This window comes from Scyliorhinus canicula, chromosome 14, assembly GCF_902713615.1.
Source record: "Scyliorhinus canicula chromosome 14, sScyCan1.1, whole genome shotgun sequence".
NCBI classification, from domain to species: Eukaryota; Metazoa; Chordata; class Chondrichthyes; order Carcharhiniformes; family Scyliorhinidae; genus Scyliorhinus; species Scyliorhinus canicula.
In genome coordinates, this window is record NC_052159.1 from 158,388,402 (window position 1) to 158,531,881 (window position 143,480).

At 52.7% G+C, this 143,480-nt stretch overlaps 3 protein-coding genes across 3 annotated transcripts in view; all 3 read left to right on the forward strand.

Annotated features, from left to right (window-relative positions):
- LOC119977422 (ras GTPase-activating protein 3-like) overlaps positions 1–14,294 on the forward strand; it is a 38,513-nt gene extending 24,219 nt beyond the window's left edge. The window contains exons 8-13 of the mRNA XM_038818306.1: positions 3,724–3,830; positions 6,403–6,485; positions 8,566–8,774; positions 10,002–10,105; positions 10,618–10,801; positions 12,560–14,294. Coding sequence (XP_038674234.1) covers positions 3,724–3,830; positions 6,403–6,485; positions 8,566–8,774; positions 10,002–10,105; positions 10,618–10,801; positions 12,560–12,635 — 763 coding nt within the window. The 3' untranslated portion in view covers positions 12,636–14,294. The remainder of the gene's footprint in view (positions 1–3,723; positions 3,831–6,402; positions 6,486–8,565; positions 8,775–10,001; positions 10,106–10,617; positions 10,802–12,559) is intronic.
- A 26,052-nt stretch (positions 14,295–40,346) lies between these two features.
- Positions 40,347–109,875, forward strand: pros1 (protein S). The gene is made up of 15 exons (XM_038817994.1): positions 40,347–40,499; positions 54,397–54,554; positions 57,546–57,570; positions 60,786–60,872; positions 73,890–74,012; positions 77,787–77,918; positions 80,586–80,711; positions 85,959–86,080; positions 88,925–89,043; positions 91,629–91,821; positions 92,491–92,655; positions 98,503–98,671; positions 99,497–99,651; positions 100,899–101,130; positions 108,536–109,875. Exons 1-15 carry the CDS (start codon positions 40,442–40,444, stop codon positions 108,685–108,687), a joined length of 2,016 nt encoding a protein of 671 aa, XP_038673922.1. The 5' UTR covers positions 40,347–40,441; the 3' UTR covers positions 108,688–109,875.
- A 7,918-nt stretch (positions 109,876–117,793) lies between these two features.
- The window catches only part of LOC119977246 (vitamin K-dependent protein S-like), a 37,147-nt gene continuing 11,460 nt past the window's right edge, over positions 117,794–143,480 (forward strand). The window contains exons 1-7 of the mRNA XM_038817957.1: positions 117,794–117,987; positions 119,897–120,054; positions 122,467–122,491; positions 127,335–127,397; positions 130,418–130,540; positions 136,506–136,628; positions 140,283–140,431. Coding sequence (XP_038673885.1) covers positions 117,936–117,987; positions 119,897–120,054; positions 122,467–122,491; positions 127,335–127,397; positions 130,418–130,540; positions 136,506–136,628; positions 140,283–140,431 — 693 coding nt within the window. The 5' untranslated portion in view covers positions 117,794–117,935. The remainder of the gene's footprint in view (positions 117,988–119,896; positions 120,055–122,466; positions 122,492–127,334; positions 127,398–130,417; positions 130,541–136,505; positions 136,629–140,282; positions 140,432–143,480) is intronic.

Sequence of the window (143,480 nt, forward strand, 5' to 3'; positions counted from 1 at the left end):
ATTGTGGGCAGCTCCACGCAGTCGGGAAATCCCCGGGGGGGGGGGGGGGGGGGGCGAAGCCGACGGAACGGAGAATCCCGGCAGCGGAGAATGAAATTCAAGTTTAAACAGCATTATCTGAGGGGGTTAGGTGAAGGATTGTGGAATCTGACAACACAAAAGCAGCCACCATGCCTCTACTGGTTATCTGGAAAGGATATCCAATTAGTCTGTCTGTCCCCTGTTCTTGCATCTATTTCTCTGTAAATGTTTCATTTTTTTCAAGTATTATATCTATCCAGTTCCCTTTTGAAAGTTATTATTGAATCTGCCCTTTCCGGCAGCACCTTCCAGATCACAACACACTGTGTTAAAAAATATTCTCCTCAAATTCCACCTGATTGTGTTACATTATCTTAAACCTGTGTTCCGTGGTTTCTGACCTTCTGCCACGAGAAACAGTTTCTCCTCAGTTACTCTCTCACAACCCCTCAGAATTCGGGGTGGCGCAGTGGCTAGCCCTGCTGCCTCACAGTGCCGAGGACCCGGGTTCGATCCTGGCTCTGGGTCACTCCCTGTGTCTACGTGGGTCTCACCCCCACAACCCAAAAGATGTGCAGGGTCGGTGGATTGGCCACGCTAAATTGCCCCTTAATTGGAAAAAAGTAATTGGATACTCTAAATTTATAATAAATAAATAAATAACCCTCATAATTTGGAACGCTTCTGTTAAATCTTCCTATATTTTCATCTTGTTTCCAGCCTGTTCTCGGGTTATCTGAAAGTTACACTATTTCCATTGTTCAACCACGTTCCTCTGTCCGATTAATTTCTGCTCACATTTACTCATATCCAAGTGCATATTGAGTTAACGTTCACTCTGTTCCTCTTCTAAAATATGTTGGCACACTTGCTGAGTATTTCTGACATCCTCTGTTCCTGTTATATACTGAGTTTGACTGTCCCATGTTCTGTGTAGCTGATAATGAATTTCAGGAAAATGTCAATATTTAACTGAGGTCAACTGGACAGCAGTGACAGGAGTCAAAGTGAGCGATGGTATTGACAAATCAACCGTTTTCATAAATACAAGTGAAGCCAAGAGTTTGGAATGTGGTTTCAAAAAGAGAGAAATAAAACTAACTAAAATAAGCGAGGATGCAACTAATGACCTGTCCCTGCACATTATTCAAGTTTATTATCAAAGGCATCCAGAGGGTTGGACTGTGCTCGGGATAGAATGAGGCCATTCAGCCCCTTGAGCCCTGTTCTGCCATTCAATGAGATCACAGGTGATCTGTGACCTAACTCCATGTACCCTTCATCATTTCCCTTAATAACGTTGGTAAAAGGGCAGCATGGTGACGCAGTGGGTTAGCCCTGTGGCCTCACGGCGCTGAGGTCCCAGGTTCGATCCCGGCTCTGGGTCACTGTCCGTGTGGAACCTTGCACATTCTCCCCGTGTCTGCGTGGGTTTCACCCCCACAACCCAAAGATGTGCAGGGCAGGTGGATTGGCCACGCTAAATTGCCCCTTAATTGGAAAAAATGAATTGGGTGCTCTAAATTTATATTTAAAAAAATAATGTTGGTAAACAAAACTCTCTCAATCTCAGTTTTAAAGCTACTTTGGAAGAGAATTCTGAACTTCCACCACCCTTTGCATGTAACCATTCTTCCTAATTTCACTCCGGAAAGGTTTGGTTGCCTAGTTCTCCTCATCTTAAATGGGTGCCCCCTTATTTTTAAATAATGACCCCCCCCCCCCCCCCGGTTCTAAATTCCCCCACAAGGGGAAACATCCTCTCCACATCCACCCTGTCGAGTCTCCTCGGAGTCTTTCACGTTTCGAGGATGACCTGCAGGTTAATTTGTAAAGCCTGTTAGATTAAAGGTCTGGAAATTGAAGCTTGACCTTCACTTCCACCGTTAGCAGCTCAGAATCCTGCTGTTCTGTGGCATTGAGTAAACTGGCAATTAGGCAGTAAGTGAAGTCACAGATTGTGGAAATCCCAGCCTCTGCGTTCCCCAAAGGTTGTGCTATATTGGTGATCAGCGTATACCTGATGGTGACGTTAGCCTCACTTACCCGACCAAACCCTAACAGAAGGTGCCAAGCATGCAGACTTCTTTCTCAAACTGCAGAGCATTCAGGGTACAACTTTTTTTTTAAAGTCATTGATGGGAGGTGGCTGCAGCTGCCAAGGTCAGCATTTATTACTCAACCCTAAAGGTGGGGTAGAACCGTCTTCTTGAACAGCTGCAGTCCCTGTGGTGTAGGTGCACCCCCGGCGCTGTTAGGGAGGGAGTTCCAGGATTTTGACCCAGTGGCGATGAAGGAATCGTTTATACAACACAGCATACGGAATTCCAGAAATATTCGCAACGCCCTGTTCCGATCTGTTGGCAAATTCTGAGATGGAGTTAATATTGGTGATAAAGTGGCCTGTGTTTAAACTTTAGAAAGAGATTGGTCGATTCTCCGCCCCATTCTGTGTCCTGGTGTAGCAGATACAGTGATGTAAATGGCAGATTAGCCAATCAGAAAGAATCCTGACCCCCGTTCTGTTATTACCTCATGACTGAGAGTAACAGGAGACTTGGTTCACAGAATGATCACACTGACTCTGCATGTTCAGTAAGGAGGTCTGTGAGCATTGTCCCAGAGTTAATCAACCCGGTTTGAACAGACGGCTGTTTCTGCCTCGTCCAGAACTAGTTGTATTTATACATATTTGTAAAATGATCAATTTTAACGAAAGAGTGAAACATTTGGGATTTATTCGTGATGAGGATAGCAACATTGAATAATTAGGGACAGTTGGTTTTACTTTATACAATTTAAATAAATAATCACACCAAGGGCAGCACATGGCACAGTGGCTAGCACTGCTGTCTATGATGCTGAGGACCCGGGTTCGATCCCGGCTCTGGGTCACTGCCCGTGTGGGGTTTGCACATTCTCCCCGTGTCTGTGTGGGTCTCACCCCCACAACCCAAAGATGTGCAGGGTAGGTGGTTTGGCCATGCTAAATTGCCCCTTAATTGGAAACAAAATAATTAGGTACTCTAAATTTCTTTTTTGAAATAATCATATCAAGGCTGTGGATTTAATTACTTTCCAAGATTGAATATCGCTGAAAATAGAGATGTTTTGCTGAAGCTTTTTGCTTTATACTCGACAGCATCAATCAGCATCTTTTCTCCTGTGATACAAATTCTTGTGATTGTTTGAAATTTGGTATTCTTGTGTTTGTCTTGATGTGTGCGAGATGCAAAGCAATATGTCATTCCAAGACAGGGATTTTTATAAAATCTTACTTTGAAAAGCTTTGGTCTCTCTCCCAGCATGTCTATTTCAGAGAGCTTCCAGGTTGACGGTGAAAGTTTTCTCTCAGTTGTCTTCAAAGGCTTTGAAGTGCTTTATTCACATTATATTTCATGCCCACATTAACCTTTACAAGCCTCTGGGATTGCTGAGATGCTTAAAAACTTTGAACTGCATTATTTACATTCAATTTCCTGGTCCATTAACTTTTACAAGCCTTTTGATTGACAGCTGTAGTCTCTTTCAAAGGAGGGCTTGCTTTGATTTTTTTATAGCAGTTCACGGATCATTAACTCTCAAGTCTCTTTTGAGTAAAATAAAAAGCAAATTACTGCGGATACTGGACAATCTGAGCCGGTCTGACAGCATCTGTGGAGAGGGAAGGGAGCTAACGTTTCGAGTCTGCTTTTCCTTTAGGTTTATGATCAAGAGAGCCCAAGGGAGAAATCGTTTTGGCATCAAGAACTTTAAGAAGCGATGGTTCCGCCTCACCAACCACGAGTTCACCTACCACAAGCACAAAGGTGACCTGCCGCATGATGTTCCTCAGCAGGCTACTGACCTGCGAGGACCACACACTGTCAGCAATGTTCCACTTGCTCTGTTCCCCCTCCTGACTGTGTGTTCCTCCCAGTTGGATGTTGATCTCCCACACTGAGGGCCTTCCCCTTTTATTAATCAAACAAACACTTTCTTTAGTTATATTGTTGGTCATCTAGACAACCACTCTCCCTTCACCTGCAAACTGCTAATTTCACGTTGGTTGGAATCTTGGCCTTCCTACCGAACAATGGAATTCACCGCTGGAGATTATCTGGCATGGTGCCCCTCCCCCAACCTGCTGACTTCATTGCCACCCCTCAGGCACCTCTGCCGCTGCCATCGTTTGCCATACTCTTCTATAAGACCATAAGATGTAGGAGCAGAAGTGGGCCACTTGGCCCATTGAGTCTGCTTTGCTATACCTTGAGAACGTGACTGATAATCCTCAACTCCACTTTCCCACCATATCACCATAACCCATGATTCCCTCACTGATTACAAATCTGTATCTCAGCCATGAACATACTTTTAAAAAAAAATTTAGAGTACCCAGTTCATTTTTTCCAATTAAGGGGCAATTTAGCGTGGCCAATCCACCTACCCTGCACAATCTTTGGGTTGTGGGGGTGAAGCCCACGCAGACACGGGGAGAATGTGCAAACTCCACACAGACAGTGACCCAGAGCCGGGATCGAACCTGGGACCTCGACGCCGTGAGACAGCAGTGCTAACCACTGCGTCTCCATGCTGCCGCCTTGAACATGCTTAATGACCCAGTCTCCACAGCACTCTGCGGTAAAGAATTCCACAGATTCACCTCCCTCTAAGAGACTAAATGCCTCCTCATCTCTGTCTTTAATGGGTGGCCCTTTACCCAGATTCTACCCTCAGGTCCTAGACTCTCCCACAAGGGGCAACAACCACTCAGCATCTCCCCTGTCAAACCCCCCCCTCAGAATCTTGTATGTCTCAATAAGGTCGCCTCTAAACTCTGAGCACAGGCCCAATCTACTCAACCTCTCCTCATAAGAAAATCCCTCCATACCCAGGGTCAACCTAGTGAACCTCCTCTGGACTGCCTCCAACGCCGGTATATCTTTATGGACCATAACTGTTCACAGTATTCCAGCTGAGGTCTAACTAGTATAATTTTAGCAGGACTTCCCTATTTTTAGACTCTATTCCCTTGGAGATGTGGGCCATCATTCCTTTTGCCTTCGCAATTACCTGCTGAACGCGCGTGCCACCTTTTTGTGATTTATGCACGACGACCCCTAAATGCCTCGCTTACTGACAGCCAGAGTGTTTAGCGTTAGGAGGGGGTTCAATAGGGCCGACAGAGAGAAGATGTTTCCACTTGTGGCGCAGAGAAAAAATAGAGGCCCTCAATCTAAGAAAATCATTAATAAATCCAAAGGGGAATTCAGGAGAAACCTCATTACCCAGGGAGTGGGGAGAATGTGGGACTCGCCCCCACAGGGAGTGGGGAGAATGGGGGACTCGCTCCCACAGGGAGTGGGGAGAATGGGGGACTCGCTCCCACAGGGAGTGGGGAGAATGTGGGACTCGCTCCCACAGGGAGTGGGGAGAATGGGGGACTCGCCCCCACAGGGAGTGGGGAGAATGTGGGTCTCACTCCCACAGGGAGTGGAGAGAATGGGGGATTCGCCCCCACAGGGAGCGGGGAGAATGTGGGACTCGCTACCCCAGGGAGTGGGGAGAATGTGGGACTCGCTCCCCCAGGGAGTGGGGAGAATGTGGGACCCGCCCCCACAGGGAGTAGGGAGAATGTGGGACTCGCTCCCACAGGGAGTAGGGAGAATGGGGGACTCGCTCCCACAGCGAGTGGGGAGAATGTGGGACTCGCTCCCACAGGGAGTAGGGAGAATGTGGGACTCGCTCCCACAGGGAGTGGGGAGAATGTGGGACTCGCTCCCACAGGGAGTAGGGAGAATGTGGGACTCACTCCCACAGGGAGTGGGGAGAATGTGGAACTCGCTCCCATAGAGAGTGGGGAGAATGTGGGACTTGCTCCCACAGGGAGTGGGGAGAATGTGGAACTCGCTCCCACAGGGAGTGGGGAGAATGTGGGACTCGCTCCCACAGGGAATGGGGAGAATGTGGGACTCACTCCCACGGGGAGCAGGGAGAATGTGGGACTCGCTCCCACGGGGAGTGGGGAGAATGTGGGACTCACTCCCACAGGGAGTGGGGAGAATGTGGAACTCGCTCCCACAGGGAGTGGGGAGAATGTGGAACTCACTCCCACAGGGAGGGGTTCAGGTGAAGAGTAAGAGGAATCTAGATAAACACAGGAGGGAGAAAGGAATGGGAGGATATGGTGATAGGGTGAGATGGATAGGGGTAAGAGGAGGCATGAATGGCCTATTTCTATGCTGGACATTCTGTGTGATTCTCTGTAAGTTTGTTCCATTAGATTGTGATTTACTGAATGGACTTAACCAGAAGGTTTTGCCGGTGAATGAGCTGCTCTAAGTTAGGTTTTGTTTTCAGTTGCTAAGGACCTGAGTTAATAAATCTTTTCCTTTTCAGGTGACCAATCATTGTATAATATTCCTATTGAAAATATCCTTGCAGTTGAGAAACTGGAGGAAGAATCTTTCAAAATGAAAAATGTGAGTGGAATATAATGTAATAATAATAATCTTTATTAGTGTCACAAGTAGGCTGACATTAACACTGCAGTGAAGTTACTGTGAAAAGCCCCTAGTCGCCACATCCCGGCGCCTGTTCGGGTACACAGAGGGAAAATTCAGAATGTCCAATTCACCTAACAGCACGTCTTTCGGGGCTTGTGGGAGGAAACCGGAGCACCCGGAGGGAACCCACGCAGACACGGGGAGGACATGCAGACTCCGCATAGACAGTGACCCAGCCGGGCAATCGAACCTGGCACCCTGGCGCTGTGAAGCAACAGTGCTAACCAATCTGTTGCCCAAAATTGGAGATTACGGACAATAGGATAGAAGTGGTTAAAACAATGAAAGGTTGGGATTGGATGGTTAGAAACAGATTGTGTGCAGTCTGCACATTCTCCCCATCTCTGCTTGGGTCTCACCCCACAAACCCAAAGATGTACGGTGTAGTTGGATCGGCCACGCTAAATTGCCTCTTAATTGGAAAAAAAATGAATTGGATGCTCTAAAGTTAAATAAAAATAGAAGCAGATTGTTAATTGAGCAGTCAGGAACAAGACGCCAGATATACAGCCACAATAACTTGCATTTAAATAGCACCTTTGACATAGGATCCCATGCTAGGATGTTTCAGAGGACTGTAAATCAGACAATAATCATCACTGGACCAAAGAGGGAGATATTGGGATGGGAGACAGAGAGCTTGATCAAAGAAGCAGGTTTTAAGGAGCGTCTTAGTGAGACATAGGGAGACAGAGTGACAGAGAGGTGGAGAGGTTTAGGGGGAGCTAATTCCAGAAATTGGAACCTGGGCAGTTGAAGTCATGGCCACCAGTGGCGGAAGGAAGAACATTGGAGCTGCTGAAGATAATTGGAGGAAGGCGGAGCCCGTGTAGAGTTACGGGGTTGGGGGAGGGCGGCAAAAAGGCCAAAGAGGTATTTGAAAGCGAGGGTGAAAATATTGATATTTAGGCAAGTTTCGAGCAATGTAGGTCAGAAAGTAGAGGTCACGGGAGAATAGGACCTTTGAGGTGTTGGAAGAGCAGGAGATTAATGCATGAGACAATGTTTTAGTGGAGTGTGGAAGATGGTATAATATCCCGCATGGGACCCACGGGTGGGAATGTTTATCTTCCCCTTACTCCTTGCAGAGTAAGGGCTCCGCCACTAGGGGCAGGATTTCTCAGTTACCCCAGTGTATATAAGGTCGGCCAGTAAGACACTGAGGCACTGACTAGATAGGAACGCGGTAGGGATTTACTGGGAAGTGAACATATTGTTTGTGTAAATAAAACTTTGCTTCTTATTTTACTCGGTGCGGAGTCCCCGTGTCCTTATTAAAAATGGCCATAGTCAAATGGGGCAGCAGGGTAGCATGGTGGTTAGCATAAATGCTTCACAGCTCCAGGGTCCCAGGTTCGGTTCCCGGCTGGGTCACTGTCTGTGCGGAGTCTGCACGTCCTCCCCGTGTGTGCGTGGGTTTCCTCCGGGTGCTCCGGTTTCCTCCCACAGTCCAAAGATGTGCGGGTTAGGTGGATTGGCCATGCTAAATTGCCCGTAGTGTCCTAAAAAGTAAGGTTGGGGGGGGGGGATTGCTCGGCACAACATCGAGGGCCGAAGGGCCTGTTCTGTGCTGTACTGTTCTATGTTCTATGTTCTAAATCCAGAGGTGACCAAGGCAGGGATGTGGGTTTCAAACCAGACGAGGTGAGACAAGGTAGACCTGGGGGAGATCATGAAAGTGGAGGTAGGGGTCATGGGGATGGATTGGATATGGGATCAGAAATTGAGCTCAGGATTTAGTAGGACACCAAGGTTGCAAAGAGTCTGGTTCATCCCAAGGCAGTGCCCAGGCACCAGCGGCAAATAACCCAGAGTCTGAAATTGGGGGAATTGTAGCTGATCACTGATTGGTGTTCTGCCTTCACTGTAGAATCGGGCTCCAAAACAATCAACCAGTGAAGGTTTCAGAAAATCAAGAAACGCGATTTCTGCCCACAGTTGTCGGATTCTCATCCAAACCAGAGGTTTAACCATTATTTCCTGCTGTTTAATTTAGATGTTTCAAGTTATTCAGCCAGAAAGAGCCCTGTACATACAGGCCAACAACTGTGTGGAGGCGAAAGACTGGATTGACATCCTGACTAAAGTTAGCCAGTGTAACAAAAAGCGACTGACAAAGTACCACCCCTCAGCCTACCTCAACGGGCACTGGCTATGCTGCAAGACCGGTACAGACTCGGCACCGGGCTGTACTCCATGCACAGGGTAAGAGCGGGTACACTTTGCACTTGTGTTAAATGGATTATAATGAAGAGTTTGTTAAAATGCAGGAGTGTCAGTTGAAGAGTGGTCCCGGGGTAAATGGTGAGGTGGATTCCAGCATTCCCGTCTTTCTATTGGCAAAGAATCAGAGAATCCTGCAGCACAGACGAAGGCCATTCAGCCCATCATTTCAGTGCTGGCTGTTTGAAAGAGCTCTCTGTGAGTCTGCTTTCGCTGTCTCAGTAATGCCTTTGAAGGATTTTCTGAATGGTGTACACAGGGAGTCCTGAATTCCAGATCCTGTTTCCCTTTATGTTTCTAATGTTCCACACCACCCTTGCCAAGAAAAATACATTTTCTTAACTTCTTACTTAGCACTCTAATCTATATCCCTCTATATACCAACTATTTACTGACTCCCTAACCAGTGTAACTAGTTTTCCCCAGTTTATTAAAATTTCTCTATCAGACATCTTCTAAACCTCTCTGTGCTTCAATAAAAATCACTCTGGGGTCATCGTCTCAGAGTTGCACAGGATCATTCGGACCCTCGATCCTGTTCTGCCATTCAACACAATCATGGTGACCTTATAATTCAACACCACCTTCCCGCCCTATCCCCATATTGCTCCGGCTTCCTCCCACAGTCCAAGGTTGTGCAGGTTAGGTAACTTGGCCACACTAAATTGCCCCTTAGTATCCAAAAGACTCCGTGGGGTGCCGGGGATAGGGGGGGGGGGGGGGGGGGGGGGGGGTTGCGAGAGAGAGTTGGTGCAGGCTTGATGGGTCAGATGGCCTCTTTCTGCGCTGTAGGGATTCTATAGCTCCTCAGCTGCCCAAAGGTCTACCAGGCTTTGTCTTGACTCTATAATGCGGCTGTCCACAGCTCTCTGGGGTAGGCAACCCTCTGAGTGAAGAAACCTCTCCTCATCCCAGTCCTAAAATGGCCGACCCTTTATCTTAAGACTGTGACCTCTGGTTCTACACACTCCAGCCAGAGGAATATCAACCCTGCTGAGTCTTTGTTCACAGCTGTAGCTGCCCGTCACTGTTATCACCTCAATGATTCTCTGGTGCATTGTGTCCAATACCCTGACCGTGGAATCAGTGCTCCAGCTCAATAGGGCAATGATTTTTAGAAGTTTAGCTTCTTGCTCCCAAAATGAATCTTCATTAACTAAAAAGAAGAACATTTGATGTGGTGTAACTGGTGTTTCTGGTTCTGTGCAGCGGTTTGCCAGCTAACATCCAGCTCGATGTGGACGGTGACAGGGAAACTGAGCATATTTACTCACTCTACAACAACTACAGGACCAAGTTGGAGAAGATGCAAGGTGAAGTATATAAAGACTCTTAAAGTTATGTTATTACACTAATGCAAGAGATGGAGGAGAATGATCAGCCGAGGCTGGTGGGTTGGAACATTAGGACTGGAGGAGCATCCTCCTCCTCATCCAGCTACCAATCCCGAAGAGGGCTTTGGTCAACATGGACGTCCATTGGATTGCTCCATGATTATGCTTGGAGTAGTATGGCTGTGGTTAGCCATTGCCTTCTGCATTTATCTAGGCCAGCATTTATTGCCCATCCCTAGTTGCCCTTCAGAAGGTGGTGGTGAGCTGCCTTCTCGAACCGCTGCAGCCTCTGAGGTGTAGATACAAGACTGACCAAGGTTTTACTCATTTGTCTCAATATCTCCTTGTCTGGGCTCAGTGACAATTTGATAATGCCCGAGGATATTAACACTGTGTTAATGGTGCCATAGTTAACGATGGAGCTAATGGTGCAAATTGTTGTTATTGTTCCATTTCTCAATGTAACCACCCTCTATTTCACATGTTCTCAGAGGCGTGTGGTAGCAGGTCGGTGTATGACGGCCCAGAGCAGGATGAATATTCATCGTTCATTATCGATGACCCTCAGGAGACGTATAAAGTGTCAAAACAGATTCTAGCTGCAGTCCACACCCTGGAGTCAGAACATGCTCAATATACGAAGAATAAATCTCAGAGGACCAAGTATGGCAGCCAGTAAGTGTTACGTTTTACTCAAATTATTCCTTCCTCCAATAACCTTTAAAATGTCTTAAAATAGATAGTGTGGGAGGAGGTTAGTGTGCAGTTTAAACACCAGCATGGGTAATTTGGGCTGAATGGCCTGCTTCTGTGCTGTCAATACTTTGGCCGTGATTTTCTGATTACACAGTGGCACTAATCATTGCGGGCCGACAGAAGGAGAGAGAAACCACTCCCCAAATGTCCCCATCCTGCCCAGGACAATGTGACCACTCCCCGTGCAGCCCAGGACAAGGTGACCACTCCCCAAATGTCCCCATCCTGCCCAGGGCAATGTGACCACTCCCCGTGCAGCCCAGGACAATGTGACCACTCCCCGTGCAGCCCAGGACAAGGTGGTCACTCCCCAAATGTCCCCGTGCAGCCCAGGGAAATGTGGCCACTCCCCAAATGTCCCCATCCTGCCCAGGACAATGTGACCACTCCCCAAATGTCCCCGTCCTGCCCAGGGCAATGTGACCACTCCCCAAATGTCCCCGTCCTGCCCAGGGCAATGTGACCACTCCCCGTGCAGCCCAGGACAAGGTGGTCACTCCCCAAATGTCCCCATCCTGCCCAGGACAATGTGACCACTCCCCACATGTCCCCATCCTGCCCAGGGCAATGTGACCACTCCCCGTGCAGCCCAGGACAATGTTACCACTCCCCACATGTCCCCGTGCCGCCCAGGGCAATGTGGCCACTCCCCGTGCCGCCCAGGGCAATGTGGCCACTCCCCACATGTCCCCATCCTGCCCAGGACAATGTGACCACTCCCCAAATGTCCCCGTGCAGCCCAGGATGATACTGTCACTCTCCGTGCAGCCCAGGATGATACTGTCACTCTCCATATATTGTGTACTGCCCGTGACCAGGTGGACCACTGGCAAGACGGGAAAATCCTGCTGATTGTCATCAAAGAATGGATAGAATCAGAGAATGATATAGCACAGGAGGCCATTCAGCCCATCGTATTTGTGCCATCCAATTTGTTCCACTCTCTTACTCTTTGTCCACAGACCCGCCCTTGTTTTTCCTTTTCAAGTCTTTACCGGATTCCCTTTTGAAAGGGATTAATAATAATTAAATTATTATTGAATCTGCTTCCACCGGCCTTTCAGACAGCGCCTTCCCGATCACAGCTTACTGCGCAATAAACAAAGGTTTCCTGATTTTGCCTCCAATTTCTTTGGAGATCACTTTCAATCTGCATGACTGTGGTTACCTACCCTCCTGTCGGTGGAACCAGTTTCTCCTTATTTGCTCCATCAAAGCCGCTCCTGATTTTGATTACCTCTGTTGAATCTCCTCTTCACCGTCTCTGCTCTAAAGAGAAACAGTCCCGGCTTCTCCAATCGCTCCACATTAACTGAAGACCCTTATTCCTGGTACTTTTCTGGTAAACCTCCAGCCCACCCTCTCGGAGGCCTTGACATCCTCCCCAAAGTGTGGTGCCCCCAAATGGACACAATACCACGTCTGAGTGTGTGTCTCCTAATATATTGTATTATTATTATTATAAACATTGAGCATCATTTTCCTGTTTTGTACTCAGTCCTCCTATTTACAAACCCCATACGCTATCTTAACCATCTTAACCATCTTAACTATCTTAACCATCTTATCCACTTGCCCGAACATCTACAAAGCTTTCTGAAAACACCCCCATTATTTCATGTATGTAACAAACTGTACTTCAAAGGTAATTTATTTGTGCATTTTATTTGTTTTTAGGGAGCACCCAATTGGTGATAAATCTTTTCAGTGTTACGTAACTCAAAGCTCGGGATCTTCAACCAATTCAGTGTGAGCAGCAGCCTTCAGACAGACCTGGAAATGCCAAGAGTATTACTTTATCCCTGAAAATCCTGGATATTCGGTGCCCACAGACTGAAAACACACACAAAAAATCCTATGGCCTGTACAAATTTGGAGCAATCAGCTTACACACTTTCCTCGTGATTTTAACTATGTTTTCACAAACCGTTACATTGTGCACTTTTTGTCATCGGACGATGACGCATGACTTGCCATTTGCCTTTGAGGCAATTATTTTTTAACTGCTTTGGGGAAGTGATCAGTTCAATGATCATTGAAAGTGAACCAATCTGCAAAGCAACTCCAGTGTCTGAGAATTCTGCATCCGAGACCTGCTGAGTATTGAAGTAACAGAATCTCAAGCTGCAAAACGGACAAGGGTAAAACTCTGGGAATGACATTGGACGAAGCCCGGGACCGAGTGCAAGGTTTTAATTCCTGATCTGTGCCCCATCCAAGGAGGGGAGATTGCGCCTGTGCCTCAGTAAAGCCTTGTGAATTTACCCTTTGGACACATCGACGTCTGTTTGTGTTCTCACCCCAGACTCCACTGAAAGGCATCCATTACACAACAGACCAGCCGTACCCCCAAATGGCTCCTCTTCCCTTTCAGGGTGAGGATTCTAGGGGGAGGGGGAGGCTAGCATCGTCGCTGTGTCCAGCCCACACAGCTCACAGGCACTGTCCTCTTCTGTAGTTGGTGCCAGTCATTCCAGTGCCCTTGGGCAGGCTCCTGGGTGTGAGTGCCAGCCATTCCAGTGCCCTTGGGCAGGCTCCTGGGTGTGAGTGCCAGTCATTCCAGTGCCCTTGGGCAGGCTCCTGGGTGTGAGTGCCAGTCATTCCAGTGCCCTTGGGCAGGCTCCTGGGTGTGAGTGCCAGTCATTCCAATGCCCTTGGGCAGGCTCCTGGGTGTGAGTATGTGAGGGCTTCGCGTCCTGATGCATGTTGCCCCATCAGCTGTTAATCTGTGTCACTGCAGCTGGGAAAAGCCTCTTCTGTGCCATTTCCTGTCGTATGGTGTGTGCAGCTTGAGAATCCACTCATTTAATGGATTGGAATGCCGTACCGTCAGTGTGCACAGGAGTGGACTGCCTGGACATCAACCTGGCACAGGACAATGACTGAAGCAGCCTGTGTAATCTCACATTGGTGTATCCAGTATCAGGGATACAAAACATGGTTCATACAGGGTGAGGGGCATTACTAATGACAGATATAGAGTCTGGAGCCCCGGAATCCTGCTGTGGAATATTTACTGACCCATGCCTCCTGCTTCAATTTTAACAGAAAGTAGGACTTTAATCTTCATTTGCATTCGCACATTTTTATCTAAAGGGACGAAAATACAACCACAATTATAGGTAATAGAATTGCTGAGACGCTGCGAGAAGTTGTCCGTTAGTATGTATCTGTTTTTAAGAGAAGTACTCTCCCAGTAGAATTGGTTTATCATGTCTTAGAGAAATGTTGAATAAATTGTATCGTAATCGGAATCCTGAACACTGAAACGGAAAACGGTTTAATTCCATGGAGAGTGTCCATTAGACCTGCCAGCCGAACAGTTTCTCCTCCAATGCTTGTAACTTAACCCTTTACTAATCGGACACCTTGCATTTTTAACTGCCAAAATAAAGTCACAAGTTTTTAAACAGCTGTCTGTTCATGTTTTTGACAAGACTGGGTGAAATGTTCTCGAGGGTTGAGGGGGGGTAAGTGGGATTGTAAATAGGGAAGTGTAAGAACGAGGACAAGTCAGAGAGTGAATTCTGTACTACCCAGGCCGGGAAATTAACTTGGGTGAGAATTCACCATAAAACAGTTCCAAATATCTTAGCCCCTTTCCCCAGACTCTTCAAGTGAGCTTGACATTGTACAACTACAATTGGTAATTAAAAACAAAACAATTTATCTAGTGCCTTCCAGGACATCCCATAGTGCCTTACAGTCTGTGAAGTGCCCTGGAAGTGTAGTCACTGTTGCAATCTGAGAGCAAACTCGTGCACAGCAAGATCCCACACACAGCAATGAGATAAATGACCAGATAATGTTTTTATACTGTTGGTTGCGGGATAACTATTATTCAGAACATTGGACCTGCTCTTCTTCAAAGTAGGAATATCTGACCTTTCTACATCCTCCGAACGCCTCATCCAAAAAAATGGTAACTCAATCAGAGTGGCAATTCGTCACCACCCACCGCACCCCCTCAGCGGCAACTCCGTCACCACCCACTGCACCCCCTCAGCGAGAACTCGGTCACCACCCACCGCACCCCCTCAGCGAGAACTCGGTCACCACCCACCGCACCCCCTCAGCGGCAACTCGTCACCACCCACTGCACCCCCTCAGCGGCAACTCCGTCACCCCCACTGCACCCCCTCAGCGGCAACTCCGTCACCCCCACTGCACCCCCTCAGCGAGAACTCGGTCACCACCCACCGCACCCCCTCAGCGAGAACTCGGTCACCACCCACCGCACCCCCTCAGCAGCAACTCCGTCACCCCCACCGCACCCCCTCAGCGGCAACTCGTCACCACCCACCGCACCCCCTCAGCAGCAACTCCGTCACCCCCACCGCACCCCCTCAGCGAGAACTCGGTCACCACCCACCGCACCCCCTCAGCGGCAACTCCGTCACCACCCACTGCACCCCCTCAGTGGCAACTCCGTCACCACCCACTGCACCCCCTCAGCGGCAACTCCATCACCACCACCGCACCCCCTCAGCGCCCACCGCACCCCCTCAGCGAGAACTCCGTCACCCCCACCGCACCCCCTCAGCGGCAACTCCGTCACCACCCACCGCACCCCCTCAGCGGCAACTCCGTCACCCCCACCGCACCCCCTCAGCGGCAACTCCGTCACCGCCCACCGCACCCCCTCAGCAGCAACTCCATCACCCCCACCGCACCCCCTCAGCGGCAACTCCGTCACCACCCACCGCACCCCCTCAACGGCAACTCCGTCACCCCCACCGCACCCCCTCACCACCCACCGCACCCCCTCAGCGGCAACTCCGTCACCACCCACCGCACCCCCTCAGCAGCAACTCCATCACCACCCACCGCACCCCCTCAGCGGCAACTCCATCACCACCCACCGCACCCCCTCAGCGGCAACTCCGTCACCACCCACTGCACCCCCTCAGCGGCAACTCCATCACCCCCACCGCACCCCCTCAGCGGTAACTCCATCACCCCCTCACCACCCACCGCACCCCCTCAGCGGCAACTCCGTCACCGCCCACCGCACCCCCTCAGCGGCAACTCCGTCACCCCCACCGCACCCCCTCAGCGGCAACTCCGTCACCACCCCGCACCCCTCCCACCCACCGCACCCCCTCAGCGGCAACTCCGTCACCGCCCACCGCACCCCCTCAGCGGCAACTCCGTCACCCCCACCGCACCCCCTTAGCGGCAACTCCGTCACCACCCACCGCACCCCCTCACCACCCACCGCACCCCCTCAGCGGCAACTCCGTCACCACCCACCGCACCCCCTCAGCGGCAACTCCGTCACCGCCCACCGCACCCCCTCAGCGGCAACTCCGTCACCCCCACCGCACCCACTCAGCGGCAACTCCGTCACCACCCACCGCACCCCCTCAGCGAGAACTCGGTCACCACCCACCGCACCCCCTCAGCGGCAACTCCCTCACCGCCCACCGCACCCCCTCAGCGAGAACTCCGTCACCCCCACCGCACCCCCTCAGCGGCAACTCCGTCACCACCCACCGCACTCCCTCAGCGGCAACTCCATCACCCCCACCGCACCCCCTCAGCGGTAACTCCATCACCCCCACCGCACCCCCTCAGCGGCAACTCCGTCACCGCCCACCGCACCCCCTCAGCGGCAACTCCATCACCCCCCACCACACCCCCTCAGCGGCAACTCCATCACCCCCCACCGCACCCCCTCACCCCCACCGCACCCCCTCAGCGGTAACTCCCTCACCGCCCACCGCACCCCCTCAGCGAGAACTCCGTCACCCCCACCGCACCCCCTCAGCGGCAACTCCCTCACCGCCCACCGCACCCCCTCAGCGAGAACTCCGTCACCCCCACCGCACCCCCTCAGCGGCAACTCGTCACCACCCACTGCACCCCCTCAGCGGCAACTCCGTCACCACCCACTGCACCCCCTCAGGGCAACTCCGTCACCACCCACTGCACCCCCTCAGCGGCAACTCCATCACCACCACCGCACCCCCTCAGCGCCCACCGCACCCCCTCAGCGAGAACTCCGTCACCCCCACCGCACCCCCTCAGCGGCAACTCCGTCACCGCCCACCGCACCCCCTCAGCAGCAACTCCATCACCCCCACCGCACCCCCTCAGCGGCAACTCCGTCACCACCCACCGCACCCCCTCAACGGCAACTCCGTCACCGCCCACCGCACCCCCTCACCCCCACCGCACCCCCTCAGCGGCAACTCCGTCACCACCCACCGCACCCCCTCAACGGCAACTCCGTCACCCCCACCGCACCCCCTCACCACCCACCGCACCCCCTCAGCGGCAACTCCGTCACCACCCACCGCACCCCCTCAGCAGCAACTCCATCACCACCCACCGCACCCCCTCAGCAGCAACTCCATCACCACCCACCGCACCCCCTCAGCGGCAACTCCATCACCACCCACCGCACCCCCTCAGCGGCAACTCCGTCACCCCCACCGCACCCCCTCAGCGGCAACTCCATCACCACCCACCGCACCCCCTCACCACCCACCGCACCCCCTCAGCGGCAACTCCGTCACCACCCACCGCACCCCCTCAGCGGTAACTCCATCACCCCCACCGCACCCCCTCAGCGGCAACTCCGTCACCGCCCACCGCACCCCCTCACCACCCACCGCACCCCCTCAGCGGCAACTCCATCACCACCACCGCACCCCCTCAGCGCCCACCGCACCCCCTCAGCGAGAACTCCGTCACCCCCACCGCACCCCCTCAGCGGCAACTCCGTCACCGCCCACCGCACCCCCTCAGCAGCAACTCCATCACCCCCACCGCACCCCCTCAGCGGCAACTCCGTCACCACCCACCGCACCCCCTCAACGGCAACTCCGTCACCCCCACCGCACCCCCTCACCACCCACCGCACCCCCTCAGCGGCAACTCCGTCACCCCCACCGCACCCCCTCAGCAGCAACTCCATCACCACCCACCGCACCCCCTCAGCGGCAACTCCATCACCACCCACCGCACCCCCTCAGCGGCAACTCCGTCACCCCCACCGCACCCCCTCAGCGGCAACTCCATCACCACCCACCGCACCCCCTCACCACCCACCGCACCCCCTCAGCAGCAACTCCGTCACCACCCACCGCACCCCCTCAGCGGTAACTCCATCACCCCCACCGCACCCCCTCAGCGGCAACTCCGTCACCGCCCACCGCACCCCCTCACCACCCACCGCACCCCCTCAGCGGCAACTCCGTCACCCCCACCGCACCCCCTCAGCGGCAACTCCGTCACCACCCACCGCACCCCCTCAGCGAGAACTCGGTCACCACCCACCGCACCCCCTCAGCGGCAACTCCGTCACCGCCCACCGCACCCCCCTCAGCGAGAACTCCGTCACCCCCACCGCACCCCCTCAGCGGCAACTCCCTCACCGCCCACCGCACCCCCTCAGCGAGAACTCCGTCACCCCCACCGCACCCCCTCAGCGGCAACTCCGTCACCACCCACCGCACTCCCTCAGCGGCAACTCCATCACCCCCACCGCACCCCCTCAGCGGCAACTCCGTCACCACCCACCGCACCCCCTCAGCGGCAACTCCATCACCCCCCACCGCACCCCCTCACCCCCACCGCACCCCCTCAGCGGCAACTCCATCACCCCCCACCGCACCCCCTCAGCGGCAACTCCATCACCCCCCACCGCACCCCCTCACCCCCACCGCACCCCCTCAGCGGTAACTCCATCACCCCCACCGCACCCCCTCAGCGGCAACTCCGTCACCCCCACCGCACCCCCTCAGCGGCAACTCCGTCACCGCCCACCGCACCCCCTCAGCGGCAACTCCGTCACCACCCACCGCACCCCCTCAGCGGCAACTCCATCACCACCCACCGCACCCCCTCAGCGGCAACTCCGTCACCCCCACCGCACCCCCTCAGCGGCAACTCCGTCACCCCCACCGCACCCCCTCACCCCCACCGCACCCCCTCAGCGGTAACTCCATCACCCCCACCGCACCCCCTCAGCGGCAACTCCGTCACCACCCACCGCACCCCCTCACCCCCACCGCACCCCCTCAGCGGCAACTCCGTCACCGCCCACCGCACCCCCTCACCCCCACCGCACCCCCTCAGCGGTAACTCCGTCACCCCCACCGCACCCCCTCACCGCCCACCGCACCCCCTCAGCGGCAACTCCGTCACCCCCACCGCACCTCCTCACCCCCCACCGCACCCCCTCGACGTTGAACTCAAACGTAGGTTCTGTGCTCCGGTTTCTGACTTTGAAACAAGCGTGACCCATTGACCCACATTTAACAAGTAGCTGATAATTAGTCACTGGCTGGGCTATAATCAATCTTTGCTGCTCATCTACACCTAATGCAGCGGAGGGGGGGGTTGGAGTGTTTAGGCGGGGGGGGGGGGGGGGGGGAGTGCTGGGAGGCCCTGGCCAAAGCAGCCCCTCTACCCGCAGCTACATTCGGAGCTGGTGTCTCTGGACAGGGAACACATGGCGCCTGCTCGCACTATCGTGACCTCCATGCTCAGTGGGTACCACAGGGATTGGGGTGTTGTACCGACCCCTATAATCACATTTTGGTGTTGAAGTTTTAAGTTTCCTTTGTGCTGTATCTTTGTAAGAAGCTGCTCTTTGAATTTCTCCTCAGTTTATTTAAGTTAGTCTAATTTGTTCACTGTCCCGCCCAATGAGTATAATCAGAGCGAGTGTCTGGGCCTTATTTGAAATGGGTATCGATGGTATTGAGAGCATTCATTTGAGCAGATGGATATTATAAAATGAATGGTTAACGGATTGATCTGGGAACAGTATGGAAGCAAGGAGCAGTGGGCAAAGCAGATCAGAATAGCTGAAGTCGACGACTTGTGCCATGTTGCTGTCCTTCCCTAGCCTCTGTATCTATGAAATTGGTACTATGGGATATCCAATGGAGATTTGCATTTGTATTTTCTTTACAGCCACATGGTCAGAAACAGGAGCAGGCCATTCAGCTCCTTGAGCTTGTCCCACAACTCAATGAGATTGGATTGGATTGGATTTGTTTATCGTCATGTGTATCAAGGTCCAGTGAAAAGTATTGTTCTTCGAGCAGCTCAGACAGATCATTCCGTACATGGAAAAAAATACATAATAGGGCAAACATAAAATACGCAATACAGTACAGACATCGGGTGAAGCATACAGGAGTGTAGTAACACCCAGTAGAGAAGATGTGTGAAGAGATCAGATCAGTTCCATCAGAGGGTCGTTTCAGAGTCTGGTGACAGTGGGGAAGAAGCTGTTTTTGAGTCTGTTTGTGCGTGTTCTCAGACTTCTGTATCTCCTGCCCGATGGAAGAAGTTGGAAGAGTGAGTAAGCCGGGTGGGAGGGATCCTTGATTATGCTGCCCGCTTTCCCCAGGCAGCGGGAGGTGTAGACAGAGTTGATGGATGGGAGGCAGGTTCGTGTGATGGACTGGACGATTCTCTGTAGCGTTATGGGCCAGGGTTTAGAGAACCCCAAAGTGTATCATGGAGTTCACCTGACCCACAAGTTTAAATAGATTGTGGTTATGGGGAGCACAAGGGCCTACTTTACAGGTGTGATGCTTCAGAGAGCTAAAGTATGTTTAAAACAAGGTAATGTTTATTCTATGAATCCAGTTAACGCTTGAAAAACACACAGTAAACAGTACTTGTTTATAAAGCGTTAATTGACTTCATAGAATAAACATTGGGCGCGATTCTCCGCAAATGCGGAGAGTCGTAAAGGCTGCCGTGAAACTGGCCGTGTTTCACGGCAGCCTCCGCGGCCCCTCCCGGGACCCGATTCTCCCCCCCCGGGCGGGGCTAGCAGCGGGGCTCCGTGAAGCACGGCATCGCGGCCTTAGCGACCGTCGCTAAGTCCGCGCGGCAAGCGTCACACCGGCTGACACGCACGATGACGTCAGCCGCGCATGCGCGGATTGGACGGCTCCAACCCGCGCATGCGCGGGGCCGTCATCTCCCTCGGCCGCCCCAAGGACTGATCCTGCGGGGCTGCGGAGGAAGAAAGAGTGCGTCCATTACGGACGCACTGCCCGCGATCGGTGGGCACCGATCGCGGGCCCATGCCCCCCTTGACACGGCCGTGGTACAGCCGTGCCAGTCGGGGCCCTGGGTGCCCAGAACAGGCATGTTGCGGCCGTTTTTACGACGGCAGCAAGCAGGTGTGTTTGCTGCCGTAAAAACGGCCGTAAAGGCCTGGGAACGCGGCCCATCGGCCTGGGGAGAATCGCTGTTCGCCGTAAAAAACGGCGAGCAGCGATTCGTGTCGTGGGGCGGCCGTGGGGGGGGGGGGGGAATACCGGGAGGGCATGAAAAATGTCGGGGACGCCCTCCCGCTATTCTCCGACCCGTCGTGGGCAGCGGAGAATCGCGCCCATTGACTCTGAACAACTCCCAACACTGATAATCCCCAAAGGTACAGTCCTTTATAGGTAACCCTTAATAACTTTCCTAACAACATCCATACGTCAAAAAGACACTTTTTAACAAAGATGGCAGGTTTGAAATCTCTACAGAAAGCTGGTATCACTTTTAAATTATCAAGTGATGTGAGCACCTTTTTAACATACAGAGAGAGAGACGCCAACATCCTTGTGGTCTGAACACAGCTTTCAACTGAAAACTAAACTAAGACACACAGCAGCTTCCAGCTCAAAACGAAAGTAAAAGACAGAATCACATTCCAGCTCCACCCACACAATGACATCACTGCAGCTATTTGATAAACACCCGTTTCTTAAAGATACACTCCCATTTGCCTATCGCGCTGAGGACCCAGGTTCGAGTCCCGGCCCTGGGTCACTGTCCGTGTGGAGTTTGCACATTCTACCCGTGTCTGCGTGGGTTTCTCCCCCGACAACCCAAAGATGTGCAGTGTAGGTGGATTGGCCATGCTAAATTGCCCCTTAATTGGAAAAAATAATTGGGTACTCTAAATTTATTTTAAAAAAGATACACTCCCATGACAGTAGTTTCTTACGATCTTGGGTTGAGCAGTTGCCATACCAGGCTGTGATGCAGCCAGAGTGGATGCTTTCTATGGTGCATATGTAAAAATTGGGAAGAGTCAATGTGGGAATGCCTAATTTCCTTAGTCTCTTGAGGAAGTATAGGCGCAGTTGTGCTTTCTTGGTGGTAGCGTCGATGTGGGTGGACAAGGACAGATTTTTGGTGCTGTGCACCCCAGGAATTTGGTGCTGTGCACCCCCAGGAATTGTCAACCATCTCCACCCCATCCCCGTTGATGCTGACAGGCTGTGTACAATACTTTGCTTCCTGAAGTTAATGACCAGCTCTTTAGTTTAGCTGACATTGAGAGAGAGATTGTTGTTACATGGCTGATCTGCACCCTAACTCCATATACCTGCCTTTGGCCCATATCCCTTATTGCTTAAAGAAAACAAATGTTTTTCTAAAAGACACTGAAAACGTTCCATCAAATCAGACACGATTCGCAATAAAGCTATAGTTGGTACAGAACGAAAATGGGTGACGTACGCCCACACCTCCCTCACCCTTCAGCGATAAGGAACACCACCAAAATTGATCTCAGATTTAAAATGAACAACTGTTCCAGCTTCAACTGCTGTTTGTGGAGAGAGTTCCAAACCTCTACCACCCTTTAAGTGAAGAAGTTCTTCCTGACATCTCTCCTGAACTGTCTAGACCTCATTTTTACACCATTCCCCCAGTTCAGAATCTCTAACGAGTGGAAATAGTTTATCTTTACCAACCCTGCTTTTCCTTTTTCATGTCTTGAATAGAACATAGAACAGTACAGCACAGAACAGGCCCTTCGGCCCTCGATGTTGTGCCGAGCAATGATCACCCTACTCAAACCCACGTATCCACCCTATACCTGTAACCCAACAACCCCCCCCTTAACCTTACTTTTTAGGACACTACGGGCAATTTAGCACGGCCAATCCACCTAACCCGCACATCTTTGGACTGTGGGAGGAAACCGGAGCACCCGGAGGAAACCCACGCACACACGGGGAGGACGTGCAGACTCCGCACAGACAGTGCCCAGCCGGGAATCGAACCTGGGACCCTGGAGCTGTGAAGCATTTATGCTAACCACCATGCTACCGTGCTGCCCCTTTGATCAGATCATCTCTTAACCTTCTAAATTCTAGCAAAAACAGGTCTAATTTGAGTAATCGCTCCTCATAACTTGACCCTTGCAATCCACGTATAATTTTTGTAAACCTACGTTGCAGTTCCTCCAACGCCAAAATATCCTTCCTAAGGTGTGGTGCCCAGAACTGCTGACAGTGACTCTGAGTGGGGTATAACCAGGGGTTTGTAAAGCTGCAGCATAACCCCCGTGTCTTTATACTCCAATCCTCTGGATAAAAGGCCAGCATCACATTAGCAAAGAATAAAGAACAAAGAAAAATTACAGCACAGGAACAGGCCCTTCGGCCCTCCCAGCCTGCGCCGATCCAGATCCTTTATCTAAACCTGTTGCCTATTTCCTAAGGATCTGTATCCCTTTGCTCCCTGCCCATTCATGTATCCATCTAGATACATCTTAAATGACGTGATCGTGCCCGCCTCTACAACCTTCGCCGGCAATACGTTCCAGGCTTAAACTTTTCCCCTCTCACCTTGAACTCGTGACCCCTAGTAGTGCCCCTTGAGTCCCCCGCTCTGGGAAAAAGCGTCTGGCTATCCACCCTGTCCATACCTCTCATGATTTTGTTGACCTCAATGAAGTCCCCCCTCAACCACCGTCTTTCTAATTAAAATAATCCTAATCTACTCAACCTCTCTTCATAGCTAGCCCCCTCCATACCAGGCAACATCCTGGTGAACCTCCTCTGCACCCTCTCTAAAGCATCCACATCCTTCTGGTAATGTGGCGACCAGAACTGCACACAGTATTCCAAATGTGGACTAACCAAAGTCCTATACAACTGTAACATGACCTGCCGACTCTTGTACTCAATACCCCGTCCGATGAAGGCAAGCATGCTGTATGCCTTCTTGACCACTCTATCGACCTGCGCAGCCACCTTCAGGGTACAATGGACCTGAACACCCAGATCTCTCTGTACATCAATTTTCCCCAGGGCTTTTTCATTTACCGTATAGTTCGCTCTTGAATTGGATCTTTCAAAATGCATCACTTCGCATGTGCCCGGATTGAACTTCATCTGCCATTTCTCCGCCCAACTCTCTAATCTATCTATATTTTGCTATATTCTCTGACAATCCTCTTCGCTATCTGCTACTTCACCAATCTTAGTGTCATCTGAAAACTTGCTAATCAGACCACCTATACCTTCCTCCAGATCATTTATGTAGATCACAAACAGCAGTGGTCCCAGCACAGATCCCTGTGGAACACCACTGGTCACCCTTCTCCATTTTGAGACACTCCCTTCCACCACTACTCTCTGTCTCTTGTTGCCTAGCCAGTTCTTTATCCATCGAGCTAGTACACCCTGGACCCCATGAGACTTCACTTTCTCCATCAACCTACCATGGGGAACCTTATCAAACACCTTACTGAAGTCCATGTATATGACATCTACAGCCCTTCCCTCATCAATCAACTTTGTCACTTCCTCAAAGAATTCTATTAGGTTTGTAAGACATGACCTTCCCTGCACAAAACCATGCTGCCTATCATTGATAAGCCCATTTTCTTCGAAATGTGAATAGATCCTATCCCTCAGTATCTTCTCCAACAGTTTGCCTACCACTGACGTCAAGCTCACAGGTCTATAATTCCCTGGATTATCCCTGCTACCCTTCTTAAACAAAGGGACAACATTAGCAATTCTCCAGTCCTCCGGGACCTCACCCGTGCTCAAGGATGCTGCAAAGATATCTGTTAAGGCCCCAGCTATTTCCTCTCTCACTTTCCTCAGTAACCTGGGATAGATCCCATCCGGACCTGGGGACTTGTCCACTTTAATGCTTTTTAGAATACCTAACACATTCTCCCTCCTTATGCCGACTTGTCCTAGAGTAATCAAACATCTATCCCTAACCTCAACATCCGTCATGTCCCTCTCTTCGGTGAATACCGATGCAAAGTACTCGTTAAGAATCTCACCCATTTTCTCTGACTCCACGCATAAATTTCCTCCTTTGTCCTTGAGTGGGCCAACCCTTTCTCTAGTTACCCTCTTGCTCCTTATATATGAATAAAAGGCTTTGGGATTTTCCTTAACCCTGTCTGCTAAAGATATCAGTCGACTAGACCTTATGTATGCTTCCTTTTTCCTCTAAGCTAGACTCACAATTTCACCTGTCATTCATGGTTCCCTAATCTTGCCATTTCTATTCCTCATTTTCACAGGGACATGTCTATCCTGCACTCTAACCAACCTCTCTTTAAAACCCTCCCACATATCAAATGTGGATTTACCTTCAAACAGCTGCTTCCAGTCCACATCCCCCAGCTCCTGTCGAATTTTGGTCTAGTTGGTGTAGCCACCTGGGTTGGCCCCTTCCCAACTTAAAATGGAGATTCGCAAAGAACGCAGGGAAAATTGGACAGTATGAGAAAACAAGCAGTTTGCAGAGTTCTTCTGTATATTCAAGTAGCAGGAAGCAGTGTAGCCACCTGGGGTGACTACTGCCCAACACAAAATGGAAGATTGCAAGGAATGCAGGGAAAATGGACAGGTTGTAAAAGGCAAGCAGCTTGCAGAGTGCTTATATATTTGGACTGCTATAGAAACCAGTTTGGCTGTTGCTGAAACCAGACAACACTATGAAAATAAACAGTTAGCATATTAATGAGGTGATACCGGGCGATCCCCAGGCACAAAAGACACAAGGTAACACTAATCGATACATTGAATGGAAGGCCAGACCTTTCGACGCCAAAGAGGCCCAAAACAATGAGTCCCAAGAACCGCCCCAGTGATCGAGATATTGTTCCGTTATTGGGGAATTCAAATCAATCGATTGGGAAGAGACCCAATCGATTGCGAGAGTATAGAGGGTCTGCCCAGGTGGGTGCAAGACCGAGAGGAGTATAAGACAGAGACCCCGACCCCAGCTCGCTCTCTCTGCCAGCCTCTCCTCGACCAGCTAACCCTCCCAGCAGAACACCGTTGCAGCAGAAGAACCTTGTGGAGGAGAGGTCTAGAATAGCAGCCGCCAACAAGTAAGTGTCACAATGCACGCTACGGGAATAGACACTCCTGACTCTTTTAGACCATAACTACTGGAAGCCTGCGAACCCAGGACAAAGCTAGAAGCCGTTGTTCCCTGAACCGGCAGTCCCCTTATCCAGATAAGTATTTGGCCTGTTAGTGGTAGGATTAGCCTAGTCTTATAGTTTATATGCATGATTAGTAGATTACTGTAATATAATAAATGTGTCTTGTTTGAACTTACTAATTGGTGTATGGTTTTATTGCTTTGAACTTGACCTTGAAACTTGTGGCGGTATCTTAACGATACCTGGCGACTCCAAAACTAACGAACGAAACAGAGCCAAATTGAGTGTTAAGCACACTCACCCAGAACGAGCAACAGCAGACAGCACTGAAACCGGCAATCTGAATATTAATGAGCGATTCCCAGGCACAATAACTACAGAGGGGCAGCAGGGTAGCATGGTGGTTAGCATAAATGCTTCACAGCTCCAGGGTCCCAGGTTCGATTCCCGGCTGGGTCACTGTCTGTGTGGAGTCTGCACGTCCTCCCCCTGTGTGCGTGGGTTTCCTCCGGGTGCTCCGGTTTCCTCCCACAGTCCAAAGATGTGCGGGTTAGGTGGATTGGCCATGCTAAATTGCCCGTAGTGTCCTAATTAAAGTAAGGTTAAGAGGGGGTTGTTGGGTTACGGGTATAGGGTGGATACGTGAGTTTGAGTAGGGTGATCATGGCTCGGCACAACATTGAGGGCCGAAGGGCCTGTTCTGTGCTGTACTGTTCTATGTTCTATGTTCTAGTTAGGATAATTGAGGTAAAACCAGACTTCTCGGCGTCAGCAGGAGTCCAAGACAAAAGAAGCTAACGAGCACCCAAGGACCGCCCAGCGATCAGGAAACAGCCCCAGTATTGGGGAATTCAAACCGATCGATTGGTACGTGATCCAATCGATTGGAGTCAGGTACGGGGTCTGCCCAAAAGGGCGTGAAGCCCCTGGGGCCTATAAAAGACAGGTCCCAAGTTCAATTCACTCTCTTGGCAGTTTCTCTCGATAGACTTCTCGGCAGGGTCATGCAGCAGTCCGAAACAACACTTGACAGAGACCTGCCTAGCAGCTGCACCAACAAGTAAGTGTCCAGTCAACGCACGCTACGAGATAGGCGCTCCTGACCATTAGTCCATACCAGCTGGAAGCCTGCAGTCTCAGGATTAAACAAGAGGCCATTGTTCCCGGACCCAGTGGGTTCCTTTTCCAGAAGATAAGTATTGGCCTGCAGTGGTAGAAGTAGCTTAGTTTTGTAGTATTTATGCATGAGTAGCGATTGACTGTGTATATAATAAATGTGTTTTGATTTGAACCTTACTAACTGGTGTACTGAGTCATTGATCAGCACTTGAACTTGAACCTCGTGGTGGTATCATAAAGATACCCGAGGACTCTAGAGCAAGGGAATAAAACAGAGCCAATTGAGTGTAAAGCAGACTCACCAGAACGAGCAACATTGGCCTTCCCCCAATTTAGCACTCTTCCTTTCGGACCCCTCTTGTCCTTGTCCATGAGTATTCTAAAACTTACAGAATTGTGATCGCTATTCCCAGAGTAATCCCCAACTGAAACTTCAACCACCTGGCCGGGATCATTCCCCAATACCAGGTCCAGTATGGCCCCTTCCCGAGTTGGACTATTTACATACTGCTCTAGAAAACCCTCCTGGATGCTCCTTACAAATTCTGCTCCATCTAGACCTCTAACACTAGTCAATGTTGGGAAAGTTAAAATCTCCTATCACCACCACCCTGTTACTCCTACATCTTTCCATAATCTGTTTACATATTTGTACCTCTATCTAACGCTCGGTGTTGGGAGGTCTGTAGCACAGCGCCAACATTGTTACCGCACCCTTCCTATTTCTGAGCTCTGCCCATATCGCCTCACTGCTCGAGTTCTCCATAGTGCCTCCTTCAGCACAGCTGTGATATCCTCTCTGACCAGTAATGCAACTCCTCCATCCCTTCTACCTCCCTCTCTATCCCACCTGAAGCATCAATATCCTGGGATATTTAGTTACCAATCATGCCCTTCCCTCAACCAAGTCTCAGTAATAGCAATAACATCATACTCCCAGGTACTAATCCAAGCTCTAAGTTTATCTGCCTTACCTACTACACTTCTTGCATTAAAACAAATGCACCTCAGACCACCAGCCCCTTTGCGTTCATCATCTGCTCCCTGCCTACTCTTCCCCTTAGTCGCGCTGACTTCATGATCTGGTTCCTTACAGGCTTTAGTTACTACCTCCTTACTGTCCACTAACCTCCTCATTTGGTTCCCATCCCCCTGCCACATTAGTTTAAACCCTCCCTTTTTGATTATTCCCCGCACTTGTTCCTGACGTTTTAAGGATCTATGCACCTGAACCCCCCAAGTCTCTTTGGCCATCCACTGTACCCAACCTCTTTCCAGTTAGAGAGTGCTCTGCTCTATCCTTTTCTGGTCCAGAACGGATAACCACACACTTGCTGACATTGAATTTCATCTGCCACAATTTTGTCCATTAACCTAGTCTGTCAATATCTCCTTGTAATCTTATGCTGTCAACTAGGCTGTCTACAATGCTATCTAACATTGTAAGAAGACTTACAACACCAGGTTAAAGTCCAACAGGTTTGTTTCAAACACGAGCTTTCGGAGCACTGCTCCGAAAGCTCGTGTTTGAAACAAACCTGTTGGACTTTAACCTGGTGTTGTAAGACTTCTTACTGTGCTCACCCCAGTCCAACGCCGGTATCTCCACATCATATCTAACATTGTATCATTGGAAAATTTGGATATATGACTTTCTATACCATCATCCAAGTTATTAATGAATAGTTTGAAGAACTGAGGCCCCAACACAGATCCCTGTGGGACACCACTAGTCACCCCATGCCAATTAGAGTAATTACCCACTATCCCCACTCTGTAACCTGTCACTCAACCAATTTCCTAAATATGTCAATAATTTGCCGCACTGCTACCTCTTGGGTTCGATCCTGGCCCCGGGTCACTGTCCGTGTGGAGTTTGCGCATTCTCCCGTGTCTGCATGGGTCTCACCCCCCCCCCCCCCCCAATCCAAAGATGTGCAGGGAGGTGGATCGGCCAGGCTAAATTGCCCCTTAATTGGGAAAAAAGGAATTGTGTAATTTAAATTTATTTTTAAAAATAGTTTTTACTCAACTCCGTGGGCTTCCACCTTAGTTAACAGTCTCTTGTGTGGAACTTTATCAAATGCCTTTTGGAAATCCATATAAATGACATCCATAGACATTCCCCTGTCCAATACCTTAGTCACCTCTGCCAAAAATTCAGTAAGATTAGTCAGACATAACCTTCCCTTCACTCATCTGTGCTGGCTCGCCTTGATTATCTGAACATTTTCAAGGTGTTCAGTTAATAATAATAATAGTAATCGCTTATTGTCACAAGTAGGCTTCAATGAAGTTACTGTGAAAAGCCCCTAGTCGCCACATTCCGGCACCTGTCCGGGGAGGCTGGTACGGGAATTGAACCGTGCTGCTGCCATTGTTGTGCATTACAAGCCAGCTGTTTAACCCTCTGTGCTAAACCAGCCCCAACCCCGTCAGTTATCCTACCCCTGATTATAAACTCCAGAAATTTCCCCACCACAGATGTTGATATGTAATGAGGCAGACTTGATTAGGGAACTTAAGGTGAAGGAACCCTTAGGGAGCAGTGACCACAATATGATAGAATTTACCCTGCAGTTTGAGAGGGAGAAGCTGCAATCAGATGTAACGGTATTACAATTAAATAAGGGTCACTACAAAGACATGAGGGAGGAGGTGGCCAGAGTTTTTTTTTCATAAATTTAGATTACCCAATTATTTTTTCCAATTAAGGGGCAATTTAGCGTGGCCAATCCACCTACTCTGCACATTTTTGGGTTGTGGGGGCGAAACCCACGCAAACACGGGGAGAATGTGCAAACTCCACACGGACAGTGACCCAGAGCCGGGATCGAACCGAGACCTTGGCGGCGTGAGGCAGCTGTGCTAACCACTAGGCCACCGTGCTGCCCTGGAGGTGGCCAGAGTTGATTGGAAAAGAAGCCTAGCAGGGAAGGCAGTGGAACAGCAATGGCAGGAGTTTTTGGGGGTTATTAGGGAGGCACAACAGAAATTCATCCCAAGGAGGAGGAAGCATGCTAAGGGGGGGACAAGGCATCCATAGCTGACGAGGGATGTCAAGGACAGCATAAAGGCTAAGGAAAAAGCAGACAAAGTGGCGAGAATTAGTGGGAAACCAAAGGATTGGGAAGCCTTTAAAAGTGAGCCGAGGACAACTAAAAAAGCAATAAGGGGGGAGAAGATGAAGTATGAGTACAAGCTAGCTAGTAATATAAAGGAAGATAGGAAGAGATTTTTTCAATATATAAAAGGTAAGAGAGAGGCAAAAATAGACATTGGGCCACTAGAAAATGTGGCTGGAGAAGTAATAATAGGAAACAAAGAAAATGGCAGATGAACTGAATAGTTACTTTGCATCAGTCTTCACAGTGGAAGACACCAGTGGGATGCCAGAGCTCCAGGAGAACCAGGGGGCAGAGGTGAGTGCAGTGACCATTACTAAGGTGAAGGTTCTGGGGAAACTGAAAGGTCTGAAGGTGGATAAGTCACCTGGACCGGATGGACTACAGCCCAGGGTCCTAAAAAATATAGCTGAGGAGATTGTGGAGGCATTGGTGATGATCTTTCAGGAATCACTGGAGGCAGGAGGGGTCCCTGAGGACTGGAAAGTGGGTAATGTAACACCACTGTTTAAGAAGGGAGGGAGGCAGAAGAAGGAAAATTATAGGCCGGTTAGCCTGACTTCGGTCATTGGTAAGATTTTAGAGTCTGTTATTAAAGAAGAGATCGCGGAGTACTTGGAAGCACATAGTAAAATAGGACTGAGTCAGCACAGCTTTGTCAAAGGGAGGTCATGTCTGACAATTCTGTTAGAGTTCTTTGAAGAGGTAACAAGGAAGTTAGACAAAGGAAAACCAGTGGCTGTGATTTATTTAGATTTCCAGAAGACCTTTGACAAGGTGCCACATAGGAGACTGTCAAATAAGTTAAGAGCCCATGGTGTTCAGGGTAAGATCCTGGCATGGGTAGAGGATTGGCTGACTGGCAGAAGGCAGAGAGTGGGGATAAAGGGGTCTTTTTCAGGATGGCAGCTGGTGACTAGTGGTGTGCCTCAGGGGTCTGTGCTGGGACCACAACTTTTCACAATATACATTAATGACCTGGAAGAAGGTCCTGAAGGCATTGTTGCTAAGTTTGCAGATGATACAAAGATCTATACAGGGACAGGTAGTATTGAGGAAGCAGGGGGGTTGCAGAAGGACTTGGACAGGCTAGGAGAGTGGGCAATGAAGTGGCAGATGGAATACAATGTGGAAAAGTGCGAGGTTATGCACTTTGGAAGGAGGAACCTAGGCATAGACTATTTTCTAAATGGTGAAATGCTTCGGAAAGCAGAAGCACAAAGGGACTTGGGAGACTTGTTCATGATTCTCTTAAGGTTAATGTGCAGGTTCAGTCGGCAGTTAGGAAGGCAAATGCAATGTTAGCATTCATGTCAAGAGGGCTAGAATACAAGACTAGGGATGTACGTCTGAGGCTGTATAAGGCTCTGGTCAGACCCCATTTGGAGTATTGTGAGCAGTTTTGGGCCCCGTATCTAAGGAAGGATGTGCTGGTCTTAGAAAGGGTCCAGAGGAGGTTCACAAGAATGATCCCTGGAATGAAGAACTTGTCGTAAGAGGAACGTTTGAGGACTCTGGGTCTGTACTCGTTGGAGTTTAGAAGGATGAGGGGGGAGATGTTATTGAAACGTACAAGATACTGCGAGGATACACGAGTGGATGTGGAGAGGATTTTTCCACTTGTAGGAAAAACTGGAACCAGAGGGCACAATCTCAGACTAAAGGGACGATCCTTTAAAACAGAGATGAGGAGGAATTTCTTTAGCCAGAGGGTGGTGAATCTGTGGAACTCTTTACCGCAAAAGGCTGTGGAGGTCAAATCACTGAGTGTCTTTAAGATAGTGATAGATAGGTTCTTGATTAATAAGGGAATCAGGGGTTATAGGGAGAAGGCGGGAGAATGGGGATGAGAAACATATCAGCCATGATTGAATGGCGGAGCAGACTCGATGGGCCGAGTGGCCTAATTCTGCTTCTATGTCTTATGGTCTTATGTTAGACTAACAGGTCTGTAATTCCGTGGTTTCACCCTTCTTAAAAAGTGGAGTGACATGTGCACTTCACACTGTCTGCCTTCAGCTTCTGTGAGTCAGGGGGTAGTAAAACATTGGGCTAGCCAATGATGATCATGTTCTTTGAAATAATTTTACAAAAAATTTGGGAAAACCATGACAATAATAATCTTTATTGTCACAAGTGGGCTTACATTAATACTGCAATGAAGTTACTGTGAAAAGCCCCGAGTCACCACACTCCGGCGCCTGTTCGGATACACAGAGGGAGAATTCAGAATATCCAATTCACCTATTCAGCCTCCATAAACATTATTCTCTTGCTACTGACTCTACCCTGGCCACCTTCCCAAGGTACACAATTCCATGCAAATCCTATTGACTTCAATAACTTTCCCACCTGGAGAATATTACCCACCTAGGGCGCAGTGGTTAGCACTGCTGCCTCACGGCGTCGAGGTCCCAGGTTCGATCCCGGCCCTGGGTCACTGTCTGTGTGGAGTTTGCACATTCTCCCCGTGTCTGCGTGGGTTTCGCCCCCACAACACAAAGATGTGCAGGGTAGGTGGATTGGCCACGCTAAATTGCCCCTTAATTGGAAAAAATGAATTGAGTACTCTAAATTTAAAAAAAACACATTCCCCACCTCTTCCCCATAAACAGAAGAGATATTTATCTATGCTGTGATCACCTCCATTTCTTGTTCCGATAACCACCTGCCAATCTCCATCGACTGTAAATGGCTCAGTGGGCAGCTGGCTACCTGATGTTCTGTTCACCCTTCATTCCTATCCTCGTTCACTGATACTGGCTCCTACACATCAACAACCTTTTCAAATCCCTTCATATCCTCGACCTCCCTTGTCCCTCTGCAATCTCGAGTCTTGCACCTTCTCCCCCACCCTCAATCCCGTCTTGTGCCTTTCCTTGCATCTCCCCTTCAGCTGTATTACTCCTCCTTTTCGGAATACCCCCCTGAAACCTCACCACTGCTCAGTCCTCCTCCCAGAACCGTCTAGAGACCCATTCTTCCTCCAGCTTGGCTTTATGTTCCTCCTTTACTTTTTAGTGATAAAGACACTAAATAAGTGGACGTTGGTTTGGAATAATGAGCAGTAAAGGGAGATTGGCCATGCCAGGATCAACCAGACGTAGTAGACCCAACTGGAGATATCGACCCACCAACATGGCAACGAATAGAAATTTCTAGAAGAGAAAAGACCATGGGCAGCACGGTGGCACAGTGGTTAGCACTGCTGCCTCACAGCTCTAGGGACCCTGGTTCAATTCCAGCCTTGGGTGACTGTCATGTGGGGTTTGCTCGTTCTCCCCGTGTCTAAGTGGGTTTCTTCCGGGTGCTCCGCTTTCCTCCCACAGTCCAAAGATGCGCAGTTTAGGTGGATTGGCCGTAATCAATTGCCCTTAGTGTCCAAAAATAAAAGTTAGTTGGGGATAGGGCATGGACCTGGGGAGGCTACTCTTTTGGAGGTCAGTGCAGACTTGGCGGGCTGAATGGCCCCCTTCTGCATTGTAAGGATCTATGATCCATCCAGGTCACCCTGAAATTATAGAATCATTGAATGACCCAGCACAGGAGGAAGCCACTCAGACCACTCTGCTCTGCCAACTATCTGCCAACTATCTCTGCTCTGCCAACTCTCTGCCAACTATCTCTGCTCTGCCAACTATCTCAGCTCTGCCAACTATCTCTGCTCTGCCAACTATCTCTGCTCTGCCAACTATCTCCTCTGCCAACTATCTCTGCTCTGCCAACTATCTCTGCTCTGCCAACTATCTCTGCTCTGCCAACTATCTCTGCCAACTATCTCCTCTCCTCTGCCAACTATCTCTGCTCTGCCAACTAACTCCTCTGCCAACTATCTCTGCCAACTATCTCCTCTCCTCTGCCAACTATCTCTGCTCTGCCAACTATCTCTGCCAACTATCTCTTCTCTGCCAACTATCGCCTCTGCCAACTATCTCTGCTCTGCCAACTATCTCTGCTCTGCCAACTATCTCCTCTGCCAACTATCTCTTCTGCTCTGCCAACTATCTCTGCTCTGCCAACTATCTCTGCTCTGCTCTGCCAACTATCTCTGCTCTGCTCTGCCAACTATCTCTGCTCTGCTCTGCCAACTATCTCTGCTCTGCCAACTATCTCTGCTCTGCTCTGCCAACTATCTCCTCTGCTCTGCCAACTATCTCCTCTGCTCTGCCAACTATCTCCTCTGCTCTGCCAACTATCTCTGCTCTGCCAACTATCTCCTCTGCCAACTATCTCCTCTGCTCTGCCAACTATCTCCTCTGCTCTGCCAACTATCTCCTCTGCTCTGCCAACTATCTCTGCTCTGCGAACTATCTCTGCTCTGCCAACTATCTCCTCTGCTCTGCCAACTATCTCCTCTGCCAACTATCTCCTCTGCCAACTATCTCCTCTGCCAACTATCTCTGCTCTGCCAACTATCTCTGCTCTGCCAACTATCTCCTCTGCTCTGCCAACTATCTGCTCTGCCAACTATCTCTTCTGCTCTGCCAACTATCTCCTCTGCCAACTATCTCCTCTGCCAACTACCTCCTCTGCCAACTATCTCCTCTGCCAACTATCTCCTCTGCCAACTATCTCTGCTCTGCCAACTATCTCCTCTGCTCTGCCAACTATCTCTGCTCTGCCAAGTATCTCTGCTCTGCCAACTATCTCTGCTCTGCCAACTATCTCCTCTGCCAACTATCTCTGCTCTCCAACTATCTCCTCTGCACTGCCAACTATCTCTGCTCTGCCAACTATCTCCTCTGCCAACTATCTCCTCTCCTCTGCCAACTATCTCCTCTGCCAACTATCTCCTCTGCCAACTATCTCTGCTCTGCCAACTATCTCCTCTGCTCTGCCAACTATCTCTGCTCTGCCAACTATCTCTGCTCTGCCAACTATCTCCTCTGCCAACTATCTCCTCTCCTCTGCCAACTATCTCCTCTGCCAACTATCTCCTCTGCCAACTATCTCTGCTCTGCCAACTATCTCCTCTGCTCTGCCAACTATCTCTGCTCTGCCAACTATCTCTGCTCTGCCAACTATCTCCTCTGCTCTGCCAACTATCTCTGCTCTGCCAACTATCTCTGCTCTGCCAACTATCTCCTCTGCCAACTATCTCTGCTCTGCCAACTATCTCTGCTCTGCCCACTATCTCTGCTCTGCCAACTATCTCTGCTCTGCCAACTATCTCTGCTCTGCCAACTATCTCCTCTGCTCTGCCAACTATCTCTGCTCTGCCAACTATCTCTGCTCTGCCAACTATCTCCTCTGCTCTGCCAACTATCTCCTCTGCTCTGCCAACTATCTCTGCACTGCCAACTATCTCCTCTGCACTGCCAACTATCTCCTCTGCTCTGCCAACTATCTCTGCTCTGCGAACTATCTCCTCTGCTCTGCCAACTATCTCTTCTGCTCTGCCAACTATCTCCTCTGCTCTGCCAACTATCTCTGCTCTGCCAACTATCTCTGCTCTGCCAACTATCTCCTCTGCTCTGCCAACTATCTCTGCTCTGCCAACTATCTCTGCTCTGCCAACTATCTCCTCTGCACTGCCAACTATCTCCTCTGCCAACTATCTCCTCTGCCAACTATCTCTGCTCTGCCAACTATCTCCTCTGCTCTGCCAACTATCTCTGCTCTGCCAACTATCTCTGCTCTGCCAACTATCTCCTCTGCCAACTATCTCTGCTCTGCCAACTATCTCTGCTCTGCCAACTATCTCTGCTCTGCCAACTATCTCTGCCACTCCTCTGCTCTTTTCCTTTAGCCCTGTTCTCTCCAGGGAATTTCATGATTTTTTCCCATCCTGGTAGCTACACAATACGAGACTGGAGTTGTAAACTGAACATAGTGATCAATCTCCTCCCTAATGTTTGGGTCTTGTGCAGACACATTGATAAGGAACCCCCCTCCCGTGGTGGAGAGGTTTGGGAGTGTTTGCGTCCTCCGTTCTTTATGTTTATCCCTCCGACAATGTTTGGCCCCAGAGGCCTGCCAGCTTCCCTACTCCTGAGTTCCTTCCCACAGCTGATCCCGCACCTTCCGTGAATGAAGATAACTGACCAAAGAGCCAGATGGAAGACCAGAATCATTTTGCACAGCAAAGGCAGGTTTAAAGGGGAAGAAAGTAGTGATGAAGTGACGGGTTTGAGGAAGGAACCTCTAAGCTTAAGGAGGTGATTGCAGTGGAGAGGGTGCAGAGGAGATTCACCAGGATGCTGTCTAGCTGGAGCGTTTCAACCACAAAGAGAGTTTGGATAGATTGGGGTTGTATTCCCTGGAGCAGGGAAGTCTGAGGGGGAACCCAATTGAAGTGGATAGAATTATGAGGGACACAGAGAGGGTGGATAGGAAGAGACTTTCCCCAGAGTGATCGATAACCAGGGGCACTGATTTAAGGTCAGGGGCAGGCGAATTAGGGGGGATTTGAGGGAAGTATTTTACACCCAGAGGGGGGTGGGAATCTGTAACTCGCTGTCTGAAAAGGTGGGAACCCCCACGTTTAAGAAGTATTCAGATGAGCACTTGAAATACCACAGCACACAAGGCAACGGACAAAGTGCTGGAAAATGGGATTAAAATAGATAGGTGCTCGATGGAAAAGGTTTGCAGTCAGAAACTCAGTTCCGTGTGATGAATGTAGGAGTTTCAGATATAATTTATATTTATCTGGCACAATAAAGGTTAAAAGCTTGGTGTGTGTGACTGCTGCAGTTAACTTTTAATAAAAGTCCTGGTTTAAAAGACAGATGCTTTGGCTACAAGGGATAATTAAAGCATCGTAAACGTTGGGTGGAATTTTGTTTATGTGAAGACGGTCCCCTGGGGAGTAGATAATTCGAGATGTTTGGCCTTAGAAAGATGATGTAGTTAATGGGAGGAGCCAGGGGTTTAAGCTGTCAGGTGTTGAGTTGTAGTTTGGGGGTTAAGTTCAGTTAAAGATTTGACTGTAGACAGATCAGCAGCTTTTCTCAAAGCAGTTTAATTAAAAAGATTTTGCCTGTGAACAGAACAGCAGCTTCTGAAAAGGCTGGCAGGTTAAACAGCAGCTTGACCCAGGCAACAATCTGCAGCTGGGTTCCTGAAGGATCTCTCTCTCTCAAAGTGGTTTATCCAAGACAACTCTTTGCAGCAAGTTTCCTGAGTTGTCTGTTAAATGCGGATTTTGACCTGAGGTTTTTTTGAGTGCAGATAAAAGACAGCAGTTCAGAGCTGGTTTTTGATTGTTATCTTTAAGCATCGTTAACAATTCTTTATGATGTTAAAGGTAGTAATAAAGTTTGTTTTAATACACCATATCCTTATTTGTGCGTGGAATTACTCCTGGAACAAAGTATCCTTTCCTCAGAGTCTTATAAATTAATTTTTCTCTGTCCAGTATCCTAGCAACTGTTGGGGTCTGGTCTGGGATTTGAATATTAGGGTCAAATGGGACATCAAGGTGCGATTGGTCTGATTCAGTCTTGGCCAGTGACCAGGGACAGGGGATGGGATCAATGATGAGGCAACAGGGTTCACAACGAGGACTGAAAACAAAGGCTTCTGTCCTCCGTATATTTAACCAAAGGAATTTATAGCTCATTCTGGACTAGAACCAGGTGGCGGTGATCCTAGCGAGACAACAGAAGAAGTAACAAGCAGCAGCAGGAGTTAGGCCATTCAGCCCTTCCAGCCCTGCTTCGCCATTCAACAAGATTATGGGTAATCTAGCTCTGCTCCACTTACCCACCCTACCCCCAGATCCCTCACTGCACAAAAATCAATTAGTTTCTGATTTGAATATCCTCAACAATTGAACATTCGCTACAATCTCTGGGATAGAGAATTCCGAAGATTCACAGCCCTCTGAATGACCTCAGTCTGAAATGGTTGACCCTTTATCGCGAGACTGAGCCTGTCGTGTACTTGATTCTCCAGCCATCGCACCTCCCAAACTCCTGAAGGGTTTTATCTGTTTCAATTACTGACAGAAAGACCACCTCTTATTGTTCTAAAACCCAGGGACTACTGGCCCAGTCTCTGCAATGTCTCCACATGGGACATGATGTGGAGATGCTGGCGTACCCGAATGCTTCGGGTAAGCGTTCCCCAAGGCGGCCTTCAGGACGCGCGACAACGCAGAATCGCCGAACAGAAACTGATAACCAAGTTCCGCACACATGAGTACGGCCTCAACTGGGACCTTGGATTCATGTTGCATTACAGTCACCCCCCCCCCCCCCCCCCCCCCCATCACCATCTGGCCTGGGCTTGCAAAATCCTACCAACTGTCCTGGCTTGAGACAATTCACATCTCTTTAACCTGGGGTTACCCCTCTCTCCAGTTGCGGCATCTGGACCTGTAAAGACTTAATAACCTGCAAAGACTCGCATTCAAAGTATTGTCTGGCATCATTGACTTTGTCTCTATGCTGTGTTTCTGGAACCCACCTCTTCATTCCCCTGAGGAAGGAGCAGGGCTCCGAAAGCTAGTGATTCAAAACAAACCTGTTGGACTTTAATCCAGTGTCAGGCTTCTTACTGGACAATCCTGTATTGGATAAAGCACAGAGTAACATACAGCCTACCCTACCCCCCCCCCCCCCCCCCCCCACCCACACAGGCACAGAGTAACATACAGCCCACCCTACCCCCCCCCCCACCCACACAGGCACAGAGTAACATACAGCCCACCCTACCACCCCCCCCCCCCACCCACACAGGCACAGAGTAACATACAGCCCACCCTACCACCCCCCCCCCCCACCCACACAGGCACAGAGTAACATACAGCCCACCCTACCCCCCCCCCCCCCACCCACACAGGCACAGAGTAACATACAGCCTACCCTACCCCCCCCCCCCCACCCACACAGGCACAGAGTAACATACAGCCCACCCTACCCCCCCCCCCCCCCCACACAGGCACAGAGTAACATACAGCCCACCCTACCCCCCCCCATATACTGTGTGTACACAGACCCAGCAGCACACACACACGGGTACTGTGTGTACACAGACCCAGCAGCACACACACACACAGGTACTGTGTGTACACAGACCCAGCAGCACACACACACACAGGTACTGTGTATACACAGACCCAGCAGCACACACACACAGGTACTGTGTATACACAGACCCAGCAGCACACACACACACACAGGTACTGTGTGTACACAGACCCAGCAGCACACACACACACAGGTACTGTGTGTACACAGACCCAGCAGCACACACACACACATGTACTGTGTATACACACACCCAGCAGCACACACACACACAGGTACTGTGTATACACACACCCAGCAGCACACACACACACAGCTACTGTATATACACAGACCCAGCAGCGCACACACACAGCTACTGTATATACACAGACCCAGCAGCGCAGTGCCGCCTCTCTCTGTCTGGAGGCTGTGATTGGAGCGGATCTGAAACCTCCGCCCAGCCCGGGAGCCGCTCCCCCAGCCCGCGGGACACAGACCCTGACACAGAGAGGGACAGAGACCCTGACAGAGACCCAGACACAGAGAGGGACAGAGACCCAGAGAGAGAGACCCAGAGAGAGAGAGAGGGACAGAGAGAGGGACAGAGACCCAGACAGAGAGAGGGACAGAGACCCAGACAGAGAGAGGGACAGAGACCCAGGCAGAGAGAGGGACAGAGACCCTGACACAGAGAGGGACAGAGACCCAGAGAGAGGGACAGAGACCCAGACAGAGAGAGGGACAGAGACCCAGACAGAGAGAGGGACAGAGACCCTGACAGAGAGAGGGACAGAGACCCAGAGAGAGGGACAGAGACCCAGACAGAGAGAGGGACAGAGACCCAGACAGAGAGAGGGACAGAGACCCTGACAGAGAGAGGGACAGAGACCCAGAGAGAGGGACAGAGACCCTGACAGAGAGAGGGACAGAGACCCTGACAGAGAGAGGGACAGAGACCCAGAGAGAGGGACAGAGACCCTGACAGAGAGAGGGACAGGAGGAGGTGATCAGAGACAGTGACAGGGGCCGGAGGAAGCGGACTGGGTCTGGGACCGGGCGGCGGGGCCGGGGGAGGTGGGACTGGCTCTGGGTCTGGGACCGGGAGAGGGACCGGGGCCGGACAGTAGCCGGAGGAGAGGGAGGCTGTGTCTGTGTCTGTGTCTGTGCGGCCGGGATGTCGGCCGGGCTGCGGTTCGCGGCTTTGCTCAGCCTCATCGCCCTGAGCCGGACCTGTGAGTATCTGCGGCTCCCTCACTACCCGGACCCTCACTGCCCCGTCCCTCACTGCCCCGTCCCTCACTATCCCGTCCCTCACTGCCCGGACCCTCACTACCCGGACCCTCACTGCCCGGACCCTCACAGCCCCTCACTACCCCGTCCCTCACTACCCCGCCCCTCACTGCCCCGTCCCTCACTACCCCGCCCCTCACTGCCCCGTCCCTCACTACCCGGACCCTCACTGCCCCGTCCCTCACTGCCCGGACCCTCACTACCCCGTCCCTCACTACCCGGACCCTCACTACCCCGTCCCTCACTACCCGGACCCTCACTGCCCGGACCCTCACCACCCCGTCCCTCACTACCCCGGACCCTCACTGCCCCGTCCCTCACTACCCGGACCCTCACTGCCCGGACCCTCACTGCCCGGACCCTCACCACCCCGTCCCTCACCACCCCGGACCCTCACTGCCCCGTCCCTCACTGCCCCGTCCCTCACTGCCCGGACCCTCACTGCCCGGACCCTCACCACCCCGTCCCTCACTACCCCGGACCCTCACTGCCCCGTCCCTCACTACCCGGACCCTCACTGCCCCGTCCCTCACTGCCCGGACCCTCACTACCCCGTCCCTCACTACCCCGTCCCTCACTGCCCCGTCCCTCATTACCCCGTCCCTCACTGCCCCGCCCCTCACTGCCCCTCACTACCCCGTCCCTCACTGCCCCGTCCCTCACTGCCCCGTCCCTCACTACCCCGTCCCTCACTGCCCCGCCCCTCACTGCCCCTCACTACCCCGTCCCTCACTGCCCCGTCCCTCACTACCCCGTCCCTCACTGCCCGGACCCTCACTACCCCGTCCCTCACTGCCCGGACCCTCACTACCCCGTCCCTCACTGCCCCTCACTGCCCCGTCCCTCACTACCCGGACCCTCACTGCCCCGTCCCTCACTGCCCCTCACTACCCCGTCCCTCACTGCCCGGTCCCTCACTGCCCGGACCCTCACTACCCCGTCCCTCACTGCCCCTCACTGCCCCGTCCCTCACTACCCGGACCCTCACTGCCCCGTCCCTCACTGCCCCTCACTACCCCGTCCCTCACTGCCCGGTCCCTCACTGCCCGGACCCTCACTACCCCGTCCCTCACTGCCCCTCACTGCCCCGTCCCTCACTACCCGGACCCTCACTGCCCCGTCCCTCACTGCCCCTCACTACCCCGTCCCTCACTGCCCGGTCCCTCACTGCCCGGACCCTCACTACCCCGGCCCTCACTACCCCGTCCCTCACTGTGCCCGGCCCTCACTACCCCGTCCCTCACTGCCCCTCACTACCCCGGCCCTCACTGCCCCGTCCCTCACTGCCCCGTCCCTCACTACCCCGGACCCTCACTACCCCGTCCCTCACTACCCGGACCCTCACTGCCCCGTCCCTCACTACCCGGACCCTCACTGCCCCGTCCCTCACTACCCCGTCCCTCACTGCCCCGTCCCTCACTACCCGGACCCTCACTACCCCGTCCCTCACTACCCCGTCCCCTCACTGCCCCGTCCCTCACTACCCGGACCCTCACTGCCCCGTCCCTCACTGCCCCTCACTACCCCGTCCCTCACTACCCCGTCCCTCACTGCCCGGACCCTCACTGCCCCTCACTACCCCGTCCCTCACTACCCCCCTCCCTCACTGCCCGGACCCTCACTGCCCCTCACTACCCCGTCCCTCACTACCCCGTCCCTCACTGCCCGGACCCTCACTGCCCCTCACTACCCCGTCCCTCACTACCCCGTCCCCTCACTGCCCCGTCCCTCACTACCCGGACCCTCACTGCCCCGTCCCTCACTGCCCCGTCCCTCACTACCCGGACCCTCACTGCCCCGTCCCTCACTGCCCCGTCCCTCACTGCCCGGTCCCTCACTAGCCTGTCCCTCACTACCCTCACTGCCCCGTCCCTCACTGCCCGGTCCCTCACTACCCGAACCCTCACTACCCCGTCCCTCACTGCCCGGTCCCTCACTACCCCTCACTGCCCCGTCCCTCACTGCCCGGTCCCTCACTACCCCTCACTGCCCCGTCCCTCACTGCCCGGTCCCTCACTACCCGAACCCTCACTACCCCGTCCCTCACTACCCCGTCCCTCACTGCCCCTCACTGCCCCGCCCCTCACTACCCCGTCCCTCACTACCCCGTCCCTCACTGCCCCGTCCCTCACTACCCCGTCCCTCACTGCCCCTCACTGCCCCGCCCCTCACTACCCCGTCCCTCACTACCCCGTCCCTGACGGCCCCTCACTGCCCGTCCCTCACTACCCTGTCCCTCACTACCCCGTCCCTCACTGCCCCGCCCCCTCTGCCCCTCACTACCCCGTCCCTCACTGCCCCGTCCCTCACTACCCCGTCCCTCACTGCCCCGTCCCTCATTACCCCGTCCCTCATTACCCCGTCCCTCACTGCCCGGACCCTCACTACCCCGTCCCTCACTGCCCCGTCCCTCACTACCCCGTCCCTCACTGCCCGTCCCTCACTACCCCTCACTGCCCCGTCCCTCACTGCCCGTCCCTCACTGCCCGGTCCCTCACTACCCGAACCCTCACTACCCCGTCCCTCACTACCCCGTCCCTCACTGCCCCTCACTGCCCCGCCCCTCACTACCCCGTCCCTCACTGCCCGGTCCCTCACTACCCGGACCCTCACTACCCCGTCCCTCACTGCCCGGTCCCTCACTACCCCTCACTGTCCCGTCCCTCACTGCCCGGTCCCTCACTACCCCTCACTGCCCCGTCCCTCACTGCCCGGTCCCTCACTACCCGAACCCTCACTACCCGTCCCTCCACTACCCGTCCCTCACTGCCCCTCACTGCCCCGGCCCTCACTACCCCGTCCCTCACTACCCCGTCCCTCACTGTGCCCGTCCCTCACTACCCCGTCCCTCACTGGCCCTCACTGCCCCGCCCCTCACTACCCCGTCCCTCCGCCTCCCTCACTACCCCGTCCCTCACTGCCCCTCACTGCCCCGTCCCTCACTACCCCGTCCCTCACTATCCCGTCCCTCACTGCCCCGCCCCTCTCTGGCCCTCACTACCCCGTCCCTCACTGCCCCGTCCCTCACTACCCGTCCCTCACTGCCCCGTCTCTCATTACCCCGTCTCTCACTGCCCGGACCCTCACTACCCCGTCCCTCACTGCCCCGTCCCTCACTACCCCGTCCCTCACTACCCCGTCCCTCACTGCCCGGTCCCTCACTACCCCTCACTGCCCCGTCCCTCACTGCCCGGTCCCTCACTACCCCGTCCCCTCACTGCCCGTCCCTCACTACCCCGTCCCTCACTGCCCCGCCCCTCACTACCCCGTCCCTCACTACCCCGTCCCTCACTGCCCGGACCCTCACTACCCCGTCCCTCACTGACCGGACCCTCACTACCCCGTCCCTCACTACCCCGTCCCTCATACCCCCGTCCCTCACTACCCCGTCCCTCACTGCCCCGTCCCTCACTGTCGGACCCTCACTACCCGGACCCTCACTTCCCGGACCCTCACTACCCGCACCCTCACTGCACAGACTCTCACTACCCCGTCCCTCACCCTCACTGTCCCAGATTACCCTCACACTCACTACCCTTCACTGACCCTCACTGACCCTCACCACCCCTCCCCCTCACCCTCACTAGCCGTAACCCTCACTACCCGGACCTAACCCTCACTACCCAGACCCTCACTACCCGGACCCTCACCCTCACTACCCGGTCCCTCACTATCCAGTCCCTCACTACCCTGTCCCTCACCCTCACTACCCTGTCCCTCGCCCTCACTACCCCCACCCTCACTACCTGGACCCTCACCCTCACTACCTGGACCCTCACCCTCACTACCCGGTCCCTCACTACCTGGGCCCTCACCCTCACTACCCGGTCCCTCACCCTCACTACCCGGTCCCTCACTACCCAGTCCCTCACTACCCGCACCATCATCCTCACTACCCGCACCCTCACTACCCACACCCTCACTACCCGCACCCTCTCTACCCGCACCCTCACCCTCACTACCCATACCCTCACTACCCGGTCCCTCACTACCCTGTCCCTCACCCTCACTACCCTGTCCGTCACCCTCACTACCCCCACCCTCACTACATGGACCCTCACCCTCACTACCCGGACCCTCACCCTCATTACCCGGTCCCTCACTACCCGGGCCCTCACCCTCACTACCCGGTCCCTCACCCTCACTACCCGGTCCCTCACTACCCAGTCCCTCACTACCCGCGCCCTCATCCTCACTAGCCGCACCCTCACTAGCCGCACCCTCACTACCCGCACCCTCACTACCCGCACCCTCACTACCCGCACCCTCACTACCCAGACCCTCACCCTCACTACCTGGTCCCTCACTACCCTGTCCCTCACCCTCACTACCCGCACCCTCACTACCCGGTCCCTCACTACCCAGTCCCTCACTACCCCGCGCCCTCATCCTCACTAGCCGCACCCTCACTAGCCGCACCCTCACTACCCGCACCCTCACTACCCGCACCCTCACTACCCTCACCCTCACTACCCAGACCCTCACCCTCACTACCTGGTCCCTCACTACCCTGTCCCTCACCCTCACTACCCGCACCCTCACTACCCCGACCCTCACCCTCACCACCCGGACCCTCACCCTCACTACCCGGCCCCTCACTACCCGGCCCTCACCCTCACTACCCCGTCCCTCACCCTCACTACCCGGTCCCTTACCCTCACTACCCGGTCCCTCACTACCCCGTCCCTCACTGCCCCGTCCCCTCACTACCCCGTCCCTCACTACCCGGACCCTCACTACCCCTCACTGCCCGGACCCTCACCACCCCTCACTGCCCCGTCCCTCACTACCCCTCACTGCCCCGTCCCTCACTACCCCTCACTGCCCCGTCCCTCACTACCCCTCACTGCCCGGACCCTCACTGCCCCGTCCCTCACTACCCAGACCCTCTACCCCTCACTGCCACGTCCCTCACTACCCCTCACTGCCCCGTCCCTCACTACCCCTCACTACCCCGTCCCTCTTTGCCCTGTCCCCCACTACCCCTCACTGCCCGGACCCTCACTACCCCATCCCTCACTGCCCGGACCCTCACTACCCTGTTCCTCACCCTTACTACCCTGTCCCTCACCCCTCACTACCCCCACCCTCACTACCTGGACCCTCACCCTCACTACCCGGACCCTCACCCTCACTACCCGGTCCCTCACTACCTGGGCCCTCACCCTCACTACCCGGTCCCTCACCCTCACTACCCGGTCCCTCACTACCCAGTCCCTCACTACCCGCACCATCATCCTCACTACCCGCACCCTCACTACCCGCACCCTCACTACCCGCACCCTCACTACCCGCACCCTCACTACCCGCACCCTCACCCTCACTACCCATACCCTCACTAACTGGTCCCTCACTACCCTGTCCCTCACCCTCACTACCCTGTCCCTCACCCTCACTACCCCCACCCTCACTACATGGACCCTCACCCTCACTACCCGGACCCTCACCCTCACTACCCGGTCCCTCACTACCCGTGCCCTCACCCTCACTACCCGGTCCCTCACCCTCACTACCCGGTCCCTCACTACCCAGTCCCTCACTACCCGCGCCCTCATCCTCACTACCCGCACCCTCACTACCCGCTCCCTCACTACCGCACCCTCACTACCCGCACCCTCACTACCCGCACCCTCACTACCCTCACCCTCACTACCCAGACCCTCACCCTCACTACCCGGTCCCTCACTACCCTGTCCCTCACCCTCACTACCCGCACCCTCACTACCCCGACCCTCACCCTCACCACCCGGACCCTCACCCTCACTACCCGGCCCCTCACTACCCGGGCCCTCACCCTCACTACCCCGTCCCTCACCCTCACTACCCGGTCCCTTACCCTCACTACCCGGTCCCTCACTACCCCGTCCCCTCACTGCCCCGTCCCCTCACTACCCCGTCCCTCACTACCCGGACCCTCACTACCCCTCACTGCCCGGACCCTCACCACCCCTCACTGCCCCGTCCCTCACTACCCCTCACTGCCCCGTCCCTCACTACCCCTCACTGCCCCGTCCCTCACTACCCCTCACTGCCCGGACCCTCACTGCCCCGTCCCTCACTACCCAGACCCTCTACCCCTCACTGCCACGTCCCTCACTACCCCTCACTGCCCCGTCCCTCACTACCCCTCACTACCCCGTCCCTCTTTGCCCTGTCCCTCACTACCCCTCACTGCCCGGACCCTCACTACCCCATCCCTCACTGCCCGGACCCTCACTACCCTGTTCCTCACCCTCACTACCCTGTCCCTCACCCTCACTACCCCCACCCTCACTACCTGGACCCTCACCCTCACTACCCGGACCCTCACCCTCACTACCCGGTCCCTCACTACCTGGGCCCTCACCCTCACTACCCGGTCCCTCACCCTCACTACCCGGTCCCTCACTACCCAGTCCCTCACTACCCGCACCATCATCCTCACTACCCGCACCCTCACTACCCGCACCCTCACTACCCGCACCCTCACTACCCGCACCCTCACTACCCGCACCCTCACCCTCACTACCCATACCCTCACTACCTGGTCCCTCACTACCCTGTCCCTCACCCTCACTACCCTGTCCCTCACCCTCACTACCCCCACCCTCACTACATGGACCCTCACCCTCACTACCCGGACCCTCACCCTCACTACCCGGTCCCTCACTACCCGTGCCCTCACCCTCACTACCCGGTCCCTCACCCTCACTACCCCTCACTATCCCGTCCCTCACTACCCCTCACTATCCCGTCCCTCACTACCCCGTCCCTCACTGCCTGGACCCTCACTACCCCTCACTGCCCGGACCCTCACTCCCCCTCACTACCTCGTCCGTCACTGCGTGAACCCTCACTACCCCTCACTGCCCGGACCCTCACTACCCCTCACTGCCCGGACCCTCACTACCCCTCACTGCCCCGCCCCTCACTAGCCCTCATTACCCCGCCCCTCACTGCCCCATCCCTCACTACCCCGTCCTTCACTACCCCTCACTGCCTCGTCCCTCACTGCCCGGACCCTCACTACCCCTCATTGCCCCGTCCCTTACTACCCCTCACTACCCCGTCCCTCACTGCCCAGTCCCTCACTGCCCAGTCCCTCACTGCCCAGTCCCTCACTGCCCCGTCCCTCACTACCCCGTCCTTCACTACCCCTCACTGCCCCGTCCCTCACTGCCCGGACCCTCACTACCCCTCACTACCCCGTCCCTCACTGCCCAGCCCCTCACTACCCAATCCCTCACTACCCCGTCCCTCACTACGCTGTCACTCACTACCCTTCACTGCCCAGTCCCTCACTATCCCGTCCCTCACCCTTACTGCCCGGTCCCTCACTACCCCGTCCCTCACTACCCCTCACTGCCTTGTCCCTCACTGCCCCGTCCCTCACTGCCCGGACTCTCACTACCTCTCACTGCCCCGTCCCTCACAACCCCTCACTACCCCGTCCCTCACTACCCCTCACTGCCCGGTCCCTCACAACCCCTCACTACCCCGTCCCTCACTACCCCTCACTACCCCGTCCCTCACTACCCCTCACTGCCCGGTCCCTCACTGCCCCGTCCCTCACTACCCGGACCCTCTGTCACCCTCCCAGGGTGATTTATTTCACTTGGTGTTAGAGACACTTTGCCCAGGAAGGGTAATTGTTCACAAAGCTGCCCCCCCCCCCCCCCTCCTCCCGATAGAAATGAGGGAGGGACAGTCGCTGGAAAGATTCCTCCTCAGGCCAGCAGGCCATTCTACCCGTTGCTCTGGTACTAGCCCCATTTCCTGGGATTGGTTTCTGTAACCTTTTAATTCATCTCCTGAATCTCCCCACCCAGACTCAGATTAAAGTCTTTGCCAATGTGAAACCTCCTCTTGGGGATCGTTCACTCATCAGATCCGCAGAGCGAAACCCAGCCATCCAGGGAACCTCGGAATACATCATCCTGCTTCCCAAATCCCTCCCAAGCTTTACCCTCCCTCTGTAACCTCCAACAGCCTCTACAACCCTCCCTATCCATGTAACCTCCTCCAGACCCTCCCTATCCCTGAACACTCCTCCAGCCCCTCCAACCCTCCCTATCCCTGTAACCTCCTCCAACCCCACAACCCTCCCTATCCCTGTAGCCTCCTCCAACCCTCCCTATCCCTCTAACCTCCACCAACCCTCCCTATCACTGTAACCTCCTCCAACCCTCCCTATCACTGTAACCTCCTCCAACCCCACAACCCTCCCTATCCATGTAACCTCCTCCAGACCCTCCCTATCCCTCTAACCTCCTCCAACCCTCCCTATCCATGTAACCTCCTCCAGACCCTCCCTATCCCTCTAACCTCCTCCAACCCTCCCTATCCATGTAACCTCCTCCAGACCCTCCCTATCCCTCTAACCTCCACCAACCCTCGTTATCACTGTAACCTTCTCCTACCCCTACTCCCCTGCCTATCTCTGGAACCTCCAATAGCCTCCACAACCCTCCCTATCTCATAATGTCTTCCAGCCCCTACAGTCCTCTCTATCTCTGGAACGTCCTCCACTCCCTACTACCCTCCCCAGCTCTGTAACCTCCTCCACTCTCCACAACCTTCCCTATCAATAGGGGCTGATTTAGCTCACTGGGCTAAATCGCTGGCTTTTAAAGCAGACCAAGCAGGCCAGCAGCACGGTTCAATTCCCGTATCAGCCTCCCCGGACAGGCGCCGGAATGTGGCGACCAGGGGCTTTTCACAGTAACTTCATTGAAGCCTACTCGTGACAATAGCGATTTACATTTTTTCATTTCATCTCTGTAACCTCCTCCAACCCCTCCTCCCTTCCAATTCTGTAACCTCCTCCAGTCCCTATACCCCTCCCTATCTCTGTAACCTCCTCAAACCCCTACACCCCTCCCCGTATCTGCAACCATCTCCAGCCCCTACACCCCTCCCTATCTCCGTAATCTCCTGCAGCCACTACGACCCTCCCTCTGAACTCTGACTTTTTCCAATTCTGGCCTCTCGAGTACCCGACAGTTTCTGTCTCACTCCCATTGCCGGCGCCGTGCCTCCAGCTGCCTGGGGCTGTAACTCTGGAAATTCCTCCCTTGTCCTCTCCTTAAAACCCAACCCTCTGATCACGCATTTGGTAATTTCTCTTGTGTGTCACAAACCACATGTATGTTATCTGCGTGGGACTCCCAACGTGGAGCTGCCGTACGTGGGGTGTATAGTTTTGTTTTGTGAATGGTGAGGAGCCCTAGTGGGAATAAACAGCCCAGTCACCATGTAACAATTATTAGACTATTTGTTCAATTAAAGGAAAGAGAAGTATACATGAAGAGGTTTGTACTACTCTAAGAAACTTAAGTTTATGAATTACTAAAGACAGGTACAGTTTATGTAGAATGTAGCCCTTGTTCCAAATAATATCTACAATCCATGATCTCCTTAAGACTTCCTCTTTTCCCCCAAACAACATCCAAATTCAACAGATCTATACATTTTTTAAAAAAATTTAGATTACCCAATTATTTTGTCCAATTAAGGGGCAATTTAGCGTGGCCAATCCACCTACCCTGTACATCTTTGGGTTGTGGGGGCGAGACCCACGCAGACACGGGGAGAATGTGCAAACTCCACACAGACAGTGACCCAGGGCCGGTATCGAACCTGGGACCTCGGCGCCGTGAGGGAGCTGTGCTAACCACTGTGCCACCGTGCTGCCCAACAGATCTATAAATTGAAACCAGTTTATAATTACCGCACAATACAGGGAGGATACTCGAGCTCGGCAAATCGGAATTGGCGATCGGGCGGAGAATTCACTCCGATGCCCAAACCGGTTCGATACCGGCCAGTCAGCCGCGCTGCGCCCGTAATGGCCGAGTTCCCGACCACGCGGTTGACATGTGCTCTGAGCGGCCAGAAACCCCGGTGTCGCGGCTGCGGACTGCGTCCAGCGCTGCCACACTCGGGCTGGGATCCGTGCCGCTGGCCGGGAGGGCTTCTGCGAGGGCTGGAGTGACTGGTGCGGGGTGGCCAGGGGGTGGCCTGTGGGGGTCGCGGATGGTGGGGTCGGGTCCGTGCACGGCCGGCACCATGTTGTACATCGAGGCCAGGGACCCGGCTATTCTCCTGCCGTTTCCAGGCGGGAGTTTCACCCGGCACCCCTGCTAGCCCTTCACCGGTCCCGGATTTGGTCAGGGTTCAGTGTCGATTTGCAGGTCGTAAAGTGCCCGATAATTGAACGTTTGAGCCGGCACTTAGCCGCTGAAACGGAGAATCCAGACCCTTGTCTTTGTCCAGCAAAGGTATTTAAACTGTCTTTTCAAAGGTTTACTGTCCTGCCTTGTGTCTAATACTTGGGGGCTGAGAGATTTAAAACTTGGCCTCCTGACTGGAAACTGGCTTGTCAGTATCTGAGGATGCTCGGTATTAACTAGCCGGCTTTGTTTCTGAGGATCCTGGCAATTATACCTTTGTTCCACTTTGATTCTGTCTTCTTTGTATTTGAGCCCCGATCAAATTCTTTGACTCTAGACATCACCATGTGTCTACCTCTTCATCTCCCAATCGTCTAGATCAGTGCTTCTCAAAGTGTGGTACGCGTACCGGTGCCGGTACACGAGCCATCGTCTGCCGGTACTTGGAGTGTTTCCAGAAAAGAAAGAGACAGTAATCCTGGATTGGCTTGTTTCGCTCACCAGTCCCTGGCACATTGAAAGAAAAAACTGCCGGTCCCCCACATCAGATAGTTTGAGATGCACTGGTCTCGATGATCTGTTTCTACTAATAGGCGATTCAGTCTGATCCTATCTTGTGACTGCAAGCCACATCCCATTCTGCCTTTTGCAGGTTGGCTACTCCTGTTGCTAGGCAGATTTCTACCTGTTGTTGGGCATATTGCATTCTATTATATCTTGTTAAATTTGAGTTACTGCAGTTATGAGGCAAATCCTTGTTACATCCCTCCCATTAAAAAATGAAATGATTTAAATTGAAAGACACTTTATTTTTCAACCCTTTTTTATTAGTTCTACCTTAATACATATTCCGAGGGTGGCGCAGTGGTTAACACTGCTGCCTCACGGCACCGAGGTCCCAGGTTCGACCCCGGCTCTGGGTCACTGTCTGTGTGGAGTTTGCACATTCTCCCCGTGTCTGCGTGGGTTTCGCCCCCACAACCCAAAGATGTGCAGGTTAGGTGGATTGACCATGCTAAATTGCCCCGCATTTGGAAATAAGAAGAATTGGGTACTTGAAATTATAAAAAAAGAAAAAAAAATCTGACTAAATATTACAAAATTCAAGAGCATGCATTAACAGAGAAGGTGCCCCAGAACATTTCCCACTATTCCCTAAAGTCTCTCTTATACTCGGGATTACATTTATTACATTTTCTCTCCACGTGAACGATTGTTAAGTTAAATGGTTGTATTGGTTAACTCCCATCGGAATAACCAAATGTTCCGATCTCAAAATCTCTCCAAAGCGTTCAAAGGGTTGTGGTCCGATTGTCTTTGCTGAGTTACTGACAATGCAAACGTCGAAACGCTGTAACGCCACCACGGGTTTAATGTCTCTTTCCCAATGGTCAGATACTTCTGCCAATTTCATTTCTTTGAGAAATGTTTCCCTGGTTTCTCAGGGCCAAGTTTGTCGTTTTGAATCATACAGCTCTTAGCAACCACAGCCAGTTTAAACTGCCGGAATTGGATGCTGCTGAGACTGGGGTTTTTAATGGTTGAATCCGTTTGGAAGTCCTTTGTCCAGTTCAGCTGCTTGTTCTTTTTTTAAGTGCTCTGTGAGTGGTGCTGCCTCACTGCTAAAGCTTGGCACAGATTGACAGCAGAATCTGCTCCTGGCCAGAAATCTTCAAATCTCTTCTTCGGGGAAGTCGCACATGGGCTGTATTTATCAATCTCGTGGGGCCATTTGACCATATCTCACTGGGGGACCCAGATATCAAATTTGGACCTTAGCAAATTCACTTTTCACTAGATTCATCAGGAGATTGGTGTCGATGCTCTTCCCAACTCTGGCTGAAGACCACTAAGTCCCCAATGAATACAGCGCAGTGACTCAATCCTCGAATCGCTCTGTTCGTGAGCTTCTGAAAATTGGCGCGGTGGTGGGGGGGGGGGGGGTTCTTAACTCAGAACAGCATAACTTTGAATTGATAAAGACCTTGGGGCATTACAAAGGTGGAGATCTCCTTTACCCTCTCGGAGATCTCCTTTACCCTCTCGGAGATCTTTGCCCACTCGGAGATCTCCTTTACCCTCTCGGAGATCTCCTTTACCCTCTCGGAGATCTCCTTTACCCTCTCGGAGATCTCCTTTACCCTCTCGGAGATCTCCTTTACCCTCTCGGAGATCTCCTTTACCCTCTCGGAGATCTTTACCCTCTTGGAGATCTCCTTTACCCTCTCGGAGATCTCCTTTACCCTCTCGGAGATCTCCTTTACCCTCTCGGAGATCTTTACCCTCTTGGAGATCGCCTTTACCCTCTCGGAGATCTCCTTTACCCTCTCGGAGATCTCCTTTACCCTCTCGGAGATCTCCTTTACCCTCTCGGAGATCTCCTTTACCCTCTCGGAGATCTCCTTTACCCTCTCGGAGATCTCCTTTACCCTCTCGGAGATCTCCTTTACCCTCTCGGAGACTTCCTTTACCCTCTCGGAGATCTTTGCCCACTCGGAGATCTTTGCCCACTCGGAGATCTCAAATCTGGGACCCTGGAGCTGTGAGGCAACAGTGCTAACCACTGTGCTACACCCCCCCCCCCCGGCCTCAATTACATTCCTCAACCAATGGAAACAAATTCTCACCATCCACCTTACCAAAGCCCTTCAGAATTTTGTAGATTTCGCTGAGATTGCCTCTCAATTCTTTTAAAATCCAGAGACTACAAGCCCAGTTTACTCAGCCTCTCGTCACAGAGGAATCCCTTCATCCCAGGTATCAATGTCGTGAACCTTCGCTGTACCGCGTCTAGTGCAAGTATGTTGCTTCTTAAATACAGTAAGAAGTCTTACAACACCAGGTTAAAGTCCAACAGGTATTTTTGAAATCACTAGCTTTCGGAGCACTGCTCCTGTATTGGGTGAAGTGGAGGCAGGTTCACAATCACAGTATATATAGGAGAGGCACAATTGCAAGATAATTATAGATTGGAATGTGAAGAATCTGTAATTATCTTGTGATTTAAGTTGTGAGACTTCTTACTGTGCCCACCCCAGTCCAGCGCCGGCACCTCCACATCATGACGTTCTTAAATACAGAGACCAAGACTACACAGTATTCCCGATGTGGACTCGCCAACTCTGTGGCAATGTGCTTCACAGCCAACGGAGTATCTTTGAGCTGTCGTCACTGCAGGAATGTAGAATTGAAGGGGGCGGTCAATGAAGAGATTGGGCAGGATGTTCCATGTAACCCACTGCGTGTTTCACGGTGGCAGGCCGGGGGGGGGGGGGGGGGGGGGGGGGTCCGCCACTGGTCAGCAGTGGGATCTTCTGGTCCCGATGTTGTCAATAGGGTTTCCTGTTGAATGCACCGCTTGCCACTGGGAAAACCGTGGCTAGGATGCGCTGTCGGTGGGTCTGTACGGTCTCGCTGGTGTGAATGGCCGGATCATTCTCGCCATTATCTGCTCAGACATACTCTCTACTTTTGGATTGCACATGCACGCACACACATGCACTCGTGCATGCAGACACGCATGCACATGCACACATACACGCACACGCATGCACACACGCATGCAGACTCACACATACAAGCCCATACATGCAGACACACATATACACACACTGTAAATTAGTCGATGAAGTTTGAATGTAGTTTGGGCATTGAGTGAGCGACTAACAGATGTTTTGTGTACGTACAGTTTTGTCGCATCAACGAGCATCACAATTCCTCATCAGACAACGACGTGCAAATGTCATTTTCGAGGAACATAAAAGAGGCATCTTAGAGCGGGAATGCATTGAAGAATTTTGCAACAAAGAGGAAGCCAGGGAAATATTTGAGAACGATCCAGAAACGGTAAGAAACTGACCTTCCTTATGGTGCAGTGGAACCCATGCCCGTAACACACCCGCCTGAGACAGAGACTTGGGCACGTGGGTGACACAGTGGTTAGCACTGTTGCCTCACGGCACCGAGTATCCAGGTTCGATCCCAGCCCTGGGTCACTGTCCGTGTGGAGTTTGCACATTCTCCCCGTGTCTGCATGGGTTTCACCCCCACAACCCAAAGGTGTGCAGGGTAGGTGGATTGGCCATGCTAAATTGCCCCTTAATTGCGAAAAAAAATAATTGGATACTCTAAATTTATGAAGGAAAATAAACAGAGACTTGAGCACAAAGTCCAGGTTAAAATACTGAGGGAGGGGCAGCACGGTGGCCTAGTGGTTAGCACAACCGCCTCACGGCGCTGAGGTCCCAGGTTCGATCCCGGCTCTGGGTCACTGTCCGTGTGGAGTTTGCATGTTCTCCCCGTGTCTGCGTGGGTTTCGCTCCCACAACCCAAAAATGTGCAGAGTAGGTGGATTGGCCACGCTAAATTGCCCCTTAATTGGAAAAAATAATTGGCTAATCTAAATTTAAAAAAAAAAATACTGAGGGAGTGCTGCACTGTCAGAGGGTCAGTACTGAGGGAGTGCCGCACTGTCAGAGGGTCAGTACTGAGGGAGTGCTGCACTGTCAGAGGGTCAGTACTGAGGGAGTGCTGCACTGTCAGAGGGTCAGTACTGAGGGAGTGCTGCACTGTCAGAGGGTCAGTACTGAGGGAGCGCTGCACTGTCAGAGGGTCAGTACTGAGGGAGTGCTGCACTGTCAGAGGGTCAGTACTGAGGGAGCGCTGCACTGTCAGAGGGTCAGTACTGAGGGAGTGCTGCACTGTCAGAGGGTCAGTACTGAGGGAGTGCTGCACTGTCAGAGGGTCAGTACTGAGGGAGTGCCGCACTGTCAGAGGGTCAGTACTGAGGGAGTGCCGCACTGTCAGAGGGTCAGTACTGAGGGAGTGCTGCACTGTCAGAGGGTCAGTACTGAGGGAGTGCTGCACTGTCAGAGGGTCAGTACTGAGGGAGTGCTGCACTGTCAGAGGGTCAGTACTGAGGGAGTGCTGCACTGTCAGAGAGTCAGTACTGAGGGAGTGCCGCAGTGTCAGAGGGTCAGTACTGAGGGAGTGCCGCACTGTCAGAGGGTCAGTACTGAGGGAGTGCTGCCCTGTCAGAGGGTCAGTACTGAGGGAGTGCTGCACTGTCAGAGGGTCAGTACTGAGGGAGTGCTGCACTGTCAGAGGGTCAGTACTGAGGGAGTGCTGCACTGTCAGAGGGTCAGTACTGAGGGAGTGCCGCACTGTCAGAGGGTCAGTACTGAGGGAGTGCCGCACTGTCAGAGGGTCAGTACTGAGGGAGTGCTGCACTGTCAGAGGGTCAGTACTGAGGGAGTGCTGCACTGTCAGAGGGTCAGTACTGAGGGAGTGCTGCACTGTCAGAGGGTCAGTACTGAGGGAGTGCTGCACTGTCAGAGAGTCAGTACTGAGGGAGTGCTGCAGTGTCAGAGGGTCAGTACTGAGGGAGTGCCGCACTGTCAGAGGGTCAGTACTGAGGGAGTGCTGCCCTGTCAGAGGGTCAGTACTGAGGGAGTGCTGCACTGTCAGAGGATCAGTACTGATCTTGTGCTACACTGTCAGTGGGTCAGTACTGAGGGAGTGCTGCACTGTCAGAGGGTCAGTACTGAGGGAGTGTCGCACTGTCAGAGGGTCAGTACTGAGGGAGTGCCGCACTGTCAGAGGGTCAGTACTGAGGGAGTGCTGAAATGTCAGAGGGTCAGTACTGAGGGAGTGCCGCACTGTCAGAGGGTCAGTACTGAGGGTGTGCTGCACTGTCAGAGGGTCAGTACTGAGGGAGTGCTGCACTGTCAGAGGGTCAGTACTGAGGGAGTGCCGCACTGTCAGAGGGTCAGTACTGAGGGAGTGTCGCACTGTCAGAGGGTCAGTACTGAGGGAGTGCCGCACTGTCAGAGGGTCAGTACTGAGGGAGTGCCGCACTGTCAGAGGGTCAGTACTGAGGGAGTGCCGCACTGTCAGAGGGTCAGTACTGAGGGAGTTCTGCACTGTCAGAGGGTCAGTACTGAGGGAGTGCCGCACTGTCAGAGGGTCAGTACTGAGGGAGTGCTGCACTGTCAGAGGGTCAGTACTGAGGGAGTTCTGCACTGTCAGAGGGTCAGTACTGAGGGAGTGCCGCACTGTCAGAGGGTCAGTAATGAGGGAGTGCCGCACTGTCAGAGGGTCAGTACTGAGGGAGTGCTGCACTGTCAGAGGGTCAGTACTGAGGGAGTGCTGCACTGTCAGAGGGTCAGTACATTAATAAAACAAATTACCTGTCCATTTATCTCATTGTTGTTAGTGGAATCTTGCCGTGCAAAAATTGGCGATCAAATTCCCCATAGTGTGACACTGACGAAACTTGCACAAACTTTAACTTTCGATTGTTTTGTGATGTTCTGCTGTTGGGGCGGGTTGTAGAGTTTGAGAATCAGGGAGGATATGGAAGTACAGGCCCTAAAGTTGTTGAAATATTCCGTTTTTCACCCTTGTGACAGGCGTCTGGTGCACGTCCCCGAGTGTGGGGAGGAAGTGTTTCGGACATCCGCTCTGAAGTGGGCAGCCAGAGTTATATTCCTGCAGCATCCCCGGTGACAGGCATGTCATTCTGATTGGTCACTCAGCTGGGCTGAGATTATGTTGCCCTCACCAAGCAGTGGCAGGAGGTGGTGGATTGTGAGTGGGTTGCTGTGAGGCTCGGACAGCTGTCCTATTGTGTCTCCGGGCTGTGGTAGTGAGGCCTGAGGCCTTGTGACAGCCGGATTGTCCGGATGCTATAAGGAGTCTGTACCTATCCCAGCCCATGTAGGTTGATATTCGGAGGATGCAGACAGTGGGTGAGGGACCAGATCTCGCTCTGAGTCTCGGGTTGATTCCACTCTGAGCAATGTTTGCCCTGAAACTTGTTTTTCCTTCTTTCTACAGAATTACTTTTATCCCAGGTACCTTGGTAAGTTTGACTTCTGTCTTAATGCTGCCGTTAGGGTTTGAACAACTCAGACTTTGCATTTCACCTTCTCTAGAGGCAATGGGTTTGAGAAATAATCAGAGAGAGCTGGAGCAGGCCTTAGGAACAAGAGGAGACCATTCAGCCCCTTGAACCTAACCACCAGCCCATTAGACCGTGGCTGATCTGCATTTTACTTCTGTTCACCCACCTTAGCTCAGAGACCCTAAATCCCCGACCCAACACAAATCTCACCTCTGGCATTCTATTGACCACCCCCAACTTCAACAGCTTTTCATGGGTGCTGGATGTGCGGGTGCTGGGTGCGGGTGCTGGGTGTGTGGGTGCTGGGTGTGCGGGTGCTGGGTGTGCGGGTGCTGGGTGTGCGGGTGCTGGGTGTGCGGGTGCTGGGTGTGTGGGTGCTGGGTGTGTGGGTGCTGGGTGTGTGGGTGCTGGGTGTGCGGGTGCTGGGTGTGGGGGTGCTGGGTGTGCGGGTGCTGGGTGTGCGGGTGCTGGGTGTGCGGGTGCTGGGTGTGCGGGTGCTGGGTGTGCAGGTGCTGGGTGTGGGGGTGCTGGGTGTGCGGGTGCTGAGTGTGCGGGTGCAGGGTGTGCGGGTGCAGGGTGTGCGGGTGCAGGGTGTGTGGGTGCTGGGTGTGTGGGTGCTGGGTGCTGGGTGTGTGGGTGCTGGGTGTGTGGGTGCTGGGTGTGTGGGTGCTGGGTGTGTGGGTGCTGGGTGTGTGGGTGCTGGGTGTGCGGGTGCTGGGTGTGGGTGCTGGGTGCTGGGTGTGTGGGTGCTGGGTGTGTGGGTGCTGGGTGTGTGGGTGCTGGGTGTGTGGGGGTGGGTGTGCGGGTGCTGGGTGTGGGGTGCTGGGTGTGGGTGTGCGGGTGCTGGGTGTGCGGGTGCTGGGTGTGCGGGTGCTGGGTGTGCGGGTGCTGGGTGGGGTGCGGGTGCGGTGTGGTGTGGGGTGTGGGTGTGTGGGTGCTGGGTGTGTGGGTGCTGGGTGTGTGGGTGCTGGGTGTGGGGTGCTGGGTATGCGGGTGCTGGGTGTGCGGGTGCTGGGTGTCCGGGTGCTGGGTGTGGGGTGCTGGGTGCTGGGTGTGTGGGTGCTGGGTGTGTGGGTGCTGGGGTGTGGGTGCTGGGTGTGTGGGTGCTGGGTGTGTGGGTGCTGGGTGTGCGGGTGCTGGGTGTGCGGGTGCTGGGTGTGCGGGTGTGGGTGTGCGGGTGCTGGGTGTGGGTGCTGGGTGTGAGGTGGGTGTGCAGGGTGATGGGGGGGGTGCTGGGTGTGCTGGGTGTGGGTGCTGGGTGTGTGGGTGCTGGGTGTGTGGGTGCTGGGTGTGCGGGTGCTGGGTGTGCGGGTGCTGGGTGTGCGGGTGCTGGGTGTGTGGGTGCTGGGTGTGGGTGCTGGGTGTGCGGGTGCTGGGTGTGCGGGTGCTGGGTGTGCGGGTGCTGGGTGTGCGGGTGCTGGGTGTGCGGGTGCTGGGTGTGCGGGTGCTGGGTGTGCGGGTGCTGGGTGCGGGTGCTGGGTGTGCGGGTGCTGGGTGTGCGGGTGCTGGGTGTGCGGGTGCTGGGTGTGGGGGTGCTGGGTGTACTGGGTGCTGGATCCGCGAGCGCTGGTTCTCCGGGCGCTGGTTCTCCGGGTGCTGGGTGCTGCGGGTGCTGGGTGCTGCGGGTGCTGGATCCGCGGGCGCTGGTTCTGCGGGCGCTGGGAGAGAGATCCAGGTGTCCATTCCCGCTCTGTGTGGGTAAGTGGTTCCTGACATCACCCCTTAATGACTTGGCTCGAATTTTGTCCCTTTGTCTGATTCACTCCCATCTGCCCCCCCTCCCCCCGAGGAAATATCAACCATCTCAACTCTTTTAATCATCTGGAACACCTCATTTAGAACCCGTTAATCTTCTGTCCACAAGAGGATATAAATCTGGGCCGGGATTCTCCCCTACCTGGTGGGGCGGGGGGGGGTCCCGGTGTGTTGGAGTGGCGTGAACCACTCCGGCATCCAGCTGCCCCAAAGGTGCGGAATTCTCCTCAACTTTAGGGGCTAGGCACGCTCCGGAGTGGTTGGCGCTCCGCAGGCTGGCGTGAACGGCATATTCTCTCGACAAGCCCTTCGGCCCATCTTGCGTGCGCTGTGATCAAGCACCTATCCACTCTAATCCTATTTCCCAGCACTTTGGCCGTAGCCTTGCCTGCTGTCGTGTTTGGTGTTTTACCTTCCTCGGTTGCCGTGCCCAGCACTGAACACAATAGAGATTTCCTCCTTCATGTTCTGTGTTTTCCACAGTTTTGCCGATTAGAGGGAATGGTTATTGAGAGGGTTCCTGTTCTGGTGTTTGAAAAATCCGGATTCTCTGTTACCGGGAGGGGCTGTCAGCACCCAGCCATTGTGCTTCCTCATTACTGTTTCTAATACTTGGGTACCCTGCAGAAAGGTGGATTACAGATCATCCAGACATATTCCAGATGTCTATTTCAGCGTGGTGACGTTTTGTACTGGGAATGTAAATTTGTCAAATTGCCCCAGACAATCAGTCATAGATCATAGAATTTACAGTGCAGAAGGAGGCCATTCGGCCCATCGAGTCTGCACCGGCTCTTGGAAAGAGCACCCTACCCAAGGTCAACACCTCCACCCTATCCCCATAACCCAGTAACCCCACCCAACACTAAGGGACACTAAGGGTAATTTATCATGGCCAATCCACCTAACCTGCACATCTTTGGACTGTGGGAGGAAACCGGAGCACCCGGAGGAAACCCACGCACACACGGGGAGGATGTGCAGACTCCGCACAGACAGTGACCCAAGCCGGAACCGAACCTGGGACCCTGGAGCTGCGAAGCGATTGTGCTATCCACAATGCTACCTTGCTGCCAGTCGTGGGCATGTTCTGAAGCTCAGCCTGTGTGTGAATTGACAATCTTTCTCAGAGGAACCTTGTTAGAACATAGAACAGTACAGCACAGAACAGGCCCTTCAGCCCTCGATGTTGTGCCGAGCAATGATCACCCTACTCAAACCCACGTATCCACCCTATACCCGTAACCCAACAACCCCCCCTTAACCTTACTTTTTAGGACACTACGGGCAATTTAGCATGGCCAATCCACCTAACCCGCACATCTTTGGACTGTGGGAGGAAACCGGAGCACCCGGAGGAAACCCACGCACACACGTTACTCTCAATACTAACCCTCTCTCCTTGGCCTCCCCGACAGATTGCCTCAGCCTCCACCAGTTACGCATCAAAAGACAATATCGTGCTCCCGGAAACTCTCCTGTGGATTTACGAAGCTGTGTGACCGGTAGGTTGAATTCCGAGGAAATATCGGCAGCGATGAGGCGGAATTATCTAACTGGGTCTGATCGTAAAAGCCGAACGTGTCTCCTCTTCATATTTCCACCAGCTGAGTTATTGGTAAAGGGAGTGAATACAGATGAGAATTTTTCATTGAAACAAAGTTGGCGTCAGACTCTGGGCCATGGAGTCACTGGGAGTCCCTGCCTCAGGGCAGCTGGGATATCCCCACCCTGAAGTCTGAGAGTGAATGAGTATTTTTTTTGGAACATTCCAGAAGCCATTTCCATTCCTTAGGCCCCAATTTCCGAATGTGGTCGCTTTTCAGCTCCTGAACTCTGGAATGATATCCAGGTTAACATGTGAAGATCCCATATTATTAGATCGAAGAATTGAGGGAGGGCTCTCTAGTGTTTGTTACCATTCAGTCTCCTTCACAGCAGCACGCTTTGAGTAAGCACAAGACATGATGGTGAGGTATACAGAACAGACTTTATTAATACTGAGTGGGTTAGCACTGCTGCCTCACAGTGAGAGGGACCCGGGTTCAATTCCAACCTCGGGTGACTGTCTGTGTGGAGTCTACACATTCTCCCCGTGTCTGCGTGGGTTTCCTCCGGGTGCTCCGGTTTCCTCTTTACCCAGAGAGTAGTTCTTTACCCAGAGAGTAGTGGGGGCATGGAATGCAATGCCTGTGGAAGTAGTTGCGTCGGAAACATTAGGGACCTTCAAGCGGCTATTGGATAGGTACATGGATTACGGGAGAATGATGGGGTGTGGATTAATTTGTTCTTAATCTCGGACAAAAGTTCGGCACAACATCGTGGGCTGTTCCGTGCTATATTTTTCTATGTTCTATGTTCTAGTCCAAAGATGTTCAGGTTAGGTGGATTGGCCACGCTAAATTGCCCCTTCATGCTCAAAGGTTGGGTAGGTTACGGGGATAGGGTGGGGAGTGGGCCTGGGTAGGGTGCTCTTTTGGATAGTTGGTGCAGACTTGATGGGCCGAATGGCCTCCTTCTGCACTGTAGGAATTCTGGGAGTATTGGTGATTGATCTGACAGAGTGTGGCTTGGGGTTTCTGTTTATCTTCCAGCCCCTCCAAATACCTGTTGGAAGCTTTGCTCTTTTACATACACTGTATATTACATCAAACGTACATGTCACAGACAATATAATAATCTTTATTATTGTCACAAGTAGGCTTACATTAACACTGCAGTGAAGTTACTGTGAAAATCCCCTAGTCGCCACACTCCGGCGCCTGTTCGGGTACACTGAGGGAGAATTCAGGATGTCCAATTCGCCTAACAGCACGTCTTTCGGGACTTGTGGGAGAAAACCGGAGCACCCGGAGGAAACCCACGCAGACACGGGGAGAACTTGCAGACTCCGCACAGACAGTGACCCAAGCCGGGATAAGACCCTCATGGTGTTTCTCGTTTAGTTTTTTAAATACAGTATTTATGTGAACAATTGTACTTGTTTACTCCAAAGTTACTTTCATCAAGCAAGACTTTCTGGCTTAACGGTTTCAGAATCCATCGAAGAAAAGGCATTTTAACCATTAACTTTGCAGACTGTAGTTTTTTTCCCCCATAAATTTAGAGTACCCAATTCATTTTTTCCAATTAAGGGGCAATTTAGCGTGGGCAATCCACTGACCCTGCACATCTTTGGGTTGTGGGGGCGAGACCCACGCAGACACGGGGAGAATGTGCAAACTCCACACGGACAGTGACCCAGAGCCGGGATCGAACCTGGGACCTCGGCGCCGTGAGGCAGCAGTGCTAACCACTGCGCCACCGTGCTGCCCTCCTTTGCAGACTATAGTTAACGGATCCCTCTCCCTGTAGTATTACACTCATCATTCAGGCTATACTTTAGTTACTCATGCTCGATGACACATTAGAATTAATGGATCCCTCTACCTGGGTTTATTGCACTTGTCCAGAAATTACACTTCACCCAGTCTAGTTGTCACTTACACTAACACAGGAAGACGAGTTATACCTGGACTCTCCAGAACCATCCTGTTACTGTGTAAAATCTGGAGCCCTGTCACGGGAATGAGAATCTGTGATGTCCAGTAGTGCCCTGGACAATATTTAATCCTCAGTAAACAGCAGCGAGAGAGTGTGTTACCTGGCCAATCATCTCACTTGTTATTTCACTGTTTGTCTCCGACAGAATAACAATGCTCAATTCGGACGCCCCCTTGCACACAGTTCCTCCTTTCTTCCTGCAATAAATGTCACCCCTATGAGTTGAGCTGTTGAAAGATATTTTTGAAGATATTTATTTGTCCTTTGAAATAATGATTATCCACCTTTCTGATCATTTAAATTTGATATTTCATTAACTCCCCTTTCTCTGATGATGGAAGAAGAGTTTAACTCAATCCCCCGAAGGCTCCCTTTGGGCCAGCAGCTCCCCCCTTTGGGCCAGCAGCTCCCCCCTTTGGGCCAGCAGCTCCCCCCTTTGGGCCAGCAACTCCCCCCTTTGGGCCAGCAGCTCCCCCCTTTGGGCCAGCAACTCCCCCCTTTGGGCCAGCAACTCCCCCCTTTGGGCCAGCAACTCCCCCCTTTGGGCCAGCAACTCCCCCCTTTGGGCCAGCAGCTCCCCCCTTTGGGCCAGCAACTCCCCCCTTTGGGCCAGCAGCTCCCCCCTTTGGGCCAGCAACTCCCCCCTTTGGGCCAGCAACTCCCCCCTTTGGGCCAGCAACTCCCCCCTTTGGGCCAGCAACTCCCCCCTTTGGGCCAGCAGCTCCCCCCTTTGGGCCAGCAGCTCCCCCCTTTGGGCCAGCAGCTCTCCCCTTTGGGCCAGCAGCTCCCCCCTTTGGGCCAGCAACTCCCCCCTTTGGGCCAGCAGCTCCCCCCTTTGGGCCAGCAGCTCCCCCCTTTGGGCCAGCAACTCCCCCCTTTGGGCCAGCAACTCCCCCCTTTGGGCCAGCAACTCCCCCCTTTGGGCCAGCAGCTCCCCCCTTTGGGCCAGCAACTCCCCCCTTTGGGCCAGCAACTCCCCCCTTTGGGCCAGCAACTCTCCCCTTTGGGCCAGCAGCTCCCCCCTTTGGGCCAGCAGCTCCCCCCTTTGGGCCAGCAGCTCCCCCCTTTGGGCCAGCAGCTCCCCCCTTTGGGCCAGCAGCTCCCCCCTTTGGGCCAGCAACTCCCCCCTTTGGGCCAGCAACTCCCCCCTTTGGGCCAGCAGCTCCCCCCTTTGGGCCAGCAGCTCCCCCCTTTGGGCCAGCAGCTCCCCCCCTTTGGGCCAGCAGCTCCCCCCTTTGGGCCAGCAACTCCCCCCCTTTGGGCCAGCAGCTCCCCCCTTTGGGCCAGCAACTCCCCCCTTTGGGCCAGCAGCTCCCCCCTTTGGGCCAGCTGCCACTTGCCCCTTCCTGCCACCTCCAACAGCCCTGCCTGCCTTTCCTTGATTCTTTTATAAAATAAAGCCTGGAGCTGTGTTTAGGGGTTGGATCCTGGGCTGTGAAACTGGAACCGATGACAACTTTCCCTGGATCAGGACATTAATGAGTTGAGGGACGGGTCAGCTGTCGGTTAGGGGGGGTGGGGGGGGTGGGACTGGAGTCAGGGGACCGAGTGGAAAGATACTTGCACAAGAGGTCTGTAAGTTTTCCAAAATCTAAGACTGCTTTCAAACCACAGTCAGTCAATGATTAACATGCACAGTTTTCTTGGTAAACTCCCCGCTGTGTTTCCCAGACCCAGAGAACATTGCTGTACATCCCTGATGTTGAGGTTGTAGAACAATATTATCTTTTCCTTTGTACTTGCCCCACGTGGATCAGCAGCTGTACACCTCTTCCTGCCGCCTTCAATAACCCCTCTGCTCTTTCTTCATGTCATAGTCACACAGCACAGAGACGCCCCCTCGGCCTATTGCATCTGCAGCGGTCAAAAGTAACCATTCTAATCCCATTTCCCAGCACTTGGCCCATAGCCGTGTCTGCCCCGGCATCGCAAGTGCCCATCTAAATACTTCTGAAATGTATGAGGGTCTCTGCCTCCACCACCCTTTCAGGCAGCGAGTTCCACACTCCCACCTCCCTCTGGGTAAAAAGGTTTTCCCCCACATCCCCTCTAACCCTCCCGCCCCTCACCTTAAATCCCTGCCCCCTGGTCATTGATCCCTCCACCAAGAGGAAAAGTTTCTCCCCGTCTAACCTATCTATGCCCCTCAATGTTATACATCTCAATCATGCCCCCCCCTCAGTCTCTGCTCCAAGGAAAACAATCTCAGTCTATCCAATCTCTCTTCATAACTAACGCTCTCCAGCCCAGGCAACATCCTGGTAAATCTCCTCTGCACCCTTTCCAGTGGCTATCACATCCCTCCTATAATGTGGATTCCAGAACTGCCCACAATACTCTGGCTGTGGCCTAAACAGCGTAACCTCCCTGCTCTGAATCTCTGCCTCGGCTAATAAAGGCAAGTATACCATATGCCTTGTGTGCGTTTCGCCCCCACAACCCAAAGATGTGCCGGGTAGGTGGATTGGCTACGCTAAATTGCCCCGTAATTCGAAAAAATTAATTGAGTACTCTAAATTTAGTTTTTAAAAAGTATACCATATGCCTTCTTAACCACTGTATCCACCTGTTCTGCTACCTTAAGGGACCGGTGTACATGCAGACCAAGGTCCCTCCGATCCTCGGTGCTTCCCAGGGTCCTGTTGTTTATCAGAACAAAGAACAAAGAAAATTCCAGCACAGGAACAGGCCCTTCAGCCCTCCCAGCCTGTGCCGATCCAGATCCTTTGTCTAAACCTGTCGCCTATTTTCCAAGGATTTACTTCCCTCTGTTCCCCACCCGTTCATATATCTGTCCAGATGCATCTTAAATGATGCTATCGTGCCCGCCTCTACCACCTCCGCTGGCAAAGCGTTCCAGGCACCCAACACCCTCTGCGTAAAAAACTTTCCACGCACATCTCCCTTAAACTTTCCCCCTCTCAACTTGAAATCGTGACCCCTTGTAATTGACACCCCCACTCTTGGAAAAAAGCTTGTTGCTATCCACCCTGTCCATACCTCTCATAATTTTGTAGACCTCAATCAGGTGTCCCCTCAACCTCCGTCTTTCCAACGAAAACAATCCTAATCTACTCAACCTTTCTTCATTGCTAGCACCCTCCATACCAGGCAACATCCTGGTGAACCTCCTCTGCACCCTCTCCAAGGCATCCACATCCTTCTGGTAATGTGGCGACCAGAACTGCACACAGTATTCCAAATGTGGCCTAACCAAAGTCATATACAACTGTAACATGACCTGCCGACTCTTGTACTCAATACCCCATCCGATGAAGGCAAGCATGCTGTATGCCTTCTTGACCACTCTATCAACCTGCGTTGCCACCTTCAGGGTACAATGGAGCTGAACTCCCAGATCTCTCTGTACATCAATTTTCCCCAGGACTCTTCCATTGACCATATAGTCCGCTCTTGAATTAGATCTTCCAAAATGCATCACCTCGCATTTGCCTGGATTGAACTCCATCTGCCATTTCTCTGCCCATCTCTCCCAACTATCTATATTTTGCTGTATTCTCTGACAGTCCTCCTCGCTATCTGCAACTCCACCAATCATAAGTATCATCTGCAAACTTGCTCATCAGACCACCTATACCTTCGTCCAGATCATTTATGTATATCACAAACAACAGTGGTCCAAACACGGATTCCTGTGGAACACCACTAGTCACAGTTCTCCATTTTGAGACACTCCCTTCCACCACTACTCTGTCTCCTGTTGCCCAGCCAGTTCTTTATCCATAGAGCTAGTACACCCTGAACCCCATACAACTTCACTTTTTCCATCAACCTGCCATGGGAAACCTTATCAAACGCCTTACTGAAGTCCATGTATACGACATCTACAGCCCTTCCCTCATCAATTAACTTTGTCACTTCCTCAGAGAATTCTATTAGGTTTGTAAGACATGACCTTCCCTGCACAAAACCATGCTGCCTATCACTGATAAGTCTATTTTCTTCCAAATCTGAATAGATCCTATCCCTCAGTATCTTCTCCAACAGTTTGCCTACCACTGACGTCAAGCTCACAGGTCTATAATTCCCTGGATTATCCCTGCTCCCCTTCTTAAACAAAGGGACAACATTAGCAATTCTCCAGTCCTCCGGGACCTCACCCGTGCTCAAGGATGCTTCAAAGATATCTGTTAAGGCCCCAGCTATTTTGTCCCTCAGCAACCTGGGATAGATCCCATCTGGTCCTGGGGACTTGTCCACCTTAATGCCTTTTAGAATACCCAAAACGTCCCCCTTCCTTATGCTGACTTGACCTAGATTATTTAAACATCCATCCCTAGCCTCAACACCCATCATGTCCCTCTCCATGGTGAATACCGATGCAAAGTACTCATTAAGAATCTCACCCATTTCCTCTGAGTCCACGCATAAATTCCCTCTTTTTTCTTTGAGTGGGCCAATCCTTTCTCTAGTTACCCTCTTGCTCCTTATATACGAATAAAAAGCTTTGGGATTTTCCTTAACCCTGTTAGCCAAAGATATTTCATGACCCCTTTTAGCCCTCTTTATTGCACGTTTGAGATTCGTCCTACTTTCCCGATATTGCTCCAAAGCTTCATCAGTTTTGAGTTGCCTCGATCCTATGTATGCTTCCTTTTTCATCTGAGCTAGTCGCACAATTTCACCCGTCATCCATGGTTCCCTAATCTTGCCATTTCTATCCCTCATTTTCACAGGAACATGTCTGTCCTGCACTCTAATCAACCTTTCCTTAAAAGACTCCCACATTTGAAATGTGGATTTACCCTTAAACAGCTGCTCCCAATCCAACTTCCCGAGCTCCTGTTGAATTTTGTTATACTCTGCCTTTCCCCAATTTAGCACTCTTCCTTTAGGACCACTCTCGTCTTTGTCCATGAGTATCCTAAAACTTACGGAATTGTGATCGCTATTCCCAAAGTAATCACCGACTGAAACGTCAACCACCTGGCCGGGATCATTCCCCAATACCAGGTCCAGTATGGCCCCTTCCCGAGTTGGACTATTTACATACTGCTCTAAAAAAACTCTCCTGGATGCTCCTTACAAATTCTGCTCCATTTAGGGGTAGCAGGGTAGCATGGTGGTTAGCATAAATGCTTCACAGCTCCAGGGTCCCAGGTTCGATTCCCGGCTGGGTCACTGTCTGTGTGGAGTCTGCACGTCCTCCCCCTGTGTGCGTGGGTTTCCTCCGGGTGCTCCGGTTTCCTCCCACAGTCCAAAGATGTGTGGGTTAGGTGGATTGGCCATGCTAAATTGCCCGTAGTGTCCTAGAAAAAGTAAGGTTAAGGGGGGGTTGTTGGGTTACGGGTATAGGGTGGATACGTGGGTTTGAGTAGGGTGATCATGGCTCGGTACAACATTGAGGGCCGAAGGGCCTGTTCTGTGCTGTACTGTTCTATGTTCTATGTTCTACACCTCCAACAATACATGAGTCCCATTCAATGTTGGGGAAGCTAAAATCTCCCATCACAACCACCCCATTGCTCCTACATTGTTCTATAATCTGTCTACATATTTGTACCTCTACTGCACGCTCGCTTTTGGGAGGCCTGTAGTAAAGTCCCAACAATGTTACTGCACCCTTCCTATTTCTTAGCTCTATCCATATTGCCTCAGTGCTCGAATCCTCCATCGTGCTCTCCTTAATCACAGCTGTGATATCATCTCTGACCAGTAACGCAACTCCTCCACCCCTTTTACCTCCCTCTCTATCCCTCCTGAAGCATCTATACCCTGTGATATTTATTTGCCAGTCCTGCCCTTCCCTCAACCAAGTCTCAGTATTACCAATATCACCATCTTCCCAGATACTGATCCAAGCCCTAAGTTCATCTGCCTTACCTGCTACACTTCTCGCATTAAAACAAATGCACCTCAGACCACCTGTCCCTTTGCGATCATCATCTCTTCCCTGTCTACTCTTCCCCTTAGTCACATTGAGTTTATTATCTAGTACCTTATTGGCTTTAGTTGCTGCCTCTTTACTGACCTCTAACTTCCTAATCTGGTTCCCATCCCCCTGCCACATTAGTTTAAAACCTCCCCAACAGTGTTATTCCCTTGTCGTGTTTGTCCTGCCCAAGTGCATCACCTCGTACTTATCCGGATTGAATTCCAATTGCCCCGATTAGCCCATCTGACCAGTCCGTCTATATCCTCCTGTAACTGAAAGCCATCCTCCTCACTATTTACCACCCCATCAATTTTCTGCTGTTTTAAATCCATTGAATAGAATCCCTACAGAACAGAGAGAGGTCGTTCGGCCCATCGTGTCTGCAGTGACCCTCCGAAAGAGCACCCTATCCTTGTAATCCCTCCCAGCCTGCACATCTTTGGACACTAGGGGGCAGTATAGCATGGTGCATCCACCTAAACTGCACATCTTTGGACTAACTCATTATCTTCGACCGAGCCACAAACCATCATTGAGTTTTCTTCTCTCCTGAATCACCTCCAGCTTGTTGCACGCCCGTCCTCACTCTGTCTGTAAGCTGAGGGCTTCTAAAGGGCAGTTGCCTCCATCAAACTTCCAAAGCGTCTGAAAGTCAGGCTTGCAATAAGCTCCTAAATGGTTTAATTGGCCAGTTAATACACACGGACCAGTTCCAAGGTCACACGTTCTCCTCCATTTTGAAAGCTGCTGGTGATGGGAACATTGGTGGAACGTCTGGCCCCGTGACACTGCGACGTTCCCTTCATTCCGACCTGATCCAGGGAAAATCCGTCCTCGGTCCTCTGCAAGGCTTGCTCAGTCCACATGGGGAGATACTTTTACAGATTTTCTCTGCAGGAGATTGGGGTTGAGTAGAGTGCGTGATGAGGTAATTTGGGACAGTAATTTGGGGACAGTCAACAATAACAACAATCTACCTGTTCAGCACCTTTTCAATGCAGTAAAATATCTCAGGGCTGTTCGCAGGACTGATTGACGAGCAAAACGTGACACTGACGGGACATTTGCAGGTGACCAAAAGCTTGGCTGAAGGGCTAGGTTTTCAGGGAATGTCAAAGGAGATGTTACGGGAAGGAATTCCAGAGCTTCGAGCCTCAATAGCTGAGGCACGGCTACCAATAGCGATTAAAATCAGGGATGGCCAAGAGGCCAAAAGTGGAGGAGGTTACAGAGATAGGGAGGGGTGAGGGTACAGAGATAGGGAGGGAGGAGGTTACAGAGATAGGGAGGGGTGAGGGTACAGAGATAGGGAGGGGTGAGGTTACAGAGAGAGGGAGGGAGGAGGTTACAGAGATAGGGAGGGGTGAGGGTACAGAGATAGGGAGGGGTGAGGGTACAGAGATAGGGAGGGGTGAGGTTACAGAGATAGGGAGGGGTGAGGGTACAGAGATAGGGAGGGGTGAGGGTACAGAGATAGGGAGGGGTGAGGGTACAGAGATAGGGAGGGAGGAGGTTACAGAGATAGGGAGGGGTGAGGGTACAGAGATAGGGAGGGGTGAGGGTACAGAGATAGGGAGGGAGGAGGTTACAGAGATAGGGAGGGGTGAGGTTACAAAGATAGGGAGGGAGGAGGTTAAAGAGATAGGGAGGGGTGAGGTTACAGAGATAGGGAGGGGTGAGGTTACAGAGATAGGGAGGGAGGAGGTTACAGAGATAGGGAGGGAGGAGGTTACAGAGATAGGGAGGGGTGAGGTTACAGAGATAGGGAGGGAGGAGGTTACAGAGATAGGGAGGGAGGAGGTTACAGATATAGTGAGGGGTGAGTTACAGAGATGAGGAGGGATGAGGTTACAGAGATAGGGAGGGGTGAGGGTACAGAGATAGGGAGGGGTGAGGGTACAGAGATAGGGAGGGGTGAGGGTACAGAGATAGGGAGGGGTGAGGGTTACAGAGATAGGGAGGGAGGAGGTTACAGAGATAGGGAGGGAGGAGGTTACAGAGATAGGGAGGGGTGAGGTTACAGAGATAGGGAGGGAGGAGGTTACAGAGATAGGGAGGGGTGAGGGTACAGAGATAGGGAGGGAGGAGGTTACAGAGATAGGGAGGGGTGAGGGTACAGAGATAGGGAGGGGTGAGGGTACAGAGATAGGGAGGGGTGAGGGTACAGAGATAGGGAGGGGTGAGGGTACAGAGATAGGGAGGGGTGAGGTTACAGAGATAGGGAGGGGTGAGGGTACAGAGATAGGGAGGGGTGAGGGTACAGAGATAGGGAGGGGTGAGGGTACAGAGATAGGGAGGGAGGAGGGTACAGAGATAGGGAGGGAGGAGGTTACAGAGATAGGGAGGGAGGAGGGTACAGAGATAGGGAGGGGTGAGGTTACAGAGATAGGGAGGGGTGAGGGTTACAGAGATAGGGAGGGGTGAGGGTACAGAGATAGGGAGGGAGGAGGTTACAGAGATAGGGAGGGGTGAGGGTACAGAGATAGGGAGGGGTGAGGTTACAGAGATAGGGAGGGAGGAGGTTACAGAGATAGGGAGGGAGGAGGTTACAGAGATAGGGAGGGAGGAGGGTACAGAGATAGGGAGGGGTGAGGTTACAAAGATAGGGAGGGAGGAGGTTACAGAGATAGGGAGGGGTGAGGTTACAAAGATAGGGAGGGAGGAGGTTACAGAGATAGGGAGGGAGGAGGTTACAGAGATAGTGAGGGAGGAGGTTACAGAGATAGGGAGGGGTGAGGTTACAGAGATAGGGAGGGAGGAGGTTACAGAGATAGTGAGGGAGGAGGTTACAGAGATAGGGAGGGGTGAAGGTACAGAGATAGGGAGGGGTGAGGTTACAGAGATAGGGAGGGAGGAGGTTACAGAGATAGGGAGGGCTGAGGGTACAGAGATAGGGAGGGGTGAGGTTACAGAGATAGGGAGGGAGGAGGGTACAGAGATAGGGAGGGGTGAGGGTACAGAGATAGGGAGGGAGGAGGTTACAGAGATAGGGAGGGAGGAGGTTACAGAGATAGGGAGGGAGGAGGTTACAGAGATAGGGAGGGAGGAGGTTACAGAGATAGGGAGGGGTGAGGGTACAGAGATAGGGAGGGGTGAGGGTACAGAGATAGGGAGGGAGGAGGGTACAGAGATAGGGAGGGGTGAAGGTGCAGAGATAGGGAGGGGTGAGGGTACAGAGATAGGGAGGGGTGAGGTTACAGAGATAGGGAGGGGTGAGGGTACAGAGATAGGGAGGGAGGAGGTTACAGAGATAGGGAGGGAGGAGGTTACAGAGATAGGGAGGGAGGAGGTTACAGAGATAGGGAGGGGTGAGGTTACAGAGATAGGGAGGGAGGAGGTTACAGAGATAGGGAGGGAGGAGGTTACAGAGATAGGGAGGGGTGAGGGTACAGAGATAGGGGAGGAGGTTACAGAGATAGGGAGGGAGGAGGTTACAGAGATAGTGAGGGAGGAGGTTACAGAGATAGTGAGGGAGGAGGTTACAGAGATAGGGAGGGGTGAGGTTACAGAGATAGGGAGGGAGGAGGTTACAGAGATAGGGAGGGGTGAGGTTACAGAGATAGTGAGGGGTGAGGTTACAGAGATAGGGAGGGGTGAGGGTTACAGAGATAGGGGGGAGGAGGTTACAGAGATAGGGAGGGAGGAGGTTACAGAGATAGGGAGAGAGGAGGTTACAGAGATAGGGAGGGAGGAGGGTACAGAGATAGGGAGGGAGGAGGGTACAGAGATAGGGAGGGGTGAAGGTACAGAGATAGGGGGGAGGAGGTTACAGAGATAGGGAGGGAGGAGGTTACAGAGATAGGGAGAGAGGAGGTTACAGAGATAGGGAGGGAGGAGGGTACAGAGATAGGGAGGGAGGAGGGTACAGAGATAGGGAGGGGTGAGGGTACAGAGATAGAGAGGGAGGAGGTTACAGAGATAGGGAGGGAGGAGTTTACAGAGATAGGGAGGGAGGAGGTTACAGATATAGGGAGGGGTGAGGTTACAGAGATAGGGAGGGAGGAGGTTACAGATATAGAGAGGGGTGAGGGTACAGAGATAGGGAGGGAGGAGGTTACAAAGATAGGGAGGGAGGAGGTTACAGAGATAGGGAGGGAGGAGGTTACTGAGATAGGGAGGGGTGAGGGTACAGAGATAGGGAGGGAGGAGGTTACAGAGATAGGGAGGGGTGAGGGTACAGAGATAGGGAGGGGTGAGGGTACAGAGATAGGGAGGGAGGAGGTTACAGAGATAGGGAGGGGTGAGGTTACAGAGATAGGGAGGGAGGAGGTTACAGAGATAGGGAGGAGGTTACGGAGATAGGGAGGGGTGACGTTACAGAGATAGGGAGGGAGGAGGTTACAGAGATGGGGGAGTGACGTTACAGAGATGAGGAGGGGTGAGGGTACAGAGATAGGGAGGGAGGAGGGTACAGAGATAGGGAGGGAGGAGGTTACAGAGATAGGGAGGGAGGAGGTTACAGAGATAGGGAGGAGGTTACAGAGATAGGGAGGGAGGAGGGTACAGAGATAGGGAGGGGTGAGGGTACAGAGATAGGGAGGGGTGAGGGTACAGAGATAGGGAGGGAGGAGGTTACATAGGTAGGGAGGAGGTTACAGAGATAGGGAGGAGGTTACAGAGATGAGGAGGGGTGAGGGTACAGAGATAGGGAGAGAGGAGGTTACAGAGATGGGGGAGTGACGTTACAGAGATAGGGAGGGAGGAGGTTACATAGGTAGGGAGGAGGTTACAGAGATAGGGAGGGGTGAGTTACAGAGATGAGGAGGGAGGAGGTTACAGAGGTAGGGAGGAGGTTACAGAGATGGGGGAGTGACGTTACAGAGATGAGGAGGGGTGAGGGTACAGAGATAGGGAGGGAGGAGGGTACAGAGATAGGGAGGGGCGAGTTACAGAGATGAGGAGGGAGGAGGTTACAGAGGTGAGGGTGAGGAGTTGGTGATATATGAAAACAGATGAGAATTTAACATTGTCAGTGAAAGGAACTGGCGAGTTGGACCAATCAATCGTCTCTCATTGATTGGTGACTATGTTATATTTATTGATGCATTTTGAGTGTTCACTGTTTGACTGTCTTCTGTTGCAGCAATTTCAGACCAGTGCTCCCCCTCTCCGTGTAACCCTGAAGGCTCAGCCCAATGTGTGGACAAACAAGCGGCTTTCAGCTGTATCTGTAAGGAAGGATGGATTGGAGACAGGTGTCAGCACGGTACATGTCAAACAGATCCCTAAAACTGGAGTCAGCATCACGGGAAGACCGGGAATATTGAACACCGCCTTGTTTGTGTCAGGCAGGCTGTAGAAACCCTTCACATTGAGATCCAAACAAGGATTACAGACCATTCACTTGTTCATTCGCAATTACTTTGAACAGAATTGCAGAAATTTCAGCACAGGAAGAGACCTTTCAGCCCATCACCCCTGTGTCAGTGCAATCTCTTCAATCACAATCCCCCTGCCCGATATGAGTTATCTTGCAGCCTTGCCTCACTGCACCAGGGACCCGGGGCTGGGATCAAACCGTTACTGTCCGTGTGGAGTTTGCACATTCTCCCCATGTTTGTGTGGGTCTCACACCACAACCCAAAGGTGTGCAGGGTCGGTGGATTGACAACGCTAATTGCCCCCTTAATTGAGAACAAAATATTCAAAAAATAAATTTAGAGTACCCAATTAATTTTTTCCAATTAAGGGGCAATTTAGCGTGGCCAATCCACCTACCCTGCACATCTTTGGGTTGTGGGGGTGAGACCCACGCAGACACGGGGAGAATGTGCAAACTCCACATGAACAGTGACCCAGAGCCGGGATCGAACCTGGGACCTCAGCGCCGTGAGGCAGCAGTGCTAACCACCGCGCCACTGGGCTACTGGCACACTGGGCTAAATCGCTGGCTTTCAAAGCAGACCAAGGCAGGCGAGCAGCACGGTTCAATTCCCGTACCAGCCTCCCCGAACAGGCGCCGGAATGTGGCGACTAGGGGCTTTTCACAGTAACTTCATTGAAGCCTACTCGTGACAATAAGCGATTTTCATTTTCATTTTCATTGTGCGGCCCAGGAAAAATATTATTGGGTACACTAAAATTTAAAAAAAGGTTTGCAATGATCTATGCTCCAATTATCCTCTGTTCAGATTGTAACCCAGAATCTCCAGGGGATGAAGCTGTCTGTGAAACATCAGCTCAATACCCAACAACACACAACAACCCCCTCCAGCCAGGGAGAACAAAAATAAACTCTGTTTATTGTCTCTCTAGTCCAGATATTTTTATTGTTAGGTTATCACTGAGATATGTTTGGAGGAGATACTTAGCTGTCAGAAGATTGTGGGATTCATTCCAACTCCACAGGCCTGTCAGAGGGTCAGTACTGAGGGAGTGCCTCACTGTCAGAGGGTCAGTACTGAGGGAGTGCTGCACTGTCAGAGGGTCAGTACTGAGGGAGTGCCGCACTGTCAGAGGGTCAGTACTGAGGGAGTGCCGCACTGTCAGAGGGTCAGTACTGAGGGAGTGCCGCACTGTCAGAGGGTCAGTACTGAGGGAGTGCTGCACTGTCAGAGGGTCAGTACTGAGGGAGTGCCGCACTGTCGGAGGGTCAGTACTGAGGGAGTGCAGCACTGTCAGAGGGTCAGTACTGAGGGAGTGCTGCACTGTCAGAGGGTCAGTACTGAGGGAGTGCCACACTGTCAGAGGGTCAGTACTGAGGGAGTGCCGCACTGTCAGAGGGTCAGTACTGAGGGAGTGCCGCACTGTCAGAGGGTCAGTACTGAGGGAGTGCTGCACTGTCAGAGGGTCAGTACTGAGGGAGTGCCGCACTGTCAGAAGGTCAGTACTGAGGGAGTGCCGCACTGTCAGAGGGTCAGTACTGAGGGAGTGCCACACTGTCAGAGGGTCAGTACTGAGGGAGTGCTACACTGTCAGAGGGTCAGTACTGAGGGAGTGCCGCACTGTCAGAGGGTCAGTACTGAGGGAGTGCCGCACTGTCAGAGGGTCAGTACTGAGGGAGTGCCGCACTGTCAGAGGGTCAGTACTGAGGGAGTGCCGCACTGTTAGAGGGTCAGTACTGACGGAGTGCCGCGCTGTCAGAGGGTCAGTACTGAGGGAGTGCTACACTGTCAGAGGGTCAGTACTGAGGGAGTGCTGCACTGTCAGAGGGTCAGTACTGAGGGAGTGCCGCACTGTTAGAGGGTCAGTACTGAGGGAGTGCCGCACTGTCAGAGGGTCAGTACTGAGGGAGTGCTACACTGTCAGAGGGTCAGTACTGAGGGAGTGCTGCACTGTCAGAGGGTCAGTACTGAGGGAGTGCCGCACTGTCAGAGGGTCAGTACTGAGGGAGTGCTGCACTGTCAGAGGGTCAGTACTGAGGGAGTGCCGCACTGTCAGAGGGTCAGTACTGAGGGAGTGCTGCACTGTCAGAGGGTCAGTACTGAGGGAGTGCCGCACTGTCAGAGGGTCAGTACTGAGGGACTGCCGCACTGTCAGAGAGTCAGTACTGAGGGAGTGCTGCACTGTTAGAGGGTCAGTACTGAGGGAGTGCCGCACTGTCAGAGGGTCAGTACTGAGGGAGTGCTGCACTGTTAGAGGGTCAGTACTGAGGGCGTGCCGCACTGTCAGAGGGTCAGTACTGAGGGAGTGCTACACTGTCAGAGGGTCAGTACTGAGGGAGTGCTGCACTGTCAGAGGGTCAGTACTGAGGGAGTGCCGCACTGTCAGAGGGTCAGTACTGAGGGAGTGCTGCACTGTCAGAGGGTCAGTACTGAGGGAGTGCCGCACTGTCAGAGGGTCAGTACTGAGGGAGTGCCGCACTGTCAGAGGGTCAGTACTGAGGGAGTGCCACACTGTCAGAGGGTCAGTACTGAGGGAGTGCCGCACTGTCAGAGGGTCAGTACTGAGGGAGTGCCGCACTGTCAGAGGGTCAGTACTGAGGGAGTGCCGCACTGTCAGAGGGTCAGTACTGAGGGAGTGCCGCACTGTCAGAGGGTCAGTACTGAGGGAGTGCCGCACTGTCAGAGGGTCAGTACTGAGGGAGTGCCGCACTGCCAGAGGGTCAGTACTGAGGGAGTGCCGCACTGTCAGAGGGTCAGTACTGAGGGAGTGCCGCACTGTCAGAGGGTCAGTACTGAGGGAGTGCCGCACTGTCAGAGGGTCAGTACTGAGGGAGTGCCGCACTGTCAGAGGGTCAGTACTGAGGGAGTGCCGCACTGTCAGAGGGTCAGTACTGAGGGAGTGCCGCACTGTCAGAGGGTCAGTACTGAGGGAGTGCCGCACTGTCAGAGGGTCAGTACTGAAGGAGTGCCGCACTGTCAGAGGGTCAGTACTGAGGGAGTGCTGCACTGTCAGAGGGTCAGTACTGAGGGAGTGCCGCACTGTCAGAGGGTCAGTACTGAGGGAGTGCCGCACTGTCAGAGGTAACACCCTTTGGCTGAAAGTTTAAACTGGGAGTGTTCTGGTTGGATAACAGTGATTCTGTATCAGTGTGGTGGAGAGCAGGGGAATTATTCCCAGTTTTCTGGCGAGTATTTATTCCTCAATCAGCAACACCAAAAACAGATGATGTGGCTGTCATCACGTTGCTGTGTGTGGGATCTTGCTGTGCTCACATCGGTAACGTGTTTCCTCCCTTCTAACTGTGATTACACTTCTAGAATTCCTCATTGTCTGTGGAATACTCTGGATCAGAAAGGTGCTGTTGGGATATCCGGATCTTTTATTCCTTATCACCCGAAAATTCTCAATCATTTGTTCAGAGTCCTGTGTGGCTCTGTAAAGTTAATGATTTAACATTCATAATGTGTCAGTGAATAATGAATACCAGTGATTGGGGAGATGGGTTGAATGTTTAATTATATTTTCCTAGTTTGGTCAGTGTTTGTTTACCATGTTTCTTGTGCCATTTTGTAAAAATTTAAATCTTTTATACTGTTTCATGTTTGGTTGTTGTAAAAGGTACAGATTTACAATATTTTTCATTGATGTGATTTAGATATAGACGAGTGTAAGAGTGGAGTTCTGGAAGAGAAAGCCTGTAACCATTCCTGCTTCAACGTTCCTGGGAGTTATCGCTGCTTCTGTCACGATGGATTCTTCATTCATTCCAATAAACGGAGCTGCGTTGGTGAGAAACATAGTCACAGCTGGGAAAACACTGGACATGTGCCTTGGGGGATTGGGCCTTGGGGGATGGGGCCGGACAGCGGGATTGGGCCTGACAGCGGGATTGGGCCGGACAGCGGGATTGGGCCTGACAGCGGGATTGGGCCTGACCGCGGGATTGGGTAGGACAGCGGGATTGGGCCTCGGAGGATTGGGCCGGACCGCGGGATTGGGTAGGACAGCGGGATTGGGCCTCGGAGGATTGGGCCGGACCGCGGGATTGGGTAGGACAGCGGGATTGGGCCTCGGGGGATTGGGCCTGACGGCGGGATTCGGCCGGACAGCGGGATTGGGCCGGACAGCGGGATTGGTCCTGACCGCGGGATTGGGCCTGACCGCGGGATGGGGCCGGACAGCGGGATTGAGCCTGACAGCAGGATTGGGCCGGACAGCGGGAATGGGCTGGACAGCGGGAATGGGCCGGACAGCGGGAATGGGCCGGACAGCGGGATGGGGCCGGACAGCGGGATTGGGCCGGACCGCGGGATTGGGCCTCGGGGGATTGGGCCGGACCGCGGGATTGGGCCGGACCGCGGGATTGGGCCGGACCGCGGGATTGGGCCTGACAGCGGGATTGGGCCTGACCGCGGGATTGGGCCGGACAGTGGATTGGGCCTGACAGCGGGATTGGGCCTGACAGTGGGATTGGGCCGGACAGTGGGATTGGGCCTCGGGGTGATTGGGCCTCGGGGGGATTGGGCCTGACAGTGGGATTGGGCCTGACAGTGGGATTGGGCCGGACAGCGGGATTGGGCCTGACCGCGGGATTGGGCCTGACCGCGGGATTGGGCCGGACAGCGGGATTGGGCCTGACAGCGGGATTGGGCCGGACCGCGGGATTGGGCCTGACAGCGGGATTGGGCCGGACAGCGGGATGGGGCCTCGCGGGATTGGGCCTGACCGCGGGATTGGGCCTGACCGCGGGATTGGGCCGGACCGCGGGATTGGGCCGGACCGCGGGATTGGGCCTGACAGCGGGATTGGGCCGGACCGCGGGATTGGGCCTCGGGGATTGGGCCTTGGGGGATTGGGCCTTGGGGGATGGGGCCGGACAGCGGGATTGGGCCGGACCGCGGGATTGGGCCTGACAGCGGGATTGGGCCGGACCGCGGGATTGGGCCTCGGGGATTGGGCCTGACAGCGGGATTGGGCCTGACAGCGGGATTGGGCCGGACCGCGGGATTGGGCCGGACCGCGGGATTGGGCCTGACAGCGGGATTGGGCCGGACCGCGGGATTGGGCCTCGGGGATTGGGCCTTGGGGGATTGGGCCTTGGGGGATGGGGCCGGACAGCGGGATTGGGCCGGACCGCGGGATTGGGCCTGACAGCGGGATTGGGCCGGACCGCGGGATTGGGCCTCGGGGATTGGGCCTGACAGCGGGATTGGGCCTGACAGCGGGATTGGGCCGGACCGCGGGATTGGGCCGGACCGCGGGATTGGGCCGGACAGCGGGAATGGGCCTGACAGTGGGATTGGGCCTGACAGCGGGATTGGGCCTGACAGCGGGATTGGGCCTCGCGGGATTGGGCCTCGCGGGATTGGGCCGGACAGCGGGATTGGGCCGGACAGCGGGATTGGGCCGGACAGCGGGATTGGGCCGGACAGCGGGATTGGGCCTGACAGCGGGATTGGGCCTGACAGTGGGATTGGGCCGGACCGCGGGATTGGGCCTGACAGTGGGATTGGGCCGGACAGCGGGTTTGGGCCGGACAGCGGGAATGGGCCGGACCGCGGGATTGGGCCTGACAGCGGGATTGGGCCTGACAGCGGGAATGGGCCGGACCGCGGGATTGTGCCTTGGGGGATTGGGCCGGACCGCGGGATTGGGCCGGACGGCGGGATTGGGCCTGACGGCGGGATTGGGCCTGACGGCGGGATGGGGCCTCGCGGGATTGGGCCTGACCGCGGGATTGGGCCGGACAGCGGGATTGGGCCGGACAGCGGGATTGGGCCGGACAGCGGGATTGGGCCGGACAGCGGGATTGGGCCGGACCGCGGGATTGGGCCTCGCGGGATTGGGCCTGACAGCGGGATTGGGCCTGACAGCGGGATGGGGCCTGACAGCGGGATTGGGCCGGACAGCGGGATTGGGCCTTGGGGGATTGGGCCGGACCGCGGGATTGGGCCGGACAGCGGGATTGGGCTTGACAGTTTGTTTTCAGCTGGCCAGATATGATGGGCTGAATGGCCTCTTTCTGTTTCAGCTGGACCGGTTGTGTGTGTTGCTGTTTGTGTGTGTGTCAGTGTATTCCCATTGGTGTGGTTGTATGTCAGCATGTATCAACATGTCACTGTGTGTCTGTCAGTGTGAACGAGTGTGTGCATGCGAGCGTGTGTGCGTGCGAGTGTGTGTGAGCGGGAGCGGGCGAGCGAGAGCTGGAGCAGGCGTGCGGGTTCGAGAATGAGTGTTTGCGTCGCCACCTCTTTCTCTCTTTTCCTGTTTAAGTTGCTCTTCTCCCACCTCCTGGACTGAGGTTTTGGGGGATTTTCCTGACTATCTGAGGCTCCGACATCACACGGTGATTAGACTTCAGAAATGATTTAATTGGCTGTAAAGTGGATTTCCAGATGGGGTGAAAGCAGCTGGAGGAATTGCTGACTTGTGCTTTGCATTCTTCAATTTTCAGATGTGGATGAGTGTTTAACGGAGCCGACGATCTGTGGGAAAGCGGTCTGTGTGAACCTTCCGGGAGGTTACGAGTGTAAATGTGACACTGGCTACACCTTCAATAACATCACGAAAGACTGCGAGGGTGAGAGCTGAGCACAGGTTCCACGGAGTATGGCCGCTAAATTGAAAATGCGATAGCAGCTGAAGGATAACGTGACGTGTGGAGCTCTGATCAGGATTATTGTCTTGTTTTTCTGTGAGGCGGGAATGAGTTTTCGGGGATATTGAAGATGGGCCTGTCTTTGCTGCAGTGCCTCAGCCTGTTCCTGTCGGGAGTCAGGCCGGAAAATCAAAGGGGAACCTCCTGGCAGTATTGGGGAAAGTGGGCATCTTTGTTGGAACTGGGCCTGGAATTCCATTTATTCCCAGGACGTGTGCGGTAGGGGCAAGGCCAGCATTCACCATCTGTCCCGAGATAGCAGAGTGAGGGACATGGAGAAGCTGGGGAGACGGTTCAGGAGAGATTTAATAGAGGCTGACAAAGTCAGGAGGGGTTTTGAGCGAGTAAATGAGCCGAATCCGTTTCCACCGACTGGAGGGTCGGTCACCAGAGGGGGACAGATTGGAAATAACTGGCAGAGGAACCGGAGGGGGAGTTGGGGAGAATTTATTTTTACACAGCGAGATATTGTAATCTGAAATGAAAAAATGAAAATCGCTTATTGTCACGTGTAGGCTTCAATGAAGTTACTGTGAAAAGCCCCTAGTCGCCACATTCCGGCGCCTGTTCGGGGAGGCTGGTACGGGAATCGAACCGTGCTGCTGGCCTGCCTTGGTCTGCTTTAAAAGCCAGCGATTTAGCCCGGTGTGCTAAACCAGCCCCTGCTGCCTGAAAGGGTCAATAACTTTCAAAGGGAAATTAGATCAGTACTTGATGGTATTACGGGCCAGGGTTTAGAGAACCTCAAAGTATATCATGGAGTTCACCTGACCCGAACTTTAAATAGATTTTGGTTATGGGGAGCACAAGGACCCACTTTCAGGTGTAATGTTTAAAACAAAACAATGTTTATTCTATGAATCCACTTAACATTTTCTAAACGCACAGTAAACAGTTCATCAACTACAAACACACGTAACTCCACAGGTACAATACTCTATAGGTAACCCTTAATAACTTCCCAAACAATACCCATAAGTTAAACTTTTAAAATACAGACAGCAGGTTTAAGTTCTCCACAGAAACAGGTATTACTGTGAAATTATCAAATGATTTGGAGACATTCTTTAGATTGCAGAGAGAGATCATAACATCTTCTTGCTGTGAATGCAGCTCTCCAACTCTGAAAGCAAAACTAAACACACGGCAGCTGCCAGCTGAAAACTGAAAGACAGACAGCCCAGCTCCACCCACACACTGACATCACTGCAGCTATTTGATAAACACCTATTTCTTAAAGGTACACTCCCATGACAATGGGGAAAGATTTGCAGGACTCTGGGGAAAGAGCCAGGGAGTGGGATTAATTGGAGAGCTCTTTCAAAGATCTGCTGCAGGCATGGTGGCTGAATGATCGCCTCCTGAGCTATGTGAGTTTATGAATTGACATCTGCCAAAGTTACAACAGAAGACTTGTTGGGGGGGGGGGTGAAGTTAGCCTGAGATGGGGGTGGGGGGTGAAGTTAGCCTGAGGTGGGGGTGGGAGGTGAAGTTAGCCTGAGATGGGGGTGGGGAGGGTGAAGTTAGCCTGAGGTGGGGGGGGGGGGGGGGTTGAAGTTCGCCTGAGATGGGGGGGGGGGTGAAGTTAGCCTGAGGTGGGGGGGGTGAAGTTAGCCTGAGGTGGGGGGGGGGGGTGAAGTTAGCCTGAGGTGGGGGGGGGTGAAGTTAGCCTGAGGTGGGGGGGGGGGGTGAAGTTAGCCTGAAGTGGGGGTAGGGGGGGGTGAAGTTAGCCTGAGGTGGGGGGGAGGGGGGAAGTTAGCCTGAGGGGGGGGGGGGTGAAGTTAGCCTGAGGTGGGGGGGGGGGTGAAGTTAGCCTGAGGTGGGGGGGGGGGGGTGAAGTTAGCCTGAGGGGGGGGGGGGGGTGAAGTTAGCCTGAGGTGGGGGGGGGGGGGTGAAGTTAGCCTGAAGTGGGGGGGGGGGTGAAGTTAGCCTGAAGTGGGGGTGGGGGGGGGGTGAAGTTAGCCTGAGGTGGGGGGGGGGTGAAGTTAGTCTGAGGTGGGGGGGGGTGAAGTTAGCCTGAGGTGGGGGGTGGGGGGGGGGGTGAAGTTAGCCTGAGGTGGGGGGGGGGTGAAGTTAGCCTGAAGTGGGGGGGGGTGAAGTTAGCCTGAGGTGGGGGGGAGGGGTGAAGTTAGCCTGAGGTGGGGGGGGGGGGGTGAAGTTAGCCTGAGGTGGGGGGGGGGGTGGTTGGCCTGAGGTGGGGAGGGGGGGGGGTGAAGTTAGCCTGAGGTGGGGGGGGGGTGAAGTTAGCCTGAGGTGAGGTGGGGGGGGTGTGAAGTTAGCCTGAGGTGGGGGGGGGGAAGTTAGCCTGAGGTTGGGGGGGGGGGGTGAAGTTAGCCTGAGGTGGGGGGGGGGGGGTGAAGTTAGCCTGAAGTGGGGGGGGGGGGGTGAAGTTAGCCTGAAGTGGGGGTGGGGGGGGGGTGAAGTTAGCCTGAGGTGGGGGGGGGGGTGAAGTTAGCCTGAGGTGGGGGGGGGGGTGAAGTTAGCCTGAGGTGGGGGGTGGGGGGGGGGTGAAGTTAGCCTGAGGTGGGGGGGGGGGGGTGAAGTTAGCCTGAAGTGGGGGGGGGTGAAGTTAGCCTGAGGTGGGGGGGAGGGGGTGAAGTTAGCCTGAGGTGGGGGGGGGGGGGTGAAGTTAGCCTGAGGTGGGGGGGGGGGTGGTTGGCCTGAGGTGGGGGGGGGGGTGGTTGGCCTGAGGTGGGGGGGGGGGTGAAGTTAGCCTGAGGTGAGGTGGGGGGGGGGGGGTGAAGTTAGCCTGAGGTGGGGGGGGGGGAGTTAGCCTGAGGGTGGGGGGGGGGGGGGGCGGGGGGGTGAAGTTAGCTGAGGTGGGGGGGGGGAAGTTAGCCTGAGGTTGGGGGGGGGGGGGTGAAGTTAGCCTGAGGTGGGGGGGGGGGTGAAGTTAGCCTGAGGTGGGGGGGGGGAAGTTAGCCTGAGGTGGGAGGGGGGGGGGGAAGGTTAGCCCGGGGTGGGGGGGGGGGGGGTGAAGTTAGCCTGAGATGGGGGGGGGGGGGGGGCGTGAAGTTAGCCTGAGGTGGGGGGGGGGGGGGGTGAAGTTAGCCTGAGGTGGGGGGGGGGGGGGTGAAGTTAGCCTGAGGTGGGGGGGGGGGAAGTTAGCCTGAGGTGGGGGAGGGGGGGGGGGGGTTCTCTCAGTGGCTGATGTATGAGATTGATGCCGAGGGCATTAAGAGACAAACATTGGGTAAAAATGCCAGCTATGCCCACGCACCATGAACAAAATATCTTGTGGGTCTGGAGTCACGTGTGGGCTCTGGATGGGTAACCAGGGCAGATTGCTTTTCCTGACGAACATTTAAGAATCAGCTCGTTAACGCTGGAGTTTTTCTGATTATATATTTGTGGTGTCGACTGCAGCATTCCTGATTTTCTAAATTCAGTTCGCAGCTTTATGGGGAGACAGTGGGAATGTTTTACATCCCGGAGCAGACCCCGAGAGTGGCTGGGATCCCGGACAGCGTTGGTGTCTACCCACTCACGCTGCCCGGTGTAGGCCGTTGACCTTCCTGCGTTGGAGGCCAGCCGTCTTGCTCACTCTACTGGAACTAACGGCTGCCGCCACCTCATCCCAGACAGCACTGGCTGCTCTGTGGTTCACCCTCGGGAGAACAGGACAACCTTCCGGGCCTCCATCGCGTCCAGGAGCCTCCCCAGGTCAGCGTCCCCCAATCTTGGGCCCGGTCTCCTGGGCGTCATTGTTGCCAGCTGGCTGGGGTTGGCTGAGCAAGTGCAGCTCAACCTTGTTATGGTGGGGGGGGCTGGCGAGCGGTCCCGGCAAATCAGCTGGCAGGGCGTGAAGCCTTGTCAAATGCACCAATTAACGTTGAATAGTGTTGCCGGCCTTGCTGGGCCGAGTGGCAGAAAGCGCGCGGCGATTCCCGCTCGCTACAGCACTTAGAAATCTTTCCGGAGAATCGGGTCCAATATTTCTGAAATTCCTACATTCATCGCACATATCACTGAACTAATAATCCAGAATCCTGGACAATGCTCTGGGGGCACAGGTTTGAACCCCACCATGGCAGCTGGTGCAGTTTGAATTCAATCAATAAATCTGGAATATAAAGCTGGTCTCAGAGTTGGGGAAAGTATCCGGTTCACTAATGTCCCTTTAGGGAAGGAAATCTGCCGTCCTTACCCGGTCTGACCTACATGTGACTCCAGAACCACAGCAACGTGGTTGACTCTGAAATGCCTGCGGATTTGGAAATGGCCGGGTGAGTCACTCGGGCCGGGATTCTCCCCTAGCCGGCGGGGCGGGGGGTCCCGGCGGGGCGGGGGGTCCCGGCGGGGCGGGGGGTCCCGGCGGGGCGGGGGGTCCCGGTGGGGCAGGGGGTCCCAGCGGGGCGGGGGATCCCAGCGGGGCGGGGGGTCCCAGCGGGCTGGAGTGGCTCCCGCTCCGCCGGCCGGCGCAAACGGCCTTTGGCGCCCCGCCAGCCGGGGCCGAAAGGCCTTCGCCGGCCGGCGCATGCGCCGGAGCGTCAGCGGCTGCTGACGTCAGACCGGCGCATGCGCAGGGGAGGGGGTCTCTTCCGCCCCCGCCATGGTGAAGAAGAAAAAGAGTGCCCCCACAGCACAGGCCCGCCCGCTGATCGTTGGGCCCCAATCGCGGACCAGGGCACCCCCCGGGGCCAGATCGCCCCGTGCACCCCCCCCCCCCCCCCCCCCAGGACCCTGGCGCCTGCCCGCACCGCCAATCCCGCTGGCACCAGACGTGCTGGAGAATCGCTGCGGGGGGGCCGCCGACCGGCACGGTGGGATTCCCGCCCCCGCCGATTCCCGGGTGGCAGAGAATTCAGGCACGTCGGGGGCGGGATTGACGTCGGCCCCCGGGGGGTTGGAGAATTCCGCCCATTGTTCAAAGGCAATTAGGGACGAGCTGGAAATGCCGACCCAGCTCAGTGACACCCACGTGCCGTGGAAGAACAAATTTACACTGATGGGGTTACAACTCAACACCCATACGGTGCCCACCCTATTCCACAGCCAATAGTGGGACTGTTCCCCAATTCTGGAATCTAGATACACATCAGAATATTTATAACGGAAAACCACTGATGAGGGTTGTGTTTTATTTCTTGAGCATTTCTGAGAATTTACCATTTCGGGAGAAGTGTTTTTAAGGAGAGGTTTTTCTAAAGTTTAATCTTCTCTAAATAGATATCGATGAATGTGCGACAAACACGTGTTCATACAGCTGTGTGAATTCCCCTGGCGCCTACAGCTGTTTCTGTGACGGAAGGAAAGGGGAGAAGCTAGCAGCTGATGGTCACAGTTGCCAGGTGAAGGAAGAAGGAACCTGCATTTATATAGCACCTTTCTCAACCTCAGGATGTCCCAGAGGGCTTTGTTGTAATGTTGGAAACGCGGGCAGCCAGTTTACACACAGCAAGATCCCACATGCAGCAATGCGATAATGTGTTTTCAGTGATGTTGGTTGAGGGAAAGTGAACGGCCACGACACCGGAGAGAATTCTTTCCATTTCAGGACCCAGAGAACAGTGCAGAGTACAACTGGAATCTGTGAATGTGTTCACACTGGAGTGGCATTAACATCTCCCAAGTAGGGCAGGCAATCGCTCCCTGCGTCGGTCCATTAGGGTCTGTACAGTGACCCTTATAATCAGCAAACAAATAGCATTCTCACCCCATCGGCTTCTGTTACAATTGATCTAATATCTCCAGAGGTTTTATTCCACCATCTAACACCCAGTTCTCTATCATGCCGGCAGCTGGCACAGTACTGGATGTCAGTGATAAACCCCTTGATTCTAACACCATCTGCAATATCAACTGATGTGTCCTCTGGGTGTGGTGGTTGGAGGTCAATCATCTCCGGTACTGCACAATGTTCAGCACTGTTCGCGACTCCTCAGATACTGAAGCAGTCCATGTCCAAATGCAGCAAGACCTAGACAATATCCAGGCTCGGGGCTGACAAGTGGCAAGTCACATTCACGCCACACAAGTGCCAGGCAATGGCCATCTCCTACAAGAGAGGATCTAACCACCATCCCATGACATTCAGTAGCATTACCGTGACTGAATCCCCCACAATCCTGGGGGTTACCATTGATCAGAAACCAAACTGGACCCAGCCACATTAATTCTGTGGCTACCAGGGCAGGTCAAAGGCTAAGAACCCTATGGTGAGTAACTCAGCTCCTGGACCCCCACCCCCCCCCCCCCCCAAAGCCTGTCCACCATCTACAAGGTACAAGTCAGGAGTGTGATGGAATACTCTCCACTTACCTGGATGAGCGCAGCTTCAACAACACTCGAGAACCATGACACCATCCAGGCCAAAGCAGCCCCGCTTGATTGGCATCCCTTCCACAAATATTCAAACCCCCCACCATTGATGCACAGTAGCAGCAATGTGCACTATCTATAAGATGCACTGTAGGAACTCACCAAGGTTCCTCTGACAGAACCTTCTTAACCCACGACCACTACCATCCAATAATAATAATCTCTTATTGTCACAATTGGCTTTAATGAAGTTACTATGAAAAGCCCCCAGTCGCCACATTCCGGCACCTGTTCGGGGAGGTTGGTACGGGAATTGAACCCGCGCTGCTGGCCTTGTTCTGCATTACAAGCCAGCTGTTTAGCGCACTGTGCTAAACCAGTCCCTCAAGAAGGACAAGAGCAGCAGATACTTGGGAGCCTCAACGCCGCCTGGAGGTTCCCCTCCGAGTCACTCACCACCCTGACTGGGAAATATATCGGCCGTTCCTTCACTGTCACTGGGGCAACATCCTGGAACTCCCTCCCTAACAGCACAGTGGGTGCACCTACACCTCAAGGACTGCAGCGGCTCACCACCACCTGCTGAAGGGCAACTAGGGATGGGCAATAAATGCTGGCCTGGTCAGCGAAGCCCACATCCTGGAAATTGATTTTTTTTTTCATTTAAAAATAGAGGGAAGTTCTTCGAATCACTCCAGTCAATTTTCAGGAACAAGGGCAGCGTGTGACGCAGTGGTTAGCACTGGGACTGCGCCGCCGAGGACCTGGGTTCGAAACACAGTCCAGGGTCACTGTCCGCATGGAGTTTGCACTCTCACCCCAAAAACCCACAGATGTGCAGGGTCGGTGGATTGGACAGACTAAATTTCCCCTTAATTGGAAAAAAAATAATTGGGTACTCTAAATTAAAAGATATATATTTCAGGAACAGCTGGCATCATATTTGTTCATGAGTTTTCTGAAATTCGTAAACAGGTGACATACATACGTTGGCCTGGGTATTACTGAAACAATAAGAATGTGTGAACAATCTTCCCTGTTATTAAATTAATTTTGGAGTGACCAAGGGCGACCAGGAGCTCTGTGAGTTGTGAATCTGCACAATTTGCTCCACACAAGCAGTATCCCACCCTCAAACTCCTCATTGCTTTGAAGGAATTGCTGAATTTACTCATTAAACTCCTTCAGAAATCAGTGATTAATTCCAGAAGGGGCCTTTCAAAAGCGCAATGATTGTCAATCCAATGCTGAACTGCGGATTCTCATCCCCTGCAGCTGGACAACCTTTCCGAGAGGTTGATAAATCTCTAACTTTTTCTTTATCTTTATTCTCACTCTCTTGATTCAGCTCTTCTTTCCCTCTCTTTATTTCTCTTTCTGTTCCTGATTTGACTGTATTGACCCGATTTCCTTCTCCATCATTTCTCTGTTCCTTTCACAATCCTTGAATCTTATTGCCTGAGGGGATAGGCTGGTGGATCCCATTGTTCATTGAGATCCCAGATGCCGAATCCCCCCCTCTCACCTTACCATTCCCAACCCATACTCCAGTCAATTCCAGGATACGATATCGAGCTAAAGGGTGCAGGGGCAGATCTAACCTAACAGAGCACGTTTCAAGATGCCCCACTCCAGATAGACCTGTTTCAATGAGCCCGTGCTGCAGGGTGAGGGGCAATGGGCAGCGATTAGGCCAGTCCCCAGGGATTAAACGGTTTGCTAATGTGTCACATTTGCCATTGAAGACTTGACGGTCAGTGTTATTGGTCAATTATTGGGAACTGTTTGGCTAATTGGAGAAGTGGTTTGATTTGGAAACATTTACAAATGTACAAGTCCCTGCTGCTTTTAATGGGAAGATTCTTTTCCATCAGGAAATCCCCACGTGTTTTGCCCTCCAGACCAGCCGGACGTCCGACATCCTAAACATGGGAGAACTCTTTGCTGGAATTCCTGTCGTCTACCTTCGATTCAAGATTCCTGCGGACAGTAGGTGAGGATGTTGTTAGTCTTGATTTTGCCCTCCTGATGTGGCACAAGGCGATGGAGAGTGGTGAAGGCTGTTCTGGCCATGCGGCGGCTGAGGAATTGATGTGATCACGCTGTCTGTCTCAACTAGGTGAACTCACGGGGCAGCAGGGTGGCGCAGTGAGTAGCATTGCTGCCTCACGGCGCCGAGGTCCCAGGTTCGATCCCGGCTCTGGGTCACTGTCCGTGTGGAGTTTGCACATTCTCCCCGTGTCTGCGTGGGTTTCGCCCCCACAGCCCAAAGATGTGCAGGGTAGGTGGATTGGCCAGGCTAAATTGCCACTTAATTGGAAAAATTAATTGGGTACTCTAAATTTATACAAAAATAAACTCGGTGAACTCACTTTTTAAACCAGCTATCCAGTCCTCAACTGGTTCATTTTCAATCCTCGTGCCCCTGCGAATTGCTTCAATATCATCGCAGGTGGTTTCTGGAAACACTTGGTGTAAACTCTGGATATAAGCTGCTGAGCTGATTCTGTTTCTGAAGAATACAGGGATGTAACTGGATTCACTTCAGCTCAGATGACTTGAGGCTGTGCTGAATCTTTCTTTGATGTGGAGATGCCGGCGTTGGACTGGGGTGAGCACAGTAAGAAGTCTTACAACACCAGGTTAAAGTCCAACAGGTTTGTTTCAAATCACTAGCTTTCGGAGCACTGCTCCTTCCTCAGTTGAACTACGAGTCACCGGAGGATTCACCCGAGGAAGGAGCAGTGCTCCGAAAGCTAGTGATTTGAAACAAACCTGTTGGACTTTAACCTGGTGTTGTAAGGCTTCTTACTGAATCTTTCTTTGTCACTGAGACCCGGCTGTGTCACTGTGTCCAATTCATGGCATCGCATTCCTTAGAGAAGGTTAAGGAGAGATTTAATCGAGGCGTTTAGGATCATGGTGGATTAAAGGAGGAGAATTTGTTTCCTGTGACAGGAAGGTTGGTAACGAGAGGGACATTGATTTAAAGTGATTGACGGAAGGACCAGGGGTGGAGGTGAGTTGTGAGCAGGAAGGCACTGCCGGAGTGGGCGGTAGAAGCAGATTCAGGAGGAACTTTCAAAATTGAAGAACTACTTGAAAATGAAAATAGTTTTCAGAGCAGTGAGGAAGGAGCAGGTGAGATGTTCCAATTGGACGCAGAACAGGCACTGTGGCGAAATGGCCTCCAGATTCTATAAACTGCATCTGTATTCAAGCAGCAGTCTAAAAACTATCCGCGGGCAGCACAGTGGTGCAGTGGGTTAGCACTGCTGCCTCACGGCGCTGAGGTCCCAGGTTCGATCCCGGCTCTGGGTCACTGTCCGTGTGGAGTTTGCACATTTCCCCCCCCCCCCCGTGTCTGCGTGGGTTTCACCCCCACAGCCCAAAAAGATGTGCAGGGTAGATGGATTGGCCACGCTAATTTGCCCCTTAATTGGAAAAATGAATTGGGTATGCTAAATTAATTTTTTTTTTAAATCTATCCGCCTTTTCCATCAGATTTTCTCACTCTTTGTTAATTCTGATCCAGAGTATTGTCACTCTACCTGACAATATGCTGATCGACTCAAATGGATAGAATGATCTCATCTGCAAAATGTTTGTGCATCATTAGGGCGGCACGGTAGCACAGTGGTTAGCACTGTTGCTTCACAGCTCCAGGGTCCCATGTTCGATTCCCGGCTGGGTCACTGTCTGTGCGGAGTCTGCACGTTCTCCCCGTGTGTGCGTGGGTTTCCTCCTGGTGCTCTGGTTTCCTCCCACAGTCCAAAGATGTGCAGGTTGGGTGGATTGGCCGTGATAAATTGCTCTTAGTGTCCAAAAGGTTAAGTGGATTATGGGGGTAGGGTGGAGGCGTGGGCTTAGGTAGGGTGCTCTTTCCCAAGGGCCGGTGCAGACTCGATGGGCCGAATGGCCTCCTTCTGCACTGTAAATTCTATGTCCAAACCAGCTCTCGGGGTGGACAGTGCCATAATGGCAATGTCACTGGATTAGTAATGTTCTGGGGAGCTGGGTTCAGCCGGATAGGATGCTCTCTATGGCACATCTGTAGAAGTTTGTGAGAGTCGATGCAGACAAGCCGAATTTCTTTACCTTCCGTAGGAAGTCGAGACGTTGTTGGGCTTTCTTGACTGTTTGCATCAACGTGAGTGGACCAGGACAGACTGTTGGTGATGGTGACCCCCAGGAACTTAAAGCTATCGACCATCTCCACTTCGGAGCCATTGTCGTGCTGCGCTTCCTGGAGTCGATGATCAGTTCCTTGGTGTTTCCAACATTTAGAGAGAGGTTGTTTTCGGCAGACCATGTAACCAAGTTATCTATCTCCCTTCTGCAGTCTGATTCATCGTCGTTTGAGATAGCGACCCACCACAGTCCTATCATCCGCAAACTTATAGATCGAATTGGAGTTAAATCTTGCCACACAGTCATTCAGACTTAAGCGCAGGTTGACACTCAGTCTCTGCTCTCTCTCTAACTTCTGCTTCTCTGACTATAATAGTCAGTAGACCCTTCCCTGCTCCTGTTCCAGACGTTTAGCTCACTGCTAATCGCTGCTATTCTTTCATGCAGGTTTACAGCAGAATTCAACCTGCGGACCTATGATCCAGAAGGGGTTATATTCTACGCTGAAACCAACGGGAACAGTGCCTGGTTCCTGTTTGCTGTTCGGGGTGGAAAGCTTGAGGTTCAGTTCAAGAATGAGCATGCACCCAAGGTTACAATCAGCGGGGGTCCAGTGATCAATGACGGGACCTGGCGCACGGTAAGTTGTCATTCTTACAGCATAGAGGGAGGCCATTTGGCCCATTGTTCTTGCACTAGCTTTCTGAAAAAGGCAAACAATTGGTTCCACGTTCCCCATTGCATTGCCAAATTCCCCCTTGGCGTGTTTCTATAATTCCCCTTTTGGAAGTTGCTATTGAATCTGCTCTCAGCGCCTTTTCAGACCCTATGTGCTCTCTCAGGTGAATCTGAAAGATCCCATGGCCACTATGTTGAGGAAGAGTGGGGGAGTTCTCTCTCTGGTGTCCTGGGCAATATTTATCCCTCCAGCCATTAGCACTTGGTTGTTTCTGGGATCTTGCTGTGCACAAATGCCTGCAGCATTCCGACATTGCAAGAGTAACTACACTTCAAAAAGCACTTCATTGGCTGTGAAGTACTTTGGGGCGTCCTAAGATCATTGTGATTTTATAAAAAAATGTAAATTCCTCTCCATATCATTGTCCTGGGCTATTGTTAAAAATGACTCATTCTTGTGTTTGGAGATTTGTCTGGTATTAAAAGATTCCGTTTCCTACACTAACAGAACTCACTGCGGGTTGACAGGAGTCAGATATGTGTCAACAGCAAATTGTCCTTCTTCTCTCCCTTCTGATTGCATGTCTGGCCATACCGAGAGTTGAATGTCACAGACTGCTTTGTCTTTCAGATTTCGGTTGAAGAAACTCCGATCAGTGTGTTGGTGAAGGTCACCCAGGAGGCTGTGATCAAGATCAACAGCCCTGGTCGCTTGTTCTCCTTGGCTAATGGAACAACAGAGATAAAGATATCTATCGCAGGTTTACCCAGAGAAGCGGACCGTATCCTTCCAGCTGTAATCACCATTTATTGAAACAATTCACAATAATTTTGCACAAGTGTTTAAGCAGAACTGTTGGTAAACGGCAAAGCTTCAGTTAATGTTTAAATTACAGACTGGCAAAGGGAATAGAAGGTGCTCCTTCATCGATAAAGTCTCCCCACGAATTGGTCCTTTGTCAAACTTGCACTCCATAGATCCATTCACTCATTTGAGGTTAATCAATCTCTTCCCTCTGAATCTCCAAGCTCTGTAATCTCTCACCATTTAGATAATTAGCTTTGTTTTCATTCTCCGCACCCACCCTGTCAATACCCCTCAGGATCTTAAAGGTTTCAATCAAGCTGCCTCTCACTCTTCTAAATTCCAGCAGATACAAACCCAGCCTGTCCAACAACCCACCCATTCTGGGAAATAGTCTGGTAAACCTTCACTGAACTGATTCTAACACATTCACATCTTTCCTTAATTAAGGAGACCAATTCTGTGCACAATACTCCGGATATGGTCTCACCAATACCTTGTACAACTGAAGCATAACCACCCCACATTTGTAACAATGTAGAACACTTTCCACACCGTGGGAGCCGACTATCAATGAGGGCAGACATAGGCAGCGAGGTTCAACACTGATTTCAGTCCACCAGTGTAACCTCAGTCGCCTATGGGAGAGAGTGTTTGATGACTAGTCCTTCAGACCCGGCACCAAGCTCATGGTCTATGGAGCAGTGGTGATCCTGCGTGACGAGGGAACACTCTATATAGTAGGCACCATAAAACCCGAGAGAAGTACCACCAGCATTGTCTCCGTAAGATCCTGCAAATCTATTGGCAAGATAAACGCACCAATGTCAGCGTTCGTGTTCACGTCAACACCCTCAGAAAGGAGGCATTGATCATGCTCGATCAGCCTGGTTGGGTGGGCCACATCAACCACATGCCCGACATGTCCAGCCAATGTGCTGATGTTTAAACCCACTCCCCCCTCCTGTGATAAAAGCAAAATATTGCTAATGCTGGAAATCTGAAATAAAAACTGTAAATGCTGGAAAAACCTGGGACTGTGGAACGAGAAACATTTCATGTCCAAAAAGACACCGACTTATTTTTCTTCCTCCCATCCTCTCTTCATCCCACCCGATCAGCAGATCCTTCTGTTCCTCTCACCCTCCTGCATTTATCTTATTCCCCCTTAAACATATCAACAGCACTCAACTCAACCACTTCCTGTGGGAGCGAGCTCCACATTCTCACCACTCTCTACATACGGACGTTTCTCCTGAATTCCCCATCGGATTTATTTGTGATTATGCTACATTGAAGCTTCCAGTTTTTTTTTTAAATTTAGAGTACCCAATTCATTTTTTCCCAATTAAGGGGCAATTTAGCATGGCCAATCCACCTACCCGGCACATCTTTGGGTTGTGGGGGCGAAACCCACGCAGACACGGGGAGAATGTGCAAACTCCACACGGACAGTGACCCAGGGCCGGGATCGAACCTGGGACCTCGGCGCCGTGAGGCAGCAATGCTAACCACTGCGCCACCGTGCTGCCCTGAAGCTTCCAGTTCTGGTCTCTCCCACATGTGGAAACATCTTCCCTACGTCAACCCTATTTAACCCCTTTGTAATTTTAAAGATCTCTGCCAGGTCATCCCTCAATCTCCTCTTTTCTCAAGGAAGCTTGTTCAATATGTCCCGATTGTTAATGTCCCAGGTCTGGTATCATCTTTATAAATCATTTTTGCAGCCACTCCGGAGCCTGTGTCTCCTTCATTTGATACGGAGACCAGAATGGTACACAGCACTCCAAAGTGTGTCCTAACCAAGATGAATTGAACCCTGCTTTGCATTCTGTGTCAGATATGAACCGTGGTTAAAAGGATTTCTCTGAACGCTGGCCCAGTGGGAGAGAAATGGTCCGATTCCAATTAAGTAACTAATGATTCTTTGAAACAACTTTGAGGCAGTGTGGTCAGTGAAAGGAGGGGGCGGCGAGATACTTTCACAATAAAAGCCCAGCTACTCACATTGTGAGTATCCCAGGTTTGCACAAACCATGGCCGACGGAACAGACACAGGAGGCAACAGGTTAAATTCTGCAGAAATTAATGTGATAAATAGAACTGTTTCCTATTTTTGTTTATGTTTTTTCCCAAACAGAAACTTTCAAGGATCAGGGTTGTTTAGATTGAAGATATGCAGACAAAATCCTATAGCCACGAATCTCCCATCCACTCTCCCCACCAGCTGGTCAATGTCCTGGGGATTTGCCTCTTAATACAGAGCAATTAGTGCTCCTGTTTACTGATACAATCGTTTCCCTTTGTCAGTGTGGCTTAGTCAGCATCAGTCACCCTCACACATAAACCTAATGCTTCAATGCAGTACTGAGGGAGTGCCACACTGTCAGAGGGTCAGTACTGAGGGAGTGCTGCACTGTCAGAGGGTCAGTACTGAGGGAGTGCCACACTGTCAGAGGGTCAGTACTGAGGGAGTGCCACACTGTCAGAGGGTCAGTACTGAGGGAGTGCTGCACTGTCAGAGGGTCAGTACTGAGGGAGTGCCACACTGTCAGAGGGTCAGTACTGAGGGAGTGCCGTACTGTCAGAGGGTCAGTACTGAGGGAGTGCCGCACTGTCAGAGGGTCAGTACAGAGGGAGTGCTGCGCTGTCAGAGGGTCAGTACTGAGGGAGTGCCGCACTGTCAGGGGGTCAGTACTGAGGGAGTGCCGCACTGTCAGAGGGTCAGTACTGAGGGAGTGCTGCACTGTCAGAGGGTCAGTACTGAGGGAGTGCCGCACTGTCAGAGGGTCAGTACTGAGGGAGTGCCGCACTGCCAGAGGGTCAGTACTGAGGGAGTGCCGCACTGTCAGGGGGTCAGTACTGAGGGAGTGCCGCACTGTCAGAGGGTCAGTACTGAGGGAGTGCCGCACTGTCAGGGGGTCAGTACTGAGGGAGTGCCGCACTGTCAGAGGGTCAGTACTGAGGGAGTGCCGCACTGTCAGGGGGTCAGTACTGAGGGAGTGCCGCACTGTCAGAGGGTCAGTACTGAGGGAGTGCCGCACTGTCAGAGGGTCAGTACTGAGGGAGTGCTGCACTGTCAGAGGGTCAGTACTGAGGGAGTGCTGCACTGTCAGAGGGTCAGTACTGAGGGAGTGCCGCACTGTCAGAGGGTCAGTACTGAGGGAGTGCCGCACTGTCAGAGGGTCAGTACTGAGGGAGTGCTGCACTGTCAGAGGGTCAGTACTGAGGGAGTGCCGCACTGTCAGAGGATCAGTACTGAGGGAGGTCAGAGGGTCAGTACTGAGGGAGTGCCGCACTGTCAGAGGGTCAGTACTGAGGGAGTGCCGCACTGTCAGAGGGTCAGTACTGAGGGAGTGCCGCACTGTCAGAGGGTCAGTACTGAGGGAGTGCTGCACTGTCAGAGGGTCAGTACTGAGGGAGTGCCGCACTGTCAGAGGGTCAGTACTGAGGGTGTGTCGCACTGTCAGAGGGTCAGTACTGAGGGAGTGCTGCACTGTCAGAGGGTCAGTACTGAGGGAGTGCTGCACTGTCAGAGGGTCAGTACTGAGGGAGTGCCGCACTGTCAGAGGGTCAGTACTGAGGGAGTGCCGCACTGTCAGAGGGTCAGTACTGAGGGAGTGCTGCACTGTCAGAGGGTCAGTACTGAGGGAGTGCCGCACTGTCAGAGGGTCAGTACTGAGGGTGTGTCGCACTGTCAGAGGGTCAGTACTGAGGGAGTGCTGCACTGTCAGAGGGTCAGTACTGAGGGAGTGCTGCACTGTCAGAGGGTCAGTACTGAGGGAGTGCCGCATTGTCAGAGGGTCAGTACTGAGGGAGTGCTGCACTGTCAGAGGGTCAGTACTGAGGGAGTGCCGCACTGTCAGAGGGTCAGTACTGAGGGAATGCCGCACTGTCAGAGGGTCAGTACTGAGGGAGTGCTGCACTGTCAGAGGGTCAGTACTGACGGAGTGGGCTGGTGACTAATATTGCTCCCTGAGCCAATACCACCATCCAGTTTATCATTAACTCTGGGATTTTGTATTAATTTGTGTGATGCTATCTTGAGATGACGAGATGTATTATAAATGCAAATCTGCTCGGAACATAGGATCTACCAGCAGGAAGAGGCCATTCGGCCCTCCCGCCTGCTCCGCCATCTTTATTAAAATGTGTCCACGAGGGTGGCATGGTGACACAGTGGTTAGCACTGCTGCCTCACGGCGCCGAGGTCCCAGGTTCGATCCCGGCCCTGGGTCACTGTCCGTGTGGAGTTTGCACATTCTCCCCGTGTCTGTGTGGGTCTCACCCCCACAACCCAAAGATGTGCAGGGTGGGTGGATTGGACACGCTAAATTGCTCCTTAATTGGTGAAAAAAAAAGAATTGATTTTAAAAATGTGTCCCCTAATTCTAGTCCAGGGGAAATATCTTCCCAGCATCCACTCTGCCAATTCCCCTCAGGTTCTGGATTGTTTCAATGGATCAAATCTCACTGTTCTGAACTCCCAGAGCTCGAGGCTGGAGGCCCAGTCCGTTCACCTTCTTCATAAAATAAACCCGTCATCCCAGGAATGAATCTAGTCTGTAACTTGCGTGTTTGAGAGTGTGTTTGTAAAATAGATTGGGGACATTAAGTGATACAGGGCGATGTTTTTTAATGAATCATGTATCTCTGAATGTTTTCCCCTGAATTGCACGAGACTCCGGTTTGAAATGCTCTGCTTAGCCCTCATGTGAAATCTGCTTCTTCTCGTCAATACGATAACCCAGTGGTGGGGAGTTTGAATGAGAATCCCGGGGGACGTGGGGTCAAATCCTGAGCTGTGAATGTGTGGGCTGGCACGCGGCAGAATGTGAGCCTGAACGTTTGGCGTTGGTGTCAGTTCCCCGACTGGCTGATCCTTTTGGGGAGAGAAGCTGATCTCGCCGACCCGGCCTCGACTGGATCCTAGTCCACTCTGCTTCACTCTCTGTGCTGCCCTCAATGCTTCCTGATGGGCAATGAAGATGGGCCTTGTGTGTGTCACTCACACCCTCAGGACAAGTATAAAACAGACTGTTTTGAGGTGTGAATTATATTCATTACAAAATATAGTCTGGGGTCCCCAAACTGTCAACATGGTCTTGACTGACATTCCCTTCACCAAGACGTTGAATCACAGAAAGCCTGCAGTGCAGAAGGAGGCTATTCAGCCCATCGACCCTGCACCAACCCTCCGAGGGAGCACCCTAACCTAGGCCCATAACCTCGGCCCAATCTCCCGCTCTATCCCTATGACCACACTTAACCTTTTTACCTTTTTGGACACTAAGGGGCACTTAATCACGGCCAATCCACCCAACCTGCACATCTTTGGACTGTGGGAGGAAACCGGAGCACCCGGAGGAAACCCACGCAGACACGGGGAGAACGTGCAGACTCCACACAGACAGTGACCCGAGGCCGGAATTGAACCCGGGTCCCTGGTGCTGTGAGGCAGCAGTGCTAACCACTGCGCCAACCCAAACCACAGCATTTTTGCAAATTAACTTTAGGATATAATTTAGCAAATCATCTGTAAGCAGCTGGGGTTCATCACTGAGAGGGGCTTGTTGGGAAATGTTGGAACTGTTACTAATCTTGCGCAAGAAAATAAAATGCTTTGAAATATTTGCTGAGGATTAGGCCCAGTGGGTTCAAAGCATTTTAAGAACTGGTTTTGAGTTGTGACTTCCTCAGACGAAGATAAAATCAACACAGACCCTTAATCAGGTCACATCACAAACTGCACCACATTGCAGAGAAAACCCATCTCTCTCCTTATTTTTAACTTCATTAACCCCTGAAGCTCTGGACTAAAACTGACTCTCTCTCCAGATGAACCCTCGGTTAGACGGGTGCATGCGGAGGTGGAGCTGGATGAATCAAGGTTCTGCTGGAATTGAGCACGTTATTGAGAATATAAAAACCAAACAGTGTTATCAGAATGTGGAGAGTGGCTCCTACTTTCCCGGCAGGGGATACGCGATGTTCCCATTCAGCTACAGTAAGTGGCACGACTAAAGCTTTATTTCAGTGACTTTTCTTCCAATGATGAGTCTCAAGCGGTGGGAGCACAGATTTTAAAAACCGGGCCAGAGCTCACCGCACGTGGATTCTGAAATAATTTATTGTTTTCTTTTGAGCTTTGGGTTGTCCTTAGGATGTGAAAGGTGCCATTTAAATGTAGATTATTTTTGTTATGAATTTTTAAATATTCGATTGACCAGAAGATGAGGAAACAATTCCAATTCTCTGACCCGTCCTCCCATTTACTAGAAACTTTGCCACAAAAAACATTTTTCTTTAAAATGACTGAATGTTACAGGAGATATTGGAGACACTCTGATAGATGAAATAAGGTGAGACTGTTTACACTGGCGGGGGAAGGGTAACTGGAGGGTCACAGATTAGAGGCAATTAAAGGTAATGGACCTGGGGGGAGGGTGGAAATGAGGAGAATTATTTTACACAGCAAATCATTTTAACTTGGGTCTAAAATGTAGACGGGAGTAGATTTTTGAAAAATAAATTTAGAATACCCAATTAATTTTTTTCCAATTAAGGGGCAGTTTAGCATGGCCAATCCACCTACCCTGCACATCTTCGGGTTGTGGGGGTGAAACCCACGCAGACACGGACAGTGACCCAGAGCCAGGATCGAACCTGGGACCTCGGCGCCGTGAGGCTGCAGGGCGAACCCACTGCGCCCCCGTGTCACCCCGGCGGGAGCAGATTCAATCATAACTTTGAAAAGAAACTGAAGTTTGTAAATCAAAACTAATCCTCTCCTCTTCCTAAACGAGTGCCTCTTTGTTGCTGACTTTTTCAGATAAAATCGACGACCCTGCTGGAGGTTGGAAGATTAAGTTAAATCTCTACATCCGCCCATCGAAAGATACGGGTGTGTTGTTTGCGTTAGTCAATGGACAGAAGGTTCCTTTCTCACTTGCCTTAACTAACTCCAAACCAACAGTCACAACACAGGTAACTTCCTTCAGTCGAGCACTGGTCTTAATAACTGTTAAATATCCAGAATATAGCTACAGGTAAAACTGGACATGAAACTCAACTGTTTTCCACAAGTCCTTTAGGAAAAGGAATGTGTCCTCATCAACATTCTGGGCCAAGCTGTGACTCCAGTTAATATCAATGTGACTGAATATTAACTACCCCCTGAAATGGAACAACGGACCACACCCACGCACTGGCATCTAAATGTTCCTCACATTTGGAGGAGGTGGCACCACCATTCTCCCCCAGCAGAGAGGGGTGGGCAATAATTATCAATCTTGTCAGTGATGGACAGAGACAGAATCAAACTAGCAAGAAGGATCCAATTCTCAACGGGACACACTCCTGACACTGCACCAAAAGATTGTGGCTTCAATCCCCCACTCCCAAATACTTCAGCACAAATTCTAGAATAGTAAGAAGTCTTACGACACCAGGTTAAAGGCCAACAGGTTTGTTTCGAATCACCAGCTTTCGGAGCGCAGCTCCTTCCTCAGGGGAATGAGGAATTCACCCGAGGAAGGAGCTGGGCTCCGAAAGCTGGGGATTGCAGCTTCCAGTTTCCCCTCTGTAGTACTGCTCGATCGCCGAATCTCCCCGCCATGGAGGTTTGGGAGGGGCCACGGGATGTCCCAAGCAGAATTGGGGGGATAGTCTATCATTGGTAAGGGTCTCGAAACAGCTCTTTGATATGATTACTGATATGAAAGGTCCTAATCCCATGACCATTGACACCCCGTGGCCCCCAGTGTGTCAGCCTCTGGCAGTAGCACGTTTATGGTTCATCCTCCCACCTTGATCTGCTCACCACTCGTTCCCTCTGACTACCCTCCACACTTCCCTCTCATCACTCTCTCACTGTTTGAACATCTGCTCAGTCACTTGTTCGCCAACCTCTATTTATTCATTCTTCATTGTCAGTGGAACTCATTAAAAAAAAAATTTAGAGTGCCCAATTATACTTTTCCGATGAAGGGGCAATTTAGCGTGGTCAATCCTCCTACCCTGCACATCTTTGGGTTGTGGGGGAGTGAGACCCACGCAGACACGGGGGAGAATGTGCAAACTCCACACGGACAGTGACCCAGGGCCGGGATTCGAACCCGGGACCACGGCGCCGTGAGGCAGCAGTGCTAACCACTGTGCCACCGTGCTGACTGTTTAGGCCGCGAGGAGTCACATTTCCTAACCTTTGAATTTATATTTTTATTCCTGATTAGGATTTAATTCTGGCCGTAGAGAACCAGATTGTGTCCCGAACTGAAGGAATAAACCTGTGCGATGGAGAACGTCACTCTGTACATCTCACTGTAACAGCTAAAGATATCCTGTGGAAAGTGGATGGAGTCACTCGTGGGGACCACTTGAGCAGCTCGGGATTAAGAAACCAACTGGCCATTCTGGACCAGGCCATGCGAGAGACGATCACCACAACCCTGGGAGGGTTGCCAGGTAACAGATTGGCAGCTAATTGGAATGCGCACTGATCATCCACCAGGGGGCACACTTCCCCTGGTTCCAATGGGGCCTCACACAACAAAACAGAAACAAATTTGTCCCCCTGGCTGGGGGCGGGGTGGTGGGGGGGTTACGTGGTTTAGAACAATGGGGTGACTGTGTCACGATAATGGGTCAGCCGTTTAAAACTGAGGTCAGAGGCATTCCGACAGCTGTGAATCCTTGGAATTGTTTATCCCGGAGGGTTACTGATGTTCAATGGCTGAGTATATTCAAGGCTGAGATTGGCAGATGCTTGGGGTCTCAGCCAATCACAGGACATGGACAGGAGCGTGAAGTTGAGGTGGGAGAGCGGCCGTGATTAAATGTAATAATGGAACCGTTTTGAGGGGCTGAATGGCTCCTCCTGGGAACAGGGCGCCAACAATGTAGGCAGCCAATCACACCAGCCCGAGGCTGTGCCTCACCTTTGACACAGAATCCAGGAGTCCGAACACTGTAAGGCATCTCAACAACATGCTGATTGATTTCAATGCACTGGGTGATTACCTCCGAATCAGACAGGACTTGCTTTCTATTCATTCGTTGGATGTTCAATCATTGCCCCTCCCTAAAGGTGGTGGTGAGCCGCCTTCTTGAACCGCTGCAGTCCCGTGTGGTGTAGGTACACCCACTGTGCTGTTAGGGAGGGAGTTCCAGGATTTTGACTCAGTCACCATGAGGGCGATATGTTTCCAAAAACGGCTGACCCATTATCATGGTTAGCACTGCTGCCTAACAGAGCCAGGGACCCAGGTTCCATTCCTGCCTCGGGTGACTGTGTGGAGTTTGTACTTCTCCCCGTGTCTGCGTTGGGTTTCCTCCGGGTGCTGCGGTTTCTTCCCACAGTCCAAAGATGTACAGGGCAGGTGGATTGGTCATGATAAATTGACTGTTAGTGTCCAAAAAGGTTTGGTGGGGTTCCTGGGTTATGGGGATAGGCTGAGAGTGTAGGCCTAGATAGGGTTGGTGCAGACTCGATAGGCCGAATGGCCTCCTTCTGCACTATAGGGATTCTATGAAGTCAGGATGGTGAGTGACTTGGAGGGGAACCTCCAGGTGGTGGGGTTCCCAGGTATCTACTGCCCTTGTCCTTCTAGATGGTAGTGGTTGTGGGTTTGGAAGGTGCTGCCTAAGGAGCCTTGGCAAGTTCCTGCAGTGCATCTTGTAGATGGTACACACGGCTGCTACTATGCGTCAGTGGTGGAGGGAGTGAATGTTTAAGGTGGTGGAGGGAGTGAATGTTTAAGGTGGTGGATGGAGTGAATGTTTAAGGTAGTGTCCTGGATGGTGTTGAGCTGCTTGAGTGTAGTTGGAGCTGCGCTCATCCAGGCAAGTGGAGAGTATTCCATCACACTCCTGACTTGTGCCTTGTAGATGGTGGACAGGCTTTGGGGGGGGGGGGGGGGGGGGGGGGGGGGGGGGGTCAGGAGGCGAGTTACTCTCCGCAGGATTCCCAGCCTCTGACCTGCCCTGGTAGCCACAGTATTAATGTGGCTGGGTCCAGTTCAGTTTCTGATCAATGGGAACCCCCCCAGGATGTTGACAGTGGGGGATTCAGCGATGGGAATGCCATTGAATGTAATGGGGAGATGGTTAAATTCTCACTTATTGAAGATGGTCATTGCCTGGCACTGGTATGCCACGAATGTAACTTGCCACTTGTCAGCCCCAAGCCTGGATATTGTCCAGGTCTTGCTGCATTTGGACACGGACGGTTTCATTATCTGAGGAGTTGCGAATGGTGCTGAACATTGTGCAGTCATCTGCGAACATCCTCACTTCTGACCTTATGATGGAAGGGAGGTGATTGATGAAGCAGCTGAAGATGGTTGGGCCGAGGATACTACCCTGAGGATCTCCTGCAGTGATGTCCTGGAGCTGAGATGATTGACCTCCAACCACCACAACCATCTTCCTTTGTGCCGGGTATGACTCCAGCCAGGGAGAGTTTTCCCCCTGATTCCCATTGACTCCAGTTTTTCCAGGGCTCCTTGATGCCTTTGGTAACTTGAGGAAGCCAGTGGTAAGAGAAGAGAGGTTTATTTAACTATTTACAGTATTCTGCAGCAACTCGTTCCCAATGCAATCCTTGCTGGGAGAACTCAGCGCCCCAGACCCTGCTTTGGGCCGGTCTTTAGATTGGTTCATAAGGAGCTCCAGGTGGGTGTCCTCTGCCCCCTATCTGGGGAGCTCGTACTCCACAAATCGAATGGGGAGATCAATCATGGTTTCCCCGTGGTCCTCGTGGGGTTTATAACACCCCCCCCCCCCCCCCAAGTCCAAAAGTTCCCCTTCAGCCACCTTCTCCGCCGCTTTGTCCGTCTGTAGTGGCTCTCGGTTGGCGGCTGTACCACCTTATCGACCGTCCATTCCTGGCCGGCCTCCGCAGAGATACTGCCTGGTCCTTGGTCCCGGACACACTGTCCTCCGCTGGTACGGGTCCTTCTGAGTCCACCTCGGATCAGGATTCAGCCACCTGCCGCTGGACCGGGCATTGTGACCCTGATGGATGAATGACCAGGCAGTGTGGCAGCTCCTGGTCCCCGGGTGGGGGGGGGGGGGGGGGGGGGGGGATACTGCCAGTCAAGTGTCGCGAAGTCCGGGTTTCAATTCAGGTGGTCCAGGTCCTTGCTTTGAACTTTCCCCTGGACCTGGACGTTATCTGGGACCGGATCTGTTCTTTCTGCGCTATCCCTGGGAGCCACATCGCTCCATCACCAAACACACCGGCACGGACTGCATCTCCGGAGTGGAATGTCCGTCGAGGTGTCCTCGAGTCGCGCTGCCTCTCCTGCGCCTCCTGCTCCAACTCTACTTTCTTTCCAGGACTTGGAAATGTCAGCCAGGTTCTGAGTCTTCAGCCCATCAATAGTTCCACAGAGGAGATTCCCATCGTCATGTATGTCTCCGTGCGATACTGAACTGCCTCACCTGCGTGCCCATGGACACCGTGGATTGCTTCTTCGTGGCCCTTTTCAAGGTGTGGACCACCCTTCTGACCAGGCCATTCGAGGAGGGATGATCTGGGTGGAATGAACATGCCGAATGCTGTCCCGCTTCGTAAACCCGACAAATTCTTCGCCACCGTTACCGTCACCAGGACGTCTGGGATCCCAAAAGGTGGTAAAGGAACTCCGGGGGGGGGGGGGGGTCCTGGACATTGTGACAGTCATCCTGCACACCTGCAGCAACTTCGTGCAGGCATCCATGACCCCGAGGAACGTGGACCTCAGGAAAGACCCGGAAAATCTGTGTGTAGGCAAACCCATGGCCATCCTGGCCATTCCCATGAACAAAGGGAGGCCACATGTGGGAGTTTCTGATGCTCCTGGCCCGCCGGGCAGCTGAGCACGACCCTCTCGATGTCCCCATCAATGTCGAGCCACCAGACGTAACCACAGGCCAACATTTTCATCTTCGACCCTCCCGCATGGCCACTTTGAACGTCCTGTAGGGGGAGCAAGGAATCCATGAAGTTAATCACCTCATCCGCCATTGATGGGGACAGGGCGCACACAACCAATGGCAGACGGCTGACGGGTCCTCATGGGCAATTTGTGTACCCGGATGATGCTGGAACGAATATTCGTACACAGCGAACGAGAGCACCCAATGCTGGATCCTGGCCGTTGTGATTGGTGGAATTCCCTCATCCCTCTCGGAAGAGGCTGAGCAGCAGATTGAGGCCCATGAATGTACTGGTGAAACTTCTTTACACCAAAAATTACCCGTTCCCTATCTGAGCGCAACGTGGCTTTGCATCCGCCTGGGTCCTTGATGTGATCGCAATGGGGTGTCCGTGCTGTCATCCCATCAGGAAGCCAACACCACTCCAGTGCTATAGGGGGAGGTATGGCATGTCCGGATTAGAGGCCGATCCGGATCATAATGTGAAAGAAGCTGTATGGGCGACAGAGAACAGAATCACAGACAAATACAGAAAAGGCCGTTCGGCCCATCAAGTCTGCACCGCCGGATGTAAGGTCCCTTATCTGCCAATCCTAATCCCATTTGCCAGCACTTGGCCCATAGCCCTGAACGTTAAGATGTGCCAAGAGCTCATCCAGGGACTTTCTAAAGGATGTGAGGCAACCCACCTCTACCCCCCTCCCAGGCAGTGCGTTCCAGACCCTCCCCCGCCTCTACCCCCCTCCCAGGCAGTGCGTTCCAGACCCTCCCCCGCCTCTACCCCCCCTCCCAGGCAGTGCGTTCCAGACCCTCCCCCGCCTCTACCCCCCCTCCCAGGCCGTGCGTTCCAGACCCTCCCCCGCCTCTACCCCCCCTCCCAGGCCGTGCGTTCCAGACCCTCCCCCGCCTCTACCCCCCCTCCCAGGCAGTGCGTTCCAGACCCTCCCCCGCCTCTACCCCCCTCCCAGGCAGTGCGTTCCAGACCCTCACCCCCCTCCCAGACAGTGCGTTCCAGACCCTCCCCTGCCTCTACCCCCCTCCCAGGCAGTGCGTTCCAGACCCTCCCCCGCCTCTACCCCCCTCCCAGGCAGTGCGTTCCAGACCCTCCCCCGCCTCTACACCCCTCCCAGGCAGTGCGTTCCAGACCCTCCCCCGCCTCTACCCCCCTCCCAGGCAGTGCGTTCCAGACCCTCCCCCGCCTCTCCCACCCCCCAGGCAATGCGTTCCAGACCCTCCCCCGCCTCTCCCACCCTCCCAGGCAGTGCGTTCCAGACCCTCACCCCCCTCCCAGGCAGTGCGTTCCAGACCCTCCCCCGGCCTCTACCCCCCTCCCAGGCAGTGCGTTCCAGACCGTCACCACCCTCTGGGTAAAAAGGGTTTTCCTCAAATCCCCTTAAACGTCCCACTCCTCACATTAAACTTGTGTCCCTCTTGTGACTGACCTTTCAACTAAGGGGAACAGCTGCTCCCTATCCACCCTGTCCGTGCCCCACATAATCTTCCCCACCTCGATCAGGTCGCCCCTCAGTCTCTGCTCCAGAGAAAACAACCCAAGCCTATCCAACCTCTCTTCATAACTTTTTTTTGTCTTTTTTTATAAATTTAGAGCACCCAATTCACTTTTTCCAATTAAAAAGCAAGGTTGGCACAGAGCTTGGCTCCTGCAGGATCTGGGAGTCATTCACCTGGTTCAGTTTGCTGAATGGACCACGTCTGTGCTGCCATTAATAAAGTCCGTCAGAACTGTCCAGCTCTGGGGAGATTTCAAGCTCACAGTAAACAGAGTTTTCCATCTGGACCGGTTCCTGATGCTGCAGGGAGAGGATTGGTCAGCCTGATTGGCTCGAGGATTCTCCGTCAGGAAGTTGGACATGAGCTACACCTATTCGCAGGTGGAGGTAGACCCGGAGTCCAGGAAGTTTGTAACCATCAACATTCATCGGAGGTTATGCAGTACGGTTACGGTAGCAGTGGGCAGCACGGTAGCATGGTGGTTAGCATAAATGCTTCACAGCTCCAGGGTCCCAGGTTCGATTCCCGGCTGGGTCACTGTCTGTGCAGAGTCTGCACGTCCTCCCCGTGTGTGCGTGGGTTTCCTCCGGGTGCTCCGGTTTCCTCCCACAGTCCAAAGATGTGCGGGTTAGGTGGATTGGCCATGCTAAATTGCCCGTAGTGTCCTAAAAAGTAAGGTTAAGGGGGGGTTGTTGGGTTACGGGTATAGGGTGGATACGTGGGTTTGAGTAGGGTGATCATTGCTCGGCACAACATCGAGGGCCGAAGGGCCTGTTCTGTGCTGTACTGTTCTGTGTTCTGTGTTATTTGGATACACCCGGCTCCCATTCAGGGCTTCATCGGTCCCGGCGATTTTCCAGTGGGTGATGGAGAAAATCCAGCAACGCCTGCCGTTTATCTGAACGATGTGCTCATTACGGGATCCACGGAGAAGGAGCGTATGGCAAACCTGCAGGAAGCACTCGGACAGTTTTCCCAAGTAGGCGCCGGGCTGAAGAGGAGCAAATGTGTGTTCCAGGCGAGAGCGGTGCCAAACCTCGGTTACAGGATGAACAGGGAAGGTCTCCCCGGTGGAAGATAAGGATTGTGCTATAAAAGGGGCCCCGACCCCAAAGAATGCCACTGAGCTCCGGTCATTTTTTGGCCTGGTCAATTACTACGAGAGGTTTATTGCCAAGCTGAGCACTCTGTTGGCTCCGCTGAAGGAAGGGCCACAGGAGTGGTGCTGGGCAACTTCACAAGGCTTGTCACTGTTCAGGGATGGAACATTTAAGATATGAAGAGAGTAGCATTGATGCCTCACGGAGCCGAGATCCCAGGTTCAATCCCGGCTCTGGGTGACTGTCCGTGTGGAGTTTGCATATTCTCTCCGTGTCTGCGTGGGTTTCACCCCCACAGCCCAAAGATGTGCCGGGTAGGTGGATTGGCCATGCTAAATTGCCCCTTAATTGGGAAAAAGTAAGTGAGTATTCTAAATTGGAAAAAGAGGTTTATTTAGCTATTTGCAAAGTTCTGCTCAACGCAGCAACTCGGCTCCACCCCCTATCTGGGAAGCTCGTACTCCACCGTTCCATGGGAGATCAATGATGATTTCCTCGTGGGGATTATAACAATGCCATACTCGGTCAAATGCTGCCTTGATGTCAAAGGCAGTCACTCTCACCTCCCCTCTGGCATTCAGCTCTTTTGTCCATGTTTGAACCAAGGCTGTAATGAGGTCAGGAGCTGAGTGACCCTGGGCGGAACCCAAACTGAGTGTCTGTGAGCAGGTTATTGCTGAGTAAGTGCCGCTTGACAGCGCTGCTGACTCCTTCCATCACTTTGCTGATGATGGGGAGTAGACTGATAGGGCGGTAATTGGCTGGGTTGGATTTGTCCTGTTTCTTGTGTACAGGACACCCCTGGGCAATTTCCCACATTGCCGGGTAGATGCCAGTGTTGTAGCTGTACTGGAACAGCTTGGCTAGGGGTGCGGAAAGTTCTGGAGCACAAATCTTCAGTACTATTGCCAGAATATTGTCAGGGCCCAGAGCCTTTGCAGCATCCAGTGCCTTCAGCCGTTTCTGGTTATCACGTGGAGTGAATCGAATTGGCTGAAGACTGACATCTGTGATGCTGGAACCTCTGGAGGAGACCGAGATGGACCATCCACTCGGCCCTTCTGGCTGAAGATTGTTGTGAATGTCTCAGCCTTGTCTTTTGCACAGATGGGCTGGGCTCCTCCATCATTGAGGATGGGGATATTTGTGGAACCTCCTCCTCCACTGAGTCGTTTCATTGTCCACCACTATTCACGTGCAGGGGGGGGGGGGGGGTTTGAATGAGCAATTGTAATACTCAAAACCCATTGGTATTTAAATAGATTAATATTGCGCCATACTGCCTTGATTTGGGATTATTTGTTGCTAACAATGTTGTCACATTTTTGTGTTTCCAGCTGTTCCATTTCCATCCACACCAATCCTGGCCTCCTTCACTGGCTGTCTAGATATAACGCTGAATGATGAGGTTATTGACCTGGATGAAGCCAGCCATAAGGACCCTAATATCCAGTCTCACTCATGCCCATCAGCAAGGAGAGAAGATTAGACTCTGTCAGACTCTCAGTCTCAATATAGTAAATCATTTCATGTTGATTATCAGTGTGGTGCTACTGTGAGGAGAGATTGTTCTAAAGCTTACAGTCGGTAAACCACACATTGGAAAAGCCTGCTGAAAAAAATGTAGAATTTTAACAATTTTGCGCTGTGTGTAAATTCTGAGACTCTTTTTAAAAACTGTCAATGTACGTGTTTGACTAAACTGAAATTTTAATGAACTGTGAGCATCCTGTAGTCTGGGGAAAGTAACACCAAATACTAGACTCAAAACTATTATTGACCGTTGTTTGCTAATAGCTGTCTGGATGTCAGCCATGATGCTGTGATTAGCTCTCGCATCTCTCAATCACAAGGTTCAGCCCTCACTTTAGCACAAACTCCAGGCTGACACTCCAGGGACGCGCTGAGGGAGTGCTGCTGCGTTTGAGGTGCTGGATTTCAGAGGAGCTGTGAAACCAGGGCCCTGCCCTCCTGTCCTGATAGGTGGATGCGAGATGTGGGATGATTCTGTGCTCCTTATTTGAAGAATAACTTGCATCCAGGCCAAAACTTAATTCCCGACCAACATCACATCAAAAAAACATGAACAGGCCACTACTGTTTTTGGGATCTTGTGTGCGCAATTTGGTTCCTGACATTACAGACGTTTATGTCGTATCTTGTGATATCCTGAGGTCCATGCTACAAAAATGCAAGTCTGATCTGTCTTCATTTTCCTTCACATTCCCTCCTTCTGCTGTTCAGTTGCACAATTACGTCCTGAGAAATCCATGAAGATTCAAAGAACATTTTTTAAAAAACTGCCACAAAATGTTTGCACAAACCTTTGGTTATTTTTTCAGGGTTGTCATTGTTAGTGACGTTTGTGTTAACAATACTGGGGCACGTTCACCTTTTCCCTTCCTTATGGACTTATTCTGAGTCCTGGTACAACTTGCATTTGTATAGCACCTTGAACATCCCGAGCTGCTTCACAGGTTATTTTTTTAAGCAATTAGAGTGACTGTAACCTTGAAACAATATCATTCCCTGGGAATGCACTCGAATCATCACCCATCAATTAGTGATTGCTAATTGGTGTTCCTCTGCTAATCCCACCCCTCTCACTGTTCACACTTAACAACAATGTCACACAATTAATATCCATTATTACCATCAATTAAAATGTTGCAGCTTCTAATGCATTCATGTTCACTGGCTGTTCCGGGAAGTTCAATAAGGATTAGCCTGTTTAAAAAGTTCTAATTTTAGCCAGCATCAAAGAGCTGTTTGCAGGTGGTTAACGTGTGTTGACCTGAGTGAGGAGTTTCTAAAAATAATTGTTAATAATTAAGAAAGGAAGTTGCAAGGGCAGCACGGTGGCGCAGTGGGTTAGCACTGCTGCCTTACGGCGCTGAGGACCCGGGTTCGATCCCGGCTCTGGGTCACTGTCCGTGTGGAGTTTGCACATTCTCCCCGTGTCTGCGTGGGTTTCGCCCCCACAACCCAACGATGTCCAGGGTAGGTGGATTGGCCACGCTAAATTGCCCCTTAATTAGAAAAAAAAAGAATTGGACACTCTAAATTTATAAAGAAAAGCAAAGAAAGGAAGTTGCAAAATGGAGATTTCCTATATGTGTGAGTTTGTGTGTGTGTGTGTCAGCCCCACAATGCTGTGTCCTCAGCCCCCTACTATACTCCTTATACACTTACGACTGTGTGGCCAAATTCCTCTCCAACTTGATTTTCAAATTTGCCGATGACACCATCGTAGTGGGTCGGATTTCAAACAATGACAAGACAGAGTACAGGAATGAGATAGAGAATCTGGTGAACTGGTACGTCGACATAATCTCTTCTTCAATGTCAATAAAACGAAAGAGATTGTCATCGACTTCAGGAAGCGTAGTGGAGAACATGGAGAAGGGCTGGTTTAGTTCAGTGGGCTAGATAGCTGGTTTGTAATGCAGAACAAGGCCAGCAGCGCGGGTTCAATTCCCGTAGCAGCCTCCCCGAACAGGCGCCGGAATGTGGTGACTAGGGGCTTTTCACAGTAACTTCATACTTCTGACAATAAAAGATTATTATTAACTTGTCCCCGTCTATGTCAATGGGAATGAAGTAGAAAGAGTCGAGAGCTTCAAGTTTTTAGGTGTCCAGATTACAAACCTGTCCCCGTCTCCCCATGCCGACACTATAGTTAAGAAAGCCCACCAACGACTCTACTTTCTCAGAAGACTAAGGAAATTTGGCATGTCAGCTACAACCCTCACCAACTTTTATTTTTTTTAAATAAATTTAGAATACCCAATTATTTTTTCCAATTAAGGGGCAATTTAGCGTGGCCAATCCACCTACCCTGCACATCCTTGGGTTGTGGGGGTGAGACCCACGCAAACACGGGGAGAATGTGCAAACTCCACACGGACAGTGACCCAGGGCCGGGATTCGAACCTGGGACCTCAGCGCCGTAGGCAGCAATGCTAACCACTGCGCCACCGTGCTGCCCCTCACCAACTTCTACAGATGCACCATAGAAAGCATTCTTTCTGGGTTATATCACAGCTTGGTATGGATCCTGCTCTACCCAAGACCGCAGGAAACTACAAAAGGTCGTGAATGTAGCCCATCACACAAACCAGCCTCCCATCCATTGACTCTATCTATAATTCCCGCTGCCTCGGAAAGGCAGCCAGCATAATTAAGGGCCCCACGCACCCCGGACATACTCTCTTCCACCTTCTTCCGTCAGGAAACAGACACAAAAGTCTGAGGTACCAACCGACTCAAGAACAGCTTCTTCCCGGCTGCCATCAGACTTTTGAATGGACCTACCTCGTACTGTATTAAGTTGATCTTTTCTCTACACCTTGCTATAACTGTAACATTATATTCTGCAGTCTCTCCTTCCTTCCCTTTTACGGAATGCGTTGTTTGTACAGCATGTAAGAAACAATACTTTTCACTGTATACTAATACATGTGACAATAAATCAAATCAAAAGTTTAATAAATCTATTGCTGAGACAGAGAGAGAATCTATCAGAATGAAGAGTGAGGAGCACGTACACGCTGTTGAGCCCAGATCCCCTCCAGTTGGCTGAAGATGACCAGCTGACTATCTTTTTCAAGTACCGTCGTTTCCTGCAATGGTGTTCATCACTTTACACCATCCTTGCTAATCTCAGAGATTCCCTCCTATCCATGCTCTTACTGGGTAATTGGGTTTGTTTAGGTTTAAGATTCTTGTTTGTGATTGGTGTATGGGTTTCGCCCCCACAACCCAAAGATGTGCAAGCTAGGTGGATTGGCCACGCTAAATTGCCCCTTAATTGGATAAAAATGAATTGGGTACTCTAAATGTATTTTTTTTTAAACATGGAATTCAATGGTATTATGGTCACTATTTCCAAGTGGATCTTTTACTGTGACATTACTAATAAACCCTGCTTCGTGACACAATATTAGGTCCAAGATAGCCTCATTCTGAGTCGGTTCCATAATGCATCGCCCCAGAACAGTCATGAAAACATTCCACATACTCATATTGCCAGTTTGATTGTCCCAGTCTATATGAAGATTAAAGGCTCCCACAATAATTATATTTCATTTGTAACAAGCTACAATATTTTTTTGTTTAATGCTCTGCCTAACGGTATAACTACTGTTCGGGGGCCGATAAACTAGTATTTTCTGATTCTTACAATTTCTAATTTCCACACATACTGATGGTTCCTGATGTTCAAAAGCCAGATTCAGTCTCGCTAATGTCCTCATGTCATTATTTACTATCAGGGCCACCCCTTCCCCTCTGCCATTTTGTCTCTCTTTCTGCAATATTGGCTACAATTCTCTTGCTGTTTACTGTCAGTGGGATTCTCTGGAACAGCCGGCAGTGCACCCCCTTCCCGGGAGATTCCCGGCTCCGGAACTGCCGGCAGTGCACCCCCTTCCCAGGAGATTCCCGGCTCCGGAACTGCCAGCAGTGCACCCCCTTCCCGGTTCTGGAACTGCCGGCAGTGCACCCACTTCCCAGGAGATTCCCGGCTCCAGGACTGCCGGCAGTGCACCGCGTTCCCGGGGGATTCCCGGCTCTGGGACTGCCAGCAGTGCACCGCGTTCCCGGGGTATTCCCGGTGATGGGGTACAGACTCCACACAGACAGTGACCCAGCCGGGAATCGAACCTGGGAACCTGGAGCTGTGAAGCATTTATGCTAACCACCATGCTACCGTGCTGCCCCCCATGTCCATACCTGTCATAATTTTGTAGACCTCAATCAGGTCCCCCCTCAACCTCCGTCTTTCCAACGAAAACAATCCTAATCTACTCAACCTTTCTTCATAGCTAGCACCCTCCATACCAGGCAACATCCTGGTGAACCTCCTCTGCACCCTCTCCAAGGCATCCACATCCTTCTGGTAATGTGGCGACCAGAACTGCACGCAGTATTCCAAATGTGGCCGAACCAAAGTCCGATACAACTGTAACATGATCTGCCAACTCTTGTACTCAATACCCCGTCCGATGAAGGCAAGCATGCTGTATGCCTTCTTGACCACTCTATCAACCTGCATTGCCACCTTCAGGGTACAATGGACCTGAACTCCCAGATCTCTCTGCACATCAATTTTCACCAAGACCCTTCCATTGACCATATAGTCCGCTCTTGAATTTGATCTTCCAAAATGCATCACCTTGCATTTGCCTGGATTGAACTCCATCTGCCATTTCTCAGCCCAACTATCCAATCTATCTATATTTTGCTGTATTCTCTGACAGTCCTCCTCGCTATCTGCAACTCCACCAATCTTAGTATCATCTGCAAACTTGTTAATCAGACCACCTATACCTTCCTCCAGGTCATTTATGTATATCACAAACAATAGTGGTCCGAGCACGGATCCCTGTGGAACACCACTAGTCACCCTTCTCCATTTTGAGACACTCCCTTCCACCACTACTCTCTGTCTCCTGTTGCCCAGCCAGTTCTTTATCCATCTAGCTAGTACACCCTGAACCCCATACGACTTCACTTTTTCCATCAACCTGCCATGGGAAACCTTATCAAACGCCTTGCTAAAGTCCATGTATACGACATCTACAGCCCTTCCCTCATCAATTAACTTTGTCACTTCCTCAAAGAATTCTATTAGGTTTGTAAGACATGACCTTCCCTGCACAAAACCATGCTGCCTGTCACTGCTAAGTCTATTTTCTTCCAGATGTGAATAGATCCTATCCCTCAGTATCTTCTCCAACAGTTTGCCTACCACTGACGTCAAGCTCACAGGTCTATAATTCCCTGGATTATCCCTGCTACCCTTCTTAAACAAAGGGACAACATTAGCAATTCTCCAGTCCTCCGGGACCTCACCCGTGCTTAAGGATGCTGCAAAGATATCTGTTAAGGCCCCAGCTATTTCGACCCTCGCTTCCCTCAGTAACCTGGGATAGATTCCATCCGGTCCTGGGGACTTGTCCACCTTAATGTCTTTTAGAATACCCAAAACTTCCCCCTTCCGTATGACAACTTGACCGAGAGTATTTAAACATCCATCCCTAGCCTCAACATCCGTCTTGTCCCTCTCCTTTGTGAATACCGATGCAAAGTACTCATTAAGAATCTCACCCATTTCCTCTGAGTCCACGCATAAATTCTCTCTTTTGTCTTTAAGTGGGTCAATCCTTTCTCTAGTTACCCTCTTGCTCCTTACATACGAATAAAATGCTTTGGGATTTTCCTTAACCCTGTTAGCCAAAGATATTTCATGACCCCTTTTAGCCCTCTTTATTGCGCGTTTGAGATTCGTTCTACTTTCCCGATATTCCTCCAAAGCTTCATCAGTTTTGAGTTGCCTCGATCCTATGTATGCTTCCTTTTTCATCTTAGCTAGTCTCACAATTTCACCCGTCATCCATGGTTCCCTAATCTTGCCGTTTCTATCTTTCATTTTCACAGGAACATGTCTGTCCTGCACTCTAATCAACCAAATCATTTCCCTCTGTGCTGCTGCTTTGTCTCCCTCACTACAGATTCTTTGTGCATTCTCATGAAGAACTTTAAATTTCATTTTTATAATTTCTATTCCCGGTAAAGACCTTCTTCACTGATCTGCAAGTTTAGGTAACTCTCTGTCCCTTCCTGTTTCACTTTGCTGCCTTTACCCTCGTTGTTATCCTGTTCCGATACCTCGACCTTTTTCTGTCAGTTTAAATCGCTGTCCCAGTTAGGCAATTGGCTCGGACACTGGTCCCAGCCCAATTCAGGTGGAGCCTGTCCCAATGGAATAGCTCACCCTTCCCCGAGGACTGATATCAGTGCCCAAGAATCAAATCTCCTTCCCCACATCACTCTTTGAGCTTCATGTCTAACTCACTAATCCGCTTCACCCAATGCCAATTGGCCGTGGCTCAGGTAATAATCCAGAGGTGATTACCTTTGATGTTCAGCTTTTAATTTGGACCATAACTCCTCAAATTCTCTAAACAGAACTTCACACCTGGTTCTATCGGTGTTTGTTCCCACATGGACAACAACAGCTGGATCCTCCCTCTCCCAGTGGAAGTTCCTCTCCAGCTGTGAGGCGATGCCTTTAACCCTGGACTCGGCAGATCACACAACCTTCAGAGGTCCTGGCCCCAGCTGCAGAGAACAGTCTCTGTCCCCCTGACTATAATGTCTCCCATCAGGACCACATTCTTCTTCCTCCCTCTCAGTGGAATGGCTTCCTTCACCATGGTCGCATTGCCGACTCTTCATCCATTCAGGTAGGAAGCACCTGAGACCTGTTGGCCAAAGCCAGGAGTTGACGTTTGTCCATCCCTAGAGGATGGTTCCCCCTCCCAGCCTGACTCACTGTCACACATTCGGCAGGTACGAAGAAGGGTTCAGCACTGTCACACGGTCAGTACTGAGGGAGTGCCGCACTGTCAGAGGGTCAGTACTGAGGGGGTGCCGCACTGTCACACGGTCTGTACTGAGGGAGTGCCGCACTGTCAGAGGGTCAGTACTGAGGGAGAGCCGCACTGTCAGAGGGTCAGTACTGAGGGAGTGCTGCACTGTCAGAGGGTCAGTACTGAGGGAGTGCTGCACAGTCCGAGGGTCAGTACTGAGGGAGTGCCGCACTGTCAGAGGGTCAGTACTGAGGGAGTGCTGCACTGTCAGAGGGTCAGTACTGAGGGAGTGCCGCACTGTCAGAGGGTCAGTACTGAGGGAGTGCCGCACTGTCAGAGGGTCAGTACTGAGGGAGTGCCGCACTGTCAGAGGGTCAGTACTGAGGGAGTGCCGCACTGTCAGAGGGTCAGTATTGAGGAAGTGCTGCACTGTCAGAGGGTCAGTACTGAGGGAGTGCCGCACTGTCAGAGGGTCAGTACTGAGGGAGTGCTGCACTGTCAGAGGGTCAGTACTGAGGGAGTGCTGCACTGTCAGAGGGTCAGTACTGAGGGAGTGCTGCACTGTCACACGGTAAGTACTGAGGGAGTGCCGCACTGTCAGAGGGTCAGTACTGAGGGAGTGCCGCACTGTCAGAGGGTCAGTATTGAGGGAGTGCTGCACTGTCAGAGGGTCAGTACTGAGGGAGTGCCGCACTGTCAGAGAGTCAGTACTGAGGGAGTGCTGCACTGTCCGAGGGTCAGTACTGAGGGAGTGCTGCACTGTCAGAGGGTCAGTACTGAGGGAGGTCAGAGGGTCAGTACTGAGGGAGGGCCGCACTGTCAGAGGGTCAGTACTGAGGGAGTGCCGCACTGTCAGAGGGTCAGTACTGAGGGAGTGCCGCACTGTCAGAGGGTCAGTACTGAGGGAGTGCTGCACTGTCAGAGGGTCAGTACTGAGGGAGTGCCGCACTGTCAGAGGGTCAGTAGTGAGGGAGTGCCGCACTGTCAGAGGGTCAGTACTGAGGGAATGCTGCACTGTCAGAGGGTCAGTTCTGAGGGAGCGCCGCACTGTCAGAGGGTCAGTACTGAGGGAGTGCTGCACTGTCAGAGGGTCAGTACTGAGGGAGTGCTGCACTGTCAGAGGGTCAGTACTGAGGGAGTGCTGCACTGTCAGAGGGTCAGTACTGAGGGAGTGCTGCACTGTCAGAGGGTCAGTACTGAGGGAGTGCCGCACTGTCAGAGGGTCAGTACTGAGGGAGTGCTGCACTGTCAGAGGGTCAGTACTGAGGGATTGCTGCACTGTCAGAGGGTCAGTACTGAGGGAGTGCTGCACTGTCAGAGGGTCAGTACTGAGGGAGTGCCGCACTGTCAGAGGGTCAGTACTGAGGGAGTGCCGCACTGTCAGAGGGTTAGTACTGAGGGAGTGCCGCACTGTCAGAGGGTCAGTACTGAGGGAGTGCTGCACTGTCAGAGGGTCAGTACTGAGGGAGTGCTGCACTGTCAGAGGGTCAGTACTGAGGGAGTGCTGCACTGTCAGAGGGTCAGTACTGAGGGTGTGCCGCGCTGTCAGAGGGTCAGTACTGAGGGAGTGCTGCACTGTCAGAGGGTCAGTACTGAGGGAGTGCCGCGCTGTCAGAGGGTCAGTACTGAGGGAGTGCTGCACTGTCAGAGGGTCAGTACTGAGGGAGTGCTGCACTGTCAGAGGGTCAGTACTGAGGGAGTGCCGCACTGTCAGAGGGTCAGTACTGAGGGAGAGCCGCACTGTCAGAGGGTCAGTACTGAGGGAGTGCCGCACTGTCAGAGGGTCAGTACTGAGGGAGTGCTGCACTGTCAGAGGGTCAGTACTGAGGGAGTGCCGCACTGTCAGAGCGTCAGTACTGAGGGAGTGCCGCACTGTCAGAGGGTCAGTACTGAGGGAGTGCTGCACTGTCAGAGGGTCAGTACTGAGGGAGTGCTGCACTGTCAGAGGGTCAGTCCTGAGGGAGTGCTGCACAGTTGGAGAATGTGGGGAGTGTTGGGGTTTCATCGTGGGGCTGGTGGCCGAGGGGTCTGTGTTTATTGCTGATGTTCACCTTACCCTCTGGGTGAAGAATGTGGTCTCTCTGATTGAAATGAAACTAGAGGCCCAGATTGTTGCAAAGTAAGAACATTATTGTTCTCTACAATCTCCTGTCTGCATTGTGCTGATGGGCTGGTGCTGAGATTCTGGCCATTGTTGGAAACAGTCAGTCAGTGAGTTGCTGCAATCTGCCAGTGGGGGAAGAGTTAACCAGGAGATGGGTTTGGAATCTGTAATGTTTATTCTGCTCTCAGTCTGTGTGCTAATTGGTGCAGACTGAGAGAGGCAGAGCTCAGATCTAACCGGCAATCTGAGCGACCCAAGATGCTGGTCACCCTGTTGCTGCTGCTGCTCGTCAGCCCCGAGACCCTGCAATGTAAGTGAGACCCTTAACCCAGCCACCCTGACCCCCTCTCTAACCCCCTCTCTAACCCAGCCACCCTGACCCCCTCTCTAACCCAGCCACCCTGACCCCCTCTCTAACCCCCTCTCTAACCCAGCCACCCTGACCCCCTCTCTAACCCAGCCACCCTGACCCCCTCTCTAACCCCCTCTCTGACCCCCTCTCTCTGTCTCTAACCCAGCCACCCTGACCCCCTCTCTAACCCAGCCACCCTGACCCCCTCTCTAACCCACCACCCTGACCCCCTCTCTAACCCACTCTCTGACCCCCTCTCTGTCTCTAACCCAGCCACCCTGACCCCCTCTCTGACCCAGCCACCCTGACCCCCTCTCTAACCCACTCTCTGACCCCCTCTCTCTGTCTCTAACCCAGCCACCCTGACCCCCTCTCTGACCCAGCCACCCTGACCCCCTCTCTGACCCAGCCACCCTGACCCCCTCTCTAACCCAGCCACCCTGACCCCCTCTCTAACCCAGCCACCCTGACCCCCTCTCTAACCCAGCCACCCTGACCCCCTCTCTAACCCAGCCACCCTGACCCCCTCTCTGACCCCCTCTCTCTGTCTCTAACCCAGCCACCCTGACCCCCTCTCTAACCCAGCCACCCTGACCCCCTCTCTAACCCAGCCACCCTGACCCCCTCTCTAACCCCCTCTCTCTGCCCCCCCTCTCTAACCCAGCCACCCTGACCCCCTCTCTAACCCCCTCTCTCTTCCCCCCCTCTCTAACCCAGCCACCCTGACCCCCTCTCTCTGTCTCTAACCCAGCCACCCTGACCCCCTCTCTAACCCCCTCTCTGACCCCCTCTCTCTGTCTCTAACCCAGCCACCCTGACCCCCTCTCTGACCCCCTCTCTCTGTCTCTAACCCAGCCACCCTGACCCCCTCTCCGACCCCCTCTCTCAGTCCCCCCTCTCTAACCCAGCCACCCTGACCCCCTCTCTAACCCAGCCACCCTGACCCCCTCTCTAACCCTGCCACCCTGACCCCCTCTCTCTGTCTCTAACCCAGCCACCCTGACCCCCCTCTCTGACCCCCTCTCTCTGACCCCCTCTCTCTGTCTCTAACCCAGCCACCCTGACCCCCTTTCTAACCCAGCCACCCTGACCCCCTTTCTAACCCAGCCACCCTGACCCCCTCTCTAACCCAGCCACCCTGACCCCCTCTCTAACCCCCTCTCTCTGCCCCCCCTCTCTAACCCAGCCACCCTGACCCCCTCTCTGACCCCCTCTCTCTGCCCCCCCTCTCTAACCCAGCCACCCTGACCCCCTCTCTCTGTCTCTAACCCAGCCACCCTGACCCCCTCTCTAACCCAGCCACCCTGACCCCCTCTCTAACCCAGCCACCCTGACCCCCTCTCTGACCCCCTCTCTCTGCCCCCCTCTCTCTGCCCCCCCTCTCTAACCCAGCCACCCTGACCCCCTCTCTGACCCCTGTCTCTGACTCTCTGTCCCTGACCCCCTCTCCCTGACCCCCTGTCTCTGACTCTCTGTCCCTGACCCCCTCTCCCTGACCCCCTCTCCCTGACCCCCTGTCTCTGACTCTCTGTCCCTGACCCCCTCTCCCTGACCCCCTCTCCCTGACCCCCTGTCTCTGACTCTGTCTCTGACCCCCTCTCCCTGACCCCCTGTCTCTGACTCTCTGTCCCTGACTCCCTCTCCCTGACCCCCTGTCTCTGACTCTCTGTCTCCCTCTCCCTGACCCCCTGTCTCTGACTCTCTGTCTCTGACCCCCCTCTCCCTGACCCCCTGTCTCTGACTCTGTCTCTGACCCCCCTCTCCCTGACCCCCTCTCCCTGACCCCCTGTCTCTGACCCCCCTCTCCCTGACCCCCTCTCCCTGACCCCCTGTCTCTGACTCTCTGTCTCCCTTCCTTTGTCTGCAGTTATGACCCACAGAGTGGCTTCCAGTTTCCTCAGTCGGGTCAGACGGTCTAACCAGGTCTTTGAGGAGACCCGTCAGGGACATTTGGAACGAGAATGTGTGGAGGAATCGTGCAGCAGAGAGGAGGCCAGAGAGGTTTTCGAAAACGACCCAGAAACGGTAGAGAATGTCCCTCCCCCAGCTCGCCCTGCCAGGAGCTGGCAGCTTTTCTATTGCTCCCTCTGTGATGTGTATATTTATAAAGTGATGTTCAAGCAGAGATGTGAACACTCCCTGGGACACTAACAGTCCAGCCTTTCAGCCTCCTTTACTCAATGTGAGAGGGGAAACGGAGCAAAGTCTTTACTTTCACATTTAAACTGAGTGCAAACTGTTGGATTGGTGCCCGGGACGATGTTAGTCATCCCCTGCCCCCGTTAGATTTGATTTGATTTGAATTATTGTCGCATGTACCGAAGTACAGTGAAAAGCATTTTTCTGCGGCCGAGGGAACGTCCACAATTTCTTGGTGTGTGTAACACAGGCTCCTTTCTTTCCAATTCTACCTCACATTCCAAACTTGCCGTGCGTTCTGTCATTTTTTTGCTTGATAAAATATCCGCTTTAACAAAGCAGCCAGAGGAGATTGTGAGAGTCACTCCAAGCCGTTACATTTCAGCGTTTACGTCTAGAGGAGTCTGTGTTCCCAGAATCAAGGCCACGAATTAAAACATCCTTTAAATAAACAGCCAGGAAAAATGACAGTGAGATTTCTGAGAGAATTCATTCTTTTATCTGAAATGTTTCGCTGCTTCCCTGTGATTGTGTCAAAACTTTCAGTGGAGGAATGTTTGATTCATTCCCGGCTAAATCTCCGGCTCCTCCGGCAATTCACCAAATTGTAACTGTCGATGTGAAAACAAGGTCATTAACAAGGAGAATGTGGCAGGCATTGAGGTTATTATCGTTCAGTCACTGGTATCGGCTCTCAGTTCCAACACCCACATTTCTAACTTATTTTCTTTATCATTCCAAATCTTGATGCTCTTTCATTGACCCAAAGCTGCTTACAGCAGAGACCATGAGGGACAGGAGCAGGAGCAGGCCATTCAGCCCCTTGAACCTGTCCTGCTCCTGTTGATTGACATCATGGCTGATCTCTGTCCTAAACTCCATCCAGCCTGCCTTGGCTCCAGAATTCTTTGTTGCGTGTCTTCTTTTATTCATTCACCGATGTGGGCGTCGCTAGTAACGGGGGGTATCAATTACCCCTCTCTAATTATTTCAAAGTTATTTACGGGATGTGGGCGTCGCTGGTTAGCCCAGCATTTATTACCCATCCCTAGTTGCCCCTCAGAAGGTGGGGGTGAGCTGCCTTCTTGAACCGCTTCAGTCCTATGGTGTAGGTACACCCACAGTGCTGTTAGGGAGGGAGTTCCAGGATGTTTCCCCAGTGACAGTGAAGGAACGGCCGGTATATTTCCCAGTCAGGGTGGTGAGTGACTTGGAGGGAACCTCCAGTTGGTGGGGTTCCCAGGTATCTGCTGCCCTTGTCCTTCTAGATGGTAGTGGCCGTGGGTTTGGAAGGTGCTGACTAAGGAACCTTGGCAAGTTGTTTATTGGAATACTGTTTTCATAATTTATATTTGTTATTCCAGATTTGTCCTTGCATTACCAGTCTATGCCTGGACATCCCATTGGAATATGTGACATTATTTTCACTCAATTGTGGGCAGCACGGTGGCACAGTGGTTGGCACTGCTGCGTCACAGCGTCGAGGTCCCAGGTTCGATCCCGGCTCTGGGTCACTGTCCGTGTGGAGTTTGCACATTCTCCCCGTGTCTGCGTGGGTCTCACCCCCACAACCCAAAGATGTGCAGGGTAGGTGGATTGGCCATGCTAAATTGCCCTTTAATTGGATACTCTAAACTTATTTTTAAAACATTTGGATCAATTCTCTGGCAGTATCTATTTTAGTTAAAGGTTTCAAAGCACATAATTCTTTAATTCATTCTGCGATCCTATTGGATGAGGGCAGCATCCTCCGGAAAGGATTTGTCCCATATCCGTACTTAGAAACCTCAGAATCGAACAGCACAGAAAAGGCCCTTTGGCCCATCGCATCTGTGTCGGTAACCTTGATGCCTGTTGATTGCAAGCAGCACAGTGGGTGTACCTACACCTCAGGGACTGCAGCGGTTCAAGAAGGCAGCTCACTACCACCTTTCTCAGGGGCAATTAGGGATGGGCAATAAATGCAGGCCTATCCAGCAACACCCACATCTATTAAAATAATAAAAGGACAGTGACTACACTTTAAAAATAATTGCTTCAATGTAACATGCCTTGAGTGGTTTTGAAAGGCGCCATATAAATGCAGGTTATATCTGTTTTTTCTATGTGATTATGTTGAGCGAGACGACTGAATCCCCAGCAGGTCCTGGAGTGAGTAATCTCTCTCTGCTTCTCCGTTCTCCTGTCAGAGAGCTCCATGACTTTGACGGACAGAACTTATTCTCTTACTGTTGTGTCAATATTGTTGAATATTTGATGATCTTTCTCTCCACATGTGTTATTCTCTTCCCTCCACAGAATTACTTTTATCCAAAATACACGGGTGAGTTCACTCTTTGTATCAAACAAAGTTTTTGAAAACATTTCATACACTTGGTGAGATTTTAACTTGTTGTCTGAGTCTCGTATGTTACAAAAAAAAACTCCATTATACATTGGGATTGGGTGGTTTCTATAAACAGGTACCCGATCCGCAAAGCGGGAGGTTTAAAGTCTAACGTGTATAATTCAAAGGTTGTGATGATTCAGTTATTACTGAGTGCAGCGGCCACAATAGTCACCTCCCCTGAACCTCTGCCCTGAAGTTGGGATTGTTACTCTGGAACAAATAATTACCACATCAACGGAGTATTTACAGCACAGGAACAGGCCATTCAGCCCAGCTGTTCCGTGCTGGTGTTTCTGCCCCACTTGAGCGTCCTCACCCCCACTTCACTCATCCTCTTAGATGTCCTCCTATTCCTCTCTCCCTCATGTGTTTATCCAGCTTCCCCTTAAATGTATCGATATTATGCACTTCAACCACTCCCTGTGGGAGCGAGTCCCACATTCTCCCCACTCCCTGTGGGAGCGAGTCCCACATTCTCCCCAATCCCTGTGGGAGCGGGTCCCACATTCTCCCCACTCCCTGTGGGAGCGAGTCCCACATTCTCCCCACTCCCCGTGGGAGCGAGTCCCACATTCTCCCCGCTCTCTGTGGGAGCGAGTCCCACATTCTCCCCACTCCCTGTGGGAGCGAGTCCCACATTCTCCCCACTCCCCGTGGGAGCGAGTCCCACATTCTCCCCACTCCCTGTGGGAGTGAGTCCCACATTCTCCCCACTCTCTGTGGGACCGAGTCCCACATTCTCCCCACTCCCCGTGGGAGCGAGTCCCACATTCTCCCCACTCCCTGTGGGAGCGAGTCCCACATTCTCCCCACTCCCTGTGGGAACGAGTCCCACATTCTCCCCACTCCCTGTGGGAGTGAGTGCCACATTCTCCCCACTCCCTGTGGGAGCGAGTTCCACATTCTCCCCACTCCTTGTGGGAGCGAGTCCCACATTCTCCCCACTCCCTGTGGGAGCGGGTCCCACATTCTCCCCACTCCTTGTGGGAGCGAGTCCCACATTCTCCCCACTCCCTGTGGGAGTGAGTCCCACATTCTCCCCACTCCCTGTGGGAGCGCGATCCACATTCTCCCCACTCCCTGTGGGAGTGCGTTCCACATTCTTCCCACTCCCTATGGGAGCGAGTCCCACATTCTCCCCACTCCCTGTGGGGGCGAGTCCCACATTCTCCCCACTCCCTGTGGGAGCGAGTCCCACATTCACCCCACTCCCTGTGGGAGCGAGTCCCAAATTCTCCCCACTCCCCTGTGGGAGCGAGATCCACATTCTCCCAACTCCCTGTGGGAGTGAGTCCCACATTCTCCACACTTCCTGTGGGAGCGAGTCCCACATTCTCCACACTCCCTGGGTAAAGACGTTTCTCCTGAATTATTCAGGACTGAGAGGTGATCTTATTGAAAGATGAGATCCTGAAGGGACTTGGCCGGGTGGATGCGAACAACATGATTCCCTTGTTGGAGATACTAAAACCAGGGATCGCAGTTTACAAATAAGGTGTTTCCAATTTAAGATTTGGACCATAAGAAATAGGAGTAGAAATAGGCCATTCGGCCCATCGAGTCTGCTCTGCCATTCAATGACATCGTGACTTTTTAAAAAAATTGTAATTAAGGGGCAATTTAGCGTGGCCAATCCACCTACCCTGCACATCTTTGTGTTGAGGGAGTGAGACCCACACAGACACGGGGAGAATGTGCAAACTCCACACGGATAGTGACCCAGAGCCGGGATCAAACCCGGGTCCTCAGCGCCGTGCAATGAGATTCATGACTGGTCTGATATAATCCTCACCTCCACTTTCCCGCCTTATCCCCATAACCCTCGATTCCCTCACTGATTAATAATCTGTTTATCTCAGCCTTGAACACTGAGGACTGAGTTTAGGAGGAACTTCTTCACCCAAAGGGTTGTGAATCTATGGAATTCCTTGCCCAGTGAAGCAGTTGAGGCTCCTTCATTACATGTTTTTAAGGTAAAGATAGATAGTTTTTTGAAGAATAAAGGGATTAAGGGTTATGGTGTTCAGGCCGGAAAGTGGAGCTGAGTCCACAAAAGATCAGCCATGATCTCATTGAATGGCGGAGCAGGCTCGAGGGGCCAGATGGCCGACTCCTGCTCTTAGTTCTTATGTTCTTATGTTCTTAACAACAACGTTTTTTGCAGCTCTCTGCAGTAAAGAATTCCACAGATTCACTCCCCTCAGAGAAGAAAATCAGAGAATAAGGTGGAACAGTGGATAGCACTGCTGCATCACAATGCCAGGGTCCCAGGTTCGATTCCCAGCTTGGGTCACTGTCTGTGCGGAGTCTGCACGTTCTCCCTGCGTCTGCGTGGGTTTCCTCCGGGTGCTCCGGTTTCCTCCCACAGTCCAAAGACGTGCAGGTTAGGTGGATTGGCCATGCTAAATTACCTCATAGTGTCCAAAAAGATTAGGTGGGGTTACTTGGCTACGGGGATAGGGTGGGGGTGTAGGACTAGACAGGGTGTAGGATTGGTGCAGACTCGATGGGCCGAATGGCATCCTACACTGCAGTGATTCTATGAAAAAAAAATCCTCCTCATCTCTGTCTTGAAAAGGCGACCCCTTTACTCTGAGATTGTCCCCTCTGGTCCTCGGCCCTCCCACACGGGGGAAACAGCCTCTCAGCATCAACCCTGTCAAACCCCCTGAGAATCCAAAATGTATCAATATGGTCACCTCTCATTTTCCTAAACTACAGATGGAAGACATTTGTCTCTCCGAGTCTTGCCTCTGAAACTCTCTTCCCAACAGGGGTGGCAGGGGTGGTAGGGGTGGCAGGGGTGGCAGGGGTGGTAGGGGTGGCAGGGGTGGTAGGGGTGGTAGGGGTGGCAGGGGTGGCAGGGGTGGTAGGGGTGGCAGGGGTGGTAGGGGTGGCAGGGGTGGTAGGGGTGGCAGGGGTGGTAGGGGTGGTAGGGGTGGCAGGGGTACGGAATATTTAAAGGTAGAGGTGGGAGGTGGATTCTTTACAACAATGGAGTCAAAGGTTATTTGGGGCTGTGTGGAATGTGGGGTTGCGTTACAATCAGACCGTCTTACTTAATGGGCGAGCAGGCTCGAGGGGCCGAGTGGCCATTCCTGTTCCTGGTTTGTATGTTCAAATGGATCTATTTTTAAAAATAAATTTAGAGTACCCGATTAATTCTTTCCAATTAAGGGCCAATTTAGCATGTTCAATCCACCTACCCTGCACATCGGGGAGAATGTGCAAACTCCACATGGACAGTGACCCAGGGCCGGGATTGAACCTGGGGCCTCAGGGCCGTAAGGCAGCAGTGCTAACCACTGCGGCACCGTGCTGCCCAGGCCACATCCTATCCTAAGTAGAAATATCATCTCCACAGTTACCCGTTGATAAAGAACCTCCATCAGGGTCACCCCTCTGTCTCTTTTCTGAAGTGTCTCAGCGTGTTTAACCTTTCCCAATTGTCAATTCCTTTGACTCCATTTGGGATTTGTCCATTTTACACTTGGTACAAAAACAAATTGACCCCTAACGATTGGGAACTGATCTGATTGATGACTGTTCAAACAGACATTTCTCACGTCTGAAAACAGACCTTTATCCACAGGGTCATTATAGAATGGTGATAAAGGTCAAATTCACCAGCTGGAATCGCAACGTCTGGGGGGGGGGGCCTTACTCTAAAGCAGTTAAAGAATGGCTGTCTGGAATTTACAATATTAATCATTGACTTTCTCAAAGACTTGCCCACACTGTGTAGGAGGAATTGTTGAGAACATTTGTATCATTTCCATATTGTAGAGTTCACAGGCCATTAAGTCAGGGCCGGCCAGTTTCAACAGTAATGGAGGTGAGCTGGTCAGTAATCAGAGATCACAGATTTTAGTGGGCAGCACGGTGGCGCAGTGGTTAGCACTGCTGCCTGAAGGCGCCGAGGTCCCAGGTTCAATCCCAGCCCTGGGTCACTGTCCGTGTGGAGTCTGCACGTCCTCCCCGTGTGTGCGTGGGTTTCCTCCGGGTGCTCCGGTTTCCTCCCACAGTCCAAAGATGTGCGGGTTAGGTGGATTGGCCATGATAAATTGCCCGTAGTGTCCTAAAAAGTAAGGTTAAGGGGGGGGGGGGGGGGGGGGGGGGGGGGTTGTTGGGTTACGGGTATAGGGTGGATACGGTCTGAGTAGGGTGCAATTCTCCCATCTGACGCCAGGTAAAAACTGAAGTGTTTCACTCCGGCGTTGGAGTCTGAGTAGGGTGATCATTGCTCGGCACAACATCGAGGGCCGAAGGGCCTGTTCTGTGCTGTACTGTTCTATGTTCTATGTCTGCGTGGGTTTCACCCCCACAACCCAAAGATGTACAGATCGGTGGATCGGCCACGCTAAATTGCCCCTTAATTGGAAAAAAAAAATTAGGTACTCTAAATTTATTTTTTAAATCTTTTAAAAAGGAATTGGGTAAACACTTGATAAGGAAAATCAAATCGCAGAGTGTGTGTGACTCCGCATGTTAAAAAAAAATTATTTAAAAAAATAAATTTAGATTACCCAATTAGTTTTTGCCAATTAAGGGGCAATTTAGCACGGCCAATCCACCTACCCTGCACATCTTTGTGTTGTGGGGGTGAAACCGGGGAGAATGTGCAAACTCCACACGGACAGTGACCTGGGCTGGGATTGAACCTGGGACCCTGGCGCCATGAGGCAGTAGTGCTAACCACTGCGCCACCCTGCTGCTCACTTGTGGTCAATGCGATATGGTAATTCTGCTGCTTGATGGTGTGATTGTTCTGATACAGAATGCCTGAGGAGGTACGGCCCTGCCAGGAGTGGGAACTCTGACCTTGGGACGTGTGTTCACAGTAAGTTACTAAATGGACAGAGGCTGAAATGAAATGAAATCGCTCCTTGGGGTTTTTCCCTTAACTGAAATTGACAGCCATGATGTGGAGATGCCGGCGTTGGACTGGGGTGAGCACAGTAAGAAGTCTGACACCAGGTTAAAGTCCAACAGGTTTGTTTCAAACACTATGGGCGGAATTCCCCCCCCCCCCCCCCCCCCCAACGCCGGGTGGGAGAATCGCGGGGCGCCGTGCGGGTCCCGCCATGCCGCCCCGGCACCCGCACTCGATTCTCCCACCCCCCCCCCCCAAACAGGCGCGGCGAGAATCGCGGCTGGCCGCTGGGAGAATCGTCGCTCGCCATTTGCAATGGGCGAGTGCCGATTCTCCAGCCCGGATGGGCCGAGCGGCCTGCCCCAACACGACAGGTTCCCGCTGGCGTCGTCCACACCTGCTCGCTGCCGGCGGGAACAGCGCGGGAACGCTGGGGAGGGGGTGGGGTAACGGCCTGTGGGGGGGGGGGGGGGGTTCTTGCACCGGGGGGGCCTCAAAAGGGGTCTGACCCGTGATCAGTGCCCACCGATTGGCGGGCTGGCCTCTCTGAAGGAGGACCTCCTTTCCTCCGCCGCCCCGCAAGATCCATCCGCCATCCTCTTGTGGGGCGGCTGCGAGGAGGACGGCAACCGCGTATGCGCGGGTGACGTCTTTTACGCGCGCTGGCCGCGTCATTCTTGCGGCGCCGCGTAAAGCCACACCAGCGTAAATGACACGGCGCCGCTCCTAGCCCCCCGGGGGCGGGAGAATAGGGGGCTGGGAGCGGCCTCCAACGCCGGAGTGAAACACTTCAGTTTTTACCTGGCGTCAGATGGGAGAATTGCGCCCTAGCTTTCAGAACACTGCTCCTTCCTCAGGTGAATGAAGAGGTTGTGATCCAGAATGAAGCGGATGAGTTGCAGAATTGCATCTGGAGACTTCCTACAGAAACTCAGCACCCATGGACCAGTTGAACCAGGAACATTCCTCGTCACAATGGATGTCTCGGCACTCTACACCAGCATCCCCATGACGACGGCATTGCTGCAACAGCCTCAGTACTCAACACTGACAACTGCCAATCTCCAGACGCAATTCTGCAACTCATCCGCTTCATTCTGGATCACTGTCTTCACCTTCAACAACAATTTCTTCATCCAGACACATTGAACAGCCATGGGGACCAAATTCACACCTCAATACGCCAACATCTTCATGCTCAAGTTTGAACAAGACCTCCTCACCGCACGGGACCTTCAACCGACGTCATACACCAGATACATCGATTACATTTTTTTCCTTTGGACCCACGGCGAAGAATCACTGAAACGACTACACGATGACATCAATAAGTTCCATCCCACCATCAGACTCACCATGGACTACTCTCCAAAATCAGTTGCATTCTTGGACACACTCATCTCCATCAAGGACGGTCACCTCAGCACTTCGCTTTACCGCAAGCCCACAGATAACCTCACGATGCTCCACTTCTCCAGCTTCCATCCTAAACACCTTAAAGAAGCCATCCCCTATGGACAAGCCCTCCATATACACAGGACCTGCTCAGACGAGGAGGAGCGTAACAGACATCTACAGATGCTGAAAGATGCCCTTGTACGAACGGGATATGGCGCTCGACTCATCGATCGACAGTTCCAACGCACCACAGCAAAAACTGCACCGACTTCCTCAGAAGACAAACACGGGACACAACCGACAGAGTACCCTTCATCGTCCAGTACTTTCCCGGAGCGGAGAAACTACGATATCTTCTTCGCAACCTTCAACACGTCATCAATGAAGATGAACATCTTGCCAAGGTCATCCCCACACCCCCACTACTTGCCTTCAAACAACCGCGCAACCTCAAACAAACCATTGTTTGCAGCAAACTATCCAGCCTTCAGAACAGCGACCATGGCAATCTCTGCAAGATGTGCCAGATCATCGACATGGATACCACCATTACACGTGAGAACACCACCCACCAGGTACGCGGTACATACTCGTTCGACTCGGCCAATGTTGTCTACCTCATACGCTGCAGGAAAGGATGTCCTGAAGCGTGGTACATTGGCAGACCATGCAGACACTGCGACAACAAATGAACGGGCATCACACGACAATCACCAGGCAGGAATGTTCTCTTCCAGTCGGGGAACACTTCAGCAGTCAAGGGCATTCAGCCTCTGATCTCTGGGTAAGCGTTCTCCAAGGCGGCCTTCAGGACGCGCGACATTACAGAATCGCTGAGCAGAAACTTATCGGCAAGTTCCGCACACATGAGGACGGCCTCAACTGGGACCTGGGATTCATGTCGTGTTACATTCACCCCCCACCATCTGGCCTGGGCTTGCAAAATCCTACCAACTGTCCTGGCTTGAGACAATTCACACCTCTTTAACCTGGGGTTACCACTATCTCTGGATCTGTAAAGATTTAATTACCTGCTAATGCTCGCATTCTAAGCATTGTCTGGCATCTTTGACTTTGTCTATATGTTTCTGGAACCTACCTCTCCATTCACCCAAGGAAGGAGCAGTGCTCCGAAAGCTAGTGTTTGAATCAAACCTGTTGGACTTTAACCTGGTGTTGTGAGACTTCTTACTGTGAAATTGAAAGATCACATGGTGAACATCCGTGTTTGAGTCCCCGGGTGTTTCTCAGCCCTGTGATCGGGAATGCCGTGGGAACATTCTGATTAATCATGGAGTGTCCATATGGGCTGATGGTAAATTCAGAGCTTTTTCAATTGTTTTATTATCAGTTCCCAGAACCCACGTGTTCTTCGATGTCACACTGCACCCCATGTTTTGCTGTGATGGGAATGTAAACAGGAAGCATGGTGGAAACAATATTAATGTAAAGTTAACTCGAGTTAAAATTGCTTGATTAGGAAAAGGCATTATGGCAGTGTGAATTCGCTAGTCACGCAGTGGTTAGCTCAATAGGAGCTTATTACCATTTGTACCATTACCTATTCCCATTTTCTGTTTGGTTTACAGATATCCCGAATCAGTGCACTCCGCTGCCGTGTAATCCTGCGGGATATGAACGCTGTGAGGATGGCCGGGGTGGATTTAAATGTATCTGTAAACCAGGATGGAAGGGCAGTACCTGCGAACAAGGTACTGTATAGATAGCGCTGTGACAGAGGAGTGAAGCAACAGTGCTAACCATTGTGCTACTGTGCCGCCCACATTAACCCTTTAAGGAACAGTGTCTTTTTTTAAAAACACAAGTTCTTCCCGAATGTTCTTAGTCCCTGAAGATGAACCATTTTCTGTGATTAAAACGTTTGTGACAACAGCAGTATTATAACAGTTGGATAATTTTTTTTTAATAAACATTTTATTGAGGTATTTTTTGATATTATAACAACACAATAAACAATGTACGTGAAACTATAAACATAGTGCGAAAGCTGTCTCGTTCCCTTACAGGTCCCACCTTTATTAACCCCCTACTCTCAGCTAAACGAACCCCCCTCCCCTTCGGGAGTTTTCCATGAAGAAGTTGACGAACGGCTGCCACCTCCGGGCGAACCCTAACACTGACCCTCTCAAGGCGAACTTGATTTTTTCCAAACAGAGAAAGCTAGCCATGTCCAATAGCCAGGTCTCCAACTTCGGGGGCTTTGGGTCCCTCCAAGCTAACAGTATCCGTCTCCGGGCTACCAGGGAAGCAAAGGCCAGAACGTCTGCCCCTTTCTCCTCCTGGATTCCCAGATCTTCCGACACCCTGAAAATCGCCACCTCTGGACTCAGTGCCACCCTTGTCTTTAACACCGTGGGCATGACATCTGCAAACCCCTGCCAGAATCCCCTAAGCTTCGGGCATGTCCAGAACATGTGGACATGGTTCGCTGGTCCTCCTGCACATTTTGCACATCTGTCTTCCACACCAAAGAACCTGCTCATCCGGGCCACTGTCATGTGAGCCCGATGAACGACCTTGAATTGTATCAGGCTGAGCCTGGTACATGTTGTGCTTGTGTTGACTCTACTCAACGTGTCCGCCCAGAGACCATCCTCTATCTCTCCTCCCAGCTCCTCCTCCCACTTATGTTTCAGCTCCTCAGTCTGCGTCTCCTCCGACCCCATAAGTTCCTTGTAAATGTCCGAGAGACTCCTTTCTCCTACCCACCCTCTAGAAACTACCCTGTCCTGAATCCCCCTTAGCGGTAGGAGCAGGAAGGTTGACACCTGTTTATGAAGGAAGTCCCGCGCCTGCAGATACCTGAATTTGTTTCCCCTCGCCAACCCAAACGTCTCCTCCAGCGCCCTCATACTCGGAAAGCTCCCCTCTATAAACATATCCCCCATCCTCTCAATCCCTGCTCTCCGCCATATCCTGAACCCCTCATCCATACTTCCCGGGGCAAACCGGTAATTATTACAGATTGGGGACCAGACCAATGCTCCCTCTGCTCCCACATGTCCCTTCCATTGCCCCCAGACTCTCAGGGCCGCCACCACCACGGGGCTGGTGGAGTACCGTGCCGGCGGGAACGGCAGAGGCACAGTTACCAACACCCCCAAGCTGGTGCCCTTGCATGGAGCCGCCTCCATACACTCCCATGCCAACCCCTTCCCCACCACCCACTTCCTGATCATGGCTATATTCACCGCCCAATAATAGTTACTAAAATTTGGCAGTGCCAGCCCACCCTCTCCCCGACTCTGCTCAAGCATTACCTTCCTTACCCGCGGGGCCTTGCCCGCCCAAACAAAGCCAGACCCGTTTAAAAAAGGACCGCAAAATAAAGACGGGGTGACATTGAAACATGAACAGGAATCTCGGGAGGACCGTCATCTTCACCGTCTGCACCCTCCCAGCTGATGGCACGGGAGTGTGTCCCATCTCCGAAATTGTCCTTCATTTGGTCTACTAGCCGGGGCCAGATTTAATTGATGCAGCCGGTCCCATTCCCATGCCACCTGAATGTCTCGGTACCTAAAGCTTCCCCCGACTAATCTAAACCGCAGCTCCCCCAATTGCCTCTCCTGCCCCCTCGCCTGGATCGCAAACATCTCACTTTTCCCCATATTTAGCTTATACCCCGAAAACCGGCCAAATTCCCCCAGAATCCTCATGGTTTCTTCCATCCCCTCCATTGGGTCTGATACAGGAGCAGGTCGTCTGCATAGAGCGAGATTCTGTGCTCGTCGGAGGCAGCAACCCTCTTTCCCCGCCTCAGTGAACATCCTCATCAACACCGGCCCCATTATCCCTGAGAACCTTTTATAGAACTCCACTGGGTACCCGTCCAGTACCGGGGCTTTACCCGCTTGCATGGCCTTCAGACCCTCCTCTATCTCTTCCAACCCGATCGGGGCCCCCAGCCCTTCTACCAGCTCCCCGTCCACCTTTGGGAAATTCAGTCCCCCCAAGAAGTGCCTCACTCCCTCCGGCCCCGTAGGGGGTTCTGATCTGTACAGCCTACTGTAGAAATCCCTAAATGCCTTATTCACCCCCTGCTGAATCTCCAACCAGGTTCCCATCTCCGTCATTTACTTTCCCTATCTCCCTGGCTGCCTCCCTCTTTCTAAGCTGCTGTGCGAGCATTCTGCTGGCCTTCTCTCCATGCTCATAGATCGCCCCCCTCGCCTTTCTCAGCTGCTCCACCGCCCTCCCTGTGGTTAACAAGCCGAACTCTGCCTCTAGCCTCCATCGTTCCCTTAAACACCACCCGCATATTGATCAGGATCATGACCCCTCTAGTCTTTGAATCCAGTCCCGAGTGAAAGATCTGACTAACCCAGCCTTTCCTCAATCTAACCTGGTCAGTTACTCTAAGGTGCGTCTCCTGTAACATTACCACGTCCACCTTCAGTCCCCTCAGGTGCGTGAACACACGTGCCCTCTTGACCGGCCCATTTAGTCCTTTTACATTCCAGGTGATCAGCCTAGTTGGGGGGCTCATTGACCACCCCCCCCTTCGCCGATCAGCCATCCCCTTTTTTGGGCCCGCCTCCAGCCCATGCTCAGCGCCTCCACCGGCCCAACCCCAGGTAGCCTCCGCCCCTGACCTCCTCTCTGTCCCTTGGCCCAAGTCCCTCCCTCGTCAGCAAAACATTTCCCCCCCTCCCCCCCCCCCAGTAACAACGCTCTGTAACCCAACCCCTTTGATAAGCCAAACATATGCACCCCCCCCCCCCCCCACTGCGCTTCCGTGAGCTAACCCACCCAGCTAGCTTGGTGGCCCCCATCCTTGGCACCGGATAGTCTCCCACCTATTGTTCCCCCCCCATCACCCCCCCTCCCCCCGCTCATACAAACAAACTCCAACATCAAACAATCCCCACACAATTGCCCGACAGAAAAACACCAAGATCTAAACAAGCACACCTCCATTCCCCAACAGTGCAAATGAAAACCTTAACTCACTCAGCTCTGCCACTGGTCCCAAATCAATACAGACGGCATTACAAACAGCTTCCACAAAACGAAAAACAATAAACTTTTTTTTAAAGAACAGAGAAACAAAAAGAAAAATAACATGAACATTGCAGCAAAGTTTAAAAGTTCTCAGTCCACCACCAGTCCTTTCCTTTTCACGAAGTCCAGCGCGTCCTCAGGCGACTTGAAATAGAAATGCTGTTTCTCGTACGTGTCCCAAAGACGGGCCGGATACAACAGTCCAAACTTCACCTTTTCCTTAAAAAGGATCGGCCTAATCTGGTTGAAGCCTGCTCTTCTCCTGGCCACCTCCACACTCAGGTCTTGGTCGACCCGCAGGATACTGTTGTCCCACTTACAGCTCCGTGTCTGCTTGGCCCACTGTAGAATGTGCTCCTTATCCAAGTACCTGTGGAATCTCACCACCATTGCCCTCGGGGGGGGGGGGGGGGGGGGGTCTCCCGTTCGCGGGTTCCTCGCGAGTGCTCTGTGAGCCCTGTCCACCTCCAAGTATCGGGAGAATGCCCCATCGCCCAGCAGCTTCTCAAACATACCCGCTATGTATGCCCCAGCGTCCGCTCCTTCGGACCCCTCCGGGACCCAACGATTCTCAAGCTCTGCCGGTGGGACCTGTTCTCTGGGTGCTCCACCTTCTCCAGGAACTTCTTCTGCTGGTCTCTCAGTATCCCCACCTCCAGCTCCACCGCAGTTTGATGTTCCTCCTGGTCAGCCAGCGCCGTCTCAACCTTCTGGATCGCCCGATCTTGGGCATCCAATCTGTGCTCCAGCCGATCAATCGACTCTTTTATCGGGTCCAAGCAGTCCTGTTTCTGCTTAGCAAAACCTTCCTGAGTAACTTGCATCAGCTGCTCCGTTGACCGCTGGGTCGCTGAGCCAGAGGTCCGGTTCCCCCCCCCCCCCCCCCATGCTGTCTCCTGCTGCAGCTTCAACCCAAGCCTTCTCTGTCTTTCTGTTTCTGCCTTTAAGACATAAGACATAGGAGTGGAAGTAAGGCCATTCGGCCCATCGAGTCCACTCCGCCATTCAATCATGGCTGACCAGCACTTTACCAGCACTTCTAGTCCTTCTCTCCATGCACCGATGGGGGAATTCCGTACACAATGGCCTCTGTCATCAGTTTTACAGTTCAGGTCCGGTAAAAATAGGGGAAAAGGTCCAAAAGTCTGACCCGAGCGGGAGCCACCAAACGTGCGACTTACTCCTATATAGCCGCCACAGGAAGTCCAACAATTGGATAATTTGTTTCAGTGAGATGTTAATGAGAGGATGACTATTGTGCAGGACACTGGGAGAATTCTGCAGTTATGTTTCTGGATGGTGCCATGGGATCTCCTACATCCACCTGAAGGGACAGACTAGGGATTCCAGTTTAATGTCCCACCATCTGTGATGTTGCAGCACTCCTACAGTACTGCGCTGGGGGGGGGGGGGGCAGCTTGGTCTTTGACATTCTCTGTCCCAGGAGATGTCAGTCATCCAACATATTACACATAGAGACCACCGGATCTTTGAATGCTAATGAGACGTATCGTACAGGAAGATGTAGCTGGTATAGTGGAGCCTGACCATACCAATTGGTGAATCTGGCTCAATGGGCCAAATGGCCAACTTCTCATATTCCATACATTTGTTTAGTGCTCAGGTTTCTGCATCCAGCCCTTCCCAACTCTGAGGCAATCCCTCTGCCCCCAGAGCCTCAGTCAACACCCTTCCCACGGTTCGCCTTTTAACAATGGGGATAACCAGCCCCCTCCCCCTCCAAAAGGCTGTCCACTGGCCCTCATTCAGCAGATAGCAGCTTCCTAATACTGCCTTCCAATGCCCACCTCACCCCTCCCCCTCCACTCATCTCCCTCACCCCTCTCCCCTCCACTCCTCATCTCCCTCACCCTCTCCCCTCCACTCCTCATCTCCCTCACCCTCTCCCCTCCACTCCTCATCTCCCTCACCTTCTCCCCTCCACTCCTCATCTCCCTCACCCTCTCCCCTCCACTCCTCATCTCCCTCATCTCCCATTCCCCTCATACGGCTTCTTCAGCCACCACCCTCCCCTCACAACCCTCCCACCCCTCTTTCTGCCCATCCCTACATTCCTGCCCCTCCTCTCCCTATCCTGCCCCTCTACCCCCTTGTCCTTCCCATTCCCCCCTCCTGCCAACCTTTCTCCATCTCCCTCTTCATTCTCTCTCAAGGAGGTACATTTTTTTCCGGACTTCCCACGGGCAGTGTTCGCACATCCCAATATTCCGTTTTTGGTTTTGGTATTGACACTCTGATTGGCTCTGGTATTGACACTATGATTGGCTCTGATATTGACACTCTGATTGGCTCTGGCATTGACACTCTGATTGGCTCTGGTATTGACACTCTGATTGGCTCTGGTATTGACACTCTGATTGGCTCTGGTATTGACACTCTGGCTCTGGCATTGACACTCTGATTGGCTCTGGTATTGACGCTCTGATTGGCTCTGGTATTGACACTCTGATTGGCTCTGGTATTGACACTCTGGCTCTGGCATTGACACTCTGATTGGCTCTGGTATTGACGCTCTGATTGGCTCTGGTATTGACACTCTGATTGGCTCTGGTATTGACACTCTGATTGGCTCTGGTATTGACACTCTGATTGGTTCTGGTATTGACACTGTGACCTTTCTCCCCACTCCAGACATTAATGAGTGCAATGTGAATAATGGTGGCTGTGAGCACACCTGTTCCAACATGGACGGGAGTTACCAATGTCTGTGCAATAAAGGATTCACCAAGCAACCAGACAATCGGCGATGTCGAGGTGAGTCAAGACAACAGGGTTTGCAGGAATAGAGTTCTCCGAGTTTGTGCTGTGGGAGAGAGGAACAGTGTCGTCACTTTGAAACTTAATCCATTCATTGATAATTACAGATGAGGAAATTGGGCAATGAATTCAGGGGGGGAATCACACCTGAAACTGTCCTGAGTTACTATCGTGTAAATTATGTCAATGCCACCAGTAAGACCCGCATTTATTGCCCAACCTTTTTAAAAATAAATTTAGAATATCCAATTCATTTTTTCCAATTGAGGGGCAATTTACTGTGGCCAATCCATCTACCCTGCACATCTTTGGGTTGTGGGGGTGAAACCCACGCAGACACGGGGAGACTGTGCAAACTCCACACGGACAGTGACCTGGGGCCGGGATTGAACCTGGGATCTCGGTGCCGTGAGGCAGCAGAGCTAACCACTAGAACATAGAACATAGAACACTACAGCGCAGTACGGGCCCTTCGGCCCTCGATGTTGCGCCGACCTGTGAAACCATCTGAAGCCTATCTGACCTACACTATTCCATTTTCATCCATATGTCTATCCAGTGACCACTTAAATGCCCTTAAAGTTGCCGAGTCTACTACTATTGCAGGCAGGGCGTTCCACACCCCTACTACTCTCTGAGTAAAGAAACTGCCTCTGACATCTGTCCTATATCTCTCACCCCTCAATTTAAAGCTATGTCCCCTCGTGTTGGTCTTCACCATCCGAGGAAAAAGACTCTCACTGTCCACCCTATCTAACCCTCTGACTATCTTATATGTCTCTATTAAGTCACCTCTCAGCCTTCTCCTCTCTAACGAAAACAACCTCAATTCCCTGAGCCTTTCCTCGTAAGACCTTCCCTCCATACCAGGCAACATCCTAGTAAATCTCCTCTGAACCCTTTCCAAAGCTTCCACATCCTTCCTATAATGTGGTGACCAGAACTGCACGCAGTACTCCAGGTGTGGCCGCACCAGAGTTATGTACAGCTGCAGCATGACCTTGTGGTTCCGAAACTCAATCCCCCTACTGATAAAGGCTAGCACACCATATGCCTTCTTAACAGCCCTATTAACCTGGGTGGCAACTTTCAGGGATTTATGTACCTGGATGCCGAGATATCTCTGTTCATCTACACTACCAAGAATCTTGCCATTAGCCCAGTACTCTGCATTCCTGTTACTCCTTCCAAAGTGAACCACCTCACACTTTTCCGCATTAAACTCCATCTGCCACCTCTCAGCCCAGCTCTGCAGCTTATCTATGTCCCTCTGTATCCTATAACATCCTTCAGCACTATCCACAACTCCACCGACCTTCGTGTCATCTGCAAATTTACTAACCCATCCTTCTACACCCTCTTCCAGGTCATTTATAAAAATGACAAACAGCAGTGGCCCCAAAACAGATCCTTGCGGTACACCACTAGTAACTGAACTCCAGGATGAATATTTGCCATCAACCACCACCCTCTGTCTTCTTTCAGCTAGCCAATTACTGATCCAAACCGCTAAATCACCTTCAATTCCATACTTCCTTATTTTCTGCAATAGCCTACCGTGGGGAACCTTATCAAACGCCTTACTGAAATCCATGTACACCACATCAACAGCTTTACCCTGATCCACCTGTTTGGTCACCTTCTCAAAAAACTCAATAAGGTTTGTGAGACATGACCTACCCTTCACAAAACCGTGTTGAGTATCACTAATCAACTTGTTCTTTTCTAGATGATTATAAACCCTATCTCTTATAACCTTTTCCAACATTTTACCCACAACCGAAGTAAGGCTCACAGGTCTATAATTACCAGGGTTGTCTCTACTCCCCTTCTTGAACAAGGGGACAACATTTGCTATCCTCCAGTCTTCCGGCACTATTCCTGTCGACAAAGACGACATAAAGATCAAGGACAAAGGCTCCGCAATCTCCTCCCTGGCTTCCCAGAGAATCCTAGGATAAATCTCATCTGGCCCAGGGGACTTATCTATTTTGACATTTTCTAAAATTGCTAACACCTCCTCCTTTTGAACCTCAATTCCATCTAGCCTGGTCGACTGAACCTGAGTGTTCTCCTCGACAACATTGTCTTTCTCCAGTGTAAACACTGATGAAAAATATCCATTTAATGCTTCCCCTATCTCCTCTGAGCCACTGCGCCACCGTGTCGCCCTTTTGCCCAACCTTAACTTCGCTGAGACCTTAGTGCTGTTAGAGTTTTCACCACTTACCTGGGTGAGTGCAGCTCCAACAAGTCTGAAGGAGCTCAACACCATCCAGGACAAAGCAGCCCATCCATCACCTTAAACACTCAATCCCTCCACCAGCGACGCACAGTGACAGCCTTGTGTACCATCTACAAGATACACTGCAGGAACTGACCAAGGCTCCTTCAGCAGCACCTTCCAAACCCACGACTACTAGAACAACAAGAGCAGCAGATACCTGGGAACCCCACCACCTGGAGGTTCCCCTCCAAGTCACTCACCACCCTGACTGGGAAATATATCGGCCGTTCCTTCACTGTCGCTGGGTCAACATCCTGGAACTCCCTCCCTAACAGCACAGTGGGTGTGCCTACACCACACGGACTGCAGCGGTTCAAGAAGGCAGCTCACTACCAACTTTCTGAGGACAACTGGGGACGGACAGTACGTTCTGGGCCTGGCCCCTGATTGAATAGGTTAAAAAGGAATAAATTGCTGGAGTTGCAGGACTTGACTGCAGCAGTGATGAAGGGATTGGATCAGGTTTGTTTGTGACCGTGTGAGGAATTTTCTCCTCCTGTCCTCCGCCCTTGTCTTTCTTGCTGGTGGGCGTGGCAGGTTTGTGAGGTGTACGATAAACATTGGAGAGGTTCCTTGTCACGAGGGTTAATTGTCTTTGGGATATGGGATAACGAGACATTCCGACGGATGATCAGAGTCCCGGGGGGGGGATTTCCTGGCCCCCTCCGCGGGTGTTTGCTGGTGGTGGAAGGGGTTGGCTACTGGCTGGCGGGATTTTAAACTCTCGCTGATGTCTGAGGCGATTTGTGCGGTTTGCCCGTTGCAAAGCTGGACCACACGCCGCAGCGGGGTGGGCGTGGGGGGGGGGCTGCCATTGGCGGGAACAGGAGATCCAGCTGGCAGAAAGTCTGGAAAATCGGGATAAATGTCTAGCGCAGGGGTGGGCAAACTTTTCCGTGCAAGGGCCACATTCAGAAATTCACAATTTTAAAGGGCCGCATAGTATATTAAGTAAAATATTTACTTCACCCGGTTATGATTCTGGGCGCCTCATATAGAACATAGAACAGTACAGCACAGAACAGGCCCTTCAGCCCTCGACGTTGTGCCGAGCAATGATCACCCTACTCAAGTCAACGTATCCACCCTATACCAGTAAGTAACCCAACAGCCCCCCCCCCCCCCCCCCCCCCCCCATTAACCTTAAAAAAATAATTTAAAAAAAAAAAACATTTTTTTTTTTAATGACTTGGTGGGCCGCATAAAGACCTTTGGCAGGCCGCATGCGGCTCGCGGGCCGTAGTTTGCCCACCCCTGGTCTAGCGTATTCTAAACATCATTATTTCTTCTAGTTCTCAGGTTCGCGGGTTTTAATTAATTAGATTGTTTCAATTGATAAATTGTCAAATTAATTTGAATTGCAGACAACAATGAGTGTGAGCTGGAACCTGGGATTTGTGGATTTGCGCAGTGTGAAAACTCATTGGGTTCGTACCAATGTACCTGTGACCCTGGATACAGATATCAGTCTTCAACAAAGACTTGTGAAGGTGAATATTCTCAAACTCTGCACTGGGGACAGAGAACCAGAATCTAACCATGCTTGCAGCCGGCTAACCCTTAATGCGATCAATCTCCGCAATTCCTCCATTGTAGAAAATAGAGAGTCGGGAGAATTCAACAACACCAACCTGCATTTATATAGCATCTTTAACATAGTAAAAGGAATCGGGAGTTTCATTGTAGCAATTATCAAATCAAAATCCACAGCGAACCACATGAGATATTAGGACAGGTGGCAAAAAAAGGGCAGGTATGAAGGAGCGTCTCAAAGGATTAAACAATAATCTGAGAGATTTGGGGATGGAATTTCCGGGTTTGGGGATGAGACAGCCAAAGGACACGGCCGGCCGCCTGGGCGAAGCGATTAAAATCGGAAATGTTCGCGAGGTCGGAATTCAGGGATGGAGAGTATCCTTGGGATGATTTCTACATAAGGGGCGGGATTCTCAGTCAGCCGACGCTGGAATCAGGAAACGGATTGGGCGGAGAATTGATTCCGACGATGAAATTGCGGCGGGCGCCGATTTCACGGCAAGTTGGAATTCTCCGTCGCCTCGACAGATACCTTCCGGAACACGGACAGTAAATGCCGTTTGGCATATCATTAGCGGGCCTGACCTGGGCCACCGCGATACTCCGCCCCCAATGCGCTGAATTCCCGACGGCGTGGTTCACTTGTGCTTTAAACAAATTGTGAAACCTGAATGAGAGCTGCTGAGGGAGAGAGAGAGACGGGGTACCGGAAGGGTCCGACATCACCACAGTGTGCTGACAGTAGTGCCGCTGGCCGGAGGGGGGGTGGGGGGGGGGGGGGGGGGGGGGGGGGGGGGGGGGAGCGGGGGTCGGCCAGGAGGTGGGCTGTGGGGTTGGGGTGGACATGCAGGAACACCACTGCTGCAGCCGGGAAGGCAGCCATGCAGCTGCGCACGCTGCTGACAGCCCGACCCATCAGCTGTACGGGCGCGCTCCAGCACAACCAGTGGGCTGGGACGGTGTGCGTGGGCTGGGACGGTGCGCGTGGGCTGGGGCGGTGCGCGTGGGCTGGGGCGGTGCGTGTGGGCTGGGGCGGTGCGTGTGGGCTGGGGCGGTGCGTGTGGGCTGGGGCGGTGCGTGTGGGCTGGGGCGGTGCGTGTGGGCTGGGGCGGTGCGTGTGGGCTGGGGCGGTGCGTGTGGGCTGGGGCGGTGCGCGTGGGCTGGGGCGGTGCGTGTGGGCTGGGGGTGTGTGTGGGCTGGGGCGGTGCGTGTGGGCTGGGGCGGTGCGTGTGGGCTGGGGCAGTGCGTGTGGGCTGGGGCGGTGCGTGTGGGCTGGGGCGGTGCGTGTGGGCTGGGGCGGTGCGTGTGGGCTGGGGCGGTGCGTGTGGGCGGGGGCGGTGCGTGTGGGCGGGGTGTGTGTGGGCTGGGGCGGTGCGTGTGGGCTGGGGCGGTGCGTGTGGGCTGGGGGCAGTGCGTGTGGGCTGGGGGCGGTGCGTGTGGGCTGGGGCGGTGCGTGTGGGCTGGGGCGGTGCGTGTGGGCTGGGGCGGTGCGTGTGGCGGGGGCGGTGCGTGTGGGCTGGGGCGTGCGTGTGGGCTGGGGCGGTGCGTGTGGGCTGGGGCGGTGCGTGTGGGCTGGGGCGGTGCGGGTGGGCTGGGGGCGGTGCGGGTGGGCTTGGGCGGTGCGTGTGGGCTGGGGCGGTGCGTGTGGGCTGGGGCGGTGCGTGTGGGCTTGGGCGGTGCGTGTGGGCGGGGGCGGTGCGTGTGGGCGGGGGGCGGTGGCGTGTGGGCTGGGGCGGTGCGTGTGGGCTGGGGCGGTGCGTGTGGGCTGGGGCGGTGCGTGTGGGCTGGGGCGGTTGCGTGTGGGCTGGGGCGGTGCGTGTGGGCTGGGGATTGTGTGTGTGGGCTGGGGCGGTGCGTTGTGGGCTGGGGTGTGGTGTGTGGCTGGGGCGGGTGCGTGTGGGCTGGGGCGGTGCGTGTGGGCTGGGGGCGGTGCGTGTGGGCTGGGGCGGTGCGTGTGGGCTGGGGCGGGTGCGTGTGGGCTGGGGCGGTGCGTGTGGGCTGGGGCGGTGCGTGTGGGCTGGGGGTGTGTGTGGGCTGGGGCGGTGCGTGTGGGCTGGGGCCGTGCGTGTGGGCTGGGGCCGTGCGTGTGGGCTGGGGGTGTGTGTGGGCTGGGGCGGTGAGTGTGGGCTGGGGCGGTGCGTGTGGGCTGGGGCGGTGCGTGTGGGGCTGGGGTGGTGCGTGTGGGCTGGGGCGGTGCGTGTGGGCTGGGGCGGTGTGTGTGGGCTGGGGGCGGTGCGTGTGGGCTGGGGGGGTGTGTGTGGGGCTTGGGGCGGTGCGTGTGGGCTGGGGCGGTGCGTGTGGGCTGGGGCGGTGCGTTGTGGGCTGGGGGTGTGTGGTGGGCTGGGGCGATGCGTGTGGGCGGGGGTGTGTGTGGGCTGGGGCGGTGCGTGTGGGCTGGGCGGTGTGTGGGGCTGGGGCGGTGCGTGTGGGCTGGGGGCGGTGCGTGTGGGCTGGGGCGGTGCGTGTGGGCTGGGGCGGTGCGTGTGGGCTGGGTGTGTGTGGGCTGGGGGTGTGTGTGGGCTGGGGCGTGCGTGTGGGCTGGGCGGTGCGTGTGGGCTGGGGCCGTGCGTGTGGGCTGGGGCGGTGCGTGTGGGCTGGGGCGGTGCGTGTGGGCTGGGGCGGTGCGTGTGGGCTGGGGCGGTGCGTGTGGGCTGGGGGTGTGTGTGTGGGCTGGGACGATGCGTGTGGGCTGGGGGTGTGTGTGGGCTGGGGCGGTGCGTGGGGCTGGGGCGGTGCGTGTGGGCTGGGGCCGTGCGTGTGGGCTGGGGCCGTGCGTGTGGGCTGGGGTGTGTGTGGGCTGGGGCGGTGCGTGTGGGCTGGGGCGGTGCGTGTGGGCTGGGGCGGTGCGTGTGGGCTGTGTGGGCTGGGGTGTGTGGGCTGGGGCGGTGCGTGTGGGCTGGGGCGGTGGGCGGTGCGAGTGGGCGGGGGGTGTGTGTGGGCTGGGGCGGTGCATGTGGGCTGGGGCGGTGCGTGTGGGCTGGGGCGGTGGGCGGTGCGAGTGGGCTGGGGGTGTGTGTGGGCTGGGG

What these genes read in the sequence shown, in the direction of transcription:
- pros1 (XM_038817994.1), top strand. Translation starts at nt 40,442, where the DNA reads ATGTCGGCCGGGCTGCGGTTCGCGGCTTTGCTCAGCCTCATCGCCCTG. An exon ending in TTTACGAAGCTGTGTGACCG is followed by an intron (nt 60,873 to 73,889) that starts GTAGGTTGAATT and finishes CTTCTGTTGCAG; the next exon opens with CAATTTCAGACCAGTGCTCC. An exon ending in CGGACCGTATCCTTCCAGCT is followed by an intron (nt 92,656 to 98,502) that starts GTAATCACCATT and finishes CTCTCTCTCCAG; the next exon opens with ATGAACCCTCGGTTAGACGG.